The 144179-nt window shown below is 32.6% G+C and overlaps 4 protein-coding genes and 3 long non-coding RNA genes across 15 annotated transcripts in view; 3 read left to right on the forward strand and 4 right to left on the reverse strand.

The window, feature by feature from the left end:
* Positions 1-20732: 20732 nt before the first annotated feature.
* Positions 20733-57030, reverse strand: Not10 (CCR4-NOT transcription complex subunit 10). Of its 5 annotated transcripts, none has more exons than XM_076469015.1 (16): positions 56973-57030; positions 55314-55407; positions 53019-53347; positions 50692-50842; positions 41571-41632; positions 40437-40634; positions 39096-39176; positions 38337-38601; positions 37608-37807; positions 34840-34961; positions 34115-34357; positions 33100-33213; positions 29577-29764; positions 28960-29069; positions 25839-25917; positions 20733-25194 (listed from the first exon to the last, which is right to left on the reverse strand). In XM_076469015.1, the coding sequence occupies exons 3-16, from the start codon at positions 53307-53309 to the stop codon at positions 25139-25141; spliced, it is 2160 nt and encodes a 719-aa protein (XP_076325130.1). In that variant the 5' UTR covers positions 53310-53347; positions 55314-55407; positions 56973-57030; the 3' UTR covers positions 20733-25138. The 5 variants fall into 5 exon arrangements, with proteins under 5 accessions (XP_076325130.1, XP_076325133.1, XP_076325129.1 ...); XM_076469018.1 differs by having other exon boundaries at positions 34115-34249; positions 53019-53351; positions 56973-57027; XM_076469014.1 differs by having other exon boundaries at positions 53019-53351; positions 56973-57026.
* Positions 57031-59668: 2638 nt separating this feature from the next.
* Positions 59669-70397, forward strand: LOC143233108 (uncharacterized). The gene is made up of 4 exons (XR_013017971.1): positions 59669-59898; positions 61318-61460; positions 67603-67789; positions 69543-70397. It is a non-coding gene; the product is annotated as an uncharacterized LOC143233108 (long non-coding RNA).
* Positions 70398-70427: 30 nt separating this feature from the next.
* On the reverse strand, positions 70428-80068 carry LOC143233107 (aquaporin AQPAe.a-like). Its single transcript, XM_076469019.1, has 3 exons — positions 79404-80068; positions 77513-77593; positions 70428-71512 (listed from the first exon to the last, which is right to left on the reverse strand). Exons 1-3 carry the CDS (start codon positions 79971-79973, stop codon positions 71366-71368), a joined length of 798 nt encoding a protein of 265 aa, XP_076325134.1. The 5' UTR covers positions 79974-80068; the 3' UTR covers positions 70428-71365.
* On the forward strand, positions 71918-91992 carry LOC143233109 (uncharacterized). The gene is made up of 2 exons (XR_013017972.1): positions 71918-72030; positions 91216-91992. It is a non-coding gene; the product is annotated as an uncharacterized LOC143233109 (long non-coding RNA).
* Positions 91993-116548: 24556 nt separating this feature from the next.
* Positions 116549-119863, reverse strand: LOC143235059 (uncharacterized). The gene is made up of 3 exons (XM_076472824.1): positions 119714-119863; positions 118792-118934; positions 116549-116856 (listed from the first exon to the last, which is right to left on the reverse strand). Exons 1-3 carry the CDS (start codon positions 119851-119853, stop codon positions 116654-116656), a joined length of 486 nt encoding a protein of 161 aa, XP_076328939.1. The 5' UTR covers positions 119854-119863; the 3' UTR covers positions 116549-116653.
* A 6670-nt stretch (positions 119864-126533) lies between these two features.
* The window catches only part of LOC143233113 (protein PTHB1-like), a 40209-nt gene continuing 22563 nt past the window's right edge, over positions 126534-144179 (forward strand). For 2 of the 5 annotated variants that reach the window (XR_013017978.1, XR_013017980.1), the window contains exon 1: positions 126539-127494. The gene's annotated coding sequence lies outside the window, so the exon portion shown is untranslated. Of the gene's footprint in view, positions 127495-128245; positions 128608-131260; positions 137154-137668; positions 139620-144179 lie in introns of those variants that run through there. The other 3 variants (XR_013017981.1, XR_013017982.1, XR_013017976.1) reach the window with 3 other exon arrangements.
* On the reverse strand, positions 139997-141284 carry LOC143233114 (uncharacterized). Its single transcript, XR_013017983.1, has 2 exons — positions 140906-141284; positions 139997-140401 (listed from the first exon to the last, which is right to left on the reverse strand). It is a non-coding gene; the product is annotated as an uncharacterized LOC143233114 (long non-coding RNA).

Consider the following 144179-nt stretch of genomic DNA (forward strand, 5'->3'; position numbering starts at 1 on the left):
TTGTTGGCAAAAGAGTAGCCCTATAGAGAAGGCAGCTAGTCATCATTACCCACTGCCAACTCTTTTCTTTTACCAACGAACAGTGGAATTGACCGTCACAATAGCCGGCCCAGTTATTGGAGAAAGACGGCTGTATAAAACGGTCGTTAAGTCTACATGAAGTCTTTTTTTTTTTTTTTCCTGGATATAGAACTTTTCTATTTAATATGAGTGTGTGGGAAAGATAAATCCTTAATGATATTTTGGGTACATATTGAGTTTTTTGTTATAAATAACACATTTCTAATAGCATAACGCGCCCTTTGTCTTTCATGTCCAATTATTGCATGCACATACAATTTGATGATTTCCATACTTTGTTTTTGCGTGAAATGGTTTTAATTTTCGTTTAATATGAAAGGCTTTTCATTTTTCAGTGGTTATCACTTTCTGTAATTTGTTGATTAACTGTATGTTGTGCGGTGGACTCAGCAGATAGCCCAATGTGACACACGTGTGTGAGTGTTTTATGTTTCTGATATTCACATTCAACATGGAAGAACTCTGGTCTTCCATGCCGACTTGAAATGTCATGTTAGACTTTCCTTGATTGTGAGGAGGAAGGTTATGGATAACCATTATAAACATCACGAATATCTTTATTAAAGGGTCGTGTTGTCCATATGTCCTTGTATCTCTCTTTTTAACTCCCAGCGTCACTCTCTCTATATAAAAAAATGCAATGGTATCTTTTTAGTGGCAGAGTGGATGATATCAGTGTGTCTCAGGTAACAAATTGTGTGATAACATCGTTAAGAAAATAAATATTTTATGTGAACTCAAAATGTTGGGTTGTATTTAATTTTCAACATCTTTAGTTTTACAGAAAGTCATACGAGGGGAATAGCTGTATTTCTATACTTGAGTCAAGTAAAGACTATTATATAAATACACAAGTACGCGCACTTCGGTTCCTTTGTTGTGAAATAAATACAGGTAATCTTACTTGACATGAGATTTGTCCATCCTGTTCATCTATTGTTCAACTTAAAACTCAGATACGTCAGCACATTTTCTCTTTGATTCTGCTGTTATTAGCAGAATTATCCTATATTTGCATAAAAATCATTCGATCTGAGAGGTTTGTTTTTAAATTTCGCGCAAATCTACGCAAGGGCTATCTGCACTAGCCGTCCCTAATTTAACAGTATAAGACTAGAGGGAAGGCAGCTACTCATCACCACCCGCTGCCAAATAGTGGGATTGACCGTTACATTATAACGCCCGCACTGCTGAAATGGTGAGCATGTTTGGTGTGATAGGGATTCGAACCCGCGACCCTCACATTACGAGTCGAGCGCACTAATCACCTAGTCTCGCCAGGCCGATCTGAGAGGACCACATACTTAGTTAAATATTGCACTTCATTCACGTTTTGAGACTCCTCGAAAAATTCCAGTGTTCATTTTGATGTCGAGTGAGAACAAGATGTTCAGATAGCCAGGAGGAAAAGATTTTGTAGCATACTCGATTATTAAGAAGACGACCCATGGTTGTTGAAAAATACCTTCGTCTCCTAAACCACAATATGGATTTCGATTATTTTATTAATGGTTTCTACAGAACATTTGATATAATATTTAGTTGCTTCTAAACCTTTTTCACCATAATCACATTGTCAAACATTCTTGGCATGTTATCGAGCGACTGGCTTAATAACTTCCAGACAAACATACATTCCATTTGTGTTGGTTATGTTATGAGTTAACGTATTTTCGGGATATCATATTTCACTATAACTACTAGGTAAAAATGTAAAAGACAGATCAAACTGAAACATTTGTAACGAAACTGAATTGAGAAGGTTGTCGTAAATAGAACAGCTATGAATTTCACTCTTATATAACTAGCAGGGAATATATTTTATCTGGAAATATTGAGTTATTTTTCTGAACTTTTGTGTAAGTTATCTGCATGTAGTTGGAGCAGACTTGTTAACTAGATGTCGAAAAGCTGTAAACATGTGCTAATTCTTTTACTTAGGTAAAAGTTGCATAAAGCAACAGCTATAACTTTGTATTAGTTTGTTTCTACTTACTTGAGAAGGCGAGCCCCTTTGGACATACTTGTATCAGGTAATATGAGTAAAAAAACCGAACAGTTTCGTGACAGGAATTTAGTTTTTAAAACAAAGAAGCAAATTCTCCTAAACTCAGGTGTTCAAGGATATTATTGTTTTCCTTCGACCCATTAGCGATAATTTGTTTGTTACATTCGTGCATTATTTAATCCTAGCCTGAGAGGTTGGTCATATGTTGTCTAATGCTTAAGTTAAAGTCTTGAAGTTGGAGAAGGGAGAGATGAGAGAAGCATGTCCAGGGAAAAGAGAAGATCAAAGCTGATGACGTCATTGAGTTGAAGAGAAGAAGCAAGGTGACAAAATACACGACAACAAGCGTTCCGTGATCAGGACAACAGGGTAGCTGGGATCATTAAATCCCAGTGCCTTAGAGTTGTTGCGAACGGAAACGGGACTACTTCGAGAAAACCCACTTACTTTCACAGGCAGTCGTTAGAGGGTTTTTCGGTATAAATGTTATTTGGAATAATCGGTGTCACATAGCGAAGTTAGAACGTAGGTACTAGCCAGATGCGCTGGACATTTAAACATTTTCTGTCCATCGTGGCCTGGCATGGCCAGGTGGGTTAAGGCGTTCGACTCGTAATCTGACGGTCGCGGGTTCGAATCCCGGTTGCAATAAACATGCTCGCCCTTTTAGCCGTGGACGCGTTATAATGTTACTGTCAATCCCATTATTCGCTCGTAAAAAAAATTGCCCAAGAGTTGGCGGTGGGTGGTGATAACTAGCTAGCTGCCTTCCCTCTAGTCTTACACTGCTAAATTAGGGACGGCTAGCGCAGATAGCCCTCGAGTAGCTTTGCGCGAAATTCAAAAACAAACTGTGCTTATCTGCCCTTATCTGTAACAGATAATATTTTAACAGATTTATTAAACACTACTTATAAACTACAAGTGTACCATTAAAAGTTGATATGATTAATATGTCACGAAGTTAACATAGTAGAACGATATATTACAAACTGAAGGTAGAGACAAAAAATGTACAACTTTATTCTGTTTGTTTAGATAACTATACATTTGATTAACTGGCTGATAAGACTTTTCGCAACTTAGAACCTTGAAGTTCGGTTTTGACAGGTGTTTGTAGTGCAATTATTGTATCTTAAAGTTCTGTGATGTATCAACACTCTACGGATATTTACCGAAGTATTGCAGTAGTTTCTCTTTACACTAAACTTCCAAGAAGATACTGTACATGAAAGTACGTTAGATTGAGTTAATTTCTGTGTACGTAACTAGTATAGGCCGTGTCGAAATTTACAGTGAACAGTTTGTAATCTAACCGATTGCTTTGAAAAATTAAGAATAGATTTACATATATATAGTTAAAACTGAAATAAAACTTTTAATTATCTTCTAATTATAACACAGTTAGGACAAAACAAAAGTGTTAAAATCGAAATAACGTACTCTCAGCCGTCAATTTATACAAGTTAGACTTTATATTTTATATTTTTAGCCATCATGATTTAGTCCTAAAAATTCATTTAAATATTTTCATATAGGACTACCATTAAAACATAATGCATTAAATCTCATTCTTTTCACATGCCACCGGCGAACCCTAAAAATGAAAACCTAAATTTGCGAATGGTGTGATAATGACAGCTAAATTTTAGCAACTATGTTTCTTGAATACTCAGATATATCAAACCTGTTTGAAACTTTATACGAAGTAAAAACTCATAATGATAATGTATTCCAAGCAGTGGTAGAGTTAGAAGGGAATTACTTGAGGTACCTAATATGGAAGTCTGATAAAGAGTGTAAGATTTTTTATGTCAGGACCAAGAAGCCTCCAAATAAAGTTTCTGTTTAATAACATTAATGTACATAGAAGCCATATTTTACAGTTGCTTTTTTAATAACGTCTTTCTCTATCTAACTATCTAAGCTGCAGTCATCCCTTGTTGGATATAGGTAGTTCTCTGTCCAATCAATCCAGTGTTTCATATTATTAGTTTACCATTACCATCTGATTCCTGTTTCCGCCACTACATCGTCCCTTCATCTTCTCTCAGATTTTTCCCCTATCCTAGGTTGTCATTCCATTGTTTTTAATGTCTACCTCTTATCGTTATACCTTGCTACATGCCCAGTCCATTTCCATTTACTTATAATGAAACTTATCGCATCTATCATATTTGTTGTATTTCTTATTTTCTCATTTCTCTATCTGTCTTGTACTTTTGTCTGGGAGTCGGAAAACCGTTCAACTGTATCTCCAGTAACATCTTCTCATAAGTTATATGAAGTATATTTCTTTCCATAATTTTTTGTGTGGTTTCTATCTTTTTTTCCTTGCCTCCATTGTTAGTGCTCATGTTTGGCCGCCATATGTTAAGGTTGGTGATATACACTAATCTGAGATCTTTTACTTTTAAGTAATGGACGATATCTCGGTTTTCCAGAAGTTCTTTATTCATTTCAAAAGATCACCATGTTTCCTTTATTTTTACCATAATTTCTTGCCTTGTTGTATTTTCCATTTGAAGAGTTTGTCCTAAATATCTGTTCTCTTACTCTTTCTGTGTTTCTTGAATTTCGTGCAAAGCTACACTAGGGCTATCTGCGCTAGCCGTTCCTAATTTAGCAGTGTAAGACTAGAGGGAAGGCAACTAGTCGTCACCACCCACCGCCAACTCTTGGGCTACTCTTTTACCAACGAATAGTGGGATTGATCCTCACATTATAACGCCCCCACGGCTAAAAGTACGAGCATGTTTGGTGCGATCCTCAGATTACGAGTCGAACGCCTTAATCCACCTGGCCTCTCTGTTTCTTTGTTGGTATCTCCGTCATGACAGTTGGTCATATACTTGGTTTTCCTTTATTTATTTTAATTCTGCTTTCTTACTACTGTCAATCAAACTGTTTAATATAACTTTTTTTTTTCTTGAATTTATAAAGAAAGCTACATCATCTACAAATCTTAGATGTTTTAATGTCTCAGTTTTTATACCTTCATTATCTGACTCGGTTTGTCTGAATACTTCTTACAGTGTTACTGTAAACAGTTCTGGAACCATCCTGTTTTACCCCTCTCTCTCTATCTCTATCACTGATACATGTACTTCCTATTTATCAATACCTATTTAAATTTACTGTTGCGTCTGTATATTTATATATATCTTAAGATTTCGATATACGTTAGATCAGTGACGTAGCTAGTGTTTTCAGCACCCGGGGGCAAAGTCAGTTTTCGCGTCCCCTCGTGACAAAATGTAAGCCATAATTTCTAATTATGTAACATCAATTTGGCGCTTGGAGACAGATGTACCCCCTTGCCTCCCACCCCACTAGTTACGCAACTACGTTAGATTGACACTTATTGTAGCTAAGACATTTAATATTGCGCTGAATTCTATAGAGTCAATGTCTTTTTAATAATTAACAAAAAGTTTAAAATAATGTAGTACGTGTGTAAAGATAAACTAACTAGAAACATACCGCAATAGAAGTCACATTTTCACCTCTACCACGGCATTCCTAAACATAATGGTCCAGTTCCACCAATGATTATAAGTAATTTTCTCCACCACCACCAGGATAATACAATATGAAAATACAAGCGTAAAATAATTTATAAAAATATCGTTTCGTTTACATTTATAAAGTATATTTGCATGTTGTAACTGATTCATGAAACTGCCTACTGTTTTATATACGGGTTCAACTTACAAAGGCATAAATGACCAGTACGTCTAAAATAATAATATAAAAAAGTATAGAACAGATTTCATAGATCTTTAGGGTTTTTATAAATTGTTTATCTTCAATGGCGCTGAAATGAAACCAACATTGAGTTAACTTTTTGTCAACACCTGTTTGTTTTTACAGCTAGTATTAAATAATGACGTCACTCAGACCAAGTTTCTCGAGGTTTTATTGCTGTTCATGTGATGGTAGAAGATGACTGAACTTTTACACAAAGCGTACTTTCTTCGTATTAAAACACTGATATTCCTCGAACCAAAACTAAAATATTTTAATTGTTGTTGCAGCTATTTGGAAACTATACTTTACTGTTTTATCTTACATCAAATTTTATAAAACACTATCTAAGTACCTAACGTTAAAGTATTGTTCCCAAAGATTTGGACTTTAGACAGGTTACGATAACAAAATAAAAAGAAGGAAGAAGTCCAGCAGATCGTATTATAAAGTCTAGTAAGTTTACTCCTTTATCGTGTTTCGGTACTAGTGACCATGAAGACAAACAAAACAGAATCTGAATGTTTTACTGATTTTATTCCACTATTTTGTTTTTTACTACAAATTATACATTATACAGAAGTAACAAAATAACACTCAAAGAAGTAAAAAGTTATTAAGACTATTTTTCCTGTTTCTCCTTTTAATACTAGTGCAGAGCAGGTAACAAAAGGTCACACGTGTACGACTTAAACTTGCCAAGACGGGAAACCGTTCGACAATATCTTCTGTAACTAACAATCTTAATGTAGACGGACCAAAGCAACACAAGTGACATCTGAAAGCGTTAATATTCCCAAATCTGAAAGTGGAAAACGTTTTGAATAGTATATATATAAAGATTCAAATATTGGATCATTCTGTCAAATTAATAGAGATTACGTTTAAAGTATCTTACAGATTATATATAATGGATATATATTCATCATTGATCCTGCTGTTTACAGTCTATACAGGCCCGGCATAGCCAGGTAGTTAAAGCATTCGACTCGTAATCCAAGAGTACCAGGTTCGAGTCCCCATCACACCAAACATGCTCGCCCTTTCAGTCGTAGGGGCGTTATAATATGACAATCAATCCCACTATTCGTTGGTAAAAGAGTAGCCAAAGAAAATTATATATGTAAAAACGGCTGGTATGAATAGAGAAAGCACTATGTAAAGGAGCAAACAATGTTTCGACCTTCTTCGTTGTTCGCTCCTCTACATAGTGCTTTCTCTACCTATACCAGCCGTTTTTACATATATAATTTTCTCTACAAGTGGGTTTTCTTGTCATCACGGAGAGTAGCCAAAGAGTTGGTGGTGATGACTAGCTGCCTTCCCTCTAGTCTTACACTGCCAAATTATGGACGGCTAGCGCACATAGCCCTCGTGTAGCTTTGCGCGAAATTCAAACAACAAACAAACAGTCTATATAAAATCTATATACAGGTTTATTTATGCTGGACTGTGGTCATCATATGAATGTTTTATTGCTCTCTAGAGATCAGTCTGGTTTTGTTTACTATCAAAAACCAAAGTTGGCGTGTCGAGATGGTTGTCGACAGAAAATGCAGTTCACTGTTTATTTTCTTTTGTGTGTTAAAAATAAGAAAAGTACACTTTATCTCCTTGAAGTACAGCCACGTGTGTCATCGTAAAATTACACACATCACCCTAACAACAGGATAAATAGCTTATGCAGCGATAACTTATCTTTTCAGCACAAAATGGAGTCAAGATATTTTCAATAAATTCAATTTCTTTTTTAACAGAATGATTAACAACACGATAGCTTTCTTCCCAGTTTTGTAGACCTAGTTTATGAAATGTATATGAAGCTGCTTTAAACATTATAAGGTGTACAGCTACGACCCAGGTACGCTTCTTAAACTTCATTATTAGCTCGATAGCGGCTGAAAATATAAACGAAGCTAGAATATCATAACGATATGAAGCAATAAAAACGTTTCAAACTTAAGATACATAAAAATACAGTAGAAAGGTTGCGACAAGATTTAAAGCACGCGAACAAACAATAATTGTATGTTTAAAATACTTCTATTTTGTTTGTTTGTTGTTAAGTGCAAAATTACACAATGGGCTTTCACTTTCAAGAAATTTAACACTATTTCAAACTTTGTTTTTCATCACATTATTTGTAATTTAATGTACTTCCAAAATCTGTTTCTTTTTTTCCTTTTCACAACATTTTGGAATTAATATTCTATTTCAAACTGTTATCGTTTTCATCAAGTTATTCATAATTTAATGCCTTATTTGTTTTCATAAGTTCGTCTGTAACTTAATACGTCCTTCTAAATCTTTCCGTTTTCGTCAATTCATTCGTAATTTTATGTAATTCTAATTTCTTTCCACCATTACATATGCAATATACAATCATTTTAAACTTTTTTTTGTTTTCATCATTTCAAACTTCTTTAATCATTCCATTCGCAATTTAATATCATTCTAAAGGAACTTCTTTCCATCGCCCGGCATGGCCAGGTGGTTTAAGGCATTCAACTCGTAATCTGAGGGTCGCGAGTTCAAATCCTCATCGCACCAAACGTGCTCGCCGTTTCAGCCATTATAATGTGACGGTCAATCCCCCATTAAATTTACAATAGAACACAATGCATTTACCAAACAAAGGGGGAACGACACCAGTGATGAAAAAATCAGGTTGAGCGCGGCATAATTTTTTGCGTGTCAGGAGTGAGACTCCAACGATTCTTGGTTCACGCCACGTTTCCACAAAAATGCGCTCTACTCTTTGGGATCATGGGTGCGCTTTAAGAGTTACGGTCAAATTCCTCTATTAAGTGAGACAAGAGCAGCTAAACGTTGTCTTTGGGTGAGCTTAACTAAATACCTTTCTTCTACTCTGTCAATTCGAAATTTGGGACCAATGTGTGTATATGGCTCTTGTGAGGCTTTGGACGAAAATCCTGAAGTAAATAAACGCTTTCTACTCCTGGTCTACAACCATAACTTAAAACAAAATCAGGCCAAAACTAAAGATTCTAAACACAAACAATCAGTCATGGCTTATTTTACTTAACATGTAATAATGATATATATGGGTGTGTGTTTGTCTCTAGTGTTCACATTTATAAATAATAACGTAAACTCTTAATTCGAAATAAAAGAGAATAAAATCAATACATATTAATCATTCCCAAGATGGCATTGGTCAAAATGGGAGTACATCGTGTGGATAGTTCATTTAGTACTTTGTTCAAAGTGAAACAACTAGAAACTGTTTATTTCTAGTTCAGACACATTCGTGACATGTTGTGTTTAGTTGTTTATTTATATTTGAATTTAGCGTAAAGCTACACGAGGGCTGTCTGCGCTAGCCGTCCCTAATTTAGCAATGTAAGACTAGAGGAAAGGCAGCTAATTATCACCACTCACCTCCAACTCTTGGGTTACTCTTTTATCAACGAATAGTGGGATTGACCGTCACATTATAACGTCACCACAGCTGAAATGGCAAGCATGTTTAGTATGACGGGGATTCGAACCCTCGATCTTCATATTACGAGTCAGGTTCACTAATCACCTGGCCTTGCCGGGCCCTGCGTCGTTGTTAGTTATATGCAGTATTTGTACACCTAGGCAACTTAATTTAGTTCACAAAAATCATTGTTAGTATAATTTGATAATATAAATAGCGTCTCAAATACTACCGTGTCTGTTCTATCCCAGTCTGCCTGGTAAATCCTGGTATTTGCCGAAAAGCCTCGTTACCACGAAATATAGCAGGTAAAATATGGTTGTTATGTTGTTAAACATTCTTCTTTAGTTAGTTACGCTGGTTGTAAAGCTATGTGTATTTTAATTTAGTATTATGTATCGTTGTTTCATCAGAGAAGGTGTGGATGTCACATGATAAGGATATAGTTTAGCGTCTAGAATTTTCTTGAGAACTTAGAATATTCTTTGACAGAATAAACATGTGAATTAAGCAAAAGTGGGCTGTCAATTAGTTATTTAGTTAATGATTTTATTAATCGGTTTGTTTTGTTATTTTAATTTCGTGAATACCGCGTTTGTTCCATCGAAATAATAGAGATACGAGAAAATTAAGAAGTCAGTGTCTGTTTAAAGCAGTGATTCTCAACCTGTGTTTTTGAAACACATTCAACTTTCTTGGGATTTTACAAGCAAGTTAGACACATCAGTTAATAAAAGCTACTATAGAGACACTCTGAAACCTTCCAAAACATTCAATGGTTTTCATTGAACTTGTGCACTGAGAAGTTCATACTTAAATTTCATTCTCGACTGCAACAGTTCGACTGTTAGTTTAATTGTGGCGCAACAAGTGCTTTGTACGTCATAAATGATGCATCAAACAATCAAACAGCTTTCTGGAACACGTTCTCATTCTGCGGTAAGCTACAGCTACTACGCTGTAGGTAGGATTTTTATATCAACTGCAGAACTTTGTGCTTATCGTGTATGAATTAGCTTTATCATTTATCCATGGAAAATATTTAAGTAAGTCTGGTGCTGCAAAGGAGAATGTGTTGAATCAAACGAGAGTACAAAAACGAATACATCGAATACGGATTTATCACTTTGGAATCGGAACATTCTCAATTACCTTTCTTCCCACTCTGCAATGCAGCTTTATCGAACGAGGCGCTTGTTCCCAGCAAACTGAAGAGACACTTGGAAACAAAACATTCAGCTGTGAAGGATAAATCAAAAGAATACTTCGAGAATTTCGCAGCTCAACAATATGAACAATAAAGGAAGCTTGTAAACTACATGAAGCTGACCGGAAAAGGACTGATTGCAAGTTATAAGGTTGCTCAATTGTTGGCAAAACGTAAGAAAGCGCATACGGAGGCCGAATCAGTCATTGCGCCAGCGTTAGAAATCATCATTGAAACTATGCTCGATACGGATGCCGCCAAAAAGGTTAAGCAAGTTTCACTGTCCAATGATACAATTTCGCGAAGAATTGTAAACTTGTCGTAGGATATGAAGGATCAAGTTTGCGAACACTTCGAAGCGCCTGAAGATGAATTGTCTCTGCTATGGTCTCTTCAAGTTGATGAATCTACTGACGTTAGTGGAAAAGCTCAAGTTCTGGCTTTTGTTCGATTCATAAAAGATGGGAAAATCGTAAAAAAATACTTATTTTGCAAAGATTTAAAAAGTACAGCGAAAGGTCAAGACATTTTTGAGTTGGCGAATGAAAACATTTTAATCTTCAAATTATATTGGAATAACTGTGTCAGCGTTTGCACCGATGGTTGTCCTTCAATGCAAGGAAAAAAGAAGAGATTCGTCACTCTGGTGCACCAACAAAATCCAAACATTAGGATTGTTCACTGCATGATTCACAGAGAGGCGCTAGCCTCCAAATCTTTGCCGAAAGATTTGCAGTCTGTTGTGAATCAAGTTATTCAAGTGGTGAAGTTCATCAAGTCTCGGCCACTTCAATCTCGACTTTTCTCTCTTCTCTGTGAGGCGATGGATTCAGACTACAGAAAGCAACTGTATCACACTGAAGTTTGATGGCTTTCGAAAGGAAAGGTGTTAAAGCGTCTTGTCCAACTAAAAACTGAAGTAATTTCTTTCTTGGAAGTTGAGGAAGCAGGTTTTGAATTTTCTTTTCATGATGAGATCTGGTGGCTGAAGGTTCAATTTCTCTCCAACTTGTCTGACAAATTAAATTCTCTGGACTTAAGTCTCCAAGGGCCATCTGAAAACATTACTGTAACGTCCAAATTGAAGGCCTTCGATGAAAGGCTGACGCTGTGAAAGAATAAGATCTCGAAAGGAGTCCTTGATTGTTTTCCTTCCATTAACGTCCGCCAATGTTGTCCCTCAAATTTTGAACACATTAAGCGACCTACAGTCCGCACTAAAACATTACTTCCCGTCACTTGCTGTCGACGAATATAACTGGGTGACCTATCTATTTAAAATCAATGAGACAACAAATCTTACAACTGATTTACGAAACGACAAATTTTAACAGTCATTGTTTCCCAAAAAGAGCTTGGATGAGTTTTGGATCTCCATTAAAAATTAATATCCTGCAATCAGTTCAAAAGCAGTTGAAGTTCTGCTTTTATTTGCATCTTCGTGGTTTTGCGAAATTGGATTTTCAGCATTGACTGAAATTAAAGCCAGAAAGAGAGAGTGGCTTCTTACAATCGAAGATGAAATGCGAGCTTGTTTGTCTACGTTAGAATCTCGCTTCAATTTGATTTGCTCTCGAAAGCAGGCACAAGCGTCACATTGAAAACGTATGTAAAAATTTTGATTCATCTGCTATACCACAAAATCATTAAAAAGCCTTAGAACGACACTCACGGTCAAAGTAAGCGACAGTATTGTTAATGTGCAGATGACATTAATATCGCTTGCTTTGGCCGTGATTTTCGTTCTAAAGCTTTTAACGTTTGCCGTATAACGTGTACCTAAAAAAATTGTTATGGCTTTCCAGGTGTGCCGTGAAATTTTTCAGACTGTCGTAGTGTTCATTTAACGTTATGTGTACAGTTAAGCATATCGTTAGATATGTAGAGCTTGTAGTTAGAGGAATAAATAGTTTTGACTATTAAGTAGAATGAATCTTAGATTATTCTTTATACCAAATAATCCTGTAAGAACCAGTTCAAGTCTAATAGTTGAAAGTTTTACAGCATTGATATCAGGAGCTAAATTATTTTAAGACCCCCGGTAAAGAAAAACCGACCCCTCTGGGCGTTGCGCCAATTTTAAAATATTATATCCCAGAAGGTGCTAATTGGTAAAAGTAAACCAATTGACTCCACTACACAAAATTATTTTTTAGATTTAAAACACGTGAAGTATTATAAAAAATACAGCTGTATTGACAGTAATGGTTTTAGAGGTTTCTGTGTTTCCATATTCTCCAGAATCAATATCATACACCTTAGTTTTTCTAATATAATTCACTTTGACGTCTCAGAATATTTATCCTTCATATTGCTCTTCTTTCTCTATATCAATATTATTTTCTCACTTCTAATTAATAAGATTTGATTTATTCGAGCATGAACACAAAGGTAAGCAGCACCTACAAACACCATAAAGCGACGCAGACTTCTATGTTCATGTTTCTGACAAGACATTTTACAGATTTCAAATATCAGTATATTTTTTTTTAAATCAGATGAAGAAGCTTTAAGATTAGATTACGGTTACGTAGTATGGCGCCTTCTATCCGTTTTCGGCTCTGAGGTTTTTAACTAAATTTGGGTGGGTTTTTATGACCGGGGCTTAATAAAAATGGAATCTAGAGTGTATATCATATTTGAACATGTACTCGAAGAATAACTGAAATTCAATGGAAATTATGAGACAGAGGTTTGTTTGTTTGCTTTTTGAATTTCGCACAAAGCTACTCGAGGGCTATCTGTGCTAGCCGTCCCCAATTTAGCAGTGTAAGACGAGAGGGAAGGCAGCTAGTCATCACCACCCACCGCCAACTCTTGGGCTACTCTTTTACCAACGAATAGTGGGATTGACTGTCACATTATAACGCCCCCATGGCTGAAAGGGCGAGCATGCTTGGTGCGATCAGGATTCGAACCAGCGACCCTCAGATTACGAGTCGAACGTCTTAACCCACCTGGCCATGCCAGCCTACGAGACAATATACTATCAGTGACGGCACCTTTGGTAATAAAAAAGAACAGAAGCGTATTATAATAAAGATAACCAGTGTAGAGTATAATAGACCAAAATAATAATACAAAACAAAACAGGTGGTCCTAGTTGAAGTTCACATATCGTGTTTGTATTTAGAAACACGTCAATGTAAGAGTCGAGTGTTTAGCTTCAGAGAACACTTCACAGAGATAAGTCACCAGAGATTGATTCCCTCATTCATTTACCCGAAAAGAATCCTCCAAGTGATAAGACAGCATGTTTTGATGTAGGATCAGAGGGCACACTGTCTTTATTCCATAAACCTCGTAAAATACCCCCCCCCCCCAAATGTATTGTCTAAAGAATTTAGGAACGGTAAGTTAAATAAAACAACAACAAAACACGTTTTGGCAAGAGCAATTGTTGAAATCACATGACGTGTGTGTGTGTGTGTGTGTTAACGTTTAGAATGTACTCCAAAACTTAGGAAATGATCTAAAAGTACGAAAATTCGAATAAGACGAGAATAAGTTGTTGAATTATTAAGTTAGAGAATTAGTTACTCAATTTCTACGTTATCCACCTTCTTGGATATCGTGTATATGTTTCAACAAAACAGACGTAGTGTATACACGAAAATGTACCAAATAATTAACTGTTTAGCCTTATTTGTGAAGTTATGGTATTTACGTGGAATGTGTACAAGTTTTACTAGTTGGGCTCTCAAATCACAAAATTAAAATGCTTTCGTTACCACTAAGTGCCCTGTGCTACGCATACTTTCTTTTACCAAATAAAAACAAAACAAAAAATTACAACAGTTTATACTTTAAGAACTTCACGAAACTAAATTAAACAAAAAGTCATTCTTGTGCTCTGTGGTAAACTTCATTTCTCGTTTATAGTTACTATGAGATCCCTCAGGCCATCTGTGTATTTTTAGTAATACAGAAGCACTTATCCTAAGACGTCGTATTTAAGAATATACAACTGTATAATCAACATTACTCGTTTGACTACAAAATATCAAGGTCAATTTACAGTGAAACTTACAAGGAAGGAAGTCTTTCGCTTTCCTGCTAGGAGTACTTGTACTGTATATCATTGTCAGTGTAATGTAGTTAGTTCGTTCAAGTTGTAGTAATAATACTACTAACAGTTATTAAGTTTCAAACAACTTTTTATGTTCAAGAGTTAGATAATGTTTCAATTCATTGAGATTTATGTTTGTAGTACAGCAGTGTAATACTGACACATGTATACAATTATGTAGTACAGATTAGATATTTATTTCAGTAAACTTTATCTTGGTTTCGATACTGCTATTTAGAGAACGTAAACAGTTTTTTTTGGGTTTTTAGTTAAGCACACAGCTATACAGTAGACCATCTGTGCTGTGTCCACTACAGGCATCAAAATCCGGTTTCTAGCAGTGTGAGCCAGCAGACATGCCTCTGAACAGGTTAACTATTTTACGACACATAAAAACAGCACGTAGTTCCTTGGTGGCACAAAGGCTAATCTACTCACAACCATAAAATCTAGCGTTTAATTCCCTGCGGTAAACACAGCAGATAGTCTATTGTGGTTTTGTTCTAAAAACAAAGAAAACAATACTAAAAATGTAACTTACATTATCTTTTTTGCTACTTGTTACTCATCGTTTAAGTTTCTCATTCTTAAAATAAAATAAAATAAAATCATTCTGACTAGTTTGACCTTTGAAACATCTTCAGGAATAAAACAAACTGATTCAGTTTCTAACCTTACCAAGTGGCTTACGTGAGTTTATGTACAACTTATTTCACTCAAACTAAAATTGTTGGAGCAATAAAACCGCGAAGTCTGTAAGAACTATATGTTAAATTCAGAATTTTTTTCGTTTTTTATATTCATAGCTAATTTATGTTGTTTGCAAATATTTTCTTTATATACCCATTTTGTGACTTGGAGTTGTTTAAAACGAAGAGATTCAATGCACTATTTGCACTCTCGCAACAACAAGGAATCGAACGTGAATTTTAGGGTTGTAAGACCCTAACTTTATCGTTGACCCAAGACTTGCACGAAATATTTGCCACTGGGAGTCTACTTTTATTACACTCTGGATAAAAATATATTCTGTAGAAAGTAAAAATTATACCACTGATATACTGTATTAGAATGATGAGCTGGTTGTTCTTGCTATAGGTTTAAACTCACTCACTATCAACAGTAAGTTATAAAGTATGGCCGTGTGTCTGGACATTCAAGGTTCAAATCGCGATATGTCGCTAGCCGTCTCTAATTTAGCGATTATAGACTAGAGGGAAGGCAATGAGTCAACACCACCCATCGCCAACTGTTGGACTGACTACTCTTTTATCAACGAATACTGGGATTGATCGTAACATTACAATGACCACACGGCTGAAAGGGCGAGAATTTTCAGCGAGACAGATATTTGAAATCGCGACCCGCATATTGCTAGTCAAGCGTCCAAATCACCTGGCCAAGCCAGGCCCTAGGTGTCATGAAAGAATAGTGATAAAAATCTGTTCTAAAATTCAGTGAGTCTGCCTTACATTATTACTTATCACATTAGTTTTTTTTTTGGAAATGAATTGTAAAAAGGAACGGATAAACCAAGTGTCAAAATAGTCAACTACCTGTGGAATAAGAGATTGATTTTTTTAATAGTCTGTCTCCATATTAAGAAATTAAAGTATGACGGCATGTTTTGGTTTTTCTTTATGAAGAAGCTTTCCTAAGATGGTTGTTTTTATTAAACACAAAAGGCCATCTGTGCTCTGCCTACTATAGTATGGAAACCCTGTTTCTATCAGTGCAAGGCTACAGACTTACCGCTGCGATACAGGGGACAATCTTATGACAGTAAACTTTTGTTCACTCTTTGCAAGACTATTTAAGTATGCTAATATTTTTGTGCGTGCTGCATACAAAACTTGAAGTATGAAGTTTCCTGTCACCACATAAAGATCATAAAGTACAATCTTTGTTCACTCTTTATAACACAAGTTACATACGATGACAAGGTTTTGTGTGCTGTATAAAGAACTGTTTACACCCTGCGCACGAACAATGTAAAATAAATTTGATTTTGTGAACCTCCTTGCTAGACTCTAACGAAATCGCTTATTTTAAAATCACTGTCACTTGCAGGCAGGTTCAGTTCATACTCTTCAGCACAGGCTTAGTCTCCATTACAAGGTGGAAACAAATCCCTGATTTAAACGGATAGCTTATTGTTGATACTACGTAATCATCAAGGTAAGCTGCATAAATCTCATATCAAACATCAATGTTTCAAAGATAGATAAACATCCTTCAAGAAACCTTAACCCGAAGGCAGACACTCAAGTACTTTTAATGTATTTAAATTACCATATCGACAAAATATGAAAACAAAAGAGACAAGAGCAAACACTAAGGATGTTACTCATCACTTGTCCACATTTTCGAAACTTTCGTATGATACGTAGAAGCAGAAGCCAGCTGTATTTGACGAAGGTTCAGGCTTAACCATTCCTAAAAACAAATTCTGCATTTTAACATTTAAGGAACACCCATATCCCATTGTAGTTTTAAAAATATCACAACCCTTTCTTCGCCCTGTAGTCCTACAAATAGTTTAAAATGTTCCAAATTAATTTTGAGAATGTACATATAATTTCTGCATTGTGCTGCTATCTAGTGTTCAGGCATAAAGTTTTTTTTTTAATCCAACTTGCATTCTGAAAGTCATGAAACATTATGTTACGACTGTTGATCTTAAATTTATGTTCCAAGTACGAAAATAAATTCAGTGGCTTTTATGTTTATTATTTATTTCTCTGAAATGTTTAAAACTTGCTTTTAGTTAAGAATCTAGCTGAGGCTAGTAACAGTTAATAAAATCATTCCTTAAATAAACACATGAATGGCATCACTAAATAGAATAATTAAAATAAAATGGTTCCTAAAAGAACAACTTAGGCGTAATCTGAAGTTTCACTTTCAAGTAATACTTATACTTAATTCTAAATTATACCGATAGCAAAATTCCTCGAAACGTTCCTTCTCGTTCACAACTTTGGTTTCATACATCTGTAGCCAAAACCAAACTTTTTACACGCTCATAAGTAACGTATATATTAATTGAAGCTTTATATTCCTTACTTAAACGTGTACCTTCAATGAATAAAACAAATAATTCACATCAATGACCCATGGGTCTCATCTATTATTTGTTCTGCTATTTCCTCTGCAACAGACGAGTTATTGATGAATTCTAGGCTCTATTGCTTTGGAGAGTGAATAAAAAAAAATAAGTATATTGTAGTAGTGGAATGTGAGTAAGTATATTGTAGTGCAAACAATTTTCAAGATAATATAAAGTATTTTACTCATCATTAAACTACATGAGATATTTGAATAATATGCGAGTATTACATCACCGTTAAGTATTCATAATTGTTCAATGGGCTAGTTGGAAAACTGTGGGACGTCATTCACCTATTGATGTTTTATTTTTATTTTCTTCATTGAAGTTACATATTTAAAGCTAAGTTAACAGTTAATTTACCTACTAGTCTATTGAACAACAATAAATAATAAATTGAGAAGATAGTGAAATACAGGCCTCTCATCCAGAAGAAGATAAAACAATCCTAGACCGAACAATACTCCAGAAAATAAAACGACTTAGGATTAATCTCAACACTAAAACAATAAAAATAAACGCGTACGTTTTCGATCACAAGCTATTTCAAATAAGAAATCAGAGTGTAAAAGCTTCTTGTTGGCATTATTTGTGTCCATTATATATGATGTTGTGATATAGTAATTTCCATTCGAGTTGTTTTGTTACTCAGTGGTGCAGTAAGATTAAGTTCAGTAATAACAGTCCAATGCCAGTCGTAATTTGCACAGGAAGCACAATTCTGAACGTGTTTACACTCTTTACACCAGCTTAGCCAACCACTTTTATGTATTAGTGCTCAAGTTTTATATGTTGAGGGCCACAAGAACCTGTATAAAACTGGTTTATTTTACAAAACTATGAATCTTAATTTTACAAGGTTTATGATCTTCAACGAGTAATGTTACAGAACTTTAAAATGCATTATGCTCGACTCTTAAGCTAGGTCTAAGTAACATATAATTTATTAAGTATTGTTTACTATATTAAATCAATTACTAATATACTATTTGCGACCTGCAAAACATTTTCCACAGTTTTCAAGCCCTTAACTTGAATTCTCCTTATTTTATCATTTTCAAGCTCGACATTTAAGCTATGCTTTCTTGCAAGCATGTTAGATTGATAAATCTAAATTTTGAAAAATTCTATGCAGTCAGATAAATAAATTCGTAACTTTATCTAATAAAACTACACATAAAGAGTGCAATAAAGTAATCATATTTATAATAATGTACATAGTATGACCTTATTATAAGCATTCCGAGTATGACACGGTTTTATGAATTGAAACAAAGCAACTCAGAAAAACGAATAATAAAACCCCTACTAAAAAAAAAGTGGCTAAAATATATTTATAACAGTCTATGGAGCAAACAAAAAGCTAAATTATTGTAAAGTTGAAAAGAAAGCATACTTTTCTATTTTTTGGGTGAATATGTAGATATGTCTAAATGCATGTCACAAAATGAAAAGCATATAGTTTGAATGAACTAAGCATGCATATTTTAAAATATGTCGAGAAAGCCAGTAGCAATTATATTTGGTGTAATGTTCATTTTTAAGAAATTACACGTGGGTTAAGTTGCTGTCATTGAAATACTTTGTATCTAAGAAGACCAAAGTTGAAATTGAAATAAGTCAAAAAAGGATAACAATAACATTGTGCCATCGTGTACGATATTCATTGCATGGAACAGTTTGACTAAGTAAAAAATGGCTAAGTTGATTCTGAATAGGAAAGCCAATATACAATCCAGAATCCTCGAACAAAGGCCTTTCTAACAATATGGAATCTGTAACATTTACTCAAGAAATGTATGAGAAATGTTCCAGACAGACAAACACAAGTGAATTTATTATTTATATAGATTCTTTACATGCTGATTAAAAACCATTCCACCTTATATCTTCTTTTACATTGGGTAGCTAGTGGTATATTTCATGAAGTAACTGAATGTAAATGTTAAGATTATAACACTGCACATCTTTGTCTACACCAATTAGTTACTGCTACATTAACATGTAGTAACTAACAGAAAGTAAATAGACTATACAATGCAGAAGTTAAAACATTTTATATCTTCATATACAATACTACTTGATAATGTATAGTTACTAATATTATTTGTAGAAGTTAGAGCATAACACTTCATCTATACTGGGTAGTTAATAGTCGATATAATTTAGTTACTAATGCTATATGAACAAACTTACACAATGCAGATGTTAGATTATACCATTGTATGTCTATACCTAACTTGCACAGTTTAGAAGTTAGATTATACCATTACATGTCTATATCTAAACTGGGTCAACATCATACTAGTCGACATCACTCAGTTACTCATGCTATGTGATCAAACTTACACAATGTAAAAGAGCATACCACTGTATATCTATATCTAGTTAATGGTCAATACCATTCAGTTACTAATGCTATTTGAACAAATTTACAGAAGTTAGAGCATACTGTCATACATCTATATCTACACTGGGTAGTTAATGCTACATTAACACATAGTGACCGATAAAAAGTAAATAGACAGATATATTGTACAAGTTAAAACATTTTATATCTTGAGATAAAATTAGTAGTTTCTTGTTGATATTTAATAAGTGACATATTGTAAAAGTTATAACATACCATTGTATATCTTCATTAAACTAGGTTATTAATGCTTGATAACAGAAGTAACACGCTGCTGTCTCAAAAATACAGGTGCATTGATTACATTACAACCTTCAACCTCCATTTATAGCTACTCTATTTTTCACAACAACATGATATTTGTAATTTCTTTAAAAGGTACTGCATATTTTGAATAGATGCAAGAAATATGTGAAGAAATAGTTTCTTAAATTTCATCAAATTGTGGAAATGCATGCAGCAAAGAATTTACTTTCATGTTAATTTTACAATGGACATGATCATTATCTGTTCATACACAAGTAATTTAAATATTATAAATTGTGAAGTATAGTGACTTGTTTTCAAAATTAGCTGTTGGAAGAAGTTTACACAACATTTTCTTCAGAAGCAATTTCAGTTAACTGAAAGGAAAATAAAAACAAACTGTAAAGTTGTTTTTGGTTTTTTTTTATTGAAAACACCAGTCTTCCAGTTCAACTGGTATGGCCACAAATACTTAAAGAGCAACACAGTAAAATACAGAAAATGTGATTACACCTACCAGTCTATTATGTACAAGATTAATATTTGTAACAAGAAAATGTGTTATTAATGTGATGTAACAAACACGTATCAAAACAATTTCATACAGAAAATACAGGCAACACAGGTTGAGTGAAAGCACTGCAAGAAGTGACTGACATCTGAATATACTGGTGAAATGTACAAGTTAGAATATTTCATACTGTATAGCTATTGAATATTAGCTTGTAGTACCTGATAAAAGTGAACATAATGACACACATGGTGTGAGTAGATTTCAGAAATGAAGTTAGAAGAGCATTACAAAATAACAGAAACCCTTGCTAATGTCAACTACATGGCAACCTGAGCAAATTTTACCAATTGAGTATAACTAGCATTGCCAATCATGTTTTGTTTTTTTCCCATACACTGTTTGCCATAGTTTATCATTGGATAGTCTATACCACAAGTAACAACATCTGTCGGATATATCAAATTCCTTATCCTTATTGATTGAATATTTAATTATATAATAACTTTTACCAGAAGAGTTACTAATAAAAATTATAATTAATAATAATAATAATTCAGTTTTAATTATGGCTAAGATGCAAGCCACAGATAGACTGTATGACCACTGTCTCAGCTCATAGCTTAGTACATAACTGTCAATAATACAAACCTCTACATTATTTAATTGTATCACAAATAATATGCAGAAGTGCCATGTTTTAAAACAGAATGTATATGTAGAAGTTAATTTCTTTCATTATTCAAATTACCATTGTAATTATCAAAAGAATATTATTGACACTTAAGCTTGATTTTTAGCATTGAATTGATAAGTTTCTCTAGTTGTGCTATGCTTTGACATGAACAAATGAAAAAAAAAGTTAAAAACGAATTCAGATAAGTAGCCCCACAAGGAAATAACTTCTGATTTTACACAAGACCACCCTTTTCTAAAATTACTTTCCACCACAAAACCAGACTATGAATTCCAGCACTATCCCTCTTATCTTTCTCAGTTGTCAAAAGTTAACATTTCTGGAAAATGAAAATGTATTTCCAATAATACTTACCTCCACTGACAATATAGCAAATTTCTCCACTGACTTCAATGCAGTCTCTATCTAGACTCTTTATATAAGCTCCTCATTCAGATAATGAAATCACTTTATTAACACATAACTTGGCTTTTAGTGGGGAGATAAGATGGGATTGTCAGAAGAGGTAGGTATTACTGAAAATACATTTTCAGTTTAGGAAAATGTTAACTTCCAAAATATACTTACCTCCACTGACACTACAGCTAGAATCCAACATTGAGGAGGTGGAGAAACAAGTGCAGACATGGTTAGCAAAGAAAGCATCTGTATGGAACAGAAGTGTACAAAAATGAAAATGGTACAAGAACCACACTGTATACAGAATAGGTATGCCCTTCACCTGAAACTTAGTTCCAATATCAAAGATGGAATAGAATATGAGCAATCATCAGTATAAAGCAGCACCAACCAAGTATCCAAGGTTCCACAACTCAGGGTTGGAATTAAGAGGCAGTGGTACTTATATCTCATGTTGGTTGCTACGGCTATTGGACCACAATGTCATATATACACACACACACACTTTTGATTGGACCCCAGCCTGTAGCCATAGAGTAATGTGTTTCACACCACCAGAATCATATAGAGAAAGTAAGCACACCTTAGTGGACAAACTTCCTCCTCCCTACCTGATGAAATCCCAGGTTCAGAACAACAGGATCATTTATGCCATACTCAACCACAGAAACAGAACCCATTCAATATGAAATTAGAAATATTCATCCTAACTCTCCAATCAAGTGAACAAGGAGTGTTCCACTTGCCTCTAGAATTATGGAAGAGGACACAGAACCTGTGCTCAAAGACCTAGGATGGGACTATTTTGCATTTAAAATTATGAAGAGAAAGTAGACCTCCTTCCATGAACATTATACAAAACCAACATTAATCAAAGAGAAGAATCATGTACACCTTAACTGGACAGCTTTGTGAAAAAGCTGAACCAAAATTACAAGCACGGTCCCACAGAAGCTGGTGTCACTCCGACTGAAATATGGAAATAAACATCCATGGATTTGAATAGGAGGGCCCCCAAATTAACCCTATCCTCCATGAGCGAATAAATACACTCTAACACTCTATCCACCACCCCAGTGACTGGAAACTGGGGATGATAAGGGCTTCTGAGTTCCACAAGTAGAGTCTAGGGGGGGTGTAGAGTCCTGAGAAACAGTGTTCTGAAAACTGTGCAACAGGTGAACCAAGTTCCCTACATTTTTAAATGCAAAGTAATCCCAATTTATACAACTTGAAGATCAGCAGGAACAGGCAGGACCATCTTTAGCTTTACTCGTGATAGTCCCTAATAAAAAGGTATCATCTAGTAAGTGCCTAGATGATCTTATGGAACATCTCATCTTGACAGAGCCTTTTGCAACCTGTAGAATTATAGTGAAAGCAGTTGTTAATGTAAAATTAAAAAGAGAAAGTATACTTGCTTGGGCATCACTCATCACAGACTAGGATCCAGTGAAAAATTAAGGAGCTATGGAAATAAAATATATGAGTATATGATTGGGAAAAATACTCACCCTTGCTTAAAATCTAACAGATTTGGTCAAAATATCTATAAGAGTTAGCTGAATACTCTCAGAAGAGAAAACTGCCAGATCATGTAAGTTGTGAGATAGGAATATATTAGATGGAGTCTATGTACCAGCCTGCACAATGTCTCCAAGAGGGTAATTCAACCAGATGGCTAATGACACAGAGATATGACAAATCTGGTGATATCTGCCATGCAAAGAATTCTCTCCTGTAACAATAAGCCATTATAGGTCATGTGAATCAATTTGTGAAATCACCTTGTTAGTTTAATGGGTACCAAGTGAAATAGAAGGATCCCAATGAATGAAAAATCAGTCCTAGTATCTCTAAGTAAGTTAGTATGAGCCACATAACATTTAGGGGCCCTGACAGGACATGAAAAGGAGGAAAACCAAGTAGTCACTTACCATCCTTACTTTTATATAGAGACAAATGCAACAGAAGAGACTCCAAAATCTAACAAGCCCAAGTAACCAACTGAAGAAAGGGGAGCTGGAGGTGGCTGACCAAAATGATTCTCTACTGAGGCCAACCTACTAAAAAAAGGAACCAGAAAATATGAGTATAAATTCCAATCGATTCCAGGTAATTTGCAAAAGCTGTTTCAGAACCATCTTAAGAGATACCTTCTATCAGTATATATATCCATTTTGCAACAGTTCATACTAGAGGCAATGTCGACTGAAAGTGATCCTGATCTCTGATTGTTGACAAAAACTAGATACCTGAGGTGGAAGAAATCTGGTAGACCTCAGTAGTAGAAATAAGTCAAGAAATCATACCATTGGTATGTGTTTTTGTTATTTTCTTTTTGTTAAGCAATGTATAAAGATAAATAAAAAGATAACAGAAATGCCAACCTTGTTCCAAGTCACAAAGTAAATAGTGAATAGGAATAGCATCCCTGCTGGTAGAAACCCATGCCAAATACTTTCCCAAGCAAAAAATAATTGCATTATCTGAATAAGATACTAATATACTGTTCTTAGATAGAGCATACATTGAAGCTGATGGGAAAACCTGCAAATTACAATTTGCCTAGGGCATACAAGTGGGGAATAAAATACTGAAGCAAGCATTTTCAATGCTTAAATAGACAAAGAGTGGAAACCCTGGAGATTGATAAATAGCTATATTGTCAGCAGAAGAAAGCATGTTTTGGAATTCTACTCTTTGATTCCTGCACACCTATAAATACAAAAATTTCCCTAATACTTGTATTATTTCTTTCTACAATTCATTTTTCTTTAATTTTCAGCTTTGCTACCATTGTTCTTTCTAGTAATTTCAAAAAACATTGTTCACTTTTAACTTAATTTATAAAGTCAACATTATTCATGATTTCAGACTAACCAGGACAAAATCTAATTTTCAAATTCAGTGGATGCAAGAAAAATGTAAAAAGTAACTACAGCTAAATTATACAGATTAAAAACAGATTTTCATAAATTTGTAATATGTTATAGAGCACAAAGCTCTTCATGTTTCCTTACACAGTGGATGGTCACTTCTTGTTACCATGTGGTAATGCATAAATAAACAAGATGACATAATGTATAAATAAAATATTCCAATTTATATATTCATCAATACTGAGTAGTTAGTGCTGGTTAACACTACCTGGCAGTAAATAAAAACACCAACATAATTTACATGTTAAAATATTACACATTGCACTTTCACCTATACTGCGGAAGGTACTGTTTGATAATAGACTTGGCTAGATTTGGAAGTCCTGTAAGAAAGAAAAAAAAATAGACAATTAGAAATGAACACAACTCAAAGCAGAAGAACCAGGTTTTAAGAAAAAGGTTTAATAAAGTTTAAAACAAATTTCTCAGGTTACTGCATTATTGTATCAATCTAAACTTATGCATTTACAAAATTCAGAAAATGAAAGTTACTATATTTCCTTGTTAAAAGAAATATCTTTCAACTTCAGAGAAAATAAATTATTTAATATTAATATTTAAGTTCGTGTCTTTTTTGCCTTTTCCAACATAAACTAACTGGTGTTAATATATCTGAATAATTCACCCACAAATTTTGTTTTCTGTTTTGCAGCTACCAACCAATCATAGATTGACTAGAATATTTTATTTTTTTTGCTCTACAACTATGACTGTTCAATATTTCTTTTTTTCAGATCGACTAACCTCACGAAATTTCACTAAATATATTAGTATATTTTTGATTTATTGTATTATGGTTTTGTACTTTCCCACAACCATAGGCATCTTAGACTTCAGAAACACAAACTTTTCTTGCTGAAATAAATTATTTTTCAGTAAATAATACACATCAATTTGTTAAGAGTTAAAATTCTATATGTTTACATGTATTTCAATACAGAATATAACTATGAAATATTAATGGTACCTTTTTGTAGCTGTATGTAAATGGCTAACATTACAGCTTGTACAGGTATATCTGTTCCTGGACCTTTGGAAATTCCAACCTAAAAATGAAAGCCTTAGTTGGAAAATGTACTCAGACAGTAAAAACACCACTCTGTGCTGATCATAAACGTTTCATACTCAATATAAAATATATTTTTAAAACATCACTTTCAAACTAGAGTTAAATAATTATTTGATGACTAAATATTGAAATAGTGCATTAAATGCACTCTGACCTGACTGATTATAAATAGGAATTTCTATCATACTTTTACCAAGATAGCAGCAAACAAATATAATCTACATAACACTAAAATGCAAGTAATAGCAAACTAACTAACAACACCTATGTAACAGTTACAAAATAAACACAATGCATGAAACATTAAACTAATCAATATCACCTATGTAACACCCAACAAACCAATAAAATACAGGCAACAGCAAATTAACCAATCTCACCTGCATAACTCTCAAACCAATAAAAACATAAAACCACCTAATAACTTTTACATACAAATACAGTGGCATCTCTGTTATCGAACTCAATCTGTTTCAGAAGGCTGTTTGAAAACCGATTTGTTCGAAAACCGAATCAATTTTTCCCATAAGAAATACTATAAATTAAATTAATCTGTTACAGACCTCCAAAAATTACACATTATGAAGCATTTTAAGTAAAAATATTGCTTATTTATACCTGTATAATAATACTTACATGCATAAAGTCAACCACAAAAACTATAAACACAATAAAAAAACAAAAAATGAAAATTTAACTGCACTTTATCTATGCTAAGAAGAGCTGATGGTGTAAGTGAAAGGTGGTGAGGAGCGTGGAGAGTAGGAGGGTTATTATTGTTTGGAAGGGGAGTCACCTTCCGTAAAAACGTCAGGTAACTGTTCTTCTGGGGTTCTTTCTATTTTCTGTCTCTTTGCACCACTACAACCTGCTTGAGACTCACTGGACCTATTTCTCACTAAAAACTTGTCTAATGAGGCTTGTTTCTGCCTGCATTTTAAAATGTTTCTGAAGTAAAACATGGCATTGTCATTGAAAAGGTTTATGCTGCGGTTTGCTACAGCTTTGTTAGGGTGAAATTTTTCCACCAAACTTTGTAACTCTCCCCATTTTCCACACATTTCCTCGATTAGTGAACTAGGAACATCCTCCCTTCCCTCATCCTCATCTGAAGACACTTCCTCAGTTGCCATCTGTTGCTGCTTCTTCTGAAGGTCTTGGAGTTCATCCGTGGTGAGCTCAGTGTTGTGGTCTTCCACCAACTCCTCCACATCATCACCACTCACATTCAAGCCAATACACTTGCCTAGTGAGACAATATCCTCAACAACAGGCTCAGCCTCAAAGCCTTCAAAGTCTCTATCTGCTACTGAGTCTGGCCACAATTTCTTTCAGGCTGAGTTCATGGTCCTCAAAGACACTTCCCTCCAGGCTTTGTCTATGATCCTCAAGCAATGGAGGATATTAAAGTGATTTTTACAGAACTCTCTGAGGGTAAACTTTGTGTCAGAGGTCACTTCAAAGCACCTTTGAAACAGTGCTTTGGTGTAGAGTGTCTTAAAGTTCGATATGACCTGCTGGTCCATAGGCTGAATGAGAGGAGTCGTGTTAGGGGGCAAGAGCTTCACTGTAATGAAACTGTACTCCTCCACCAACCCGTCCTACAAGCCTGGTGGGTGAGCAGGTGCATTATCCATCACAAGAAGGGCCTTCAGTGGCAACTGTTTTTCCGCGAGGTAATTCTTTACACTTGGGGCAAACACTTCATGGACCCATGCCATAAAAAATTGCCTGGTTACCCATGCTTTACTATTAGCCCTCCACATGACATTTGGTTTACTTTTCAGGACATTATTTTGCTTAAAAACCCTTGGGTTCTCAGAATGGTACAAAAGCAAAGGCTTAAGTTTTAAGTCCCCACTTGCATTACTACATAACAATAGAGTTAGCTTGTCCTTCATTGGCTTGTATCCTAGCAGTGATTTCTTCTCCTTGGTGATGTAGGTCCTATTTGGCATTTTCTTCCAAAAGAGGCCTGTCTCATCACAGGTTAACACTTGTTGGGGAATAAAACCTTCAGCTTCTACACAGTCCTTAAATTCCCTAACACATTTATCAGCAGCATCTTTGTTAGAACTGGTACCCTCCCCATGTCTCACCACACTATGTGTGCCACTTCTCTTCCTAAATTTTTCAAACCACCCCTACTAGCCTTAAAGGCATCACTTGTATCAGCACTCATTCCAGGGGTGTTTTTCAGGAGGTCAGCATGCAACTGCTTTGCTTTCTCACAAATGATGGTCTCAGAAATTCTATCACCAGCTAACTGTTTTTCATTTACCCAAATCAACAACAGTTTTTCTACCTCTTCCATTGTTTGTGATCTTTGTTTAGTAAGCACTGTCACTCCTTTTGCAACATCAGTTCCTTTGATGACCTCTTTATTTTTCAGTATGGTGCAGACTGTAGACTTTGCAATACCAAACTATGTAACAAGGTCAGACATGCAATTACCACTCTCATACTTCACTATAAGATCTTTTTTTTCACTTCTATTGTGGCTCTAACAACTTTCCTTTTTGGTTTGCTGCTTTCATTATCCTTCTTTGATCCCATGGTGGCTTATTTAATCAGAATATTTAGAAAAACAAAAAGAAAAAAAAGAAAAAGGAGAACTTTCACAGCAGATTTTAGCAGGGCTGTGGACTGAGCGACAGGTGCGGGTAAAATGTTTTGGGCAAGCTTGGCGTGGGCCGAAAATGGTCGTTCAGGTCATCAGTCGGGTTATTTTGGGTGTTTGGATCATGACAGCTTGGTTCAGGAACTGAGTTTATGTTCGACAACAGAGACATTTTTTTCTCAAACAATATGTTTGAGAAAAGAGTCATTCAAGAACCGAGGTACCACTGTAATTAACATCAGATATGACACTGTCAAGTAACCAGCATTACTTAAGTATAACCAATTATTATTGTTTGTAACAATCAACCAATCACCAATATCATCTAGATGGCAAATGCCCCTTAGGTAGTAGCTAACAGCCAAGTAGTATGCTAAACATAGTCTCCTTAAATCTAACCTGACTTAGATTTTCTCCTGCTTTGTCTAGTTCTCCTCTGATAGCATAGGCAACTGTTAAGTGGTACTGCATTAAAACCTTTGCTGTAGACAGTGTATTAGGGTACCATCCTAAGGTTAAAATACAATACATTAATCACAAAACAAAATATAAATATAAGGGAAAAAAAGCACATTGATTAAACATTTTAAAATAACAAGGATTCAATTCCATTGTAAGTAATGCAAAGATTATTACAGTAAGAGATATACAGAGCTAAGTATAAATAATAGAATTATGTTAGAATGGTTTCAGCTTGTGTATCTCTTACTGTAAATATGTTTGTTTTTGTTTCTGTACATCACTGATGAAGAAATCCTTTGTATTCTTTATTTTGTTTTGTGACAGATTTATGTTTGCAGATAAGAAACTCGTTACTGATATCAGTCACAACTTTTGAAAAGTTAAAACCCAACTGAAATAACAAATTCTCAAACATACAATCATAAAGCAAAACAAGGTTCATCCTCAATCTTAGAAAATGTAAATTCTGCATTTCACACAAATTTTACCAATTTTAAAAACAAACTTATGCAGTAGAAAGTTGCACAGAATTACATTAAAAATTAGTTTAAGACCTTGAAGAAGTGGTGTCTGCCTGGAAGATTCTTCAGGACGGTCGACAAATTTGGGATCCCCAGAGTCCAAAGTGAGTGGAAGTGTAAGAGAGATATCCGTTAATGTATCTGGGCTTAGATACTGAATAGCATCTGAGATATCATCCATCATTATTGATGCTTCTGCAGCATACAGATGAGCTAAGAACCTTCAAAAACAAATGTTGGTTAAAAGTGTGAAATCCTCACATCAGTAAGTTCTTAAATTACTAACACATTGATATATTTACACATGCACACACATTATTAAGATCCTGAATAATTAACAATCTCAAAAATTTACTCATCCCATAAAGGAAGGTCTTGTACAACCTAAGGTGCACATGGTCAGTCCACCTAACCAACCCTGTAATGGAGAAGGAATGCTGACTATGATTCTGAATATACTACGTGTATCTACACAAAATGTGGTAAGCTCTTAGTAAAACATACAAGTCTATTATATACAGATAATCAGATGTGTAACAAATGTATTTGTATACAAGATACATGAATTGAACATATCAGTCTGATTGAGACTTTGAAAACTTAAAAGTGTAAAGTGATGTCATGTTTATGAGAAGAAGAAAAGTACCTTTATACAATTTGTATTCACATAACCTCTAGGACAGAGATGGTGAACATTTTTTAGAGTGTGTGTGCTCAAACTGGGGATAATTTTTAACAGCATATCATTTATTATTTTTCTGATTTATTTTAAATAACACAGCTTTAAGAGTTATATGTTATTAATAACAAGAGTAATTCACAATAAATAAAATAAATGAATTAGTAACAATAATAATGGACTTTTTTTCAAGTAAAAAGGAGTCCTCTTATTTATTTACATGTATTCATTGCTTTACTATTAACAGAAGACATTTTGTGAAATAAGGTTTGGCTCATGTTATGTAACAAACAAAATAAAAATCAAGGAAAGGAAAATAAGAATATTTCACTCTTAGTGAGACTTTTGCTGCTGCACCAACAATGACAATATTTCAAAACAGGCTCATATTAAGTTGTTTTGAGAGCAGCAATAGTTTCATCATCAAGTCTATTCCTATATTTACACTTTAGAAATTTCATTACTGAAAATAATGACTCACAAATACATTGATGAAAATACTGTTAAATACTGCCATTGCAACATCCTTCAGACAGTCAAAAGTTTCAGGTATAGAATTTCAGAGTCTCATTTTCTGAAATATTCTGCATTTTTCCAGTCATTAACTGATCTCTTTCAATATTTTCCAGTTAAGCTCTTGAGTATACAAATTTCTGCCTTCAAATTGAGCTGCTTTGTAAATCAATTAATTGCATCACAAAATTATCCATGTCAATCCACTGCCACTTTTCCAAATTCAGTTTGTCTAATGTTACACTGTCTGCATACTTTATGCATTTTGCAGTTTCTTCAAATAACCTGAACTTATTAAATCTTAAAAAAAATTGTTCAAAAGTTAAATTTATGATGCTTGAAAATTGTATTTGCAAGCTCCGAATGTATGTTTTTCCACAAATTTCAAGATCTGTCATGTTTTTTCTAGGTTTGGAAAATATTTGAAAGAGTCATTGTAAACATTATGTTTAAAAATGTTCAGTTTGATTTCAAAAGCTTTTATGCTATCAAACGTAACATCAAATGTTTTGTCAGTTCCCTGCAATCTGGTGTTCAAATCATTTAAATGTGAGGAGAAATCTGTAAAAACAAATCCACAAATCCACATATCAGATGATTCTTGACAAGAAAATCTTTCATTTGTCAAAAACAAATGAATTTCATCCAAACACTCAACAAAATGTTTAAGAACAGAACCTCTACTTAGCCAACAAATATTGACGTACATAAGTAGTCCTGTGCACTCTGAATTTGCCTTCTTTTCAAAGCATGCACAGAAATAAAATTAACTACCTTGGTCACAATTTCCATCACGTTTTCAAGTTCCTATAGCCAGTTTTTGCACACAAAGCCTCCTCATGTATAATACAATGAAAACCTACCAGTATTAACCAACATATTTTGCAAACCTGCTTCTTTACCAATCATGCTGGGTGCACCATCAGTTGTCATGGAATCTATTTTTGAAAGGTCAACCTGTCAGTTGGATAATTCATTTATTACTGCCTTACATATTTCACCCCTGTGATATGTTCAGGTAATGTTACCAAATTAACCAGTTCTTCACAGATTTCATCATACCTAGAAAATCAAGCAATAATGGCTAGCCTAGCTGATGATGTAACATCAATGTTCTCATCAAGACAAATGGAAAGGAATTTACAAGAGCCAATATCATTTGTCAGCTGTTCTGCTATCCATCTTTAATTTTCTTTTACTGTGTTTCTACTCACTAGCAGTTTTATAATGCACTGAATAATTTATTTTTTCTGGAAAACTGTCAAAAAGGAAAGGAGCACATTCTAGCTATGATTCTTTAATACACTCTCCATCACTAAGTGGTTTTCCATGTTGAGCAATAATCTTTGAAATCTCAAAACTAGCAGCAACTAAGTTGAAACTACTTGAAACAAATTTAATCAAAATATTTGACTGCATGTTGTTGTTGCTGACTTCTCAAGAAATGTGTTCTTTTTATTCTTGCTCACTCTTATCACAAAGCCATTTATGATTGCTTTGTGATAATAATGCTACTTAATAGTTTCATAATGCTACTTTACAGAGCAAACCATGCACACCACTGTGTCAGAACATAAGGCACATAATGCTTTATCACCCTTTTTGATCATGCTTAATTTTTCAATCCACAATTCTTGAAAATCTGTAAAATAGTTAACATGCTGAAATATTTACCCATTCCAAATTAACAAGATCTTGAATAATTAATACATTCATGTTTTGAAGAAAATGCAGTTGCATATGGGTTAATTTCTTTACAAAGGTTGAATTTATTAGATATTAATAATGGTCAAACACTTCATCTGTGGCTATTGTAAACAAGAGTTAGTCAAGATCTAATGACAGGGAGATCACTGGTTGAAATTATTAAAATTAAGAATAAATATATTCAATCTGTAGCCAGAGACAAAAATATCCCAATTCAAGCACTTTTGAAAAGTAGATATTTCTTTATAAGTGGGGAAAAAAGTTAATCACATTTAATGTTTGATATACACAGAACAAATGCTTCAGTACCAAGGCCAAAACACAAGAAATCACACATACTCTAACACTAGGATTAACACACAATACAAGCCATAGATGTATACTAATTACAGTTTTAGAATTAACACAACTTAAATTTGAATTTATAAACACAGGAAAACACTAAAGCTAACAGATAATATTTAAGTATATATAGTACTGTGAATAATATGCATTAAAAATGTTCCATTTACACAGATTATAGTCTTGAAATGCCAAAGACATTCATATTTATCCTTGGTTAAAAATCATTTCAGAAATTCAATTTAAATGGAAAACAAAATTTCATTCAATACAAAACTTGCTCTATATCTAACTCAAAAATATAATAATAAATACTTATGGGCTCCAGATATCCTGGGTTGACTAAGAAGTGTTTCAGCATGTTTCAGGGCCATCACCATATCTCCCAGACATAATGCAACATATGCACTAGCTACAAGGATGCTGTTCCTACAGGTTACAGAACAGTTCTGAAGTCACATTTTAACGTAATATATTTAATATACAAAACAACAACAACAAAGATTTCTGAAACTCAGTAGTGTAATATCTAGCAGTGGAAAAACTATACAATAAGTGTTAGTCTCTAAATTACACCAGTAGGATTTGTTTTTGTTTACACCATTAAGATGAATTTTAAGACTACTTGATTAGAGTTAGTTTTAGGTTACACCATTGCATTGATTTCTAGGCTGTACTACTGCAGTAAGTTTAAAACTATAATTACTCGAGTCAGATTTTTTAGACTACAGATGTGTGGCTTGTTTGTAGAGTAACACAAGAAGGTTGATTTATAGTGTACATCATTATGACAGTTTTTAGACGACACTGTCAGGCTAGACACTTTCATATTTAAATCTTCAAATTTTAATTAACATAGTTACCATACATACAAGATTCTAACATTTTTAATTGACTACTTTTATCACACAAAATAAATACACTGGCCATGGTTTTCAGTTAATTCTTTTATCTCCTTACTTATATAATTTTTGGGTCAAGCTGGATTGAAATTAGATAAATATGGTATTTTCAAAACATGGATCAGTTGAATGTATTTAGATAGTTAATTTAAAAAAAAACTGTCACACAAAAATAATATTTTCAGCACTCTCTACATTTACAGTTCATAAAACATTTGTGATAACTTAAAAATACTCTGAATTGGATACTATTAACAGTTTTGTTAAGTTAAAGGAACATGTTTGAAATCCTTTACACTAAGGAACACAAGTTAAATGTATTTTGTATTATGTTGTGTTTTTTTTTAACAGTTTTACTGCACAAAAATAAAATGTCAGGCACTTTCCGTGTTTATAACTTTTCAGATATATTATCAAGTTAGGCATACTTCAAATTGGCTACTTCAGCTCCTTGAATAGAATTTGCTGGTAGTCCATTAACTGTAACATGCTGACCTTCTACAGGACTGGCCCCCTCTGATTCCTCAACACTACCTCCTTGACTACTGACTGTAGTACTGGTACTAGAAGAGGGTGAAGGAGAGTCAGGAATAAGAATGAGTGCGTTACGTAGACACAGAGAGGCAAATTCTAAGGTTGGCATTGGGATAGCAGAAGACTGACCCTGGACACTGAAAAGGAAAACTTGTATTGAACAATCTTGTTATTTTGCCATACAGGTTGAAAAATGAGAAAGTAGATCATTTCACTGTCTTATTCCTGACAACTGGCCAACAAAAACAGCTATCTCCATTGGGTTACTCTAACTGAATAAACAAATTTTATAATTGTCATTCTTATTATACTTGCACACCTCCAAAGTGGGAAATGCAATTTTGTGGTAATGGTAAGAAACAATGAACCCTAAAGATTGACAGTCAGATATGTTAGAAATGAAACAAAGACAGTTTTGCAACTAAAGGTATAAATTTTAATTTTCTGAATATTTAATTCAATATTAAAAGTATATTGATCTGAATTTATTTTCAACTGAGAAGTTTAAAGTGATGAACAGTAGTTAAATTAGCTTGAACAAATTCAGCAATTACAAGGATATACAAATTAAAACTGAGCATATTAGGTCTTGACTAAAATTGATCAACAATTTTCTCACCTTAATTTATTATCATTAGAAATAAATGGAGACATTATAATTTTTCTATGAGGGCCACTCCCAACACTTCCGCGAATCATATCTTTCTGTCGCTCCTTTAGACTGAAGTCTCGACTGTTGTCCTGTGAGAATTGGCAAAATGTTAAATAAGCTTTAATTTTTTTTTTTAATTTAAGAAAGAAATATTTAAATCAATTCTCAGTGTTGACATCTTTGTGATACTTAATGTCTCTCTTCTGTATTCTCCTTTTTAAACTTTTTATTCCTTTATACATTTTGAAACATTCCTCGATTAGAAACATCAACTATAGATAATGACAAACCAAAATTTAAAATAAGAACCTCCCACAATCTTTATTGTCATAGATATCAGTAAATTTTTACACCAATAATAGAAGCTAATCTCAACTCTTCATACATTTTAACCTACTTATTCTTATTTGTCAATGGTACATGCTTACAATCAATAAAAAAATTCAATATAGAAATTACATGAATGTGATGTCTTTATGTTAATTCATTTCAGTTAAAGGTAACTTTTCTCAAATAGATTTTATTGAGTGTAGTTCAGTATCACTGTTTCAATAAGTATTAAAATTTTTGAAAGCTATTTATATGTTAGTTAGAAAGCTAAGTAAATTACAGTATGGTTGGGACATTCTGTTTGAATTTTAAAAATGAATATTTGAAAGCAACAAGAATTATTTCTGGGCAATTAATTGTGTATTAAAAAATAGTCTTAGGTATGTAACCTGAAAACATATCAAGTCCAAACAGGCCTATAAACAATGGTATGAATTAAACTTCTTGTTTTTATGTACACTTCTTATTTACTGGTATATATTTTTCAACAAATGTAACTAAAATATAAAAACAAAAACTTAATAGGTTAGATTAGAAAAACAAACACAAAAAAATGAAATAAATTCCTCCACAAAATATGCATGTAAGCTATTCACACATTAATGTAATCTTACACTGTGTTTACTGTAACCTGAGTGAAGCTTTCACTGGATGATTTACTGATTGTTATGCTGATTCAACTTTCTAAGGCTGCCAAAAATTATTCCAGGCCCAGGGTAATCATGCACATATGGGCCTCCATAATATCAGTTAATTATAAAATGCAAACCTCCAAACCTTTTTCATGACAAAATTTTTAATAAGATCTGAAAAGTCAATTTGGTAAACTGTACAGGCCATCCAGTGATCCTGGGCCAAGGAGTAATCCCTGTTACCCTCTGTACTGACAGTCATCCAACTTTCCTACGGATGATTTAGCTACACTAAGTGCCAGGGTAGAGAAATTAATAGATAAGATATAAAAGTTTTATCATGAAAAACATTTTGTATCCATTTAGGAGGTTCTATATGCTAAGCAAACAAAACATGAAAACTGTAAGATGTAAAAAAGTATTTTTATTCTTAATATGAAAAATTGCATTGCACTCAGTCAGAGTCAGGCTGACTCTGTAAATTCACACAAAAACTTTAACAAAAATACTGCATTAAAAGTTCTGATGTTTTGTGCAAAACATATTTGTAATGCTTACTAAAGGCTTACAACACTTTTTTGAAGATAAACTTAGTAAATTTGGAATTACAGTAAATATTGCTATGCATAGCTTCATAGAAATGGGTGTTGATGCAATCCACCAACATCATACACTTATGGTTAATGAATGTCTTGAAATGAGTTAGAAAACAGTGTTCAATTATCTAATAAATGAAACTGATCAACTCTTGGAAAATGTTTTTATTAAATTAAATTCAACATTTCATGGGATGTCTTTTTCTCAAGTGTTAATGAATAACCTAAAACTAAGATTTTTAGGAAGTTATAAATTACTGTCACATTTAAACATTAAAGGTTGTTTTTATAATTAAATGGATCAATTGGTCAACACATATCATAACTTATTGCCATGAACATATTTTGAATTATTGTCTAACTAAAATCAGCTTAATCTGTAATGCAACATAGCATTTTTCTAAATTTAAAGTTTAAATCTTATTGAATGTTGTTTTTAGATATTTCAGACTGAAATGTAAGCTGTTGATTAATGAACTGTTTTCTCAAAACCTCTCTTCAAAAGAGAGGTTCTTAATGAAATAGTGAAATCAGTGAAGTCACAATTATATTCAAACCAAAGAAATCTACACCATTTCCTCATTGATCTTTTACAAAAGAGATTTTCTATTATTTTTTGTGTGCAATAGTTGAAATAATTTAATTTTGCATACAATATTTCAACTATAAACAAATTACTGACATGTTTCTATAACAATCACTATAAGTAGGGTCCATATATTGTATCATGTTAAATTATGTTTTTATCTGTTAAAGAACTCAATGTAAAGAAGTGATTGAAAGTATCCATTTAAATATGTACATTTTGTACAATTCATATGGTATTAGAGCAGTTTTGTATACAAATACAATACAAATGTGCTTAAAAAAATGTAAATAGAACCCATATGTTCTACACCAATACTTTTAGGGTTACATTGAAAAGACATTTCATTAGTGTTTGTTGCTTTGGACTTCAAGTGAGTAATTTTATTTAATAAAACTGAAACACTGTGCTTCCATATACCCAGTTTTCTTTCAACCAAAGCCATATGTAACCACTAGAGAAAAAATTAACTTCCTGACTTCAGAAACAAAATAAACCCCAAATTAAAACTAAATGAGATCATTCATCAGCATTTTGTTAGGGATGTAATATTAAGTTATCCAAAGAGTAATGAGATGTACAAGAACTCACTGGTTTATGGTTCTGCATACAACATTCTGCTAAACGTAGCCATAGTCGAGGGTTAGTGTGATACACTTGTACGGCTTCCAATAGACGCTCAAAAGCTTGTAGTGGTTTACCAGCATGAAGATACTGTAGACCTAAATTGTACATGAGTTGGTAGTAAGCAGTAACATCCACTGTGAACAATGGCCTTGATGAAAGTGTATCTAAAAGATTACACATAAATTAATACAATTATTATATCTTAGTTAACAGAGTATAATAAAAACTAATACTTACACATAAAAAGAAATAACTTGCACAAGAAAACTCTGAGGCAGTACTTCTATCATGATAATGACTCATAATGGTGCTAACACAACAGAAATATAATATTTATAAGTGATTTTTTTGTAACTTGTATGCTCGCATTAAATACATTTCATCATAGCTTTTAAAAGACTGTGTAATTAAACAAAGAAACTTGTGTTTAAAAAACAGCAAATGCATGCTATATCAATATGAGTATAAGATTTAATGAAGACTTTTTTCTATTAAAAAACTAAAGTAACTGGAGTAAAATTAGGTGATTTGATTGCTAGTTTTACATGTGTATAAAGTGAAATCTGCTAATTTTAGCATTTGCACAAATTAAAGTGATTTGACTAAGGTTCTTATATATGCAAAAATTTAAGTAATTTGACTGCTAGTTTATTACTTATAACATAATTAGTTTTGATATATGTATGTACTTACCTGGTTCTCCTTCAGTCAAACTTTTAATGGCATTGTTATGTTCTTGTACAGCTTTGTTGAAATAAAAACAACCCAAATTAGGCTTTCCCATGTAGAAGTGCAAACAGCCCATGTTGTTGTAATACATAGCTGCTATATTGTCTCCAGTTTCTTTAAAAGTGTGGGTTGCTACAGATACTGAAGCTGTGTTAAGCAGTTTCATTGCTTTTCGACAGTTATTTCGTAAGTATTCCAACTGACTACGTAAATATACTCCTGACACACTCTGAAAGATATAAGCTCTATTAACAAGCACTCAATACAACTTTCTTCAAGTTAAATTCAACACTTTAAAGCATTTCTTATTAATCACACAAAGCAAAGCCTTGTAGTAAAATTTCTTTCAGAAATAGATCTATTTCAGTGGATATGCCAAATCAGGTATGACAAGATAAACCTGAATTAAAGATATGCTGATTTAAGTTGCTACAGAACCTATCATAATAAGATGTAAATAACACTCAAACTCAGCATGGTAAAAGAAGCACATTTTATATAAAAAAAAATAAGGTTTGATGGACAACAGTAATAAATGCAAAATTGTAATCAAGTGATTTTACTGCAAATATTAGGACCTGAACTCACAAGTTAATTACAAAGTTATAATTATCTAATATTTAGTCTTTATGTATTTAATATAATAAAAAACATTAAAGTATTTAGTTTACAAGAAGTAGTTTTATTACAGTATTCATTATAAAAAATAAAAGTACAACTTACAACTCCAGTGCTCATCAAGGTTTTTAATTCTCGCCTACAAGCTTTAGTAGACTTTAACATGAGGTAGAACCTAGCTTTATACTGAAAAATAGAGTGCAGATAGTGGGCAATAAATTTAATAAATATATATTATATATTACAAAATTATGAATACTTTAGAAAAAATTAATAATGAAAATTACAGTAAAAGATTAAAAGAAATCTTTCAATAAAACATTAAGGTAAGAGTTTAAATATTTAAAATGTACTAAATAATTACTGAAAAATTAAAGTACTGAAATTATTCTAATTGTAAGGAAAACAATACATCAGGGAAAAAATATTTAACATTAATTTTACTAAATTTGTTTTATAATTTACTTTCACTACACAACTGAACCTAAAAAAATGTAGTACGTAACTCTTATAAACATACAATTCATGTTAGCCTTTAAAGACAACTATAATTACTAATCATGATGTTGAAGAATTAACAGATCTGTTCATTATTAATCATTAAATGGTGACCAACATCAACTGATGCTACTACCTACAACATTAGCTACAACACAGTAATGAATGGTTTACAATAAAATGATGCACAAATACTATAGCAATACTAATTACAACAAAGATAATGATAAATGTAAATATTACAGGTTACAATGGATCTACTCAAGTGTATGAATTAGCTACAACACAGTAATGAATGGTTTACAATAAAATGATCCACAAATACTATAGCAATACTAATTACAAAAAAGATAATGATAAATGTAAATATTACAGATTACAATGGAGCTACTCAAGTGTATGAATTAAAAGTTGAAAGCTAAGGACGTGTTTAAGTTTATTAATCAATGAAATAATCACAGATTCAGAAGTGTTTGTGTTTATTTTAGAACACAGTGACATTGGTCTGTCTGCTCTATCCTCCATTGGAAATCAAACTTGATATTTTAGTGTTGTATGTTCATAGACTTACTGCTGTTCTACTGAGAAATGATTTAGAAGGATGTTTGTGAAAGGGATAGATGAGTCATCCCTCAAAAGAGAAGCATATTATATATAATTCCATTTGAAATACTGACATCAGTACCAGTTAGGAGTTGCACTGTTATTTTTAAAGCCTGGATAACACACTTATTAAAACTGAATTCCTGTGCATTTCCTGCAAGAACCAATTCAACTTCATTATTAGCAGCACAATATTCAAACGCATGCACAAAAAATTTATTAAGTCAAAAGAACTTCAAAATAAACAAGCAATCACATATTTAGGTTTACACTTGATTTATCAGTGGTGATCACATGCTACAATTTTTAACATCACTGTTTTACATATAAAGACTTAATCATTACCTGCTGTAGCTTGGGTTTGTAAATGTCATGAAAATTAGAATCAGTTGTTTCTTTTTTCTCTTTAACTTCTTTCTCTTTGCTGCCTTCACGTTCTTTCTCCTTTTCTGGTGTTTGAGCCTTACTTCCATTGCTACTAGTCTTGTTGTTTCCATACAACATGTTCTCCATGTAGGCTATGGGTCTTGCAGCCTTTTCTGGCTGGGAAAAAATTAAGTAGGTCAGTTTGTTCTGTAACTAAAAATGTCATTAAGAAGTTGGTTTTGGACTTTAGATGAAAGTTAAAAATTGATACCTAAGTAACTTAAAAAAAAGCAATCTTATCAAATAAGGAACTAAAAACTTTATTTGTATTTAAAACAAAACCAAAAGGTTTAAAAAGTATTACAGCAAATCACCAGGTTCACCTGAACTTAACCCAGCAGGTTAATTAGGTGAAATAATGTAACATTTTTAACTATTTTGACTTTGTTTCTGTGCACAAGTTCTTACACCTGAAGGGTAAATACTTTTTCAGTCATTCTATCGTGTTTTTTTATACAATATCTATTTCATTTATCTACTCTGAGTTATCTTTGTTTGAGTTCATATTTTGTCAATGTTTTATTAACTGGCTTACTCAGGGCTATATGTATATTAGAAAGACCAATACTTTATGCCAACTTATACAAATTTTTAAATGATAGAAATTTTGTATTGGTTGCTAAGTAATAAATTATTGTTTAGAAATATTTTATGTCAAACATATCTGAATCATTCAACAGTTTAAAACTGTTTACAATTACAAAATAATTTTTTAGCATAGTACAGATATAGTTTAAAACTCAAAAGCATTTAACAAAAAGTAGAAAATTAAGTCTTATAAATCATGACTACTACTTCAAATACCTTACTATCCTCAGATACTTTATAAGTACCATAAAAATGTTGAACAATATTTAAATTTACCACCTAAACACAACTAAAATACTAATGTTTCCTTGATTGAAGTCTAATCCATTCTAGTAGCAGCTAAAGGAAATACTTTACTTGTAGAAAGGGTAAGTGATATGTGTTGAGAAGAACTTTCACAATTTTTTTTATTAGATTAAATTTAAGTATATTAAGAAGTGTAAAATAAAACCAGCACACACTAACCTGATTGACACACAGATACAACTCCAGAAGTAACAAGCACGTCTTTATTGCTAGCTGGTCATCTAAAAAAAAAAAAGTTATTTTTCAAAATAACTGATTATTACACTTTTTTTAAACTATCATTTACAGACAGAACACCAACCCAAGCAAACATTTTCTGAAAAGCAACTGTTTCACATTGTGAAGTTAATTTTGGTGTTAACTTTATATAACAGTGATTTTATATTTTCCAAAAATGAAATCCTCTAAATACAGGCTGGTACATCTAGTTCACCCCTGTTCTGACCATTGCAAACTCTCTGTTAACCTGAAGGTGACCTAAAATGTTCTATATTTTATTTTAATTAAAATTTTAATATCCATACCAACATTCTTTATACATTTTACTTCAAGTGAGTTTCTCATCATTATGAAAAATACTGAAAACTAGTTTTAAACTTCTGGTAATAAGATACTGACTTGCTAGAAAGGTTAAATAATTTCATACTTATAAAAATTTAAATATAACAACTTTATATGCAGTAATTTTATATTAAAGAAATAAACAAACAAAAAAATATCTGATAGTTAAGACAGTATTCTGAACAAATTGCCCTCTACATGTCTGGTTTTCTGTGTAAGATTCATAATAAACCATGATGTTAAACATATCTCATTATCTTATCCTCATAAATATTGGGCAAGACTGTAAATGATAGTATATTGGAAGAGTACACTGTCTAAGAGCAAAAGCTATTCCAAGTTTATTCTCTACCACATATACATCAAAATCTTCTCTTAGATTTAGCTTCTGAATTTCCTTAAGTACTGATTTTACTTTAAGGTTTTATCAGATAAATTTATGGAAAAAAGTTTCCTGTATTTTATTGTGGTTATTTGTACAGTTAACTGCCTGAAGAATCTACGAGTTATTATCCGATTGACATTTGTTGGTTAAAAAGTATAAAAATTTAATCTAATATTTAACCAAATTTTAAAAAAATATCCTCATTCTTCCTAACTTAGTAATAATTACTAGATTACATAACTAACAAAATCTTCAAGTCTTTGGCCTGCTGAGTCATTAATTAGTTTTTACATGTTAAGAGGATTGCCCCTGTCTTTGGTAGAAAAAATATTTACCAGTTTTGTTTTTATAAGGTATAGAAATTAATGCAAAAAGCACACTCCAAAGCTTATTAGAAATTTGATAATATTCCTAAAACCTAACACTTTTTTTTTAAAACTGATTAAGGATCTTCTAATTTTTCACAGAAATTTTACCAAAATTTGAAAAACAGATATGAATTCTTGGAAAATATCTTACTCACAATTTGATGTCAAAAAAATTTTAAAGGAACTCACCAAATCCAGAGAGACCTTTCCTTTCAATGGGGTCAATAAGTCACAAATAAAACAATGAAAGAGGTCTCAGAACAAAACTATAATCATTCAATGGTATGGATGTCAAAAACAAATGAAATTAAGGGTGATTGAAAAACAGGAAAAAAAAAAAAAAGTGTTATAATTTCAGCTCTAAATTATTTTCCAGAAAAGAATGTAGACAGAATCTTAGAAATCAAGAGAGCATGGTTTAATGATGAACTTATTACTTCTTGTAAGGAGAAAGATTACTTTTTTTTACTTTTCAAAATCTAGCAATGAACTATTTTATTTACATTTTAAAAAATTCATGAGAATTCTAAATCTAAGAAGTAACTCAATGCATTCTCACTAGTATAAATTGCTTACAACCAACTTTTAAGTTTGTATTCCTTGATAAAAAAGATTTAAAAAGTTGAAATAGATAAAAAAGATAAAAAACAATTTGTATTTGTCCTTGCTAGATCGCTGAGGAACCAGGTTTTAAAAATTGTGAAGAGCTTAAACAGTATCTGTAGTAAGATTTTTAAAATTTAATACTGATAAGATATATTTTCAAAACAAAATTATTTGTATTTTAGACAGTTACAAGCAAAATTATTTCTCCTTAAGAATTAACTTGTTCAACAGCACATATGATGGTACAATCTGTGTTCATAGTTGAAGTTCTAGCTTTTGTTGTTGAATATATGGAGGACACTGATACAAAAGCATACAATTGGATGGGATGATATTTTAAATGCATTATCTGAGAATGAGAGTGACATAGAAAACATAGATTACTATGATTTTGTTCTTTTTTTGACTTGATAAATGTATATTTTGTAAAACAAGTGGAATTCAATCATGTAATCTGTGAAGTCATTGACCAAGCCTTTTCCACTTTTTTCCTTGCACTATTTTGTAATGCCGTTTATCAAAATAATTTTTATAGTCCACAAGAGAACATCTACTCCAATAAATAATTTCTACCTTCATCTACATAAACATTAGGGTTAGTAATATATTCCAGTTGAAGAGGTTACTATGTTGAAAAACCATATGGATTAGGGAGAAGAGAGGGATACATTTATCAAAATGTAACTACTTAAACAAATTACATTTCAATTTAATAAATGTGAGTTTTAACTAAAGTAATGTACTTCTACACTAACAATAATGAAGAGAGTCCTATTAGAAAGGAAACCTAAACCATTCAATAGTTCTAGCCTTATTGTGGTAAAACAACTGTCCAAAGACATGAGACGTATATAGGAAATATGGATCTGAATGTTGAACCAAGGATATAATTATGGCATGTTCCATACAAATTCATGACAGGTGATCTGCAAAACATGTCAAAATATGCATACAACCCAGAGAAAAACATGACATCAGAATAAAAACTGGTTTTACTGAAAATGGATGTTACTTTGGAAGAGACGACATTCATGTACAATAAAGTTTAAACTGATTATGACTGTAAAGAAGAAAGCAAAGATAAAAAATACTGAATGCAAAACTTTCCTGCTTAGACAACATGCAGGTTTTGAGGACAATAACATCCAAGTAAGGACACTAGGCAAGGAGAAACAGTAAAACAACCCTACACAGACTTCTCAGAGAAATGAATATGTAAAATAAAAATGCAATGGAAAATGTAAGACATATTCTGAATGAAGCTTTATATGGTTTGTAGTGGGTTTCTTGCCATACATCTTAATTCTTCTTTATGAACTAAAAGATTGGGAGGGGAGCACAAGAGAATGACAGTAGTTGATAACTAATAATTACCCTGAGGAATAAAAGTCTCAAAATGGCACAAGCCATAACTAGCAGGGCATAAAATTGATGATACATGAAACCTGAAAACCAAAAGAAGGTAGAAAATATAAAGACTAAAGAATTGGATTGTCTGACAAACACTTTCAGACACAAGATAAACTGTTGAAGAGTTCAAATAGTACATACTTGAGAAAAAAGGAGAAATTAGACCAGCTGAAGTCTCTTCACATAAAGTAAAAATAACAGAAAAAGACTGAATTTTTTTTTATCATCATCAGAAAATGACAGGCATCCTGCAAATGATTATACACATAAATGCAAGAAAACCTCATAGGTCTCCAGAAAACGACATGGAATTGACAGCCTGCAGATGTTGACTAATGACACCACTGAACTTCTCTGGATGTTAGAAACAGACTCTGCAAGCAAGAACTCCAAAGAAGTTTGGAGAAAAACTGTTACATTCAGATAGTAATAAAAAAAACCTTTTTCATTTCAGCCAACACTTTGCCATTACAATTTCATCAGAGCTAGAAGTACAAGAACCTACTGATATGAAAATACTGAAAGGCCATTTGTTTTAATTTTGTAAACAAAATGCCTAAATTCCTTCAGTATGTACGACAAGTTCTGAAAAACTTCAAAGAAGTGGTAAAATTTCCTATACTTGTAAAAAAAAATCTTCAGCAGTATATTACATTGACACCAGAATTCAAAACAGGTTAACAGGATGGCTGTAATAAAGAAAATCTGATTTACGGTCAAAACGTTGGTTGGTTGATTTTATGTTTTATGGCACAAAGCAGCTAGGCTATCTGCTCCAAATGTCTGATAAAAAGGTAAAAGTAAATTCAGTAAAATTCATAAAAGGAAATTAAGGTAAAACAAAGCAAAGTTTAAAAAAAAAACAAATAACATAAAACCAATGTTTACATCTAGTCTACAACATCAAGAGAAAAACTACAGTAATTCAAGTTGTAAAGGACTTTCTGCAGTGTAACTGTAATAATCATAACCTGCCAGGAAGACTAACAGGTAAATACAAAAACCACTGTCAGTCACCTGAAGTTGGACTTTCCAGTCCTGGTTCCAAGTTATTTGACATTATGGCCAGTTTCAAAAAGAAAAGTAATAAGGTTTTAAAAGATGATGAGCAAAATTATAATAATAAATCACCAGGATGACTAACAGGTAGTTAATTAAAAGGTGTAATGTGTAAATTAAAACATAAATGGCATTAAAAGATTAATAGCCTTTAAAAACTAAAAACATTACCAAAGTAGATATAGCAGCATTAGTCACCTGAAGTTGGCCTTTTTGAATATCAGCAAGAACAGAGTGTGATCCAATGTGAAGCAATTCCAGGACAAGTCCAGTATAAATAGTGCAGTTTGAGTCTGGCTTACCTGATTTTGAACCATCTGTATAAATAGGAATGGAAGGATGGTTTGAAAGATGTTCAGCAAATAGAAGACAGTATTCAATCAGGAGTGTCTAAGATGACTTAAAGACAGGTCACAAATGTGGTGATTAACCAGTGGATTACAAATGTTATCCAAGGAGAGAACCAATCCAATTGCACCTGGATACAAAGTGGCAGACTATTGGCCCATAAAGGAAAACACAACCCTGTTCCCCAGTGCAGAGCAGAAGTGTTTTAATCAAATAAGAGCATGATATATTTTTAGCATAGAACAGTTCACTGATATGGATCTAATTTCAAATCAAACTAGATGAACTGTGATTTTTTCAAATCAAAGAACATTGATACAAGATGTCATTTGAGAAAGGCTTCTTGAATGACGCTTCAAGTTCAAAAGGTGTAATGTGTAAAGAACCAAACAAGACGAGCATTAACCAAAGGTCATAAATGGCATTAAAAAGATTAATAGCCTTTAAAAAACTAAAAACATTACCAAAGTAGACAGTGTCACCATCACCAATAACACCATATAACGTTATGAACAAACCAAACCTTGGGACAGAACATGCTTAAAATGGTTTTTAGGAATATATTGAGCAGCTGCTTGCATAATACAGTCAGTTACTGCTGCCACACAGTCATCTATTGATGGCTTACAGATTATGGCACCATCATGTTCTGCAAGAGCAGTGAAAGAGGGTGAAAGCACAGATGTAAAGCTTATCTAATAGGGTGATTTTCTTAAGTTTTTTTGTCTTAACTAAAAGCAAGCAAGACAAAGAATATTTTGTTAAAAACTGTTACAGTATCAACATAAAGTTTCAAAAATATCTTTATATCATAAATAAATTAATACCCATATTTGCACTGCTTTGTTATAATGGAGAATATCCAGCAAACACTTGTGAAGTGTTATTCTGTTGAAACTGTTATTAATTAATTAATCTTATATTCAAGAAATGTACAGCATATCCAAAAGTTAATTTAAAAAAATACAGCTATGACTTCCATTCCTAAAACTCTCCTACTGTTGCCTAATGTAAATAAGGTATTTCACATTATCAATTAATTATTACTAATGAAAAGGTATCTACAGATGCACTTGCTTTATTCAATTAGAACCTACAGACACATAACAGTTATCCACTTATAAATGCTTGTGGCAAATAGTGCAGTTAGTCCAATGTGTAACTTTGAAATAAACAAATCCAAATAACTAAATTTTATTCTTGATCGATATAAAGAATATCTATTCTAGGTATTTTTTTCTAGTGTCAAAATACACCTACATGAAACTGTTAAGGATGACTGTGTCAATTCTTTGCCTTTGTATTCATGAGCAAAAAAATATACACAAATGCATTGTTGTGGCTTGGTACAAGACAACTTCCATGAATCCTAGCATTTAAAAATACTCCAGAGGTAGCTTAAGTGTGTGAAGATGATAGTATGGAATATTTTCTAATTTAGTTCTTTGAAGTTCTCTTTAACTTTACTGGTTTCACCTTAATGTAGAAATTTTATCTAAATATAAATATACAGATCCAACGAGAAAGATATATAATGCTAATTCTAATTTTTGTATGAAAAGAATATATCTTCTGATTCTCAGAAGTTTGTCCAATATACACACAGACAGACACTAGTAATAAAAAAACATTTTGTACGTATAAAATGATATAGTGATGGCAGTAGTATAAAACATACAAACAAGAAAACACGGATGATACAACTATATGTAGATCATCCCTACATGGCTTTCAATATAAAAATTTAATGATACATTGTAAAATGTATGAGAAAAAAATGCTTATAAAGTTGGTCAAATCAACTGACCTTGTAACGAGTCTGTAATGATCAAGGTACGTTTTCACTCAATTTGGTTTTCCTTGTATCTAAGTCCTAGTCTTTCAGTTACACTACAATGATGCCAATCCTGACATTATGATAAACAAAGTGCATTCCAACATTTAGGGAATACATAATTTCCAACTGCAGTCATATTAGTCATGTATGGATAATTTATTTACAGCTGTGTCATCCCTATATTATTTTTCCATTCCTTTTGGCACTACTATCCCTAAATCATTGGACATTTACTAAAAGTTTCTTTTCATTACTTATTTTGTAATGTTTTTCCCAACTGAAAATTAATGTATTCTATGAATTGGTGTAATCAAATTTAGTGTTATGTATATTGATCAATTTTTTACTCTTCCCTTCATACATAACATAAGAGTTAGCTACCTAAAGACATTGATTGTACAGTGTACAAAGCACTGAGTATTCTACATACTACAATCATCATATGTTTATCTGTGTTTGGCTATTAATTCTTGTTTCACCCTGTACTTACATTTTTTTAAGGAACACCATATTTCTGTAAGAAAGTTAACTGGAAAGAGTAATAACATATTTTACACTACAATTGTAATTTTTTTAAAAATTACTACTAGTTATTATGACTCAGTAATTCCATTGTGCACTGCCCAGTAACACAGTGAATTTAAGTTTCAGCTGACATTAATGATAAACTAGAGTTATCTTGACTGAAAAAAGGAAGAAAGAGAACAAGTTGGTGGATTGGTATCTTAGCAATAGTTTCTTGCTTTGTTTTTGGGCTTGTTGGGTGGAGAAACAAATGAAAGTAAGTGGCAATCATCTTTTAACATAAAACGCTGTCTCTGTTGACTTTTAGTTTGTATATTTTATTATACCTGTTGAGTACCTAGGCCATCCCTACATATATATTCTACTGACTATGATTATATATGTATTTAACTCTCAATTTACTGACCTGTATAACATTCACTACCAGTCCCACATATTGCATGCTAATGTGCAAGTTTGTTTTTAATTTTTATAATACTCAACGTAAGAACAAAAAAAAAAAAAAAAACAACAGTGAAATCACTAATTTTCTATTTAACATACTGATGAAACCCCAGAAATAATTAATAAAATTAGCTGTAGTACTGATAAACATTTTGTTTACAGTCTTTTGTGTGATCCTATGTAACCAATAAAGATTCGAGCTCACAAGTAACAATTTGGTGCGTAAATAGTTACTAAAACACTTAAGGTTGATTAGAGTCTACATGGGACCCTAACTGGCAACTTTAAAGTTAACAATATTTTGTCAAGTACAAATACTTTTATAACATTAAATACATATTAAACAGTGTGTCTAAAATTACATATTTTAAATGTCATTTAAGCATATTGTGAACTACAAAAAAAAAAAAAATTATTCATTTTTTTCTGAGTGTAGCTTATGATACTTTGAAATGACTTAATAAAGAACTTGGTTAAAAAAATAGAGAGGATTTAACTTTTCTTACACATATCCATCTTGAAGTGAAACCAGTACAAAATACATGCAAGTTTTTCAATAAAAAATAGAAGTCACAAAATAAAAATTTCATGGTTACTCTAATAGGAAACTGGCACCATCTTTTTCTCAAGATGAGATTAATTTAGTTTCACAAACACACACACACAGAAATCATTCATGAATCATACATAAATTAAGTGAACCAACAAATTTGATTCATATTTTACACTTTTTAAAACTAAAATATGACTTTGTAAAGAAGGACCAAAGTAAGATTCAATTGTGTTAAAGTTTATAAGCAAATTTTAATGCTGAAAAGGTTTAAAAAAAACATTCTTTCATTACAATATAAAAATCAGCAACTGTTGTTTTTTCTGTCATTATATACTATATAATATTTTACATTTAGAAAGAATATACCAATAATTTACTACAATGTAAAATACATACAAAAATGTATGTCGTTACATTCCATAAAGCTCAAAAAATTGTTCTGACCATTTACAGATTAAACAATTTATTTCCTTCCTTTCAGTTTCTTCATTAAGACTTTTTTGAAAGAGATGTTTCTGTGAAGTTTTGAATCTACTTTGCTTTTAGGCTTCACTATTTCATACCCATACAATTTTACACACACTAACTGTAAATATTTTGTCTCATATGTTTTACTTAAGTTTTTTTTCATGCACATGTGTATGTTAATGTAAAAATTTTTAAGCAATTTTTTTTTCCATTTACTTCAAGTACTGCACTACATAATGTATAATTACCCACACCTTTGTAACAAATTTAATAACGACAGACAAGCACATACAACACAGTCATCAGAAAAGTCACATTACATGATGTTTAAAATTAAAAGATTAAGAAGTATATCACATACAGGTTCTAAAACCATACTTGTTATTAAATCATTTGCATGGCATTTTCACAAGCAGTCCTCCTAATGTTAACTATACCTCAATGCATTTTTTCTTCTAATGATACAGAAGTGACAAGAGTCTGATGCACTAAAAGTAGATCAAAATTATGGATATTCACACTGGTTACCAAAACTGTAGATTTCAAGATTCTAACATAGCATTGAGTGCTCTGTGTGAACCTTCACACCAATCAGTTTTCAATTCTGTACATCAGCAAAAATGCTGTATCATGAGGAGTACAACTGTTGATTGTCATGCATATGTTTTGGTTCCACAAACATACACACAGTGACACCTACTAAACTTTCTACTCACCTAAAGGTTCAATAAACTGAAACAACTTGTCCATAATGTTGAGAGCAGCATTGTACTGATGGGAATGATACAAAATCACAGCTTGATTGAAAAAGATTACACAGTGGTCAACATCATCTAGTCCATCAACATTATCAATGTTAACTTGAGCCTAAACAAAAATAGTTCATTTATATTTTATTATATAACCTTAATGCTATAGTCAAGCAGAAATAAGATAACTTGAAATGTTGGGCAAAGAAAGTAACAGTTCAAGAAATACCTGGACCCTTTAAAAAGTACAGTCATTTGGATATTTTTATAATTTTAAACATGATATATGCATCTCTTTACTAACCATGATTGGCTATTACCTCCCTAAACTGTTGGAATATCATTAAAACATAAGTACACCATCAACAACAACAAAAAACATAATTTAATACTGTCTTTTATTTGTTGTCATTTCTTTTGTTAAATCTATACTGTACCTGTGGTTTGGAAACATTAATATAGTGTATATACATCATATAGATAGTTTATGAATATTCTGTTTAAAAAGTACTTCAACCAGCCACAGATGGCACCATATTTGCTTTCAAGCTGTATATATGGTATTCAGTTTCAGAAAAAAAAAACTTCACACATGTACTGAATATGCATTGGCATTAAATATTACCAAGTATTTGGACCATCAGTCTTGTTTACAACTTTATATTTTTTAAAAGAGAAGAAATTTTTATTACTAAATATTAATTTCATATATATATATATATATATATTACACCATGAAAAGTTCCTAAAAATACACAAGTTAAAAATTCAAAACCATGTTAATCATAAAACTGAAATTGCACTGGTCACATTTCTTAAGTTTTTTAGTAACCTAACTTCTTTGTTTGTGTGTGATTAAGCACATAGCTACACAATAAACTATTTAATAAACTAAAATCCAGTTTTTATTATTATAAGTCTGCAGAATGACCTTTGTGTTAGTTGACAACCCCAATAACATTGTCACTATAATATGTATTTAAACTGTGTATCATAAAAAAACAAATAAAATGACTATATTTTAACTGTTCTACTCTAAGGGAGAATAAACAGAACAGCAGTTAAATTGGAAATAGGTGTTGAAACCATAATAATTCCAGTAGTAAAAAAAAAATAAATCCAAAATAATAAAAATAAAGCAATGAACTTCTTAAAAATCAAAACCAAATTTTCCTTGAATTATTGCCTAATATACACAAGTTACTTCACATTATCAACACACAATCAGCACTCAAATGTTTGGGCAAACAGCACAGATAGCCCATTGTGTATCTTTACATTAAAAGAAACAATTCCAAATTATTTTTTTCATTTTGAAATAAAGAATTAACACTGAGATGCTTTTTCTGTTGTCAAAATACCTCTATGACTCAATTCCTCAAAAACTTTATCAGTAAGAAAATATTTTCAAATTCCTCATATTTCTCTCCACAATTAGTGATTTCACTTTTCTGAACAAAATTTATTTTAATACAAATCCTTAGACAAAAGTTTAACTCATTTACATCAGAAAAAAAAAATAACAACATGGCTACTAATTGTTATACTATGTTTTATCTCTACAGATACACATTGATGCCTTTTAAAAACTATAACAGTTCAAATAAACTTATAACTGGTGACAATTGTAGCAAAACATGTGCATGAAATTTTTACAGGCAGTTTTCCTGGTGTAAAACTATTACAGACTACATGCCTATCCTGCTGTTAAACAACAGTTCAAACATCTAAATTAAAAAGGTCACTGTCTCCACTAAGAATAGTGAAATCCTTTGAAAAATCATATTATACAATGAAAACAATGGTGCATTAAGTTTAAAATTTTGTAATTAATAATAAAATAACTTTTCACTTGTAGTTCTTTTTTGTTTAAGAAACACTTCTGTTTAACAAATAACCAAAGACAAAAGTTACATCAGCAGCTGGCTTTGAGCACAGGTCATTACTTCTCAACATGAGATAAAGACAAACTTGCTATTTATGCAAATTTTCCATTTGGGTAAGCAATATAAAATTAATTATGTAAGTAGCTTGCTTTGAACAGAAACCAATATTAAGTGCATAGTTTAAACAATTATTCATTCATAATAACCAGTTATCCAAAAATTAGATTTATAACGTTTACTATGCAACCTTTATCTCGCATAAGAGAATGAATGTTTGTATTCATGGTAAACTGCTGTCTATAACATTAATTATATACAGTTGATATATCAAAAGAAGGTAACACTACATACACTATGTTGGCTTTAACAATTCTCAACAGAATACCACTCTATTCTACTTTTGCTTACCTTGTCGCAAACCTCTTTAATTTTTTTTTGAAGTTCATCGGTATTTCTAAATTCTGACTGGTAGTACTCAACAACTGCTAGGTTATGGAGAATCTTAGGATCACCTGAACGAGTCTGAGACAGTTTGTTCAAAATACTCTTACATTTTTCATAGTTTTTGTTTTCAAATTCTTGAAAGGCATTAGCAGCAAGCTCTTTTTCTTGTTCTGTCACAGGAGGTAAAATAAAACATGACTCTGGTAAAGACAGCTTGTTGCTTTCATTTGCATTTTCTTTGGTTGAATCAGACATTTCCTTAGAGAGATGAATTTCTTAGCTCGTAGAATGACCTAGCTTGGAAAGAAATGATTCTGTTAAGGTAAGCAGGCATATTTAGAACTACCCTCACAGTTTACTTCTATAATTATTACAATTAATACTTTCAAAAAATAATTTTACATCAATATAAAGAGTGCATTGAGGAAATAATTATACCAAAATTTTGAGCATATAGGAAGGTTATAACTCAAAGGAAAATGTTTTCTGGTACTATTACTTTATTTTCAACCTCTCACTCTTCCTACTTACCACAAAAGGATTAATGTCTACATGCTTTAGGTCAGGACTGTATATAAAAAATTAGAAGAAAATATTTAAATGCTCATCTGTCTCATACTCTTAAATAAAAAAAACATATCAGTATTCTTTAAGGGCCTGACCCTCATTTTAACATTTTGTTCACTGTTGAAACATCAAATCACTGCTGCTAGTTTCCACATTATCAAACAGATATTTCACAAATGCTCTTTTTGGATTTACTGAAGCAAATCCCTAACTTTCCTATAGTTGTGTAAATCTTTGTCTATTTGTCACATTTAAGCCTCTAAAACCATTAGCTTTATCCCAACTTTCTCTTTTACAGGCCTCCAATTTTACTCCTGAAGTTACAAGATCTTTTTTTTATCTACTAGTAAATTCTGGAGTGTTACTACTAACTTTTCCTATTGTGTTTCCTTAACCTAACTAACTGTATCATGATTATTTTGCATGTTAAATATTAATATATACATCCTATTTATAAGTATAAATCTTTTGTGCCATGTTATTGTGTCAATTATCTTCAAAAATCAAAACTCACTACAACTGAATTTCACAATTTATTTTAAATGATTCAGAAATGTTAAAAGACACTCAACTTCAAAGAAACTGGCATATCTTGTCCAAAAGCGCCTTGATTAACTGGACACAATAAGTAAAGGCCAAGATGTACAGCTGATTGTTCTCTAGTTTTGGTAAATTACAGTTGTCCCAACCCCAAATTGACCATGACTGCATGTCTCATGACCAACCAGTTGAGAACCACTAATATAAAGTAACCTGTTGATGATGCCCATCCTATACTAAAAATTATTGTTAAAAGATGTGGTTTTAAATGCCAAAATCTCAAGAAGCATTAAGCTCAACATCTGTGTTAATAATGGACAAATCATGTAGAATGTAGATAAACATCTGCAGTTCACATGGTTGTTCTGACATAAAAAAAAACAAAGTTTATAAAGCATAATGAAATAACTTATTTTTGGAGGAACATACTACATCTTTCAACAGAACTATACTTGATGACAGGCAAGTGTTCTGTCAAGATGTGTAGTATATTCCTTCAAGAATAAATCCCTACACTATGCTTTGTAAGTCATTGTTTACCAACTTATTATTACATTAGTTTAACATGTTCCCATAATCAAGTGCTCCTGTATTATTAACTCCTATAAACATCCAATTTGGTACAATATTTCTAACCATTATACCAGACAAAGTGCATTTCACAGGTTGGATGGTGATTCTAATTAATATTTATTAAATAGTAATATTAATTAAATAGCTGATATGCTACCTTCCTTGGCAACCAACAAAACAAGTTTAAACTGATGTCTTTTTAGTCTTTATTTCCAGATACTTAAGGTTTTAAGTATAGTTCAGATACAAGCTAAAAAGGCATTGCAATAAAATAAATGAGACAACTATAATAACCCTCTATAGTCAGAATATAAATATAAATGGTTGAAATGCCCATATCATAGGTGTATTGATATTTAAAATAAAGAATCTGTGAATCTTCATTCAAAAACATGTAACAGTAATTTTATCTAGTACCAAGTGGTGATGCCAAGAGGAGATGGATGATACCCCTGAAATTTGTCTACCCTGCCTAAAATTTCCAATAAAATGTTTTGTAAAATACACATCTTCCAAAATACAATGCCTTCAGTTACTAGACAACCATACACAAGGCAAACCCAACCAACAAAACATTACCAAATTTCTGGTTAGCCCTATTGTCTTTGCAGTCAACAGTAGTAAATAATAATGACATTTTGAAGATCTTCAGTCTGGATGAAGCATAAGTGCCCTAAACAAGGGAGAAAATTAAATTGGAACCACAGCCATGACAACTGCTAAAGAAAAATCCAAAAAATATTAAATAAAACTGTTTTATAGCTTAAAGGCATTTTCTTACTTTATACATTTCTTTATGAGCATGTTAGAGCTATTTCATGCAGTTATATTTAAACATTAAATTGTTAATTGAGTTTAAAAATTTCATGTTAATCAATTAATTAATTTGCAGAGTCAGTGTGATACTTCAAGGACAAAAATGCAATAAACCAATAAAGAACCTTGTACAACAGAGAAGCATATTTTCCAGCAACAATAATCATTGCTTCTTAGTTTCTTACACTTCAAGTTCTCTTTTACTTATCTTTTGAAAAAAAAATCCCTTTCTAACCTACCTGCCTCTACACTTTCAAAAACTTCGAGTTGTTACTGCTATTGATAATGCCTTTTAAGTTTTACTAGCAGAATTGCAACACCAGTTGGTTATTTTTTAGCATTAAATTTGAGCCCTGCATTATATCTTTTAATAAGCCATTTGATCTGCCATCCTTTTCTGCTTTTTCAAAATTTGCCTATCTTAAATTAAAAGTGATAAAAAAAATTTCAAAATCTGTTCTGCATCAGTCTCACTATCCCAATTTATTAACTACAGATTTTACCTCATTACCTTACAACTGGCTTCCTGAAAACTATAAACAATGTTTCCTCCTCTGTTAATGTTGGAAAACATTAAACCTAACTGTATCATTGTAACTCTTCCTCAAATGTTTGGTAGGTGTATAATTTTTTACAATACATACACGAGTTAACTAGCAACTATTAACATGAGAGAACACAATAAATTATTAATAACATATAACAGTGTCAAATGGTAAATTTCATTTTGTTAACAATGTTTTGCTTCAATAAAAAACAAAAAAATCAAATTTAATAAGTCACACTTGTCTTTGTTATCATCATGCACATTTAATATGACAATCAAAGTCTGATCACAGCAAGCACAATTACCTCCTATTTCTTCTCCTTTCTAGTTTATTAACTACTATAAAATAAATTATGATGGACCCACTCTACAAACTTAAAAATGGTAAAACTTAAAACTCACTGTTAAGTTATATCATATTTACAGGTATGTAGTTAAAAATAATGCTTCAAATAAATTTTAAAATATTAATTGGTAATAATAGTACCACTGCCTGTACAATACATTGTCAAGAAATAGGTAGCATTAACTTGTATTCATGTTTATAAGTTGTGCTTTACGCAGTTTATAAATATGAACTGAAAGACAAACCAACTTTCATTTTTAAATTTCATAAATAGTGGTACATGTAGTTATTACTCAATTTTACTTTCTACTTCCACTATATTTAAATTTACCATGTCAAATTCAACTGTTATTCCTCATTAACACTGTATAATACCTAACACAAACATGAAGCCATAGAAAACTTCTATTACGTTTCTGCGTAGACTTGATGTTTACTAAGAGTTAAAATATTTTTTATTTATAGCTAATACTCTTTAAATATTTTAAAATAAGTAGTTTGCTGTTACAAATTATACATCTATACTTACGCCTATGCTCCACTAACAACTCTTACGTGTTTTGGCTGTAAGAGAATTATAACGCTATCTAGTGGTAGTTCAAAATGAAAAAAAAAATAAAATATCATTATTTACAATAATGTCTTCCAGTGTGTTAGCAGCAAGTTTCTTGAACTTATAATACTCAAATCAAAGTTTCGATTTCTTAAGGCGGACAAAGTGCATATATCCCACTTGCACTACGAAAAAAGCAACATTGACGATCGTTATTACTGTATCTCAGAATCTCGTCATCAAGAATCATTATTGCTGTAACTATTACGAATAACATGGGAGACTTGGGTTCACGAGTTTCTGATTCTAATATTAATGTAAATAATTATCTAGTTTCTTGTTATACAGAGGTTACTCTAGCCTTGATTTCAGAAAGTTATGAAAACAAATAACATTTTAACTTCATTTTATTAAATCAATTGAATAATAGCTTAAGTTATTAATACATTGATCTATTGAACACTCATTAGTATGAACTCAAATATTTGGAAACATGGCAAGCGTAATCGACAAGTTGTGAATTTGTTGTAACTAATAAATATAATAGTTACTATTTTCGTTTTGTCAGCGTTACGTAAATGAGTCAGAGGTAAGACTGCATATTTAAATGGCTAAAATCCAGGGCTCAATATCCTATAGCGGAAAAGTACACATATCCTTTTGTAGGGTTTTACACTAAGAAAACAATAAAATATTACAAGCGACATAAGAAGATTGTTTTTCAGTTTTTAAAACTTCAATTATTATAGAAAATACAATATGGCAGCTTTGATGTTTTATTAAAGTTAGTTTAAACAAACGATGTTATTTCAGAAAAGTGTCACATTTTTCATTGTTATTGTTGTTGTTTTGAATTAAGCGTTATAAGTCCACAGACATACCGCTGAGCCACTGGAAGGCGTTGCATTTTTCAAAAAAAAAAAAAACATTTTCTACTTTTGAATAGATCTCTGTTAATACAATTTTAATGAAGTTTGAAATCTCAGTGGGATACTTTCGCCTATGAATATTATCTATATTATGAGGTCCAATTACAATTAACATTGTATTAAGTTGTCCAGAAATAAATGTCGTATTTCAACTGCAAAGTTTGGAAAAGTATAAATCAGTGTTGTAAAACATGCTTTAATCAAAGTAAGCATCATATGCTTGAACACACTTTTAACAACGTGTAATGATGCTGTTTATGCCCCTGCTATAGAAATCAAAGTTTCTGTTGTCAATGAACTTCCTGAAAGCTTCTTCTGTAGCTGCCTGGTTTTGAAAGAGTTTATCGTTCAAAAAGTTGTCAAAGTGCTTTGAAAAATGAAAATATGTAGAGGAAAGGTCTGAGGAATAAGGTGGATGAGGCTGAACTTCGTTTCTCAATTCTTTCGATTTTTAGGGCGTCATCCTCGACAGGTCTCATAACGCCGATTTTGTTGATCTTCAGTCAACTCATGCGGAACCCACGTATCCAAATTTTTCGTCTTTCCTATCGCATTAAAGTGGTTGGCAATGCTTGATTTGCTTGTGCCTAATTTTTATGCAAGTTTATACGAGGGTATATCTCAACTGCTTTCCTTAATGTGTTTTCATCTAAGGATGACTTCCTTCCACGAGCTTCAAGGTCTTCAAGACTTTCGTCTCCATGTCGAAACTCTTGGAACCAACGCTTAACTGAGCGTTCAGTAAGATATCCATGGCCAAATGCGTGGTTAGTGTTCCGTGTAATTTCGATAGCTTTTCTTCCAAGTTTGAAGTCGTAGAGGATAATCAAACAAAAGTCCTTCTTGTTCTTGCTACCTTGGGGTTGCAAAACTTACTCTGAGTAGAGTTGAAACGGCAGACAGTTAAGACACCTTGTAAACTACAAACGTTGGATTAAACCAACCAACTAACGATAAGTTACTCAATATTCAGCTTCTAAATGTCATAGTGAGAATTCCGATATTTATTTCTGAACGACCTAGTATAAAATGAAGGCTAAATGTTCTAATACTGTTTTCAATTACTACTTTTGGAATTGAGAATTCAGTTTAATAAATTTGTATTACAATTTAAACATAGTACTTTTATTGTTTGTTATTAGATGGTAAACTTTTTTTCTCTCTCTTAAAGATTGGTATGGTTACATTAAAGTTAGCAAGACGTCTGGAGTAGGACGTTAAAACCTTAGTGTGATGTCTAAAGTAAAATGTGATGGGATAAGGAGGAGGTGGGTAGTGGATATCTGGAAATAAATTAATCTTGTTACAAGTGTGTGATTGGTATTATAAAGCTATTTCCACAAGTGTTCTCATAACCTCTATTTGTTATGAATTACTCTATGTCACAAAATAATTTCAGCTTTAATATTTCAAGAAATGAGCACCGAAAGTAAACTGTGTGTAAAGCTAAAGTTGGGAATAAAATTAATTTTGTAAGCAGTGCTTCTGCTGAAAACAAACGAAAGTATAAGTGTCAGAATATGTTTTTTCCAGACATTTTTACAATTAGCGTGGCAGTTTTTTACTTATTTTAATGCAATGGAACCAATTTATAATGGTTGTTATCTGTGCTAGCCGTCCCTAATTTAGCAGTGTAAGACTAGAGGGAAGGCAGCTAGTCATCATCACCCACCGCCAACTCTTGGGCTACTCTTTTACCAACGAATAGTGGGATTGATCGTAACATTATACACCCCCACGGCTGGGAGGGCGAGCATGTTTAGCGCGACGCGGGCGCGAACCCGCGACCCTCGGATTACGAGTCGCACGTCTTAGGAGCTTGGCCATGCCAGGCCTAATTTATAATGGAAAGCAAGAGAGAAAACCACTCCGATATTCTATTTAAGAAAGGCTTTGTATGGTGCAAGTTTAGAGAAATTAAACTTAATTCCATCAGACACACGGCTTCTGTGAGCGCAGTATAGAAATAAGTAGTAAGTTTTGGAAGACGAGCAGAAAAGTTTTAAACTCCTGCTATAAATATTAATACCTTTACAATTTCTTCTATCTAAATTGAGTTTCTGATCAAAATTATTATCTAATATAAAAAAATTAAATATTTTAAAATGAATGTAATAGCAAGTTATTCAGATTTATGGAAATGAGATAGAGACTTTATAAGATATAAATAAAACATCTTGTGAGCTAGCCATTACACCTTATTTCCAATAATAATTTTGCCACTTCTAATATAAACGTACGTTATATATATCTATATAGCATAAGTTAAGATGAATCATTCACAGTTTCTAATTGAACCTACATTTTTGTTTTCTTTGTTTGTATTGCTTCACCTTTCCACTATAAAGTATATAATAAAAATAAAAACAATTCCTTAGACCCATTAAAATATCCTTTAGTTTGGTTTTTCAAATCTGTGTGCTAATTAAATTTCAGAAATATGTGAAGAAAGATTTTATCAATTTATTCAATATATTAACATACTCTGTTACATTTTTCTCTTGGGCTAGTTTTATCAAATCTTATGATTGCAGTTTTTGGAAGAATATTTTAATACTTTTAGTTATAAGTATACTTAAAAAGTGTGTAGATTTTGAATTAATCAAAATATTTCAAGATAGCTGAACCTTCTGAGCCATGAATGAGGTTATGACATAGAATATTGATAATAACAGTTGTATTGTTAAAGAGATTTTGGTTATTAACACATGCCCACACATACATCTATTATCATTTTCAAGTATTTTTATTCTGCCTTTTATATTTGGCTTACTTTTCGTCAGAGTTCTTATTATAAACAAGGTATTCATTCTTTGTGAGTTCAATTTCACTTTGAAATAGAAACAAAATAAAGTTTAATAATTCTGTGCATTTTGAAATCATTAGAATATTAATCTTCATGTTTATGAACACTTTGTCACAGTTTGAAAATATTGCCCCCAATAGCACAGCAGTATTTTATGAACTTGCAACGATAGAAACTAAGTTTCTAGGCCCATGGTGACCAGAACACAGATCACCCATTATTGAACTTTTGTGCTTAACAAAGAAACAACAGTAGTGAAAGTTTTATGCTATTTTTTTAAGTTTTATCTTGCCAAGCTATGTAAAAGTTTTGAAAAGTGTAAAATTTGAATGCATTTCTCAGAAACATAAAAGGAATATTTTATTTAACAGCAGAAGTCATTAAATAGTTAAATGAAGTATTTCATTTTATTTTTATTTTGTTTTTGCAGAGGGTAGTTTTGCACAATGCCAAGTATACAACTAAACTAAATTGATAATATTATACAAATGTTTTTATGTTGATATCCACTTTTTCAAATAATGAAAGTAATACCATGACTGTACCTGTTTGAAAAGATTAAAAATTTTTATTTTTTAATTTACAGGAACTGTATTAAAATTTTGTTCAAGGAAATCAAACCAAGAAAACTGAGAAAAAAGAAAAGTAGAAAACCATTGTGTGTTGAGAAACTAGGAACAATATTGACCTGAGCTACTGGGAAACCTCTTTGCAAACTAAATAAAAAGAGTAATGTGCTGATTTTTTCTGTTTCTTTTTTTTTGCAATCTTCTTGATTACAAACTACTTGAGCAGCGCTTTCTGATTGGTTGTTATAAAATACATTTTTCTAGCATTTGTCATCCCCAGAGATCATCATGAATTAATGAAATAGTTATAAAACATAAAGAATTAAAAAGTTTAACATTCATATCAAATTTCAGTGACAACTTAAAAAAAAGACAAAAAAAATCAAACATTTAAGTTACCCCCCTAGGAATCTCTGCATGGTTTCCTGATGGAATTTAAATAGCAGTCGCTTGTTTATTCTGATTCTTCATAAAGATTTCATTCTGAAATTTTAACTAAGCATCTAGATGTTTGTCTACTCAACCCATTACAAATGAAATTATGGTAATTTTAAAAAATTGAAAAAAAACATAAGTAGGCTGATGTAAATACTTTTTACATTTCAAATTTGACTTTTCAGATATTTTCCTTTGTTCTTCAGCCCAGAAAATTGTTCAGTGCAACTTGTGAAATCAAATCTACTATCTTTAAGAGACTGAGCAAGTGTTGTACCATTTGTATTAAAGTTTACATTATCTGTGAATACAAATATTGTGTTACTTGTTCATTTGTCTTTTTTTGTTTGTGTGTGTGTACTTGAAAATTTTATTCATATAATATTTCTGGAATCTGTCTTGCAAATACTTGTAACAAGTAATGGGTCCTCCAGTTAGACAGTGGTAAGTTTTCAGGTTTACATTAAAAATCAGGGGTTTGATTTTCCTTGGTGAATGCAGCAGATAACCTGATGTGGCTTTGCTATAAAATCATGCACATCACCGGTTGGATATCAGTATATCCAATTATCACAGCTTGATTATCCTGTTATATATGTTTTATTTCCCTGTTAGTGTTATATATGTTATTCACATGTTTGCATATTATCTTATTATAGTTTTCATTATAAGATCTGTTATTTATGAGTTACAAGATTAACAACATGCTTTAAAAACTTAAGTTAACAGACATAGTAGGACTTTGGTATCTGCAGACTGCTCACATAAGCTACATTATTGGGCCTTGTAATCCTAACCAACAGTCTTGTTTACACTCACAATGCATTGTTTGATTATATAAGTTATGTTAATGGTTAGCCAGTTGGCCAGGTTATAGTTGATATAGTAATTGTGCATAATATAATTACTTATTTATTAATATATCATACATCTTTACCAAATTTTGTATATGTGTGAGTTATTTCAAATTAATGCTTTCTTTATTTTTGAAAATGTAATCCCTCTACTGGGGAACAAAGAAATGTTACATTTCATAAATGTCTTGTAATTATGGTCAGAATTATGATCTATAATATAAAAAAATTGCATGAAAAATTTTCATAATGTTTCACCACTAACACAGTATTGTGCAGTTAATTTGTTGTTCATTTAAGAGATAACTTATTAGTCAGTGTCGATAATAGGTTTGTGTATACACACAACTTTATCACATGTTTCCTATACCTAGATGTACTTGAAACTAATTATCATACTTGCTGTCATTGAACTAACTGGCTGATAAAAACTGATATGTTCAGTTATTTATGTTGAAGTATTTGTCATACAGTGAACAAATATGTTCCATATATTAATCATATTTTGCATGATGGAAATGAGACCAAATATTAGGAGGTAAATTTATAATAATTCATTCATAGGTTACCAAAAACATGGGCAGTGCAGTGAAGATGCAAGACAAAGCTATAAATTCAGTGAACCTACAGAAGTTAAAGACTTCTATTTGTCACTTTAATTGTACAGAGCTATTAATTTTGTGATTGTTCATCTGTTTTAATTTCAGTTTTTTTAACTATATTCCTTGTAATGTACCTATTAATATGGACTAAGTTACTAGAACTGTGATGAAAGCTAAGAAACATTTTATAGTTCATAGTTCAGAAAGTGCATGCCACAAGGAACTACTTCTTAGTCATTGGTGTAGTGGTAAAATGTTTTTAGCTGAAGTTCTAACTAAATCATAATGAATTTTCTGACTTTGGATTGTCCAAAAACGTGTAGATTACATTTTAGGCATTTACTTTGTTTATAATTACCAGCCATTTATCATTTAATTTTATATAACCAATGGTATTTCTATGTCTTTGTAAGTTATGATTTTAAACATACAATGATTTTGATATTTTTGAATAAGGCTTTAAAGGTAGAAGTTTAACACTAGAAAGTACTGTATTTGTGATCTAAGCTTATTTTACAATTACATACACTTATTTTAATTGCACAAAAATTTATTGTAGTAGTATTATATCTGGCTCTGGTACATTACTATTCTTGGTGAGATTTTTTACTAGCAAGTTAGATAATTTGTTACAATATTTAAAATCATCTGTAGAGCTGCATGTGACATTACATCAAATGATCATTGGTAACACTGTAGAACCACAACAGACACCAAGCCAGATCAAATGATCCTTTAGTGTTGCTGTAAAAAAATTCTTAATATTGTGTGTATCATGTTATTTTTTTTTATTTCTTAATTAATGTAGATGAATACATAATACTGTAACAGAGTGTTGTTTTTTGTATAGGTATAAAATCAATATAAAGTTGTTACTCTTTTAGTTATAATGTTGGCTTCATATATGACTTCTCTTCCTTTATCTAACATTTTCTCTATGGTCTTGGGGAGGTGTGTCACTTTTAGTTTGGGCTGTCTGGGTTTTTATCTGCTGAAAGATGGAAAGATTTGTTTAGCCTAGGGTGTTTTTTCCTATGACTTCTGAAACTGTTTTTTTGTTCACAAGTCCAGTTTAGATCCTATTCCCTTTCTTCAATGAATCATTTAGATTTGTAAGATTTTGGGTCTCTTTTTTTTTTTTTTTGTCCCATTTCATTCTTCTTCTTCCTTGATGGTAGTAGTGGGGGTCTAACTAGTTTCTTCATCTTCCTGATTTTTCTGCTGTAGGCTGCAAGGTTTACTGTTTTACTATGTGATGGGATAGATAGCCCTTGTACCCTCCTTTGTCTGTTTGCTTGCCTTCATTTTCTGCCTCCTAGTGGAAGTATATTTTTTGGCTGCTGATATGTTGATGTCATAAGTTGGGGTTGTTAGCATGTTTGTAGGACTTTTTCTCTCCCCTTAAACCCTGCTATATCCTTTCTTTCAAAGTCTGGCAGTTAGGGAAGGAGATACATTTATCTCTGCAATTCTTTTGCCACTTATTTCTCATCTCTTTAATCAATTGCAATCTGATAATTTGTTTTGGCCTGTCAGCCCTGGGAGTGTTATGTGAACCACTTCACCTTCTTTTGTGGTGATCATCTTGACTGTGTATTCATTTGGGATCCTTCAGTTAACCTTGATTTTCCACATTTCCATAGAGGTGGATTTCCAAATATCCATTTTGTATGTTTTGGTTTATACAGGTGAGTAATCTTCTGAGTTGCATCTCATCAGATTTAATACAATTGTCTTTTGTTGTGCATTTCATTTATCCAGTGAGGCACATTTTATGGGCTAGTATTTGGATTTCTCCTAATGCTGTTTTCTCACTTTCTTTACATGATCTGGCAACTTTCTTCTGACAGTTTCCTCTTCCTCAGGGCTGTTTTTAACAACATCTACTAGATTGTTTATTTATTTTCCAGGGTCTTTTAAATCTTGATTTCACTGGATCCAAATTTGTGCCAAGTGTTGCCCAGACATGTGTGCTTCTCTCAATACAACTCTACACTAGCAACCAATTTGATTATTCTTACTGCTGGTTGCAACAGGCTCTATAGAAACAAAGTGTTTCATAAGAACATCTTGGCTTTTATTGGATGCTATTACCATATTATCATGGTCAATCACTTGTGAACTAAAGGGGATTCTGCTTGTTCCTGCTGATCATCAAATTGAATAAATTGGGGTTGGCTTATTTTTAAAAATTTAGAGAATGTGGTTCAACTGTTGCACTGTTTCCAGAGCATTGTTTCTCAAGACAATGTGCATTATCCCCAAACTCCACAAGTGGAACTAGGGAATCCTTACCACACCCAAGTTCTAGTCACTTCACTGAGGTAATGGACAGAATATTTTCCTTCTTAGTGTTAGAGTGTGATTTTCCACTTTTGGAGACAAGGGGAACCTCCTATTTGGGTCCCTGGATATTTTTCTCAGATGTCAGTAGGAGTGGCACCAGCCTCCACAAGAGCCTACTTATAATTCTTGTTGAGATTTGACGCTGTGTTATCTGGTTAGGGTGAGCAAGACTCTTATCTTTGATCAATGTTGGTTTTGTATATTGTTCATGGAAGGAAATATACTATCTCTTCATAATTCTAAACAGGTAGTGATCCCTTCCTAGGCCCTTGGTTGAGCACAAGTTCCATATTTTCTCCATAATTCCAGGGGCAAATGGAATAATCCTTGCCCTCTTTGTTCGAATATGAGGATGAATGTTTATTATTCCAGACTAGAGGCGTTTTTTTTCTTTGGTGGAGTATGGCATACATGATCCCATCATTCCAAGCCTCAGGTGTTGCCATTTGTATTTTTTCAGGTGGGGGAGAATGTTTGTCCACTTTAGTGTTGCTTTCTTTCTTGTCATGATTCTGGTGGCGTGAAACACATCACTGCAAATCAAAATCAAAAGTTTACATATATATAACACTGCAGTTCAATAGCCCTAACTACGTGGGATATAGGGACTAAGACCCCTTAATTCTATCCTCAAGAAATAGAACCTTGACTATCTAGTCAGGCCTGACCTATGATGATGATTGTTCATGTACTTTCCACCCTTGATACAGGAACTAGGTTTCAGGTGAAGAGCATACCTGTTCAGGATGTAATGTGGTTCCCCCACTTGTGTAACACTTTTACTTTGGTATAACAGTGTTCCATGCAGATTCTTTCTGTATGAATCATGCCTGCACTGGCCACTCCACCTTCTCAGTGCTAGCTATATTGTTAGTGGATGGTATGATTTAGAAGTATGCATATTCCTAAGTTGAAAATGTATTTCCAATAGTATATACCTCCAGTGACATTTTTCCACCCTGCCTCCCCACTAAGAGTGAGGTGTTTATATACAGTACAGGAATGAAGGGCACATTGATGATGGGTGGAGAATTTTGCAAATTAGATATTACCAAAAGCATTTAAGCAGGAGTATAAAAGGACTGAAGCATGCAAGACCAATGCTTAGATAGGCAATGTTGATGAATAACTATATTGTCAGCATAGGTAAATATTTTTGGAAATACAGTTTCAGTTTAGGAAAATATTAACTTTCTATTAAACAAAGAAAGTTGAGCTTTTCTAAGATATAGTTATTAATCAATGTTCATGCCTTAGTGCTTTTAATTACAGTTTTTTTAACAGGAACAGAGACACTGTGTAAGTCTAGTGTTTAACATTGCTGTTAGAAATGTGAATCCAACTTCTTCCAAATGATTTGACAATCTGCTGAATTTGTCTGAAAAATGTTTCCTCACACTTTATAATATTAACATACATGGTGGTGTGTGTTTATATATATCACTAGATGTAACATAAACTTGCCTGAAGTTTACAGAATCAGAGGTATCTTAAGAATTACTATCCAAAGGAATCTAAGGATTCCTACCTTAAAAAAATGACTAAAGCTTATTTTCTGTGTACTTGTTATAATAATAAGTTTTTAAAGTGGTTCAGCAGATACTGTAATTCTGAGTGCACTTATAATTTTTACATTTGTCTTTGTGAAAAAAAAGTTTGTATCATATACATATTTCATAATAAATATTATATTTTCTTTTTCCATATGTTTGAGGTTTCACCTGTGATGGATAAATTTGAAAACAAGTTTGAAGGCTTGGATGTATGAAGATCTGTAATTAAATGTTACAGATATTTCAATCCCTTTCTTAAAATGTCTCAGGAAGGTAGCATAGTAACTTATTAGGTCTGTATCATGATTTTCAAAATAAGTTATGCAGTCAGAAAAATTAAAGCAGAGTATCCTTTCAGTGCTTTTTCCCTTTTGAATTTCAAGTAAATTGTAGCAGTTGCATTGTATATAAGGCAATAGTAATGTGATAGATATTAAAAACCCACTGGAAAGAAATTTAAATACTGCTACCTTAGACATTTGACATTAAATCAGTTTATTTTTATTTGTAAGGTCTTAGAAAATGCAATGGGAAGTGCCACAACAACAGCTCCACTACAAGAACAAGTAGATGTTCTAATCCAACAAGTAGCTGAGGAGAATGGATTGGAGATTCTTGATTAACTACAGAAAGCCAAATCTGTTCCATCTTCTTCAGATCTGAGAGGACCCTTGTTGAAAAAGATAACTACACCAGAAGGTACCTTGCCACTATTTCCTTAGTGTAATGTTTAAATTATCACCCAGATTAAATATTATGTATGTCAGAGAAAGTATTATGTTTAACTCTCTCAGCACAGGCTCAGTCCCACAGACCAACCTCATAACTGTTTTGTGCATGCTATAATTTTTATGCTATAACTTTTAAATTATTAAGCATACCTCAGGAAAATTTTCCAATTTCACATGCAAAATCTTTATAACCTTCAGGTAATTATTAAATATTTTAAAAGAAAAACTATATATATTTTCTATTACTGTTACTATCATAACTGTACAGGTTCAGTCTATTTGATCAACCTCATAACCACCATAAAAATTAAGAAATAAACATAAATTATGCTTTTGTCTGTCAAGAGTGACAACAAATTATAATACAAATGTTTAGTCTGAATAGTTTAAATCTCATGACATCATACATCTACATATATTTATTACTTTAATTATATTGACCTCTCAGCAATACCTGACTAACATTACAGAAGTTGTGATGATGTGGAGCATATGCACTCATGTTACCTTATCCAAGAATATACAAGTGGCCTTTACAAAGTAATTTGTCTTGGTTGTATTTCAGTGGATTAGCATTTTGTAAAATAGTCACATTTCAGACAATTCATTATCTATGTATATACATTATTGCTATTGACAAGTAGGTTCTTAAATGTATTTTTCTTAAAACATAAAACATTAAATAAAAAAGTAATGCAAACAATTATCATTTCTAGTTGTCAACTTTGTACTCATTTGCTGCTTGCCATAGGTTGCTAAGTTTTGTATGTGGAGGGTGTGAAATAAAATATTTTTGTTAAATTTTATATATATATGCAGAATAAAATAACAAAAATCCTAAATTTCTATATCAATACTGCAGAATTCCACTATCATTTATCAAATGGAAAGGCCAACTTCAGGTGACTGACTGCAATTTCGATCTTGTTGCTTCAGTCTTCCTGGCAGTTCCTAATTTTACATAGTTAACTTTTTACCTTAATTGCCCTATACCTATACTGTACCACATCTTGTCTGGCACAGATAGCCTTGTAGCTTTGTGTCAATAAACATTGAATATGTACCTAACATGTAAGAAACTTTTAGACTTTGTATTTGGAAGTCACAAACATTTAATTTGAACCAATGTTGGATTGAGCATACAACTTGACACATAAACATTAATATTTAGATGTTTTTCTTTATAATTAAATTTAAATTGGGAAATTAACTAATGCATTATACTGAAATTTTAATTATAATCTACAATTTGATACAAAACTTATTGGCATACATTCATGAAATAGTAGTTCAATAAAATTTTGAATGCCTGCCAACAAATGAGATAACGTGCCCTTTGAACTGAGACTAGTGTTGATAGGGTTAAGCTAGTAGACAGATTAAATACTATATACACAAAGTAAGTGTAAAGTTTTAACTAGTGGTGAAATTTGATGTCATGTGCAGCAAAGACAGTTTGGAGTATTTCTAATATTCAGATTAAACAATGTGAGGTTCACACTAGTTGCCTACTTAAATGATACACATGGTAAAGCAAGAGTTTAGTTTTGGCAGTAGCCAGACAAATGAACTTTGTAAGGGATGGATTTTGGCAGAGTGACATAACAAATTATGGATGTAAGGTTTAGGTATGTGAGTTGTGTGTCTTGCTGAAAAATGTATTTACTGTTTAAAGAACTTAGTGAAAGTTGTTTGAGGACTTGTTTATTTGTTTTTTGAAGTTTGTGCAAAGCTACACAAAGGCTGTCTGTACTAGCTGTCCCTAATTTAGCAGTTTAAGACTAAAGGGAAGGCAGCTAGTCATCATTATCCACCATCACATTATAATGCCCCCACAGCTGAAAGGGCAAGCATATTTGGTATGAGGGAGATTCGAACCTGCGACCCTCCACGAGTTGAGTGCCTTAACCACCTGGCCATGCCGAGCCATTTGAGGACTTTTAAGTATGTATTACTGTTGAGGTACTAAGGTTTTATTATTATTACTTTTTGTCTCTAACAACTGTGCAATCTCTTGAACAGCTTAGTTGCCTTGTGTAATTGAAGTAACTTATTCAAGCTTCAAGACATCTCAATTAACCCGATGGAAAGGAACTGTAACAGTGTATTCTTCATAGTGTGTGTGTGTGTGAAACTTGTGAGTTTTTACACAAGAATTTGTAAGACAGTATTTAGACAAAGAATTATTTGAGTGAATTTGTGTACATACTATGTGTTATGAACGTTTTATTTGTATATGCTATAGAGTTAACACATCTGTGTTAATGATTATTCTTTTCTTAGCACTTGTTGTTTCTTGTAACTTTAATGCCAGTTTTTACATTTTACAAAAGTTTTCAAGTAATTGGTAATTCAGGTGAACTACCTCTGAATTATAAGTATACTAATTGCACTTTGATATTTTTTTCATTCTTTGCAATAATATCATTATTTATGTTGGAAAGGCTGTATTTAATATATCAACAAATTCTAAAAATGTACATTAGGTTTAACTCATTTGTTATGTGAAGATTCATATGAACTTTCACTTGAAGTGTTCTGTAAAGATGATTTAATAAATTAAAATATATTGAAAAGAAGACTGGAAGTTTCTTCCAACACAAAAATTGCAACATTATTTTTATTTCCTGGTGAAACAAGTTCATTTTTATTCACCAAGGTCACTTTAAACGCATTGTGATCACATCAGTGTTAAACATTAGTTTAAAGACAACAAATATCATAAATCAGTCATGCTGAAAACCACAAAAATTATTTCCATGAAAGACAAGTGTTTTATATGAAAACTTTTTAAAACTTAAAAACGAAAATTCAAAATAGCAACATCCATGGTTCTATCATTTTTTATATTATTTACTAAACCTTGGTTTTAATTAGTTTTATAGGGAATTTCTAACTTCTTTCAAAACTTTGATGGTAAAACTATAAATTTTGATTGTTTTCCAAATGTATTTGTACACACTAGAAGCTATAGATTTTCAAAAAGCAGTTAGATGTAAACATTTATTTTTGATAGTTTTATTGGGTGTGGCATATGTTCGTTAATTCAGTATCTTTTTGAATTAACAGTGATCCAGTGTGTATATTTTTAGATACTTTTGTTGGAGGACTTAAGATGGTAGATGGGATTAAATATAACTGTTATGATTATATGTTTTTGTAATAGGCATTACATTTCTGTAGGACCTTGAGTATTTGACACCTTTTAGTGCTTTGTTAGATATGAGTACCAGAATGCATTTGTTCTGGTAGATTTAGTGATGAGTAAGTAATGCATGATTAATTTTAAAAGGCTCTTCTGTAATACATTGAGATTTCTGTTATATATTAAACCTAAAAAAAATACTACTTTTTAATAATGTACGCAAAAGTGTCTGCACACGACCGTGATTATTACTTGGACCTACTGTTACATTTTGATATAATACTCATCTAAGTATATCTAGCTACTAGAAAACGAAATCTGATTATGAAATGATTGAACAAATTATTGAAAAACTGAAAGCTTTATATCCCAAAATATAAACATGTATTAGCTGAATTCTTAAACAGAAGGTATCTCTGGTTTTTCTTTTAATTCCACTTTTTCCGTATCTTCATATTCATCACTTGCTAGCGTTGGTGCCGAAAAGATAAATTGATACACCAATGCTGCTATCACGCCACCAAGGATAGGACCAACCCAATACACCTAGATTAAAAAATAAATAAATATTAGAAGCAAAATATTTATAAGTGTCTCCAGTCTTATTATTATTTATTATAGTTTTCCAAGTCACTACAGAAAAAAACGGCTACGAATATTTTACTGAAATCTGGACAGTAGTAATGAATACAGTATTTAGTATATCGTAGGTTAGTTTTAATTAATTATTTATTAAAGTTCCTTCGTTTTTCGTCCTGGAAAATTTCTTTCAAGTCCTTCACTTTCCTCCATTGAAAAAGTCCTGTATTTTACGAATGCATGTTAATTGGAAAATAATTTGTGCAACAGTAACTCACTTATTGGAAACAACTGCTCTGAGGATCATCGTTTCTTGGAATTCTCTGTTTTTCATTATTTCTCAAGTTCGTTGTTGTACTTTGTCTCTACGCAATTTTCTGTGACTAATTTAGTGAGTTTTCTAAGAGTAGACAGTTATGATACTAGAATTTTCTACTCTTGTGAGTGTTGATTTATTCTCCTGATTGTAGTACTTCGCTGAAATTGTGAGTGCGTATTTTAGTATTATTTTGTTATTGTTATTTATATTTTTGTTTTACAAACCTATAGCAAAATCGGCTGGTTGTTTTGTATTCAAACCTTAGAAAACATACTATATGTAATTAATAAACAAACAAACACTCCCTAGCTTGTCTGTGAACAGCACTTGATATAACATGTGGCGGAGGTCAGCTCTGCAAATTACTGAAAATATATTTTCTGTAGTATTTATTTGTTATTGGTATTTCTTATTACTAATTTGCAGGTGGGAGTGTATGTAAATGTTTTCAGGTTTTGAGATGAGAAGTACGTTTTGAAATTTGAAATCTATGTCAAATACATTTTGATACCTATTCACTTGGATTTCACTCCCCACTTTTGGAACTTGACTCGTTTACTGATATCAAAATTACTATAAATATTAGAAACCAATCAGCGAACATTGTGATTCAAATCATGTTAGGCCTGTTGGTTTCTTTCCAGAATTTGTTTAAAGTTATCACTGTTGGAATCAAGCCAGTGTTATGACATAATATTTGTAGAAATTCTAAAATATTTTACCTTATAATGTTTGTAACATTTTTGTTTTTAACCGATATCTAAACGACCCCGCCCTTTGTTATATAACAAGCCCGACAAGTTTCAGAACTTGAAAACTGGATAGATAAAAATCTAACGATAAATTAGCAAATCAAACCTTTCTTTCAGAAACAACAATTTATCGGATGGTTAGCAACTGTTTTCTTCGTACGTGGATCATGATAATTATATACAAAGTTATTGAGCGTAACAGGACAGTTTCGACGAAATAAAAAACAACAACATATCAACAAGACATTTCAGAGAATGAAATTTAACAAGCACCGTGTGTAGATATAAAACACTAAGGAAATTAGCCTGTATCGAAAAATAACAGCTTATATTGTAGAGGTTTAGAAATGAGTTAACGACCAAAATTAATAATACTTTGAGAAAAGAGTGGCCTTCGATACTTACATAAGCGACTGAAGTAAGCACTTTTTATCATTATTACTTTAAATTCAAGTTTCTTTGTCTTCGAAAATATGAGGCCTTGAGAAATATATAATCCCAACGTCACACGCACCTGTATTACGTAAGATACAAGATACCCAATACGAGTTTGTCAAGGTGCTGTGAAACAGAAACTATTGTTTTTGCTAAACCTAGTTTATTTAAGAACGTAGGAAGAGACTTGTTAGTGTAAAACTGCAGGTTACGTTGACGTCAAGGAATGTATATGGAATAATATACACGAAATATACTTTCCTTTACGCAAAGATATACGTGTGAGACCTGAACAGCTCTATCAAAGTTTATGCCAAAGAATATAATAACAGTATTGTGGGTATTAGGTCTGTTAAACAACATTAATTTGTATAATATAGCTAATATTATGCACGAACCAGAACGAATGACATTCGTCAGTACCGAGAACTGCAATATATTAGACGTTATATGTTGAACATCGATAGTAAGTTAACAAATGTGATACAGTTTTGCTGTTTTCCATCCACGCTTACGTGGAACTAAACTCGCAGATATGCAGTTCTTAGTTAATGTCGAGCTCTCTTTATCTGGGATCAGTAAAATCACGAATCTGCAGATCTCCACCCTGAAGTCTGTTAACTTAGTGTAATCAAATACGTAAATCTGCATATCTCCACCCTGAAGTCTGTTAACTTAGAGTAATCAAATACATTAATCTGCAGATCTCCACCCTGAAGTCTGTTAACTATAATCAAATACGTAAATCTGCAGATCTCTACCCTGAAGTCTGTTAACTTAGAGTAATCAAATACATAAATCTGCAGATCTCCACCTTGAAGTCTGCTAACTTAGAGTAATCAAATACATAAATCTGCAGATCTCCAACCTGAAGTCTGCTAACTTAGAGTAATCAAATATATAAATCTGCAGATCTCCACCCTGAAGTCTGTAGCTTAGAGTAATCAAATATATAAATCTGCAGATCTCCACCCTGAAGTCTGCTAACTTAGAGTAATCAAATACATAAATCTGCAGATCTCTAACCTGAAGTCTGTTAACTTAGAGTAATCAAATACATAAATCTGCAGTTCTCCACCAACGAATAGTGGGAGTGACCGTAAATTATAACGCCCCCACGGCTAAAAGGGCGAGCATATTTGGTGTAACGGGATTCGAACCAGCGACCCTCAGAGTACGAGTCGAGCAACTTAGCCACCTGGCCGTGCCGGGCCAAATTAGTTTATGGAATTACAATGTTAAAACTGGGCGTTCAATTCTCAACAATGGAGTATGTGCAGGTAAACAGACCACTGTGTAGTTTTGTGCTAAAACAAAGAAACTTTTTGCTTAGTGACATCCGACATTGTTTTCTTTAACACAAAATCTATAACTAGTCGTATGTTTGGAACGACCAACTATACGAATAGAAAGGTAGCAACTTTGCTCAGCTATTCACGGGATATGTTATCAAAAATATGGTACAAAATTAATAAAGATTCAAAAACGGAGAAAGGACATGAATTGCAGTCATTTTGAAAGTTTTTTTATTGAGATATTCGCTCAAAGCTACACTATGTCCGTCTGCACATGCACTCTCTAATTTTGAACTTTATACCAGAGATAAAAGAAATCACTTTGTAAGCAGTACCCACCGCCAACTTTTATGCTACTTTTATCGAAAAGTGAGATTGATCATCATCCACTACCTATAGCCAGATTATTTTCCTTTTCGACGATTGTTGCAACTTTGTCATATTAGATACTTTATTATTTGTGTGAATTTAAGCACAAAACTACATAATGGGCTATCTGTGCTCTGCCCGCCATGGGTATCGAAATCCGGTTTCTAGCGTCACAAGTCCTAAGTCACTGGGGGGCTGTAGATACTGTAAAGGCGTGAGTTTATCTAGTATTAGAACTATGGATTTCGAAGCTGGTGAGCCGGGTTTGAATTTATCACACTACATAGAATGAAAATCAGTCTATTGGTGTGGATGATGGATTATAGTGTGTTGATAATTGGCTGCCTTCCCTGTAGTCAGTATCTCAAAATAACGGACGACATTAGATTGCTTTAGTACTTTTAAAAGATAAATATATATATACACACATATATGATCAGAAATTGCTTTTAAAGTAAATATTTTTCATGAATACAACACTGTTTGAATTATATGCATATCTTGATAGCAACATTTTTACGTCTTTTACATTTTCAAGTTTTCCCTAACCACTTGCAAGTAATTTTGACTAATTGTGCTTTTCTTTACATACAACGGTACAACTGATAAGCTAAAGAGTAAATAAGTTCCTCCCTCCCACTGGCACAGCTGTAACTCTTGGGACTTACGTACAACGCTGGAAGCTGTTCGTGGTGAGAAGAGCGCAAACAACCCATTTTGTTGCTTTGTACTTAACTTCAAAACAAACAATTAATTTGTTTAGTAACGTAATACATGAGTACTAGTTTTACTGATAACACAATCCGTGGATAAAAAAAAACAACAAAAAACTTTAACGCCATAGATTGTGTAGTTTACTGAACCAAGGGAACCGGTTATCGTGGCTTTTATATCATACAGGACAACACTGTATGTTTGTAAAAAATAAGTTATCTATTACCTTTTGCGTTCAAGTTAGACGTATTTTTAAATCTGTTTATGGAGTAAATAATTTTAACGTTAAAGATGAGATATTCAAAGTAAGGGAATTTTTATGGGATACACTTTTTAAAATCGTAATATATATATATATATATATGTATGTATGTATGTAGTGCGTCAAAGAGTATGTAAGTACTGGGTGTTTGTTTGTTGCTAAACGCAAAGCTACACAATGGGTTATCCGTGCTTCTCTCACTATGGGTATCGAAATTCTATGTTTAGCGTTATAAGTCTTTCAAATTATCCTGAACCAAGACAGGGCAGGTGACTATCGACAACACTAACAGCACAACACAAATAAGACCGGGAAGTTCATCTAACTGGCACAAGTTGATCCTTAATATGTAAGTTATTAATTATAACTTAATTCTGGGTATAATTCCGAATATGAAGAACGATTAGAATGTGGACTTCAGACTTTCCCTTCATATCAATGCAAGTATCGATATGTCATATGATTTTTACAGTCAGATAACACGCTATTAAAAGATGAATTTGTCATTTTTCACCTAAGGTGAATGTGAGATTTAACTTTCATTATGGTGGAGTAAGCTATAACCACGTCATTTTAAGACGTCAGTGCAAGACCTCTATACCACTTGCAAATCTGGAGTTGTTTTGAAATCAACAATATTCGGCATACCATGTTCTCAGATAGTGAGATCTGCTCTGTGATTTATTATCGTACTAGTACGAGTAATACGTGTTAATAGCAGTGCCAGTCCAGGTTTTAAATTCATGCCAAGAAATAAAATGTATCAATGTAGGTGTTACGTTAAGTAGTGCTATTATTTCTGATACATACCATCAGAGTTTAAGCACAATTTCTCACAAACTGTGAGAAAGAGGCTTAACTGAAACAAAGCTGTAGTTGTAAGCTTCTGTTATAGTTTCATGGATTTTATGAGAACTTAAGTTCTTCCCGAGATTCGTAAAATGACGTCTTTGGAACTATAGTAATTGAGTTGTATCGTGAATATATTATTTGATATTATGTTGTGGACAGTGCGAGATTTTAGATATACATAACTTTAACTTATGATTGAACAATATAGCTGATTCTAAGTACACTTTTAGAAATCCTGCCCACCTACCAATCATACTGCCAGTATATTCAGTATTGGAGATTTTGCCCAACTACCAATCAAATTGCTTATAATTACTCTCTAACAGGTCATGCTCAGTTATTAATCGCACTGTTTGTAAATACACTATTAGAGATGTTTCCAACTACTGAACAACCTATTTGTAAAAATCACTTTTCGTGTTATCCTTAGCTATGAATCGAACTCTTTGGAAATGCACAGGGGCTCTGTCCAGCTATAATCTAACTATTTGGAAATACACAGGAGCTACAAATTGAACTATTTGGAAGTACACCGGTGTTTTATCCAGCTACAAACTGAACTGTTTATAAATACACAAATATTTTCCCCACAACAAATCAAATGTTTTGTAAATACACTATTGTACGTCCTCTTCTCAGCTATAAATCAAACTTAACAATGAAGACGAATATAAAAATAAGTATTTTAATATTTCACTGATGATGTAATAAGTTATTCCGAAACGTTCAGACTTGTATTAAGATGTATATTTTGTCAACTGTCTTATTCTTCATCAATCAAACTGTTTATAAATACACTGTTATAAGTTCTGACCAACTGCTAATCAAACTTTTAAATACACTGTTATAAGTTCTGTATAGCTACTAATCAAATTATTTGTAAATATTTATTTTAATTGTGCTCTATGTATGAATCACTGTACACACTTTTTTTCCACATTATATGCTAAGACCTTCTAAATCACTTACCCAATGGTTCACCCAAATGTTGGCTACAACTGCAGGTCCAAAGGAACGAGCTGTATTCATACTGGCTCCGGTGTATTTAATCTAGATAAACCAAAACGTTTCTTGTTAAATGCCACTGCATACTTTGAAGCTTTACAGAAATTCAAGACTTTATTTACTATATATATATGTATGTATGTATGTAAAACCCGTGTATTTATGTATGTATATATATATAGACTATATTATGCACAGGTATAACTATCCTTAATTTTTAACTGCTGACCACAGACAGAAGGTAGATTACAAGCAGTAACCACTGCCACAAGGTTTTTATACAGTTCTGTGAACAAAAATAACAGTGGTCATCACTTTTATAATGCTCTACAGCTGACATTACGGAGAAGGCCTTAAACATTTAAACCTGAATCCACTACTTATCGTTAAATTCTTGGCCACGTAGGTACAGCCTGTACGTTATTTTATATCAACACAGTTTCATTTTCAACATGTATGAGTAGCAAAAATGTGCATGATTGGGTCATCAGGTTAAAATAACCAAAAATTTGTAAACTGAGAGTCAGACATGACTACAGAACGGACTGTCCAAAGTTCAAATCGTCATGTGTTGTTAAGGACGCTCTGCGTTGTCTTTCATCTACTTAATTAAGAAGAGACGTATAGGTGGTGGTGGTTATAATGTTTGTATTTTTGTTCTAACACCCAGGTAATAAAGTTCATTCGCGATTTACTTTTCTGTCTTATTTAGCCCACTTTATTATTTTATTAGATCTCTTATATTTACTTTTTTGTTTCCAAGATTTACGTTTAAACCTAATTATTGTAATTATTTTAAGATACTGCTACTCTTACATTACGATTTCCAGAAGAATGAAACTGATAAGTTATCTCCATGTTCTCTTGAACACAGGTTCTTCAATGAAGAGAGATATGTCTCCACTTAAAAGTTTGATCTAAATTAATTCTTAACCTGGTCAGTGTGTGCGTAAACATGTTTCTAGAAGGGCACTTGAACTTCTGAAGAAGCTGATAAAGAATAGAAATACCCGCACTATTTTGTGAGAAACAAATCGTTTAATTGAAGTTTTTATTATTGTTCTTGTTTTAGGTTAAGGGGATTAGAAAACACTCCATAATATGGAGTACAGTATCTGGATGCTCGACTCGGAATATGAGGATTGCGGGCTCGAATCCCCGTCATTCTAAAACACGTGACGGTTAATCCCACTATTCATTGGTAAAAGAGTAGCTCAAGAGATGGCGGTGGGAGGGGGGGGGTGATGACTAGTTGCTCTCCTTCTAGTCTTACACTGCTAAATCATGGACGGCTAGCGGAGAGAGCCTTTGACTAGCTTTGCGCAAAATTTAACAAAGAAATAAACTTTCTGGATTAATTTTCTTTTAAATCCCAGTGAGTTTTCGTGTCTTGGCTAAACAACTTAAAGTTCTAAATCATTTACAAAATAAATGTCTGCTGTACGGAAGTATTAGAAATTTTAAATTAACGGTATTTTAAGAAGGTAAAAGTAATACCATTTGCAGCTGCTGCCATCTTGTGTGTATTTACTGTAACAAATATATAATTAGCGAGATATAAATGACAAAAAATAAAATTACGGCAAATATTTACATTTAGAACATAAATGCATATAAAATGCCTTATTTGGATAACGTTTTTATTTTCGAATTTTTTAAAAATCTGCATAACTAAAAAAAAACTTAGCCTCTGTAGGACCAACCCATAAAAATGAAAATCAGACAAACGCTGTCTTGACGATTTAAAAATGATCACAAACATTCTTGAGATACTGTTAAAGAGAAACCCTTTTGTCAGAATAATGTGAATAATTAGTAAGAGTAAGTACAAAAAATATAACATCGTTAAACTTACTGCAAACATATGACAGGTTGCTACAGACAAACCGATTGCGAGAGGGGCAGATCCTTTAATGTCACCTCTGTTTTCATCGCAACAGGCAAATACTGTGAACACCAAGACAAAAGTGATGCACAGCTCAACGACGAAGCCTTGGACAGGGCTCAAGTGTTGGTTCACAACTGTAGCCCCTAAGTTTCCTTGTAAGTTAGAAGGTGTGAGCCCCTTTAGCAAACCAGCGCCTACTATTGCCCCCAAACACTGGACTATCACATAAAGTATTGCTCGAAGTAGGGAAATCTTCTTGGCGACCAGAAATCCTATGGTGACAGCAGGGTTAATGTGTCCTCCGCTGACGTGCCCGATAAATTGTACTACTGTTCCCACAGTCACACCGAAGGCTAGGGCGATCTGGACAATAGTGGGGGAGTAGTCTAGGTCCCAGCCGGTGATACAGGAACCACAGCCAATAAGTACTAATATAGCTGTTCCCAGAAATTCTGCTAGTAGAGCAGCGGACAATACCTTCTTTTTCCCCAGATCCTCAAGTCCTAGTATCTGCCGAATATTTGTTCCAGATGTCATAATGTAAGAATCAACGAGGCTGATGTAACAGAAACTGATAGTGCGGAATGGTTGAATGATAATAACTCGTAACGTTTAAATAGGTTGTTGATATAGTAAAAGAAGAAAAAAAAGAAGTTCGACCTTTATACGAGAAGGATGAAAACTTGTTGATACGCTTCGTTATCACGTGATCCACTTGAATAACTAATATTTTCCATCGTAAGATATTTAACATTTGACTCTTTCTGAGGACAGTCTAGAGGTTTACAAATTATACGTAAGCGAGTATTCTTGTGTGTGCGTGCGCACAAAACTTAGTAATATCAAAACATGTTCTTAATAAAATTATAAGATACCTGAAGATCACAGAATGATAAAATTTATTCACGTTACATATCATGGGGATTCACATAACATTTTAATATGTTTCATACAGATGAGCTTCAAAGCTTTCTTGGATGTTATTTTGGGAATTTTTATCAGTTTCTAATAATGCATAGGCGTATTTCGCAATCTATTATTTACTTTTACTTTTTTTTTTTTTTTGAATTTCGTGCAAATCTACATGAGGGCTATCTGCGCTAGCCGTCCCTAATTTAACAGCGTAAGACTAGAGGGAAAGCAACTAGACATCACCACCTACCACCAACTATTGGGCTACTCTTTTACCAATGAAAAATGGGATTGGCCGTCACATTGTAACGCTCCCACAGTTAAGAAGGCGAGCATGTTTGATGCGACCGGGATTTGAACCCGCGACTCTCGGATTACGAGTCGAGTGCTTTAATCACCTGGCTATGCGGGGCCAATATTAGTAACCTTCCCCCTGTGGCTCAATGGCAAACTTATAACGTAAAATTTAGGCTTCAATCTACGAGATAGTCACAATTAACGCAAGTAATCCATTCTTCAGGTTTTTGCTGAAAAATCAAACTAAAGAGACAAACACATAATTATTATTATTAGCTCTCAGAGTTTAAGTTGTTTTTATTTTATTTTGTGTTATATTCGTCCTAGCATTTGTAAATCGTCTACAATGGCCTAGAATGATCTAGTTACTAAAGCACGCGACTCGTAACCTGCGGGTACTATGATGTTACTGTCAATTCCACTCTTTATTGGTAAAATATCCACAGGGTTGGTTGGGAATGGTGTTGACCAATTGCCTTCCCTCCAGTTTATAATTGCTAAATTATGGATGGCTAGTGAAGATAATTGTCGAATAGATGGGCGCCAAATTAAAAAAAAAAAAAGCCAAAATAAACGGTTCCTGTCCAAGAAAACTATTTATCATAGCCATGTAGATGACGTTTAATGTTAAAGGCAGAGTAGCAAAGTTCTGTTACTACGTAAGAATAATATGAACTACTCACGAATTTACCGACCATTCACTAAAATAATTTGCTTTTGGGGGCCTCAACCCTTGGTCCTTTCGATAGCCAGCAGTGCTCCTGATTTTATTATTATCAATTAGAGATTTTGAGTGAAAGTAAATAAGAAAGTATAATAACACGTCAACCACACTATATCTGCTCTGTCCAGTGCCGACGAGGCTTTTCACCCAGTATCAGGGTTCTGCACATCAGCTGGTGTGTGACAGACATATTATTGGCTGAAACGCTGTTTCTATAAAAATATATATAAAAAATAATGTTTGTTGTAAAGCAATAAACTACACGATGTTCACTGTAGGCATCGAAACCCAATTCGTAGCGTTATGAGCCTACTGACTTGCTGCTCAGTCACTGATAGGCTTTGTTTGTTTTTGAAATTTCGCACAAAGCTACTCGAGGGCTATCTGTGCTAGCCGTCCCTAATTTAGCAGTGTAAGACTAGAGGGAAGGCAGCTAGTCATCACCACCCACCGCCAACTCTTGGGCTACTCTTTTACCAACGAATAGTGGGATTGACCGTCGCATTATAATGCCCCACGGCTGGGAGGGCGAGCACGTTTAGCGTGACGCAGGCGCTAACCCGCGACCCTCGGATTACGAGTCGCACGCCTTACGCGCTCGGCCATGCCAGGCCCACTGATAGGCACACCAACTTTCCTACCAATAACTGTTACTGTATGAACTGGGTTAAGATGGTGATGTGTAATTCTCCATCACATTTAGTTATGTCAAACCATACCATAATTAGAGTAAGAATTAACTGTTATTATGTTATTTTTTATTTTAACAGTATATATTATTTTTTCATTAATTCACCTATGCATGTTTTGTCGTAATGTTTTGTTTGGCAAAATTTTGATAAAAAGTATCGTTTAGAATGATGACAATAAATAATGAAAAACAGTTTGTTATAATAAAAACTGCGCAAATTCAATATAATGTTAGTGTCTTTTTGTGCCAAAATTTTCTGAATATTGACACAAGTATTGTTTGTTTGTTTGGAAATTTCGCACAAAGCTACTCGAGGGCTATCTGTGCTAGCCTTCCCTAATTTAGCAGTGTAAGACTAGAGGGAAGGCAGCTAGTCATCACCACCCACCGCCAACTCTTGCGCTACTCTTTACCAAAGAATAGTGGGATTGACCGTTACTTTATACACGCTGGGAGGGCGAGCATGTTTAGCGCGACGCGGGCGCGAACCCGCGACCCTCGGATTACGAGTCGCACGCCTTACGCGCTTGGCCATGCTAGGCCCCATTGAAAATTATAAAATTTTAAACTGTAAAGTGTTTATAATTCAATCAAAATATTAATATTTGGTATTGTTATTTATTATTGGATGAATTATGGTAATACCATGGTAGTTTTCATTTACACTAGTGGGCCTCATGGCTATAATGGCTTGACTGTAAAGCTGAGGTTTATGGTTTGCGACTCGTTTCTACCAAAACGCTATCTGCAAGCTGGTGCCATAGGACTACAAGTGTGAGGTTCGAATCCCACTATTCAGTCAGAATTGGCAGTGGATACGAGTGACTAGTTGCCTACCCTCAGCTCAAAATCAAGGACAAGAACAGTTATGAAATAATTTATACCTTTACAGTGTTTATTTGCTGAAATTCACGCAAGGCTACTAGAAGACTTTCTGCATTAGGTGTCACTAATTTTCAAGACTAGAATGTGTGTTTTGTTATGGCAAAGCGACATCGGGCTATCTGCTGAGATGGGCTAAAGGAAAGGCAGTTAGTTAGTCAACACCAACCACCGAAAATACAATAGATTGCGAGTCGAGTGCCTTAACCATCAGGCCATGCTAAGTCCTCCATTGCAGTATTATAAACAATTAAACTATACTGACGACAAAATATATAGTATTAATAGATCGACAGTAAAATATATCTTAACGTGTTTTTTTTTTTCTGATAATTTTGTTTCAGCTAATCACGAGTATTAGTTATATAGATATTTGGTTGTCGTTAAGGCTATCAGAGTTCTGCTCACCACATGTATCGAAAGCCGAATTTTAGCGTCGTGAGACTGTAGACTTACCACTGACTACTAGGGAGCGCTTTATTTTGGATGTGTCATCAGAGGTTACTTGACCATTGTTTATCACTGCAAGCCAAGACATATGAAACGTTTTATATCAGGTTCTTTAAAATTTAAAAAATAATTAGACCATTATCAGGATATACTATTTTCAACATTTACGTTACAATGAGTAAAGGCCAAAGAACGGACTCATTCATAACTGTAACTAACAGGACAAATTGTATTAAATATTTGTATTGCAATAAATAGTGACAAAGCCCATCTTTTTCTATAATTAAATTATTATTATGCACAGTATCAGATATTGAGGCCAATCTCAGTTTTTAAGAACGGTGTTCTAACTATCTTGGAATTACTCTCTACACTGTTGTTTGTGCTAATTCTGACGATCTAGAATATTGTTCCAGATTGGGCTGAAGTATTGTTTGTTCTGTTGTAATTTGTTTTTTGCTTCCGGAAGAAAGTTGCATCGTTTGTTTGCTGAATTTCTAGCAAAGCCACTCGAAGGCTATCTGCGCTAGCCGTCCCTAATTTTGAAGTTACAGATAAGAAGACAGACAGCGAGTCAATATCGCTATCGCCAAATGTTAGGCTACTCTTTACCAGTTAATAGTGGGATTGGTTGTAATGACAATGCTATCGGGTTTGTTGGTGGGTTTCGATCCTGTGACCAGCGGATTACAAGTCAAACAGCTCAAACATAGAAGGATCCTTTCCGTGCGCTTGAGAATTCACTACTGACACATGCAATGATATGCCAGTGTATTAACGTACAGCTTGTTTCAATAAAGTCGGATAAATGAGATGTATAATTAGTTTAGTTTTTCGACAACTTTAATTTAATTATGAAAAGTATGATATATATATTAAGTATAAGACAGGTCACAACATAACAAAACCTTGACTGTGCGGTAGCCTTTTATTAGTTAAGACGTGCGCTAATTTAATAGAATTGTTATTCAGATTTACGGCTGTGTAAAATGTCTATCACAGTTAAGACTTATCAATAACTATTTTACGATTTTTATAGCATGTTTGTTACTTTTGTTTGTTTGTTTGTTTTAGAATTTCGCACAAAGCTAATCGAGGGCTATCTGTGCTAGCCGTCCCTAATTTAGCAGTGTAAAACTAGAGGGAAGGCAGCTAGTCATCACCACCCACCGCCAACTCTTGGGCTACTCTTTTACCAACGAATAGTGGGATTGACCGTCACATTATACACCCCCACGGCTGGGAGGGCGAGCATGTTCAGCGCGACGCGGGCGCGAACCCGCGACCCTCGGATTACGAGTCGCCCGCCGTACACGCTTGGCCATGCCAGGCCCATGTTTGTTACTAATAACACGTTGTTTTTGTTTTTTTTAAACAACAACAGTACTTTATTTTAATCGTACAATAATCTGTTGCAAGTCTTACCTGAAAGAGATTGTTATACCGCATAGAGCATAGCAATCTCATAAGTCGTGTATCTAAATTATCATCTGTAAAATTTGATATCACAGAGATATACAAATAAATGCGCAATGTACTGTACTTCTTATAGTAATAACAATACGCAGGCCCAGTGCGGCCAGGAGGATAAGGCACTCGACTCGTAATCCGAGGATCGCGAGTTCGAATCCTCGTCACACCAGACATGCTCGCCCTTTCAGCCGTGGGGGCGTTATAATGTAACAGTCAATCCCCCTATTCATAGGTAAAAGAGTAGCCCAAGAGCTGGCGTTTGGTGGTGGTGACTAGCTGCCTTCCCTCTAGTCTTACACTGCTAAACTAGGGACGACTAGCGCAGATAGCTCTCGTGTAGTTATGCGCGAAATTAAACAAAACAAAAACAATACGTGTGTTTTACGTTTTTACTCACACTACCGTTTGACGGTTATCCGACGATCTACGAAGCATTCTGTTTATATTCTTGAGACAATAAACCTCGTAACTTTTAACTGTGTAACTTATTTTCAAGGACGTAAGCTGACAAACGAATGATCTGATTCTCTTATGTATAATAATATTAAAAAAAATAATTAAGAGTAACAACTGTATAAGAAAGACATTTGACTACGATGGTTAACTTAATAACATTTTGTAATCACTAAACCTAGCTATCTCTCATTATAATTATGTGGTTATATAGTTTAGTAACTGGTGAAATAACATGAGTTTAAGTGTTAGTTGAAGAAGTTAGTTGAGCTTGTGATTACTGTGGATCAAATAATTCACATGTATCGAAAACATAGCCACCTTGTCCAGTCCTGTAAAAAAACTCAATATGCAGGGACTTCTGTCAACAGCAATGTACCCACTAGTAAATTGCTCTGTAATTATACGCAACTTTGTAACGTCATAAGTAGCAGGTGTAAAAAACATAGATAAAAATAGTTTGAATATATTAATTAATTGAGAAGAGAAACACTAAAAAGGTGGCAAGATCATGGAAAGGGCTATTTGGAGTCATAAAACAAAAAAGTTCACTTAATTTTGAGATCCAGGAGATCTATGGGAAAGATAAAACAGTTTGTGCATATTAATAGGTTAAAGATAGTAAAAGAAGCAATAATCCTTATACCTATTCAGTCATACTAAATATAAATAATTAAGGATGTATGATCATAGTAATTATTGATTATCAATAATTCTCAGTCCTGCTAAATATGGGTCATGCATACTTAGTTTGACTAATTATAAATTATCATGTATATTTTTGTATTAAATTCACTCTATTGTCTAAGCAGTAAATCTGAGGGCTTTTCATGTTGAAAAATCTTGTTTGAATACTTGTGATCAGATTACAAAATGTTCATTGTGTATTAAACTTTGTGCTTAATAACAAATGTAAATTAGATGCTTAAAGATATAAAAACAGTTTTCAAACACACAGTATAATTACTTTGGTTTATTAAAAATGACATTCCAGTTTTGAACTGTATAAATATTTTTTTTCTCAAAAAATGCCAGTTCTATTTTTACATATGATTTTTACTACATTGTATATTAAAATAAAGCTAAAAGATCTAATCAAATTTTCAATGATTTGTTTGATATCTTTATAAATACTGATATAATTATACCAAAATTTAAATTTACTACAATTCAGTGTAAAAATTTACTCCATTTTTGTATTTATAACAGTTACATTGCTTTTGTTCATAAGCAAATGGTAGGTATTTCAGTGGGAACGAACTTCTCTTCAAATATGGCCAACCTGTATGTCTTCTTTTACAAAAACTCATTTATGAAGCAGACTTCATATCCTAACTTCTCCATTTACTCTTCCCATCATAAAGATCATTTAATAACCATAAATGAGTTTTACACCAAATGTAATATATCCTGCAGAACTTACAATAAAAAGAAGTAATAATAAGGTCCATGCTAATTATTTGACTTTAGAAATTACTTTTGTAGAAGGTACAGTATGGTTAACTATTTTCCATAAAAGGAAATTTCATATTCTCATCCTTGGTCTACCAATGCCTAACAATGTCACTCTGTGTATCATGTTAAAAGGTATTATATCTCAAATAAAACAGTTCTTAATAACTAAAATTTTTGTGGATAATGTTCTATTATTAAAAAATCAACTGAAAGGTAATTATTATAGAGACAGGTAGTTAAAGATATGCCTTACTATATTTTTAATAAATACAAAAATATTTTAGAAACTAAATTATTGATTAAGGAAAATACCTTATAAAAATAAATAAAATAATAAGGAAGTTAGTTATTTTAACTTATAAGTAACTAATAGTAATTTTATTAAGTAATTTTATTCAGTTTAACTGGGATGGAAAACTAACTTCAAGTAGCTGAGCTCAACTCAGCTTTTCCATGTTATGTTTGAATAAATCTTCAAGAAAAGGAAGGGAGGGATAAGATTGGGAGTTAGAACTATATAAGAAATTATAAGGTAAGGTGTATAGTTCTATTTAATAGTTTACAGATCTATTCATTTCTATTAAATATGGTATAGTTCTATTTGAAAGGGTGGAGGTTGGGAGTATAATTAGTAGAAATATTAGGGTGGCTTTATTTGGTTTCTTTTTTAAGAAATTTAATGATAACTGCCTCTCAGAACTGGCTATAGACAGTAGGAACTGAGATTTTGTTGGTGTAAGCACTCATCTTTGTACCCTTATTTGAATTTTTATGATTTTCCATGATGGCTGACTAGGTTGCCATCAGTACTGGATTTTGTCCACTATATGGAATATCCCAAATGCATATGGGTGCCATTACCACAGACATTATCTGTTATGATAATAAATTGGCAACCTGCATCAATAAAGGTGATGCAATATTTAATTCATTATTGTTTTATAGTGCTGATTTTAGTGCCTATTAACAATTAATGTAGTAAGTAGTTTGTGAGCTATTTATATATACATACATATATACACATATAAATTAGACTTTGAGATTAATCACCTTTGAAAACTGGCTAAGTGATTAATCTCCAAAAGTCTATATTTTCTTTATTTTATCATATTCACCTTTTTCAACACACATACACACACATATATATAAAATATAAAAAAAAAATCACTTTTATCGATACTAAATTTCTGTTGTACAAAAATATAATTGGAATGGAGAGATTGTAGTTATTTTCATTTTTTTTTACTCAATTTAACATGAATCATGCTGTAGTAAAGAACATCTTTAACTGGATTTTGAAATATTGCAAATTTTTCTCACAGGACTGTTTATTTTCCAGTATCACCTTCTCAAACGACTCCTTCAGGTTCTTGTCAGTACCTTGAAACTATCACACTGCTGTCTAGTGCAATATAATGTAACAGGTAGTACACTCAAAGTCAGTTATAGACTAACATTACTGAAGGAGGTATACACACCTGCCTGTGCTTTAGGTGCAGAGTTGTTTTTTTGGGTGGGAAGATATGGGAAACTTAACATATTGATTTAAAATGATATTATGGCTCTCAAAAATTAGAATATTAATATCTTATTACATAATTTTTAAGATTTGTGTAGCCACTTTATTTTCAATATTAATTATTTATATGTCCTATTATAGCTTTAATATGGTACTATTTGGAACTAATAAACAGTTTAGGGTTGCTCTAAGTTAATAGAAAGGTCAGTTATTGCTTTAAACACAAATTTAAATTTTAAACTACATTCAAATTTCAGTGCTTATTTTCTTTGATTTAAAAGATATTGTACAAGAAGAAAGTTTAGCTTTTTTTTTTCTGTCAGACTGCTTATTTTTTAAATAAATTACTTCTTAAATGAATAAAATATTCAAGAAAAATTGTAAGTACCCACTATGCAGGTGTATGTGCCAACTTATGGTTGTAGCTTAACAAATGAATTTGATTATAAGTTGGTTTTAATACGAAAGCAAAATTTTATTTTAAAGTATTAAACAATTCCAGGAGAAATAAGTATAATAAAAAAATGTTATGAAATATATTTGCATATTCTATGTTTTCTGTTATTAAGATATAAGACATCAAAATAGAAAACAAAAATTAAGTGTAATGTCATCTTTTACATTTTACATCATTTTATAAGCCAAATGTTGGCAATGATATTAATTTGTAGTAAACTATATATTATATTTATGTCTGTGTTTATATGATACATGTGTGAATGTATCCGTTTGATTTTTCATTCAGAAAAAATAGCCGATTATAAGTATTTTTATCTTTCTTGTTAAGATGACATACTATAACACACAACTGTCATTGTCATATGATGGTCTATTTCTGATGTACCTAATAACAAAACTATGATAATAAGTATTGCTTTCCAGAGCAACTTTAACATAAGGTACAGATGTAAAACAAAACCTGTGAAGATTCAACTATACTGTCAAATGATTTGTAAGTAATGTATTTTAGTATTATTAACTCTATTATTTAACATACACGGTGTGTATGTCTTTTGTCTAGGTACTAGTCAAGACTAAGGTGGGCATGCTTAGAAACATTTTTTTCCTTCTCAATAACTCCTAGGACCAACCCCCCAACTATGAGAACGTACTTCACTCCCAGAATCTTCCACTTTCACAAAAAAAAACAATAGTTCCAAATCCCTCATCCAATTTTAGTTTACCTTCAGTACGAAGAAAAAGCAAGATGCATATTACCATATTTAATCACACACTTCCAGATGTTAATTGTTTGATCTTTAAGCTACACTGACACCCATTTTCTCCCTAAAATAAGAAGTTTTAAAGTTAGTTTATTTTATTCTCATGGTGCTATTGAATACAACTGAATCCTGAGTGCTACTGAAGAAATCATTTGATAATAACACAGCCTGGTCATTCCTGCATATTTCAAAAATGCTCAGTCATTTCCCCCTCCTCTAAGTAACAAGGAGATAGTAGTTAACATTTCATTAAGTAGTAAATATATTTCATTTTAGTTGTCATTGTTTATAGACTAATGACAAATGTCTTTGAGCAACATCAAAGAAACAGTTTTTGGGGTAAACTCCTTTTATCATGTCTTTTTTTATAAATTTTCTTGCTTGTAACTATTGTTTCATGGACTGTCAATGATATGATTACACCACTACATGTATAAAGATTAAACACTAAACTGACACATATTTGACTTATGTCAATGAATGGGGTGATTTAAAAATGTGTGTGTGTGTGAAGTGTTTTAATGAAATGGTGTTCAGTAGTGGAAGACATTATCATTATCAAAATAACCTTCACAACATTTTTATTTTTCATTTTCAATTTATTAATTATTATTTTTTTAATCTTTAGTATTGTTCATCTTCCTTTTGTTGTTTACAATGTTACATTTTTAATATTTGTTTACAAAAGTGACTTAGTTATGGTGAACATTTACCTTCTTAGGTGATAGGATGCAAATATACAAAGTTCATGGAGAAATGATTGTTACAAAAACAACTTTTACAAGTAGACTTCTTATTAATGAGTGGTATAGAATAAGTGACAGGGATTGTACTTCATAATGTGTTTATATTTACGTAACATTGTAAACTTACCTTTGTATAGAATATGTGTGTGCATGCATATACATATGTGGCCATTTCAGGGTTTCAAGAGTCTAATATTAAGTAACCTAAACTTTAGTATTCATATCGATAATAGAGTACTGAAGAAAGTTCAACTTTATAAAATCTCTCAAGAACCTATTTTAATAAACAAAAGTGTGTTTATAATTTCTTAGCTTTATTCCGTCACATATTTTCCAAAATTTTGATAGTCTCTGTTGAGACATTCTCTCCTGAGACAGATGAATAGGAAATGGAGAAAAACCAATGCCAAATAAAAGAATGCAGATGGCATCAGTTTCTCATGCAGGATACATTTGGGTTCTGGATGGATTCACTTCAATAAAAAGCAGAAAAAGAAATCACCAGAGCTGGATGATGTTCTTTGCTACAACCAAATATTGAAGCAATAAGAACATTTGAAATATCCATTACTCAAAACATTTCACAATTGTTTCATAAAAACAATACTTTCACATCTGATATGTAAAGTTTTGTAATAAATAACAAATTAAACAGAGTAACGAAAACAGATCAGAGCATTTAAATGTGCGAAACTTTAATATTTAATGAAATACTTTGGTTCATTATAATATCCAACTGGCTCAAAGTAATATTTTCAAACAATTTGTTTGCCACCTAAAATTAACATATAAGTTAATAAGTAGTTTATAAGTAGATAACTGTTTTAGTTTTAATAAAAGTATTAAAAGTTGCTTCACTTTCTGATCAGATTAAGCACTTTTTGGATGCAGCAAAATCTAAATGATTTACAATACATAAAATTTAGTGTGATTTTTGTTTCATATTTTATTTAGATGGGTAACAGGAAGCCCTCTAAGGATACACAAAGTTTATAATGCAGCTATTGTTTGTGAGAGGTGTATCTGGTTTTGTAGAGGTGCAGTCCCATCTTCAGAGAGAAACAACTGTCTTGAAAGTATTCCAACTATAGACGTGTATGATGAAGAAACTCAGGTAAATTGCCACTGAAAGCTGCTTATGATAAAAACTGAGTTCCAGTAGATATTGCACTGACAGCTTATTTTTCATCTTTGTGCTGTACTGAGCAAAGATGCAGCAGTACGTACAATACAATGGCCTGGTGGTTAGGGCATTCAGTTCATAATCTGAGAGTTGCAGGTTCGAATTCCTGTCACACCAAATATGCTCGCCATTTTAGCTGTGGGAGCATTATAATGTGACAGTCAATCCCACTATATCGTTGATGAAAGAGTAGCTCACGAGTTGACAGTGTGTGGTGATGACTAGCTGCATTCAGTCTAATTTTACTCTGCTAAATTAGAGACGTCTAGTACATATAGACATTGTGTAGCTTTCCATGAATTTCAAAAACAAACAATTACATTATAAAAGATGTATTAGAGAATATATTATACCTGTCATTTCAGGAAAACCATATATTGACAATAAAGAATGGTAGTATCAAAATATTAGTACTATGATGATCTAATATCTTATGTATTCCATTACTAACTTTTTCTTTAATTGTTTCATTTTGAGTCTACTTTCTGATTAAGTATTGTTTTATTACAAGTTTTACCTTTTATAATAAAGAAGATTTGTTTTTAGAACAGGTGCATTCATTCTTGAGTTTTAATGGTAAAGAAGGTTTCAGTATTTAAATCAACATTCAACAATCTAAGTGTATTTATATTTTAGAATTGATAGTTGTTATTCATGAATAACAATCAACATGAATTCACAGATTATTTACTCTTGTCTTAACTAAAAACAAATAAGTGAATAAGTATCAGGGTCTATAGAATATGTTGTGTGAAATATTCACATACATTTAGGAATGTCTGGGGAAATAAGATATATAGAAATGCTCCTTGGTATTTATTAATTGTGGGATTGTTTGATTTTAGTGTAAATTTCTTAACATTTATATATATATATATATATTATTATTATTATTATTATATTGACCTACCAGTTGTGCTTGACTAACAATGCAGAAGTTACAATGATGTAGCACACATGCATTCACAAGGGTAGAAATATTCTAAATTTTCAGCAGGACACATGTCCTGCTGGACAGTGAAACTTGCCGAACATTTGAAATTTTAGCAGGACACCTAAAGATTTTCAAAAACAAGAAATCACCTAGAGACAATTATTATATGAAACAGAATCATTTTATTTATGGCACTGAAACATTATTTCAAAGCAAGTGGCAACAAGCCTTGTATCCATTAAAAATGACACATCAATCAAACTGGTAGATTTAGTCATCCAGCACTAAGACATCAGCTGTCTTATTATCAGCTAAGACTCAGTATCTCTATTGTCTCTATGTGTGTGAGTTCTGATTTTTTTACTGTCCTTCCACCAGGATTCTACAGACTTGCACAGTAATTCTGTGCTTGCAAGATCACAGGTCTTATTCTTAGCTAATTTTATTGTCATCAAGTCATTAAGATAATCATTTATTAGTTTGGACCGCCAGTCATCCTTAATAACTTCCATCTGGGAAAATCCACGCTCTGGTTCAGCAGATGACACAAAAATCACCTGCATGAGGCATACCAAGGCCAACAATGTTGATCCTGGGAAAGGTTTACCATACTCAACAATAATTTGACTTAACATGTGAGCCCACAATCCACTTGCACTACTAGACAGGGACTCATCTGATTTGGCAAATCTTGTGGCTTTGAGCAGTGTCTCGTGTAAGTCAGCTTGGCAAATATCAGCTGCAATGTTGAAACCCTTAGCTTCTAGCAGAGCACCAAAGTGGTCCAATAGTGTCTGGAGTTCATTATGGCCATAAGATGACAATGCTTCCTTGCTTTTAGGCCAGTTGCTTGGTTAAAAAATTTGAAAGACACCAATAAAATCCTTATCAAATTCTTCAAATCTCTCATTCAGATATGTGACAATTTTATCTATAAAGATGGCAGTTTCTTCAGCCACGGATTGAGCAACTGTCTCTTTTTGTGGCACATTTTGAGCCTCTGGCCCTTGTTTGACCACTAATAACAATCACCTTTCCTCAAAGTAACCACTTGCCAGTTTGTTCACATGTTGTGAGCTCTTTAACAATTTTCTGGGATCTCTCAACATGATTCAGATTGACCAGCTTCTCTTTGCAAACAGCAAGTTTGTCAGAAACAATGTTCACAGCAGCAGAATTGTCTTGCATTTTGAGACTAAGAGATGTCAAAACAGACAGAACTGCCAAGAGTATGCCCATGTATAGGGTGAATTTAAGGCTTGTCAAAGTACTGTATAATCCTGCAGCTTTCTGTCCATGTTCCCCTTTGTCATGCAGTTTTACTTGATACAAATGCTCCGCTAAAGCTGGCCAGTTATGAGAAACTGACTCTAGAGTGCACTCTTTGTAGGCCACCCACCAGTTCCTGCCCCTTTTGTTGGCTTTCTAACAACAATGTTGTTGGCTTTACCAGCTTCTTTGAGGCCAGCCCAGTTCTGTTGCAAATTGTCATAAAACTTCCATAGGTTTTCTAAAAAGGTTTGGATACTATCAAGGTAAGGGATGCCCTTGATGGTCTTCTCAATTACAAGTTCCAATCTGTGACTAACACAGTGGATCCCTATCAAATAAGTCTTTTGCACCTTCAGTCTGTTGACAAGTCCTTTATTTGTGCCAAAGTTGACAGCTGCCCCATCAGCTGTCAGGTATACAATTGATTCAAGCCAGTCAGGAAACTTGCAATATATGGGGACAATGCTGCAAGTACAAAAAATTAGTACCCAATATTAGTTACTTTATGTAAAAAAAACAAACAAAATGTAAATTTGTACTTTGGAAAATTCAATTGTTCCATTATCTATTACACTAGTTGTACTAGGTTAAGCTCCAGTGACTATGTAAACCTGAACTAAAACACATATGTACATGAAATATTGTCCATTTTAATTTTTCTTAATTAGGAATTCAGGATAAATCCAGAAAATTCTCATCTCATGTAATTAAGAAACCTTTACCTGAACTAAGTACCTGTAGCAAATGTTAAGAATCAGTCTTCTCAACTGACTGCAGACACAGGAAGTGGGTTATTGGGTAACAATCACTGTCCAAGTATCTTACATAGACTATCTCCTGCTCAATGTTGGCAGTGTCTGTTGAGCCATCAGTCATAATGCCAAAGAATAATGAGGTGTGCAGATGAGATCTGACATTAATCCTAATTGTTGTGCAATATATTTCGTAATGATAACCGCTTGTTTGTCATTGGCATAATGTTCTGTTAAGTTCATACCAAAGTTGTGCTCCTGCAGCAACAGAAGCTCTTGAAAATCACTGAATGGTTTGGCATTCAAAGCCATATAAAGGGCAGTCCTGAACAGCGCAAGCAAACGATCTTTCTCAGTCTGGTTACGTTTGCTCAATTCTTTCATCATGGGAGTTAAATCAGGTGTTAAATCACGATGTCCGGTGATAGATGGGTAAGTGCCGGTCAAACTTGATATTTTAACGGACATGTCCGGCTTTAAATAGAAAATGTCGAACCCTGATTCTCTGAAGATGAACCGTTCATAATGTTTGAATTCAGTAAACGTTCTTGGTCACATTTGGTAGTTTTACAATGAATAAACATCATTCACAATTACAGCTTTCAAGGCATATAGTATATTGACCATAGCAACCAACAATATAATCTATCTCATGGGATGTTGGTTTAAATAGTTTCAAGTGAGAATCTCCAATGTTCAACAATGTTCAAAAACACACTGACATTTCCATAAAATGAATGCTGTTGGCTCTTACTTTCTAAAATCTTCTACAAATTTAGAGAGTAGTCAGAGCTGGCACAATACATATCCAACAACACATGAACATGTGTCATACAGAAACAAGCATAGGTATCAAAATAAACATATAATGGTAAATACTTTACAAATACAAAGTTCACACACATAAATCAAAGTGATTTTAGTTATTAGCTTAAATATAATATCACACAAAAACTTTTTTTAGTTTTGTTGTATTTGCAAACACTGTCTATATTTATAACAGTTAAAAGTTAAAGAAATATATATTTTTTTAAATTGCCCATTTCTTGTCCTATCAATGTTACAGGGGTCAGTTGCACTCCTTTGTTTTCCTTAAACTGTACAATGAATTTTTGATTTGAATTCAATGCTATACATTAAAAGTGCCAACCAGAACTTTCTCTTTTAAATTTAAAAAATCTATCAATATTGCTCTTAAAAATAACAACTCTGGTATATTCTTATTAACACTTGTTAATACTTTACTGAATTAAATTAGGAACACAAAATAATAACATGCAAACATTATATAATATCCTATAATTAATATTATTTAAGTGACTTTCTAACTGAGCTATAAGTATATTAAAATACATCCCTTGGTCAAGGTGTACTCAGCAATGCAAATTTTAACCTGAAGCCAGAATAATTCAACAGCTGTAGTGAATATGAGATAGCCTGTTTGTAATTCAGTAAATTAAAATACACTTATAAATATAAATATACTTAAATATACTTTAAAAATGTCACAGAGAATTATGGATATTTTTAAAAGACAATGTGTAGGTAGATATGTAAAGCTAAGAAAACAACTCTGTCATTGTTGACCCTTATTAAAGTTTTTGTTTAAAGTGATGTTTATTATTCTTACTGATAGTCAGACATCAATCAAGGAAGAGTTTTTTTCCATCTTCAACATGAATTTCTTCAGGTATGTGACAATTCCTTCTATGTGTAGAAGAAAATTTAATCCACCACAGTTTGTAGTTCTAATACTTAACCACAGATACTTTTCAACCAACAACTTCAGCCAAGTAAGTATCTAATGGTTAGATTATTTACAAAATATCTGAGGAGGACAAGATCCAACACCCATGTAACTGTGGTGAGAACCAAACCATTCTGATTTTACTAGTTGTCAGTCTCCTAGAGTTTTGCATCGATTGTGTGGTCACAAAACTGGTGATCATGGAAGGGAAAGAGTTATTACGGGTAGAATGTTGTATTGTATGTTGTGTTGAATGTCTTATTATGTAACATATTAACAGATAATAAGTCGGTAAAACCACTTGCCACTGATTTGTCTGCCAAGGTATTATACAGACACTGTTTAACATCTTGAGTAAGTGGTTGTCCCAGAAATCTATTAACAAGTGTTAACTTTTATCCAAACTTACTACAATAAAGTACAAGATCCACAAGTAAGTACTAAAAGTCTTGCTTTTATAAGTATATTTCTTATTTATTGTAACAAAAGTGAATACAATGTGAAACTCAGAATATTATTAGAACAGACAAGAAAACATGAGTGAAACAATTTCTCAGGAATCTATGCATGTAAAATGCACAAGTGCTACATAATTTAGTGTTTGTTTATTTTACTCTAGCTTTAGTTATTTGTCTACCAGGTGTTTACAGGTGCATACTTATGTACCGTGTTTCTCCGAAAATAAGACAGGGCTTATATTAATTTTCACTCCAAAATATGACACTAGGGCGTATTTTCGGGGGATGTCTTATTTTGATATATTAAAAAAATGAAGTTACAAAGTAAAACTATTAAACTAACCATTTAAAATAAACTATTATTAAACTATTAAACTAACTGATTAATACTTAAACAAACTAATTAATAAATTAATTTTTTTTTATTTCTTTCCTCTTCCTGCCACTCTTAACTAGGGCTTATTTTAAGGGTAGGGCTTATATTAAAACTATCCCCAAAAATCACACTAGGTCTTATTTTATGGGTAGGTCTTATTATCGGAGAAACGCGGTAGTTCAAAGAATATTAAAACAATAAAACTGAATAAAGGCAAAATTTAAATTGTTACAAGTCTGGGACTATTTAAGATAAATAACTTATTTTATGTAACAATCTGCAGTTATTCTGGAAGAGAAAAATGGTAGATTTTTTTTTTTTTTTTTGGTCATTAAAAGGTTAGTAAAACGGACCACACTTGTACAGAGTTAGGTTATAGAAAATAACAAACAAAATATGAGGTTTAATCTTTAAAATCTTTTTGACACTCTTTTAGGAAATTCTAAAGGCTATGCTAATTACAAGTAAAAACTGTAAGATGTATAAAAAGAGTCATAACTTTCACTAAATGCTTGGAAATTTTTATGAAGATATACTTCCTTCATTTAAATTTATTGCAGATATAGTTTCTAGGTTACATGTTGGTTAAAGTGTTGATGGGTAAAATAATGAATAGTTTGATATGAGTTTCTAATAATATCTTATATTCTGCAATGCTAGAGAACCTTCTAATAGCCATCCAATTATTTGTGAGCAGAATGGAAGTTTCTACTAAGAAGAAAAATGATGAACAGCTTTTCAGAATATCTAGACAGAAGTAAATCTATTGTTACTGCGATGAAAAATTCTTAATCAAAAGCAAATAAATAATCACCTTCATCAAAAATCTAAAATTTTAGCTACACAGACATTAAACTGATATAAGTTCTCAACAAACTTATAATCTGGTAACAAGACAGTTAGCTGGAGAGTTATTCCACACTTACTCAAAGTCGCAGAAAGTTTTATATGTATTATATATAACAGTTGAAAACACTACAAATAATATCTCTGCAGAAGCATACTATTACTAAAAACAATAAGCACAGTTGTAATGTACACACCTGATTTACCCATTATTCCTTCCTTGATGAAACTGCTGCAATGGCAGAAAACAATTTATACAAGACATTGAAACACAGAAAACAAACCATAACTTTTTTATATGCAAAAATGGCTCGTTTGGGTTGAGAAAATATTTTACATAGAAGAGCAAACAACGTTTCGACCTTCTTCGGTCATCATCAGGTTCACAAAGAAAGAGGTAATTGACTGGAAGCTGACCACATGTTTGAAAGGGTTTCGACACTCAGTTACACAACCCCTTTCAAACATGTGGTCAGCTTCCGGTCAATTACCTCTTTCTTTGTAAACCATAACTTTTATTTTTTGTGTTTATGATGTATTAAAAATTACCACTTGTTAAAATTATTTATTTTTCAGCATAATATATACTGGAAGTGGAATCAGATTAACTCACTGAGAAGTGGCACAAAAAAGAAGATCCAGGGTTTCAAGGCACAGAGTCCTGGACTGAGTTCCCTCTTGGCAGGTAATATAGGAAAAAACAACATTGAATTACCAAAATGCAACATAAAAGAAACAATCCCTGTGGAAGGGTAAAAACAATGAATATACCCAACAGACTACCAGAAGCTGGAGCACATTCATATGATGAGATGAAACATTAGTGATTAGGTACAGACCCATCTTAGATAAAGATAGTGGCACATTGATGGTGATGCCAGAGAGGCAAGCCACCAATATAAATCCTAGGCTGGAGGAGGGGGCATATGAACTATTTTAGGCAAGATTTCAGTAATTCTTCTGTGCATGCAAAGCTCAGTGGAGAAGATGCACATGTCTGTGTATGATCAAAGAGTTAGTTGGTTTTAGTGAATCCATGGTCCCCATCACCAAATTATCTCTTATGAACTATAAGTTGAACAAGTGTAGATTTTGGTGACTAATCACTCACAGGCAGATGGAAAAAGGGTGACCAAAACTGAGAAAGGGCTTAAGAAACACTCTCAAGTGAAAATTGAGTGTGAGCAAGGAAAAATTCAGAAGTATTAATGAACACCACATCTTCGATATACTGTAGATAGAAGAAAGTGGTTGGAGGAGAAGAGAGAGAGGGAGAATCTGGGTAAAAGACTACGGGTAAAAATACAGAATTATCCACCTGTGTACGTAAAAGTGTGACTCAAGTGGATTTAGTAATAACTGACAACCTCAATGAATCATATACCAGGTAACAAAGGAAAGTTGTAAATTAGAAATTCTTAAACAGGAAATTGGGGACTAAAGCAAGGTATAGTGGTGGAGGTTTCAGTTTGCAACAGTGTGTAAACTAAGGGTTCAATGAAGGATTGATTTTAGTTTCTGATTAAATTTAATTAGGATTACCACAAAAAACTGTGGAGAAAAGAAACAGGGAATGATAATCACCTACAAAAATTCTAAGGAGCATGGTGCAGCACCTCAGGCTTTGGCCCAGAGATGAGAGGTAAAGTATGGTGAGAAGAACCAAGTAAAGACAAAAATACTGGGAACTAAAATGTGAAACCAGTACTAAATAATCTGACCACGTTCTGCCATAACAAACCTAACAAGAGAAATTCTAATTGTGGGAATTAAGGAGAAGGAGTTCAGAATCATTAAAATTGAAGATATAAGAATCAGACAGGTGTGAACTTGTAAGAATACAGTTGGTCAAGGAATGATAAAACAAGGATTATTTATGGTTATGATTAGGAAGAAGTAAATAAGACTAACTTCAACTTTTCCCATCACTGGAGATGGTACTGTTGCTTGCCATTTACATGCCTTTATGAAAAACCACATTTTGGAAAATTAGCTGTTGAGTTAAGGTGCAAGTTTGTTACTTTTTTAACCCTGATATTTCTTAGTACTTATTATCCATTAAAAATATTTATTTATTTGTTTTGAATTACTTTATTTACCTTTTATTAACATTTATATTTTAATCACTTTTCATGTCATATTATTATTTTGCTGTATAAATGCCCATAGTAATTTCTCTTTTAAGTTAAATGTTTTAAATACCTTTTCATACTCTTTTATACCTAAAATTGTTGTTCCATATTTTATTTTTAATCATAAAACACAAATAAAATTAGTCTCATATGTCAAATTATTTCAGTATCTTATCAAAACAATTCTGGTGTGTCATGATAGTCTTGTTTACATAACTATAATGTTACTACACCTTTCTTCACACTTAATTTAGTAATTTCCAATTTTTCTACAACAAAGAAAGGTTTACCTTTTAAATATACCAAGATTATGTGATTTATTATTTTTGTTGTTCATCGATTTTTTGAACTTATATATCAGAAGCTGATTAATCAAAGGTATTATTATGATACCTTTGTTATATTCAATTACTCTCAATAGGTTAGTCAGTTTTTATAGTATCTTTATGATCAACTTTAAAACAACAATGATTCTGTATCATAAGAAACAGTTTACAAGTTTGTGTTATAGTCTAAAGAGATGAATAAATTTAAAATAAATCTGATGAAAATATTAATTTATAACTCCCATAAAACAAACAAACTTGTATTTATAAAAAATATAATAATGACCCTTTATCTATTTAGCTAAAATATATTATGTCTTTTGGCTTTGTAACACCAAATATGCTCTCGGTGAATGAAAACAAAGGTTTGGGGAAATATCTTGTAGCATTATATTTGAAAAGAACACCATTTGTGTCTAATTATCACAAAGATGCAAAGAGTGAAAAGAAGAAGGTTCAATTTCTATAGTATTTTGGAAATTATAAAAATGGTATATACATCACACATGCAAGATCAGAACTAATAAAACACAAAATAATATAACAAATGGCAGTGATAACGTACAACTACTAAGCTTTGAAACTGATAGCAATGTGGATCCCTCCTGCTACTGACTGCAAGGTAGATGCCCTAAGCAACTGGGAACTGCCACAGCATTATCCACAACCCTGTAAATAGTGTCTTACAAATGGAAGAGAGTGGAGAGATGAAGTCCTAAAACATGCTCAAATGCCTGCCAGTGCTGTATACAGAGGAAGTGGAAGGAGAGGAAGAACTGACCATCTGTAGCAAATTTCTGCAATTGTACCACAGCCTCTTCAAGTGTAACAACCTGCAACTGATAACTAGCAGGGATGCAATAATCAGATCTATCTGAAAATAACCAGCTTGAACATAACCTTCAACCTGTTGATTATTTTCATTTTTTTTTCAAGATGGAACTTTCTAATTTAATTCTCAAGAGAGGAAGAGAAGAATCAACCTGTAAACTAATGGAAACATTTTAGCTCACCATCAGTTTGTTCAGAAATATCCAGAAATAGTGTTGAACTAATAACTTCCTTTCTTCACTTCATAGACAATGGTCTTCACAAAGTACAATGAGGTTAGCTTTGATTTTATTCTCTCTGGAAAATATATCCACAATACATATCAGTTACCATTATTATTATAGCATTGAATTTGGTCATAGTAAACACTTAACTATTGATGAAAGCATCAAATTCAAGAGTTGTGTATCTTATAGGCAATAACTGTTATCCAAACCCATCAGTCAGGGAATAAAAAAGTAGGCATTATGCAGTAACAAATATAGTTAGGCTTCAAACTTTATCACTTATTGTGTTAAAAGAATTGTTGTCACTTCAGATTATTTTTGTTTCTGAATCTATTTCTTCAGAATCACTGTAAGGATGTGAATCCAGATGTGCAATAATGTACACTGAAAGTTTCTACTCATCATCAAGTTTATTTGTTAAACTACAAAGATTGAAATTTGTCAGATAATGTCTTCTTTCATTTTAGAGAAAAATCTATTCAATGCTTTAACACTGAGTATGTACAGTTTCAAATAAGCAATACACCAGTTTATCCATATTTGATAAACTGAAAAAAAATGGTAATTTGTCTAATTTTAATAACTTTCTTATTTGGGAAATAAGTAATAGCTGTAGGATACAGATAAACAACTTTATCAGTGAACTTTCTAAAAAGCTAGTACATTTAAGTAGTTTAGTCAATATATCAATTAACAAGCAACCAATATTAACTGTAGAAAAGTTGACTCTCTTTTAATAGTATGTGTCATACATTAATTAAAAAGAGCCCAAAAAAAAGGATGAAAATTGATTAAAAATAATAAAATTGAAGTAAGATACAAAGCTGTTTGCAAGAAATGTGAAATTCCTTGAAAAGTATGTCCATCTTAGGGCATGATCATTCAAGAAATATCACAAAGACTTTTTGGAAAAATGGCTGAAAATTAAGTAATTCAGACCAAAATAATAATGTAAACACAAAACAGGGAATGATGCATTAAGTAACATAAATGTAAGAGGCTAAAATCAGGGAATGATAATAATGAAAAAAATGCTACTCTTTACCAATGAATAGTGAGATTGAACGTCACTTTATAACACTCCCAGGGCTGAAAGGACGAGCATATTTAGCGCGACAGGAATACGAACCCGCGACCCTCGGATTACGAGTCGCACGCCTTAACACGCTCGGCCATGCCGGGCCTATCGTTATGTATGTATAAATATATTTTCCTTAATTTTCATTTCTCAAATATAATATAAGTGTGTTTTTTTTTATTACACCCTATAAGCTACTCTCTGAGTTCCACATTCTCCTGGGTCATGTGGACTTTGCAAACATCTACTGAATTAAAAATACGATACCTAATATCCGAGAACTTTCAAAAGGTGGACATTTGTTTTTCATTGGCAAACTAGAAATGACCCTTTCGAATAGTTTCTGTCACTCTGTGAACTTTAACAGAGTTTATGTCTTATAGAGTAACCCATCAAGAAATATTGGAGAGATAGGAGAAGTGACCAGGGGGGAGGGGAAAGTTTTCTGAGTGTTCATGAAGCAAAATAATCGTGAGGTACAACTACTAACTAAAAATACTAAACAGATGTAATAGAACAATAACCCGAAAATTATCATAAATAGATGACAGTTTATTACATTTTGCATTCTCATATGATCAAGAAAAATAAAGATTATTGAACAATAAACTTATATGGGAACAGATTTCTACGCATTCACGCGACCGTTGGAGCTCAATTTTCGTTTATTAAAGACTCAATACTGCTCTAACTTGGAAAGTATTTTCAAAGGCAGTCTTGGTCATTGTGAAGCCCCTGGAGAATTCAATAAATGGGGATCCCATAATGATGAGAAAAGTCAAAAGTATATTAACAAGCACAGCATCGGGGACCCTTCTATGTCTGAGGACCCGAGCAATTGGCGAGTATGGGAAACAGGTAAGACCACCTGTGAGTATTTGGGTTCTAAGATCTAACAAGCTCTTAATGAGCTTCATAGACAGACGATCAGGAGTGCTAGAAATGTTGTTTCTCTTTGCCCAAAGACACGCAGACACAGTCTTTTTGTAAGGAGAGCTCGAAGCTACTTCAATGACTTTCAATGACGTTAAAGACCCACAATCTTTCTATTAGAGCATTCTCCCATAATTCTCTAGACATAGTTTCTAGTATTATGCATTATCTTGACTTTAAAATTTCAAACTCATCAGAGATGTTGCCTGTGAGTATCATGCCGACATAAGACTCATCTATGTTAATGAATGTTGATGTGATATAAACATTCCAGCTTAAGATGTTTAACTAACTGATGGTTTAAACATATAAATTTACAAAAAATTATAAATCGTTTAGAAACAGAAAAATTTAACTAGACATTTTCACATATCGCCATTAAAACTTAGTGTTAAAACATACAAAGTTGAAAATAATACAAACATTTTATCTGTAGAACAGGAGACAAAATATCCTTTCACTTTCTAAAAGTACTTCTTGTGTTTCTCCTATGACACGAAAGAGAGGTGCTTTAGTTAAGAACGGAACATTGAATATTCTATTCAAATTGAACCTGAGTCGCTCTTCAAACCTGTACTTAATCAATGTATATGCTGTAATGTAAATGCTAATTTTCTAGCTTGTACACATTGTCTACAATTTCCAGTATCAAGATGGAATGAATCAACAAATAGTTTCAATCGATTTTATAGAAAACACCCATCAGTCTTCTTGTTGTTATATAAAAAACTTCATAAAATAAAGTACGTTTAAATGTCTGCTGTAATTTATTTAAAAGTAGTGCAAAAGTATGTTTAACTAAAAATAGATTTCGATGGTTGAGTAGTGCACAAGATAACAAGATGCTAGTGTCATTTAAATGGTGTATTGAAGTGAGAAAACTGACCAGTTACACAATCATGTACAATTAGTTTGTTTGTTTGTTTGGAAATTTCGCACAAAGCTACTCGAGGGCTATCTGTGCTAGCCGTCCATAATTTAGCAGTGTAAGACTAGAGGGAAGGCAGCTAGTCATCACCATCTACCGCCAACTCTTGGGCTACTCTTTACCAACGAATAGTGGGATTAACCGTCACATTATACGCCCCCACGGCTGGGAGGGCGAGCATGTTTAGAGCTACGCGGGGGCGAACCCCTGACCCTCGGATTACGAGTCGCACGCCTTACGCGCTAGGCCATGCCGTGCCTATGTACAATTAGTAAATACTTATTCTGATTATTAATGTATTTGATGATGTTTGAATAAAGTGGAAGGTAATCGATTACATGTAACTGTAATATTGTTTCAAAACTATGTGAAAAAAACATTTGAAACGTAAAATAATTTTCTGAGCCGACAAAGTGAAATCTTAATGTTTAGTTTATTTTAAATCCACTATTCGTTTATTTGTGTATTGAAATATGTTTAGTATGATGTATCAATGTTTATTTTCTCGTATTGTTATACAGATGTAAAATATTGACTTTATCTGAAACCGTAATAAAAACATTGTGTCGAAAAGTTTAACGAAAGTTGAACCAGTATTTTATGAACTAAGGTGTTTATAGAATAACAGTGTATTTAGAAGTTTTATTAATAAATGTATCAGTTTTATTCTCAAGCCTGTAATTTCACTTTGTTATTGTAAGGTGTGTTCTGTGATAATAAACATAAGTATATTGGATATATAAAATGTGGAAGAATAATAGCTTGATTTATGACTGAAAGTTCTTTTGATATGATGATTGATAAGTCTATTTTGGTTACAAGCTATATTTAAGTGTCAGCAATATTGCTGAAAGAGTCCCGCACGTTTATAGATTTTTTACTGATACTGGTCATGAAGTACACAGCAATTGTTTGATTATAAGAATATTACTAAGGCAGAGTTATGTCTAATAATTTTTTGACAATGAGAATTTATCGAGCTTTTAGTACAAATGCAAATAGTTTTAGTCAGCAAGAAACAAGCTCAAATGAAAGATTTCTGAAAATATTCCCAGAAAGACAAGAATATACTTTTTGTTTTATTTTATACAGTATTAGTGATTAAACATAATTATTTCTTTAGATAGTTTCTTTAAACTCTAGTGTAACAAATCAACTTGTAAAGCTAAACATAAGATTTAAAAATCGTACCCGATTAATACATTGATTTGAAATCTCCTCAGACAAAACTTAATACTAGGAATTGTACATCCAGATTTTAAGTATGTTATTGAATTGTGATAGATAAAAATAGTTAATTATACAGGGTTTGATTGGGAAATGTAGGATATTCTCACATCTAACACCCAAGAAGATCTGACACTTGATCGAAGGATTTTTGCAAATTCATTGTAATTCTCGGAAACGATCAGCGGAGAAATGCCATTTTCTTATATTTGGTACTAAGTTTCAGTATTTCATATTTTCTTCTAATATTATAAAACTAAAGTAAAAACACTAAGACATTGATAATTTTCTGTTTATTTACCAATTTCTCTATTTCACTTGTTCTTGTTTTCTTTTTGAATTTTGCGCATAGCTATTCGAGGGCTATTTGTGCTAATTTAGCAGTGTAAGACGAGGGTCATCACCACACCCACCGCCAACTCTTGGGCTACACTTTTACCAAGGAACAGTAGAATTGATCGTAACATTATAACGCCCACACGACTGAAAGGACGAGCATGTTTGGTGCGACGTTGATTTGAATCCGCAACCGTTGAATCACGAGTCGATTGCCTTAACTACCTGGCCATGCCGGGCCTGTTTATTTCATAAAAAAACATTTTTACTCAACGTGTACTAATAATTTTTATCAAACTTCATACCTTTACCACTGAAATGCGAATGTTTAAAACTGAACGTAAATGTAATTGATACTTGGAAAAAATACATAATTTATTACGACCAAAGTTTCGTCAGTAATGTGTTTTGTTTGAATAGTAGACAAAAACGAAATCACGAATAACAAATATTTTTATTTATCGCTTTCAAAGTTCATATGTCATGCTCTTACAAAATCCATAATTATTCTCGTGACTTATGGCACGTGGAAGTTTTACCAATGTCACGGCAGTACAAATTGCAATTTCAAGCGTCACTCATGTGACATCATAGTAGTGCCTCCTGACTGAGTGACAAACAGACAACACACAGTGGCGCAATTGGTTAAAACAGGTTATCTCTCTTGGTGGTTTTGGTCCTCTGTTATTGTAATAACAATAAAAGAAACGCTGTTCTGGTACAAACAAGAGGGTGCTTACCTTCATTGTTTTCGATCTTTCTCTGGCCTACCAAAATTCCGTTTAGTTTTCCAAAAGGTTTTATTAGCTTCACTACAAGTGATCTATCTGAGTGAAACTAAATAAGTCGTCCACTCTTGTCATCGGATACAAGAATATAGCTTCTGTAACTATATCTAGAACTAGGTAGACTGGAGTGTGGTTTTATACGTCTTGTGAAAAAAAGAAGTCAATATACAGATTGTTGTTTCTATTTTATATTAATATAAGTGGAAAAACTTAAAACATTCAAATACTGTCATGTCAAGTTTATGATACTAACAAGCATAAAACACAAGTCATGGTTGTTGAAAGATATTTCACAAACATATATGATATACAAACTCCACACAATTTAAACTTTACTGTGAAATAAATATTAAATTAAAAAATCATCGATCATCCACAAGTGATGTCAAAACTATTGTATTTTTTACATCTGAAAAAACACGCTTCTTTGAAACAGATATTTACTAAAGTTAAACTTTATTAATTTATTTTAATATCTTCCACTAGCATGGGAGATCAGTACATAAAATTCAACATATGGGGTTGCGTATCTCAATGTCTAAAATTCGAGCCAAGGTGCAGCTAATTACAATCCGTGATTTCTGTTGTGCCTGCGTTATACAGATGACAGTCAATTCCGACCCTAGGGTTGAATAAGTTATCTTATTTCAGAGGGTGCTTCTCAGTGGTTGGTCAGTTTAAAATTAGGAACGATGAGATGATTTTGGCTTCTCATTTAGTTCTCGTGAGGACAGGATGCCTACCAATTGAAAATATCGGTATTAATATATTAACAGAATTCCAGTATGTTTTAGAAAATTATGATCTCTCAGTTTTTGACCAGAATGTATTTGTGTTTAAATGTATTATATTTTAAAACAAAAACCACCTACTAATTATCTACTGGAAGTTCAAGTTAATTTTCCTCTAGACATTTAGTATCATTAGTAGCTCTTTTTTATCACTAGTGCCTCGAAAAAAGACCATGTTAATAATACTGAGGCCACTTTGTGGATCAGATAATGACTGTTGTATAAAGAACCCTTTTAATTATTAACTTGGCCACAAACAAATTATCGTCATTTCACCAGGTAAAATACAGCTAAATAGTTAGTATAACTATCACTTGTATGAGAAAAATATACAAAAGGCACACAACGTTCTCTGCAAAGTCACTTGTTCCGAAAACTTTAGTTCTTAACCTTTGTCTAAAATGTTCACCATGAGAAATTGTTATATAGATATATAAGTATAGTCAGAAATGTATATTTGTAAGTAGCGAAAAAGCCAATCAGACCATGTCCTGACCATCTTTTCACAATTACAATTTATGTATTACAACTTGTTTCTTGTAATGTAATACATTACGTTCAGTATATGCTGTATGAAAATTCGGTATCCTACTTAAATCATAAAAACCTGGTACTTACGAGTCGTGACCTACAAAGTCCGTCTGATTGTCAGTATTTCCTTTTGTTCTTCTGAAGCACGTGGGAATCCTCAGCCTTTTAATAAAATTATGTGATTTTCTTGAACTGCACGGATTTTGCTGTCTTTCTTCTTTAGCAGGCAAATCAACAAGTTCTCTGCTAGAAGTGTCTTGTACAGCGTTCTTGGCAGATCTTCTAAAGGACTGGAGCTGCTTCTTCAGTGACTTTTTTATGAGATCGATTCTTTGTTCAGGTCATTGTAACAAAAGCAATAATTACAAATAATGAATTTGTCATTGTGCATTTACACAAAAATGAATCTGATAAAAGAAGATATATATATTTATTTAAATAAACAACTAAAAGCAGCAATATATAATATACGTGAACTGTTACACATTATTCTCAAGCCGTTGGAGTCCAGTTTCATTTAGAAGATATTTAAAAACGTCTTTATGATTTTAAAATATTTATTGAATACTTTGCTAGATTTAGTAACGTTTTAAATGCTTGGTTTGTTTTGAATTTTGCGCAACGCTGCATGTGAGCTGTCTGCATTAACCGTTCTTCATTTAGCAGTTTTAAACTAGAGAGAAAGCATCTAGTCAACACCACCCAACGTGAACAATTGGGTTACACCTTTATCAACAAATAATGAGATTGTTCGAATATTATAGCATCCCCCCATGGCAAAAACGGTGAGTATATTTGGTGTGACAATAGTTCGAATCTACGTCCCGCAGACTACGAGCAGAGTGCCCTAACAACCACTAAAGCTAAGAGTCAGGATTTACTTCAAAATACATAAGTTTGAGTTATAAAAACTTCTGGAGGAACTGGTTGGTCTTGTACACCATGTTATTTTTTTTTTTACCTTTGATAGATGATTTACTGATTGCACTAGGAAAAGATGAAACGCTAGATTTTATGTTTTCTGTAACATCATGATGAGTTGTTCCCACGTGCTTGGTTTTGTCTGATAATATTTAACCTGGAGAAGAAATATTGCAAAAGGTTTTTCTTTAATAACGTGGTTTTAGGAAGCTTCTAACTAATATCTTTTTGAATTATTCCATATTATTCACACACAAATATATTTATATATACGTATATAAGAGGTGAAGTGAACAATTACATTTTGTTTTAGTCCAAAGATCATAGATGGGGCTTTTATTGAAGTTCAGAGCCTACTATACTAACTCTAGCCTTCTGCCGACATCCCATTCACGCCAAAATATCCTCATGAAATCACTAGTCTCTTTAATATTTTAAGCAGTGACATTAAATAAACACCTTTTTATCTAATCCTAAATAACTCGTACTAAAAATATGAAACAACGCATTCATACACACACACATATATATATGAATAAAATTATGAAAAGTATGAAGAAAAACATAAAATATTATGGATAAAAGTTGTCATTGTTGGCTTAACCATGAAGTATTAGAGCCTATGATATTTGTGAACCATTGTAAAATACAACGAGTTAACAAATATAATGAATTTTGGAACAGAGAATGAAGATCCAGCATATTTCCTTGTCAGAATGTGTTGAGACTTCTCATAAACTTTTGTTTCATCTGTGATGGACTTATTAGACATGTTAAGGGAATGTTAATAAACGTTAGACGTGTAAGAACTCAACATGGTATTTACATTCCCTCATTTTGTCTTTAACCTCAGATAATCATTAGAAACACGTGAATGTGATTCTCAGTTTGAATGTTCCTTGATATGTACGTATTTTAAAAAAGATTGAAGTAAATTATTTGTCTGATGATTTTTACTTTTCTTCAATCCAACTTTACTTGATAGTAATGCTGTAAACCGGTAATCAACTACATCTGCGGAACTGACTTGTTGTAATGTGACATTCGACTTTTGATCTATTTGTTCTGTATGTTGTCTATTCCAGTAGACAGGTCATTTCGTAGTCCATCAGAAGTTGACGATATTCTGAACTAGATTTTCCTTTCGTCTTTAATATTTTTGTCCTATAAGAAACATGTTTTACACTCTATATTTTGACCCTTTTTTACTAGCTTCGGTTTGGCAAGAGCCTTGTTAGATCTACTGAATATAAGATATGAGTTAGTTTTCTGCTGCTTGGGATTTTCTGATGGTCATACATAACTGTGGCTTGAAATATTAGACGCATTTGGTCTTAATTTGCTCTAATAAGAAAAGTGTTTAGGACGTGTGTTTACTAACTCTACAAAATTAAGTGATTGGTCGTTTTTATCAGATGAATATTCCGAGTATATATTAGGTTTTCGAGCAGGAGATTAAGTTTTAGATGGTGGAAGTTTTTGCGTGTATTGATAAGATATGTTTTCTTTCCAAATTTATTTTCTCCATTTTTGAATACAAATTGCTTAAGAAACATTTCTATGGTTATTTTAGCGAATAAAAGTAAATGAAATTTTAATTCTATACTTTCGATGTTTCCACTGAAGATCTACAACTGTGTTAATTTGGAAAGTGGGGAGGAAGAGGAGGTTTTGTTCTCGGGTCTACAAATAAAATAAACATTCTAGAAAGATTTTCAATGGAACTTTAAAGATTTTACAACCAGTTTTAACAAGGAGCAAAGGAAAAATAGAGATATTTTACATTTTTCTTCAGAGAGTTTATGGACATTTCAAGGCTTTTAGGTTGGTTCAAAGTCATTGGTTTTATGGTATTCTAATGAAACAAATATATATACAAATGTTACCAAAACTCTGTTTCATTGATTATTTTCAGTTAAGCCAAAGCTACACAAACGGTTATCTGCAATCTACCTGTCACGGGTATCGAAATCAGGTTTCTAACGTTGTAAGTTCGCAGATATGCCGTTCTTTATTAATGTATCTTACTGGTTTCGTAATTTCAAAAGTCACTGTTCAGGAAATAGCCTTACTGAGAATCTTTAACAGGAAAACATTCAAATATTGCTTTTCAACTGCATATAAATATTTTAAAATACACTCTTGCTCAAAAAGGTTGTTGCATGTTCGAAAATGTGATTTTTGGTTATTTATATAATTTTAAAATTAAATTCACTTTGTGTATTGTCCTTAAACTTTCAAGTTTTATTTATCTACTACTCTGCATTACTGGAGTTCATTTTGAGTCGGTTTAACCCCTTTAACATTGAAGTGTTCTGAGAATTGTCCCAAACGCAGTGTCTGGGGTGAGGTATAAAAACCAGGGATCTTGGTGTTACTTTCGTACCCTACCTGTTGGCGACGCGTTTTCAACTCTGTAATTATTCTAGATATTATGCTAGGTCCTACTAACGTAGATTTGAGAAATCAGATGGTCGCCTACAACAACGCTGGGTTTGAACAAGGTGATATTGCAAGACGACTTGATGTATCCAGGCAGACCGTCAACAGAGTTCTCAGAAGAAGAGCTCTAACAGAAAGTGTGAGTCTTAGCAGACCAACGGGTCGTCCACGTTCCACTACAGCACGCGATGATTGCCGGATCCTCACTATTGCTCGTCGAAACCGTACGATGTCCTCCAGGTCTTTTGCCTCTGCGTTACGTGCGCAACAACTGATCTGGATTTCACGCCAGACGCTTAATCGAAGGCTAGTGCAAGCTGGATACAAAGCAAGAAATCTAAACGGACAGTTAGACATCGCAACAACAGACTGCAGTGGGCTCAGCGACACCGTAATTTGACGATCACACACTGGAATTATGTAGTTTTTGCTGCTATACCCCACTGATGAACGGATACGAGTGCGCAGGCTTCCTGGAGAACAGCTGAATGATGAAAATGTTCAACCCAACGTCGCAGGAGGCGGAGGTTCAGTGTAGGTCTGGAGTGTATTCTGTTCTACAGCTATCAGCCAATTGGTCATTCCGGTTCAAAACGTCACTGGTACTGTGTATCAGGATATCTTGGATCGCCACTTCCTGTCAGGGTATTTTCCAGGACAATGCACAGGCTCATACTGCTCGCAATGTGCAAAAATCCTTGCAACAACGTGGTGTGTTTGTTCTTGAGCAACCACCTGTAAGCCCAGATACCAACCCGATAGAGCATCTCTGAGATGATCTTGGCCGAACAGTCAGGAAGAGGAACAAACCTCCTACAACCCTACAGCAGTTACGCCAAGCACTGACTGAAGAGTGCAACAGAATTCCAAATCAAGGACTCGTAAAGTTTATTGAAAGTATGCTACGCCACCTAACGGACATTATTGCAGCATGTGGGAGACATGTGAATGTAATTGTTGCACGTTTATTGAAAGTTTTAATTGTGGTTTGTTTTATTTTTTTTCAATGTCTTATATAAATTCTTCGTTTTCTGCCATTGCAGCAGTTCATGAAGGAAGGAAGAATGGATAAATCAGATGTGTACATTACAAGTGTGTATACTGTTTTTAGTAATACGAAATGTTGGATGGAAGGAAAACCAAAGGGTCAGAAAAAGACGTGGAAGATAAGTAGGCTGTCAGCTATAGGTGATTATTACAAAGAGGGGACAATAATCAATGTTGTGAATAGGGAGGAAAAAGATTATATTACCTCAAAGTACAGATAGAGGTGTCGTGAGTTCATAAAATAATTTAAAAAAAAAAGCCATGAAGTAATCTTGTCAGGGATACTCTGCAAAACTAACTGTGAGATGAAGTTATAAATAGGTCACTAGGGCTAAGTGCTAGGCTGAAATCTGTACGTAAGGATGAACACATTGACAAGATGGTTACATTTCAATAGGATAGGAGCTGACTAAGTGTACTTACTCGGTTTTAAGAGAATATTTAAAAATGAACTAGATAGTTATGAGGACAAGGAGAATTTAAATTGAAAGAAAATAAAAAAGAGACACACGTTTATTATAGGAAATAGGAATTATAATTACTAATAAGCTTAATTGTTATTATTATAATGCTCGAAATATAAAACAAATAAAATAGATGACTTTATGTCACTGGTAAGAATAGAGGATTTTGAAATAATGGGAATAACTGAAACATGGTTAAAAGTAAATGTTTTTGATCCAGAATATTTCTAAAAAGAGAATTTCTGGCTATTTAAAGTGAATGGAATATTAAAGAGAGAAGAGAAGAATGGGTTTATATGTAAAGTACGGGTTACACTCTGGTCACTTTAAGGATATTAGTTTGGAGATAGAATCCATTTGGGTCGTTATCAGTGGATATAACAGGAATGGCCTTTTAGTGGGAATTTCTTAAAAACCAGAATACTACTGATGAAATTAGTGAGAATCTTTACAATCAGATTAAGATTTCAGCTCTTAATGAAATCATAATGTAACATATATATTGGGTAATATTAAAGTCAAATCATGAAGGAGAAATGCTTTTGTAAACTGTTGAGTTTCTTAAGCAATTAGTCAATGAATTTATTAAAACAATGTTATGTTATATTAATTCTTAATTTCAAATACAGAAATGATTATGAAAATTGTAGAATATCTGGATGGATATAATAAGTGATCCATTAGAGTGTGTGTTTTTCTTATAACAAAGCCACAAAGGGTTATCTGCTCAGCCCACCGAAGGGAATCGAACCCCTGATTTTAGCGTTGTAAATCCGAAGACATACCGCTGTACTTGCGGGGGGCGATCCATTAGAAGCAATATTTTGTTGTAAATAGAGGTAAATAACAACGATATTTGGGTCATAATTTAAAATAAAAATTGAAAGGATGGTAAAAGAATAATCTGTTCTAAATTGGTCATCTGAGTTATTTGGAGACACTGATTAGATGTATAAACTTTTTAAAGGCAAATTTTTCAATATTCAAGGTAAACATATTCCTTATAGGATGAAAAGGGTAGCTGCTAGGAAACAAAAAACAGGTTGAGTTACACAGAGTTTAAAAGATTTTCTGTAGATTTAAAAAGTACATTAAAAGAAAAGAAAATGTTGTTTTGTCACACGTGGAGATGCTGAAATTTATCAAACTGTTTTCTCTACATGAAACAAGAGTTGTATTGGTCTGATGAAACTGTTTGTGGTTGAAAGTAACGTTGTTATTGTGCTGATGCATAATAGTTTTTTCTCTATTTGCCAATGAAAATAGAAGAACTAAGGGAGACAGGTACAACTGTTTCAATTATTTAAGAGGTTGGTTGGCCTTTGGGATGGGTTATCTTCAGACGTTGTAGAAAAGTAAATGTAAGTTCAGACAAAACGTTTGATAGGTATATGAATGATAACAACTGGTTGTAATTCTTTTTAAATTATTATAATTTAGTTTAGATGATGACACAACCGAGACTGACTAATACTTTCCGAAAATGTTATGTTAATAGACGTGTCATTGTGTGCATGTCATATTGAAAAATCTATGTTGTGAGAAAATTAATAAATTGTTAAATAGAAATATGTCCTGATTATTTCATTGTAATCATGTTACCGAAAATCATTATTATATCTAAGAGCTCGTTTTAATTATTCTACAGTGTCATCCTTTTCTATGGTGGTTTAATTGAATGGTAAGGAAAGTTAATTAACTGGTAAATTACTAATTTAAACTAATTTTATTAATTATATTTATATTAATCAAATATGTACTAACCCGACTTTGTGGAACAATGACATTTATGTCACCAGTCATAGCAATCTGGTAACACTTCGTCTGGTGACAGAAGCAAGACATATAAATTTAGCACATAATGATGCTAGATAGGAAAGAATATAACTGTACAATGATATAAATGCATTCTAGTGACACCTGAACCAAGTATCTAAAGACAGTTACAATCCGTGATGACGAGAAATCCCACTTGTAGAGAAAAATATATATGTAAAATCGACAGGTATGGGTACAGAAATGAACATAGTGCTTTCTCTACCCATACCAGACGTTTTTACACATATAAAGATAGTTACATTTTGTAATCAAACTGTCCATCAGGGCTGAAAAACTGTTATATTTAGTGAAGCTTTCCTCATAAGTTATATCTCTATCCAGATTGATTCCTTTGTAGCAAGTCTGTCTTGAATTCTGTTGGTGTTATTTCATCTTTTTACTGATAAAATCCAATACAAATTTTTTGCAATAGATTTTATACAATGAGAAATAGAATTTAAAATTTTCTTAATTTATTATTTTACAATATTAAACATGAAATGTAATATAAATAAATACACAGATCATTATAATTTTAATGAAAATGTCATTTGAAATAATTTTGCACACAGTTATATAAAAAGGTTAGGACACCCTATAAAAGCCTGTGTATATTTGTAACATTTTTGAATATACAGATATTTAATCTCAATTTTAGCAATACTAAGAGATTATTGGAATATAGATAAACAATTAAAACTGAAGAAAAGACCTTTCAAGATATTCTGTAAATGTCATGCTACAAAAATGCATATTTGAACTCAGAAATAAGTTAGGACACCCTACCCCCTAATAGCTGGTGTTACCACCTTCTTGTAGCCATCTACCAGAATCTGATTTAAAAAGAGTTTGAAATTAGCCATTCCACTGTCCGGAAAATAGTCAACAAGTGGAGGGTTTTCAAAACAACTGTCAACATGCCCAGGTCTGGTCGTCCAAGCAGGTTCACCCCGATAGCAGACCGCAAGATGCTAAAAGAGGTCTCCAAAAACCCTAAAATGTCATAACGGGACCTACAGCAGGCTCTGGCTACTGTTGATATGAAAGTGCATGCCTCTACAATCAGAAAGAGACTGCACAAGTGTAACTTGCATGGGAGGTGTGCAAGGAGGAAACCTTTGCTCTCCAAGAGAAACATCAAGGCCAGACTGAAGTTCGCCAGTGAGAATGTAGACAAAGACCAAGACTTCCGGAATAATATTCTTTGGACACCTGAGTCCAAAACTGAATTATTTGGACACCAGAACAGAGGACATATTTGGCGTAAATCAAATACAGCATTCCAGGAAAAGAACCTCATGCCAACTGTAAAGCATGGAGGTGGAAGTATCATGGTTTGGGGCTATTTTGCTGCAGCAGGACCGAGGTAGCTCACAATAACAGAATTCACCATGAATTCTACTGTGTATGAGAGGGTGCTTGAGGATCATGTGAGACCATTTGTAAGAAAATTAAAGCTGAAGCGGAACTGGACCCTGCAACACGACAATGACCCAAAACATACCAGTAAATCTACTAAGGACTGGCTGAAAACTAAGAAATGGAGAGTCCTGGAATGGCCGAGTCAAAGCCCAGATCTTAATCTCATTGAGATGTTGTGGGGTGACTTTAAACAGGCTGTACATGCAAGAAACCCCTCAAACATTTCACAGCTGACAGAATTCTGCATTGAGAAGTGGGGCAAACTTTCTTCAGACCGATATCAGAGACTGGTAGATGGCTACAAGAAGCGTCTTACTGCAGTTATTTCAGCCAAATGGGGGTAACACTAGCCATTAGGGTGAAGGGTGTCCTAAATTTTTCCTCGGTTCGAATATGCATTTTTGTAGCATGACATTTACAGAAGATCTTAAAAAGTATTTTCCTCAGTTTTAATTGTTTAGTTATATTCCTATTATCTTTCAGTATTGTTAAAATTTGGATAAAATATCTTTATATTCAAAAATGTTACAAATATACACAGGCTTTCATAGGGTGTCCTAACTTTTTCACATCATTGTATATTTAGTTGTGTTTCTGGTCCGAAATACACATTATTGTCAAATATATATTTTTAGTTTTTATTATGTTGTTTCCAATCTCCTTGGTGTTTCCCACGCTGGTACTGGCGCCACTTAATTCTGTGATGACGTCACCCGGATGAAGAATCGAGGAGACCGAAATCAATGTTTCGTGATCTTTCTTCAGGGTCACGGACACTCCTGGAACTATTAAAACAATATATATACAATATACACTTTGTAGTGATTTCTACATGTTGGTACGTCTGTCACTAAACTAAAATTCATCTATGAATAGCTAATTTGCTTTGTTCAACAATGTTAGTGTGGTTAGACACGAATACAAAATATCTTGAAAAAAATATTGTCCGTATAAGGAAACAAAATGTTTGAAGATTTAGATCGCGTTAACCAATTGAAATCCTTCTTCCATTAAATTATATTCTTCTCATTGATGATCCGACAGTTGCGGATGGTAAAACTGATTTTTTCTTATTACTATTTATCATTTTCTATAGGTAAGTATTTCCCAAACTGGCAGTTCAGTGTTTATAACAAATTAATTATAACAGTTATATTGAATATTGTTTAACTATTTTTGGCACAAAAAATAACAACGCATTGCGGCTTGTTTTTTTTCTTCTTCTCTTTTCACAACGTAAACAATCCTTAAAGTAACAAGAAATCAATGAAAGACACGCTGAACAGCGACTTACAACTATGAAGGCGTTATTACGCAATTTTTTTCCAGGCTTTGTTATGTAACTGTTGGTAATACAACGTACCCTGAGCAAATGGGTCCTTATTGACTGTGTTCAATTCGCATATTTATTACCTGACTTATCCCTCAAATTAGAAACTTAGCTGTTAACTACAGGTGAGGAGACAACATATTAGGTCATATTGAATAATTTTTATGCTTTTCTATTCTTATTGAAACTGTTAAGTGGGTAGGGTGTGGAACTGTAGCAGGCTGAAAAGGACAATGGTTTTACTCAGTAATTAACTTCCGTCTTGTTCATCAGTTTAAAACCTAGAACTGCTCTGCTCAGTTATTCCATGCGTGTCTTTGAGTGAAGTTTCTGTGTGTGTGCGCGTTTAATGTTATCAAAGGTCTATCTGCACTGTGCTCACCCTAAGTATTTTATAAACTTTATGTTTCAAACCTTTTTTTCGGCTCAAAGTGTAAAACTAATAAAGTTTGTTTGCTTTTGAAATTCGCGCAAAGATACACGAGGGCTATCTACGCTAGCTGACCCTAATTTAACAGTGTAAGACAAGAGGTAAGGCAGCTAGGTATCACCTCCCACAGCCAACTCTTAAGCTACTGTTTTACCAACGAATAGTGGGATTAATTGTCAGTTATAACGCACCTCACTAGCGACCCTGGGAATACGAGTTGAGTGCGTTAACCACCGGGCCTTGTCGGCTTCAAACTATTGAAGTGAAATTTAAAAACGCTAAGATAAAATTGTTTCAGTTACGATGCGAAACCTGCTAGACTAAATAATTAAATTCAAAATACAATAACAGCAACTTCTACAGCAGGTAAATCCTGACTTTAATAACTTCATCATATCGACCTTTAATATGCATCATCATCATCATTAGTTCAAAATTGTTGTTATTGTAATTTTAAATTAACCGTCACCTTATTTTCTGCCGGCTTATGCCATGATAATTTTGTTTCTCCTATAATTAATTAACCTAAAATAATATAGTGAGCACGTAGTCCTTTCATCTTTGTTTAAACTTGCACTCACGAAATACATTAACAATCTTGATGTTTGGTGAAGGGACCTCTGACGTGATTTGTATCAAAAGCAGGTGAAAACAAATTGAATAGTAACAAATATATTTATTTCTTACTTTTCAAGTTCATACGTCATGCTGTGTTGTATCCTACAGATTGTATAATTATTCTCGTGATTTATGGCATGTGCACCATTTTCTAACTCACGCAGTACAAATTGCAATGTTAAGCGTCCCTTAAGTGACAACATTTCAGTGTCTAGTAACTAAATCATAGAGAGACATCATAAAGTGCTGGAAATGGTTAAAACAGGTGATCTCTCCAGGTCTTTTACTGTAATAATAATAATAAAAGAAACGCTGTTCTGATACACACAAGAGGCTGCTTACCTTTCCTGTTCTTCAACCTTCCCTGAGCAATGAAGAATCTGAATGGTTTCTTCTTTGATTGTACTTCCTCCTCTGTACGCTTTTCTTCCGCTTGAATATCGATCACTCGACCACACATTTCGCTCTGTTCGGTGTTGTTTAGACTAGAGTATGGTTTGGAGAAAATAAATGTTGTTAAAGCACAGATTGTTGTTTTCCTTTTATACAAGCATGGATTAAAGAGTTAAGACATCTAATTAATGTCATGCCACGCGGATGATAGTAAGAAACAAAAAAACCACGACATGGTTGTTAAAAGAAATCGAACGAAGCTGTATGATATACAAACTCAATACAATTTAATGCTCACTATAAAATGTATTTATTAATTAGAAATCGTCGATTACCCAAAAGTCATGTTAAAAACTGTTGCATTTTTCACATCTAAAAATCACTCTTTCTTCAAACAGGTCCGTACTGAGATTAAAAGCTAACATTATTTTATACTTATTAAATTTTACCTGGACGAGCCAGCAGTGGCCGATACTCAGAGTGCAGGATTGCGTTTCTCTGTGTCTAAAATACGAGCCACAATGCAGATAAATACAATCAGTATTTCGGTTTCCTCGCGCTATAGTAATGACAGTCAGTCCCATTATTCTGCTCTAAGAAATGGCTAAAGTTTCTTATGGCAATGAGTGGTTATTCAGTTGTTTAGAATTAGAAATGTTAAGTGATTCTGACTTGCCATTTAGCCCTTGTGAACATAGAATACCCATCAATTGAAAATATCGGTATCCAGTCAGACCATGGCTTGTCCACTTTTACAAGGTGAAAATTTATGTATTAAAACTTGGTTTTTGTTAAGGAATACATTACGTTGAGTATATATAGTATGAAAATAAAAGGTTCCTATTTAAATTATAAAAAACCTAAAACTTACGAGTCGTGACACCAGGAGGACTCTTCTTCGTCCAGAGGATCTTTTATACCTCTTATCATCTCCTCTTTGAACGGCTCGTAGCTGTGTTGGAAACTAAATACATTCCTGAGACCGTTCCACATCCGCTTCCAAAGTGACATTTTGTTCACGGCAAAGTCACTGGAATAGAAGCAATACTTACATGTGATGAATATGTCATAGTATATTTACACATAAGTGACTTGTATGAGAGAAGATCAATGTTTATTTAAATGAATAGTGTTATACTGATAAATCAGAACCTTAGTGTTAATGATTAACAACTTAGAAAAAATTGGTAAATATCACGATTCACTCTAAAACAGTTATTGCTCAGACAACATGACAACAGTATTTTAACAACTACTAGATTTGTCGTGTACCAGCCAAACTGTGGAGTACTGGTATTGTACAGAAGTCCTCGATAACAGTGGATATAGCAGATGTAATGGAGTTGATATATTCTTCTCTACTTTCAATCACAAGTTACTATAATATCCACACTAAAGTTACTTAGAATGAAAAATGGTTGGAATTGTGTCTAGAGAAAAACAGTAGTTGAGGTTCGTCAAATGATTATTAAACGTATTTATATGGTGGAATAGATAACGAATTATGGTTATTTCAGAGTCACATATAACATATGTTACGAAATTGGTCTGCTTGAATAAAAAATACAAGAATTAAGGGCTTAAAAGAAATTATAAGTGAAAATGACTCTACAAGATGTTGACGGCAAAGATAATATGACAGGTAGCGTTTAACTAGTTTTAGTCTAGCAGCAAAGGTGCAAAGTATTGAAGAAATACATAGATTATATAAGTAACTATGAAACCTAATTATATTATTGGATTACATACTTTTCATTGCATTTCAAGTTAACAGTTTTTCTGCTTGATAACAGATTATAATCATCAATAGTACACATTTTTATCAAAACATAAGTTCACCATGGTGAGATAAAGACACCTGAGAACAATAGTACATGAACTGTTACGTATTTATCTTAAACCGTTTGTGTCCTATTTCATTAAGAAACTATGTGAACATATTTTTTATAGTTTTAAAATGTTTATTCTATACTTAATCAATTTGATTTGGTTTCTTTTAAATTTTGCTCAAAACTACTCGCAGGCTATATACACCAACCATCCTTTCAGCAAAAGGAAGACACCTAGTCAATACATACCTTTTGGGTATGAAAATCTCCGGAGGAATTGATTTTTCTTGTTCATCACAGATGATGTTACTAATTGCCCAATATTCATCTAAAATAAGATACAAAAATGCTGATTTCTATAAAACTAAATAATATCTAAACTAGCTTTGATTTGTTATCTAGTAAGGAATCTGCTAGAGTAAATAATTAAATTCAAAACACAACAACAGCAGTTTCTACATGAGGTAAATTATGACTTTAATAACTACATCGTATCATTCTTTGTTTTTTCTTTAATTTCGCGCAAAGCTACACAAGGTCTATCTGCGCTAGCCGTCCTTAATTTAGCAGTGCAAGACTAGAGGGAAGGCAGCTAGTCATCACCACCCACCGCCAACTCTTGGGCTACTCTTTTCCAAAGAATAGTGGGATTGATCCTCACATTATAATGCCCCCACGGCTGAAAGGGCAAGCATGTTTGGTGCGACGGGGATACGAACCCATAACCTACAGATTACTTGTCGAACGCCTTAATCCACCTGGCCATGGCGAGCCTTGTCCTTTAGTATGGCATCATCGTCAGTTCAAACTGTTTGTTATTGTAATTTTAATTTAACGGTTACATTATTTTGTGAAGGATCATCTCATGATATTTGCCTCAATAATTTTGTTTTCCCTATAATGAATTAAACTGAAAGTAATGAACTGAACATATGATCCATTCACCTTTAGTTAGATTTGCACTCACGAACTACATTAATAAACTAGACGTTTGGTGAAGAGTCTTCTAACGTGTTTTGTTTCAAGAGCATATAAGAACAAAATGAAGGTTAAAAATATTTTTATTTCTTGTTTACAAGTTCGTATCTCATACTGTTTTGTATCCTATAGATTGTATAATTTTTCTCGTGATTCATGGCACGTACATGTTTTACTGATATCATGGCATTATAAATTGCAATGTTAAGCGTCCCTTATGTTACAACCTCTAGAGGAACTGATTTCTCTTAGAGCTCACAGAGGATGTCACTGATTGCCCTAGGAAAAAAAAAAAAGTGATATCCTGACTAAGGCAAGATTTTATTTTTTCAGTAACATCATGGTTGGTTTTGTGTGATTTTGAACCAAAGAGAAAATATTATAAAGCTGTTTTCATTAACAATTTGACTTCTAAGAAATTTTTAATTGATATCTTTACGAATAATTCCATGTTATACGAACACAGATATTTAAATACATGTATGTAAGATATGAAGGGAACGATTATTTTTTGGTTTTAGGAGGAGAATCCTAGAATCACAAACTCCTTATTATATTTTGTTACAACGCTTTAAACACAAAGAAGATTAGAATTGAATTGCACTACTTAGAAAATGTAGTACTATCTAGAGGTTTAGCCAAACTTATACATAGGGCTTGTATTAACGTTCAAAACCATACAATATATTATAATAGCCCTAGCCGTTCTACTGACATACCATTTCATGCTCCCTCTAGTCTTACACTACTAAATTAGGGACGGCTAGCGCAAATAGCCCTTGTGTAGCTTTGGTGAAAACATTTCCTTTACTATAGATTCTTGTATCTCTTGCATTTGAACTTGTATATAAACCATGTACTGCTTTGCTGAAGACGATATGTGAAGAAGACAGACCAATACTCTTTCAAAAGTGTTGTGCGTTCTCCCCAAACTAAATCACTTTATTGTGTTTATAGATTATTGTTTACATTACATACTTTCGATGCTTGTATTGAAGTTTTGTAATTGGTGTAACTTTGGTAAGTGGGAGGAAGAGGCGGTTTCCTTTTGGGTCTAGTATATGATGAAATAAATATATTAGGAAAACATTTCACAAATTTTAAATGGTTTTGCTAGTACTTTTAATACTAGTCAAACAAAAATAAAGATATTTTACCTTTTTCTTTGGAGATTTCCTGGGTGTAATTCAAGGTTTTGGGCTTGTTCTTAGTCATTCTTTTTTTGTTATCCTAGTGAAACAGATATATATATTTAACCAAACCTCTGTCTGTCTATAAAGTTAAGATAAAGCTACACAATGAGTTCTCTGCGTTCTGTCTATGACGGGTATCGAAACCAGATCTCTAATGTTGTAAGTCCATATATATACCGTTTGTTACTGGGAGTAATATCCAAAATATCGAAAAGATTTTAATGTGGATATGAATAAGAAAATACTGTATAATATGCCTTTTATTTCCTTCTTTTACCGGTTTTGTAACTTTCAATGTTCAAGAAATAGTTACACTGAGAACCCTCAATATCCGATGTGAGCAGAGCAAAGATGACCAGTTGTGTAAATTTATGCTTCATTTCAAAATATCAATCATTCAATTAACGTTTGTCGCCTTTTTAAATAGCTAGTAGTAAGGGAGCAGAAGAAACTGGTTACGTACAGCCACCAGGAACTGTGAGAAGCTACTAAGACTTATAGATATGAAAAAGTAAGTTAAAGTTTGAAGTTATATCATAAATAAATTGTATTTTTATTAAAATAACAACAAAAGTATAATTAGAATAACATATTAATTTAAAAAGGAAAATATACTAAGTGGTTATTTTTTAATGAGTAGTTTACATATGGATTGTATGATGTGTGTACATATGGCCAGCATATTTATTTATTACAGATTGTTTATGTTTAGTTGAGAAAACGGTATTTGCATGTTTTATTTTTGTCGCAGATTCATGGTAAAACGGCCCGGTTTGGCCATGTGGTTAAGACACCCGACTCGTAATCTGCGAATCGCGGCTTCGAATCTCCGTCATATCAAAGAAGCTCGTTCTTTAAGCGGTGAGGGCGTTATAATGGGACGGTGAATCCCACTATTCGTTAGTGAAAGAGTATTCAAAGAGTTCTTAATACTTTTTCATAGCAACATTTAATGTAAATATTAATCTGTCTTTATTATAAATCAATAAATATGTGTCATTTCTACAGTCTGCTGCTGGTGCAGCGGGAAGTATTCAAACCTACAACACCACAAGGAGGTTCTCAAATCTCGCCGGTGGACTCACCAGATAACCCGACGTGGCTTTGTTGTGAGGAAAACACATTCTTAGAGTTTAAGGTTGATTCGGTAAGTATGAAAAACAGAATCACAGTTATTAAAATGTTAATATTATTTTTAGCGAAAATGAAATTTATGAATATAATATACGCTCAATTCAAATTTATAGCTGACTTCACTTTGTGATAACCGAAAAGAAAATCCGCTAATAACTTAGTCCAACAAAACTTGTAATGTGGGAATGACCAGGTGGTGAGAGCGTTCGACCCTCTATTCATTGATAAAATAGTAACCAAGAGTTTGACATATGGTATTTCCCATAATGCACTTATTAATGTTTATCTTAATGTTTCCTTTGTGTTTATGGCATAAAATACGTAAATTTATTCTGAAACTTGATGCAACGAAAAGCTGAATACAAGAGAAAAAAGGAGGCTGATAAAAATATCGTGACTAAATATAATAACATGGACAGCCTTAACGTCTGTAATAAGTGAAGAGAAACAAGCATGGAAGTGTTCGAAGTAGTGTCCTCACAACACGAGATACTGGCGATGGTTGTGAGAATAATAATAATAAAACTTTTCTTAACAGACAGCTGTTAAAGCATCCGAAGTAATGTTTCCAATATAAAAGCTGAAGAAATGGCACATTATACAACAGAAAGTACAAAAATCCATTTCCAATCCTTCCAAAGTTTTAGACAGAGCCGCTCTTTATTTACAACTGTAAAAGATACGGACAACTATCAGCAACAGTTACCACTCTTAAGTAACTATTCTTACCGAATAACGACACTGATTAAGGTAGTTAAAACACCCTACAGTTAAAAGCATGTAATGTGTTCAGCGATACATTGTGGTTCAAACATGGGGCCATCAAACAGTGACCCCAACTCTCGACATTAAACAACACCCAGCATTACTATCACCTATAGTAATTTTTAAGGCCCGGAGAAATTTTACATAACTTGTGATCTTTTATGTCATGATATAATTAGTACAGGTGTTTTCTTGTTGTAATATTTTCTTCTAACTGAAATTCACAAAAATCTCATTGCATATATTGCTTACTTCGACATTATAATAAAACATGTTCTTTCCATTTATTTCAAGTTGCTGTGTGTCTCTGTGTAAGGAAATTCAAATTCGTTGTCGGCTTTTAGTTACCGTCTCATGTAAAATATACTTAAAAATAAACTGGCAAAAACACTTCGTTTCAGTAAAAGTTTTAACGTTGGGAAGATTCCAAATGCATTTCTTGTTTATCTAGAGTTTTCTCATTTAATTACTATAAAGACATATTTCTACAAAACAGATTATGTCCCTCAAATTTTTACATGAAAAGATGAAAATAACAAAAACCAAAGTATGTCCATATTCACAACTTACAGCCATGATTTTCCTTAAGATGTATCCACAAGGACAGTTGATGTTGTTTTGGGGTGCCAAATAAACTGTATAAAAATTAAATAAAACTGTAAAAAGTACCAACATAACCATTTTCATTTTATTTGTGTTTGTAAGGAAGTTTTAATGACGATAGGTAAAATTCTCCAAACTTTTTTTTTTCTCTTTAAGAATAGTTTTACTTTTAAATTACAAGTAATGCTTACAAATCTAAATGACGAATTAGTTAATTGTATTGAGTTGGAATGTCTATATCACACCACTACTAAATCACATTTATCACTCTTATATCTGCTTTATGTTGACTCACGGTCAACATCTTTGATTAATTTGAATATTTTCACCCAAATTAACACAAAAGACTAAAAACTATGTCTAAAAAATTATGGAAGTAACTTCGAACTTCTGTTATAAAATGGCTGTGTTTGTTTGTCTGGAGCGAAGAGATATTACACTTTTAATTATGTTCACATAACTCAGTAACCCACAACATACTTTGGGGGAAAGAGGAGCTCAAACTCTACTTCCTTTTAATTAAAGTGTTAATACCAACACCAGCCGTCTTTAGAATACATTTTTCTTAAGTGGGATTTTTGTCATCATGAATCAATACAACGATTTCTTGCTGGTTTCATTTCCACAATTTTTTTTCTAGTGTACAGCATTACATTGGAAAAGGCCACAATCAAGAAATCATACAACCGAAATTAAAATATCACCTGTATAAGTTTTACACTATGATTTTATCTCCTACAGACACAATTGTACCGTTTTAGCCTCTCTAATCGTAATTAACAGAAGCAGTGACTGAATGTTTTTCGGTTGGAAACCAGTGGTGTACAAGGAACAGCTTATTATTTCGTTTCTGGTTATAATAGTATACGTTTTTCACAAAATTTTAAGAGACAAAATAAATTTTTCATACATTTGAGTTTGGGTTTTGACAGCAAATATAATTAAGCAAAAAAAAACAAACTTCTTAATGACAATTCTGTTACAATAACTTACTTCTTAGTTTATGAGATGAAATATCAAAATCTGTTAAGCTTTGTAGTACTTGACAAAATTTCTGAAATTCTTTTCCTAACATTTTCGTTGCTAAGATACTCGTATAGTACAATCATTATTGGTTGAATTCTACTAAGTAGGTGTCCAATCACAGTCGTAGAATATATTCAGGTAACAACACATATATATGTTATTCTTTTTTTAATGAGTGTCTTCCCGCAAGACATTAAAAGAAAAAATTGGATAGATATTAACAAAGAATCGGGAGTTCGAATTCCCGTCATTTAACATACTCGCTCTTTTATTCTTTCTAGTGTGTGTTCCTTTATCCATATAGATGCTATAATGTTCGGTAAATCCCATTTTAGCCGCCCAAGAGTACAAGCCAAGTTCCGTAAGCACATATCCATGCCGGGCCACTTGAGAAAACTTGTGACGAAGGTGTACGATTTTTATGTAGAATTTTTATATTGGAGAAGTTGGAAGCAATGAAAAGAATTGTAGATCATAGGAAATGGAAGCAGTATTCTGAGGAAGCATAATTTATTTACATGCAAAGGATATATCAGATGACAGTGACTTTCAGGAAGATAGAAAGAGTGCTTTTAGTATTAGAGTAAAAAATAATGAATTTAGTTGTAATGAGCCTATTATGTTTTTTAAATTTCGCGCAAAGCTACTCGTGGGATATCTGCACTACCGGCCCTAATTTAGCAGTGTAAGACAAGAGGGAAGGCAGCTAGTCATCACCACCCACTGTCAAATCTTGGGCTACTCTTTTACCAACGAATAGTTGGATTGACCGTCATATTATAACGTCCCCACGGCCGAAATGGCGAGCATGTTTGGTGCGACCGGGATTCGAACTCGCGACCCTCGGATTATGAGTCTAACGCCTTAACACACTTGGCCATACAGGGCCACGTATTAGGTTAAAAAACAAATTTCAAAATTTGGCTTCTCCATGTGAGCTGTTGGAAAGAATGAAAATAAAAGGATCAGAGAAGGATGTGAATTTGTGGGTGATTTGCTAACAAACTATATAAATAGAATAATTAGAATAATAAAAAAATAATTAAATTATGCTATTTAAAAGAGCAGGTGGAGAATATAACTGACAGTGACAAAAGAGGAGATATGATAAAGGGGGCTCAAAGGTAGGTCAGAGGAGATAACTGATAAGTGCATTATATTATTAAAGGCATTTATGTTCAAGGAAAAAGATCATTAATCGTTGTTAAGATGTGACCAAGAATTAACTGTGTAAATGAAGTTATAAGTAGGTCACTAGGGTTAAATGTTAGGCTTAGGTTTTAGTAAGTAAACTATAAGTATGAGCAGACTGGCTGGACTTGTATCGACCAGTTCAGAGGAGGGAGGGTGCTTTTTGGAATGGGTGGTTTACTTTTAAATACTGAAACAGCTGGCTTGTTTTCTAAGACTATAAACTCAGCTATGAGGGAGGTTTTAAACTAAAACTAACCAGTGATGAGGGCCAGAAAAACTAAACACAAAAAGAATAAGAGGAAATGAAAAATTTAGCATGGGAAGTTAGTACAGAAGTAGTAGAAAAGGATAGACTTGATTGTTACTGTTGTAATGCCAGGAGTATAAGAGAAAAAATATATGATTTTATAGCACTGGTGTTGGAAATGAATTTGTAAAAATTAGTTTTTCAAAGGACATGTTTCTAAATGTTGTCCATAAATTTACAGAAAAAATTATTTAGGAATTTAGAGTAATTCTTCTAAATTTTAATTCTAAGATGAAAATTGTAGACACTTTCAAAAGCTAGAGTTTACTGGGGTTGACCAGACATAAATGTTCTCACTTTTGTTCACAACTAATTGTATAGTGGTCATCTTTTCACTTTTATTAAATGTTTTTGTTACTGTGTTGTCTTAATAGATTACACCAACTATGTAACGAGTTTTAATTCATCATGGTTTGTCTTTAAAGAAACAATGTGTGGATGATGCTTTTACTGAAGCTGCATTTTTCCAGAATCTAAAGAGAGAAACATCTTTTTCTTTCACAGAGCCTGGTGACCAGAGTCAGTTAAAGGTCCCATCCATGCTTTCCTGCAAAAGTGATGTAGTTATTTTAGAAATGACCCTGTCTAAAATGAGGTTCCATGTAATTATATCCAAACCTTTTTAACTACTTTAAAAGAATATAGATCCTGTATGTCTGTATACTGTTCCATTATATACAATGTCACATGCTATTGGTTCATTTTGAGTGCTTCCTGAAGAGGATTTATTTATAAAGTAAATTTTGCTTTTGTGATCCCTTCACTGTTTCAGTGTTGGATTATAGTTGTATGCAAATAGAATTTAACATTCAACATTTTTATGGACTGAAATGTATTTCTAATAGATACTTCCTTTCACACTTCTTACCCTTCCTTAAGTGCATCATTTCTTGACCTCACAATGATGGTTGAATACAGAGGGAGTGAGCTGTGCCATTAATGAGTCACACTTCATATAGTGGAGGGTTTTCATATACTTATTAGTATGCAGCAATGCCATGTATAAACATGAGCTTCGGTGAAAGTCTTGAAGATAGTGGGAAGTGAAAACATTTGTATAAAGAGGGCAGCACTGAATGAGAAAATTATGTGTGAACAGTCACTTATTTGTCACCAATACAATTTCAGTGTATTTAAGCAAATTGGAAAATGCTTAGGCTAAAATGAAATTCCTGTACCTCAAATTTGAAGGCATTTAATGCTCTTTAGTTTAGTACTGTCGAAATATTTTGGGTTTTCTGGCAGTGTAGAAAATGGTTGAGTAAGCCTTCACAAAAATAAAAATTTGTGTAAGCTGATTAAAAACATGTCAGTGATGTGGGGTGGAATAAACATGGCTTTGTACATATCCTGACATTATGAGGAGGTCAACTTGCAGAGTGTAGAGAAAACCTGTGAAAGGAATTGTTAGTTTCATTTTTAGTGTTGTAAATTTAACATTTTAAATGTTTTTGTTTTTGGATGGAATGGTTGAACTGTGTTAAATTCAAGTAAATGACTTATTATTTATCACAAATGTGCTTTTGTTAAAATGTTTGTGTATGTTGTTTGAAAAATATTTCTTTTGCATCATTTAACCAGAGATGTATTACAGGTTTTGTGTGTTTGTTGCAGTGTATTTGTCTTACTGTGGCTTATGTGTCATGATATGATAAATATAAAACTATAATAGATCTACCATCCGACATTAAATTCAAATTTTTAGTGGTATTTTGTCACAATATCAGAGATTGCCTGTTGTTACTCAATAAATCTGATGATCATTGATGCAAATGACCCCCAAATAAAACATATTTAACTAAAATTACTACAAATTTAAATATGCAAAATGATATATAGAAATATGTTATGATAGTTATGTAATTATGATGTTGCATTAATTTTGTTCTTGAAAGTCAAAAGGCCTCATTTACTTAATCTGATATTAATACATTATACTTGTCTATAACAGAGTTAAAATCAGTTTATTTATAATACACAAAGGTTTATATATATAAAAAGCTTACACTTAGTTGTAATGTTAGTTGTAAAAACTATTCTGCAGTATTTGTAGTGCTTATTTCTGTAGCTTAATATATAGAAACAACAAAATTTAAGCAAATATTAAACATTTTCATAATTACTTGTTTTTGCATTGAAATTATTCCAGTTATATCTATTTTAGTATGAAAAACAAAATGTTTGATACTCAAAAGAACCTTGTTCTCCACTGTAATATAGAGTGCACTAGCCTTGGTTTTATTAGCACTGACAACTGTGTTTTAATGCTAAAATACCAATATTGTTTTGTAAACATAGACCTTATAATTAAATATAAACCATAAGGTAAATTTTAAAATCAAAATCCAATCATTCTGATAAAACTTATTCTTATATTTTATACAAATACATGTTTGCTATGGTTAAATAAGAGTCAACTAAAAATATCATATGTATGACGTATAGTTAAGGATAAAAATGTTTAGCTTTGTTTCTTTGGTATTTGTCCTTGTCCAGCATTAGAAGTGAAAGACAAAATTCCATGAAACTGTTATAATTTAATGACAAGTAGTAAATTGAATGACACCTTGGTTCATATTTATTTTAAGACTTAGAAGTTTGTTACTTATGAAGGTTAAGATTATTTTCTTTTGTTATATGTGTATACGTGGTTGTTATGAAATAAATTGTTATAATAACTGCTATTACAGTAGTTTTAATAGTTGATGTTTTGAATTGGATATTAGTATTTCAAAATTATTATGAAAGAAGCTCATTAAAATTTTAACATCTACTCATAACCCCATAAAATTAATAAAATTTGAGTGCTAGAACTAGTGTAAAGTCTGTCTTAAGATCTCTTTCACAATTAAAACAAGAACAATATGTGTGTGTGTATGTAAATAAAATCTAGGCTAAATATTTTCACAAAATATTTTTATAATGTGAAATTATTTTTGAAATTTTGTTTTAATTTGACTGTTTTCTGATCATAGCTGTCAGTTGATCTTATACTGATGTTGCAAATCAAATCATATACTAGAAAATTAGTTTCTTTTTTGTGTTAGGATGTGCTTTAATATATCATGTTAACTTTGTCTTTACTGAAATAATTTTAACATTTTTAATGCTTGTTCTTAGAAGGGTGAGGGGTACATGAAGTTAATGCAGTTGATCTGGAATTGGGGTTTTAAATAATATAATGCAAGATTAGTTTCCTGTTTGTGTTGTTTTATTATATGCAGTATTACTGTTATTGTGCATAATGTGGTTTGCTCTGTTCTACATTTTTTACCTTAGAGCCAGGACTTTTGGTCTCTTGCTTTTGTAACTTATTTTCTCAACTTGTTGTATCTTTGGATGATTTTGTTCAGCATTTTCAACAGTTTGCTTTTCTTTTTATTATTCAGATGACTGTATCTTCAGACGTCACCACCTTTAATTAATTACATTTGTCTCAAACATCATGACATTTTTCTGTTTCCATACATCATATCCAGATTTATGCAGCTTTTTTTCTGGGGTATCTTCATGTTGAATCTTGTTCTCCTCAACAAGCTCTGTCAGTAAAATCACACTTACCTGAAATATGACAAAAAAATTATATTGACTAGATAAGATTTTTGAGGATTATATCTATATTGACTATGTCAAACCACAGTATTACATTACAGGATTATATCTGTACTGTATTGTTATGTCAAACCACAGTATTACATTGCTGTCACAATTTTGAATAGCGATCAATTTTACTGAAGATTTTCATTTTATGTACTTCTAATTTGTTATACCTTGTTAAAACATTTCTATCATGACTGGACTGTGACTCGTACTCTGTAAGAAAAACTCCTGAAGTATAAATAAGCAAGGTGGTCTTGTGTTGAGTGAGCAATGAACTTCTTTTATCACCTTCACTTAAAAGCACTTGCTGTGGTGACCCAAACATTGGTAGATAAAATACACAATGTGTTTTACACAGTAACTTCCTGTTATTTTTCTCACTGCAAATAATTTTTTATAAATCTTCACTTTTGATATATGTAATTAGAATATATTAAACAGTTAAAATTGTAATTCTGTTTATTTCTCTTTACTGTTGTCTCAGTGTAAAGTTGTATATTCTTCAATGAGTAGATATGTGGGGAGTATAACAGCTCCACAGAATAAAGCACCTTTATCAATAAAATTCCACACTTATCAATATGTTAGGGATTCTTTAGTTATCTCAAAGTATAGGCTCTTACTTGTTAAGAAATTGTCATCCATTAAGAATACAATTAACCAATTCTTGTTTCTTTTATGGTTTGTTTTTGTATTTGAAGACTCATTACTACACATTTCAAGTCTCATCATATGGTGCAAGACCATAAAAGGGTAAGAGCTACTAATAGAGAACAGCTTTAGAGATGAATAGAAGTAAAGTTTAGTTATCACTGGATAAAGATTATCAACAAGTTACATGAGGAATAATTTATGCTTCTGTGATAATGTGATTTAAATGTAACTTCTGTGCTGATGAACAACATAATTTAGTGGAAAGTTTAAAAGACATCCACATAAATCACAGTTTTAGAAGTTTATGATAGTATTTTTAGATATTGTCTTCATTCCTGTAAATGTTTTCACATTAGGCCAATTTGTATGTGTATATGTCAAAGCTCATGTTTGTTGACATTTTAGAGAGTACCATTCAACATAGTACTGTGTATTTGATGTCAATTATTAAATATGTGTTTATTTTATACTTTATTACTGATTTAGAAACATTTTGTGGTAGGTGAAAGTAACAGATGCAATATATATGATAGTATTTACAAAACCTTTAGGTATGCATTTCAGAAGCTGTTTAAATACAATATGGAGATTATGCAATGACAAAACGAAACCTTATTTTTCACATGAGCATTGACTTGTGCTTTGATATGTTAATCTAAGTCAAACGGGTATAATCAATTTGCAGACATATCTTTGTAAATCATCTAGTTTTTTGTGCATAACAGACTTTTATGTTTTACTGAAAGCTTACTATGTTTTTTGCACATACATATGATAGATTTTGAATTTTATAAAGTATTCCTTTTTCAATATTGGGTCAGTCGATTGGACCAGTTCCATGCATGCTGGATTCAGTTGTATTTGGTCACAAATTATGACAACTTTTTAGTGTTTGAGAAGACATTACACAAGCCTTTTTATGTTTTAAAAGTGTACAGTAGTAATAGTAAAATAATATCAAATTGGTCCAAATGTAACTCAAATCTGTAAGTATTGAACATTATTGTTAAATGTATCATATTCAAGTAACACAAATAAATAAAAGAAGTTTTAATTTATGTAGAGACAAAATATACATAAATTAATTATAACCAAGAATATTGTTAGCAAAAATATTGTTAAGCAAATTGTTATTTTTTACAAGTCATTTTTTTTATATATTTTGGAATGAAAACAACAGGTAACCTGTATTCATATTTATGATTGGCCTTCCTGCTCCATTGTTTGATTTTTTAACTTGTAGTCAATGCTTTATTCCCCTCAGTGTGGATTCTTGTACTTGGTGAGGGGACCTCCGAGGAAAGGTTCTGTTCTTTTAGTTTACCTTCTCTGAGATCTAAACATCTACTCACGTGTTTGCCATGCGTGGCAACCCATGAAGGGGAGGAGAGAATCCTGGTGGTTGAGGAGTACAACCCTAACACACCACTTTCACCTTGAATTCCTGTAGACGGGTGGCCTTGGGGTGCCCCCCCCTTGGATCAATTGGCTGGCCCATGAAGAAATATTATTAGAAAATCCACCCATGATCCTTCAGTACATACCCCACATTTTGCACCTTTAACTTGTGAAGGTCATATAAATCAATGAGGGAACTAGGAACACAAAATCCAATGCCAGATTTGGAGTAAAGATCCCTAAAACACCTGCTTCTAGACCACTATTTTACCTGATTTAACCTTGTGGTGCATTTTACCTCCTCTTAGTGATGGGGATGGCTATACTATATAGATAAAGACCCTACTTGAGTTAACGAGAATCTCACTTGAAACATTTTGTTTTGCTATGTTCAAAATTGTGGGAAAGTTATGTGGATAAGTAAACAAATTCACAAACACGTCTCCCAATGGAACAGCAGTATGTTTGCAGAATCACACTGCTAAATACCAGGTTTCAATACCCATGGTGGGCAGAGCACAAATAGTCTATTGTGTAGCTTTGTGCATAATTCTAAACAAACAAACACATTATATATTAATAAAGGTACAATTCTCCATTCAATATTTCTAAGATATCCACATATTTTTCTGAAGATTTTTTTTTCACAGCTTTAGAATGACCTTGAAATTGTATGCTAATTCTGTAGTTGAGAGACAATTAAAGGGTTTTGGGCACCTACAGTTTCTTTTCCTTTGGCATTTCATATTTTGCAAATGCTGTCATTTTTGCATTTGTATGAGCTTTGAAGAGAAAGAAATGTCTTGTTTCAGATTATCAAAGATTTTTGCAAGACTAACCTCAATGTCAAGTAAAATTGCTAATTATACTTCAGAGCTAGATGGAAAAGTAGTCAGTTACAGAAATATATTTTAAACACAGCATAAAATGTAATACTGTGATTGTGTGTCTGTTAAGTAATCATTTTCTTTCTATGTAATTTTCATCATTTGAGATCTCCATTTCAAGATGTTAAGTGTGTGTGGCTGTCAGGTGTGTTTATTGAATAGTCAGATCCAAAGTCAGATATCAGGACTTGCTTGTATTATAACTACTTTTTTATCATGGTATATAAATACGTTTGTCATAGAAACACAGTTAATAATCCAAATTTTAGTAACACATCAGGTTTCAGTCCTTAATTTTACAAGGCAACATTAGTACAAGAATTGTGACTTTTCTTCTTGACATCCTTCTTCTCCAATGTATTTACAATCCCTCCAAGAAATATTAAATTTGAAATACATTGCTTACGATAATAACAGTATTGAGGCAAAGACTAATTTTTATAGCTTTCAATTTTATTTAGTTACAGTGCTGAAAATAGGAAACCATACCCCACATTCACACTGACCCATCAAATCATGTTTTTCAAAATTGCCGTTAATTTTCTCTGTGTATAATGCTATATTTTTATATTCAATAGGAAGCAAAGGTTTTAATCTATCAAATGTGATGAATTGTTTTCTGTATTGAGAATTGTCTATTTTCACTTGAAGTTGAAACTTTATTCCCATGCAAACATGTCAATGAGCTTTGCTGATTATAACCTTTTTAGGTTAGATTACATAAAATAAGAAATAATAAATTTTTATGAGGTATGCTTGCAAGCAACTCATAAGCAGTCTTATGTGATTCAGTAGGGTAATTTGATCTTAAAATTTACCAAGTAAATTACAAATTTTATGGTGAGAATATCAGTTAAATATGATTCAAAAGGACAAAACTACAGTGGAGCGCCATTAAGCTGCATACCAGTGAACCGCGAAATCACTTAAGCCGCTGTAGCAAGTCTTGTCCCAAAATTTTTGATGTATTAAATCTACTACCTGGCTTTTTAAAGTTTCTCACACTCTCCTTGTCTTTATAACTTCAAGGGGATATTTAAAAAGGATTTGCTTTAATTTGGGAAATAAATAAAATATATTACAATAGAAATCGACTGTTAATCTACCTTATCCGCTCTCTATGTCAGCTTTATGGAGGCCGCCATTGTTACCGAATCACACCTCTCCTTACATTAAAGTTAATCCGCGGTAAATCTGTGAAAAAAGTGATCAATAATTAAAGTATTATTTTTAATTCGGTAATCCAATATTTTTATGGAATTGTATAAATATTGGCCACAAACCCAATAGAAATCACTTCAGTTTCTGAATTAATAGTGAGCATATCATATTGACATGGCGGACCACATGTAACACGGGAAGACGAAATTTTACAGGGAAAAGCGAACCATCGCAATGCATTGGTCGTTTGTGTTAAAACGGCACTAGTCAATTGTATCTGAATAGTCTATACATTAATATTATAATGATCACGCAATGGCCCGGATGAGACTCCTCGGCGGAGCTGTTGGTGACTTCTGCTTTTCAGTCACAAAGGTTTAAGCCACGGTTAAGCAGGTTGACCCCCAAATACCGAGGCTTAACGGCGCTCCACTGTATATGTATAAACAGATATATACTGTTGTACATTTCAAGATATTTAGAATAAAGAAATGTTTCATGTTACAATCTGAAGTTATTCTAGAAAGAAAAATGTAATTTAAGTACATATTGATTTTTTTTATTTGGTGGTCACAAGGTCAGTCAAATGGGACAACCTCATATAAAGTTACAGTAGAGAAAATGACAGATAAAATATAATGTTTTACTGATAAAAGCATTTAAAATTTTGTTAGGAGATTTTAAGAGGTTATGGAAATGAAATTTCGGATTTTTTCAGATAAGTGGAAGCACTTTCTAATTTTAACATAAAATTCGTTTTGCACTCCGAGCAGCAAACAATTTGACACCATATGTTCATGGAGAAATACTTATTGAAAATACTTGATTAAAAATTCTGTATTTTTGTCAAAAAATGGTTCCTGATGACTACTGAAAGTTTTTGATATTTAGTAGAGATGAACAAAACATATAAACAAATTGAATGGACACAATAAAGGTCAATTTGGGGTCACAAACTTAGTTAACCCTTTCACTGCTTGGCTTGGTATAACATACACAAGTTCGTCTACACTTTTTCACATATTAAGTGTTAGTGCTATAACCTTTGATAAAGTATATGTATTTTTGCAAACTTTGGTATATTTTTAGTAAAAATTACAGATTGTTTAATGAAATATTGTCACTAGAAATGTGTTTGCGAAAATAGTGTCTGATTCGTTACTAGCCTGAATATAAAGGGATTTCATGTTAATTTTTATGCATATTATCATGGTCAATATGTTGAACTAAAAATGCTATCCAGATTCAGATCCCACAGACATAATAATAGTATATTTATTCATGAATTTATTGTGAAACATTTTAATGTAAATGCGTTCTTAATCCTCGATTCTTTGTCAGTTTGTTTCAATTTTCGTGCAAAGTTACATGAAAACTATCCCAAAGTTAGCAATGTGAGACAAGAGGGACGAAAGCTAGTCATCACCACCAATGCTACTCATTGGGCTACTCATTTGTCATTGAATTGTGGGATTAACCGTCACTCATAATGTTCCCACGGTTGAAACAACGAACATGTTTAGTGCGACGGGGATTCAAACCCGTGACCCTCAGATTACAAGTCAAGAGCCTTAACCACCTGGTCATGCCGGGCAATTGTTTCTTAAACATTCGTCTTAACAGTAATAGTGTTAAAAAAATACTGACATTTAGTACTGCTTACTTATTTTAAAACCATAAGTATAAATCCAGTGGTTAAGACTAGTAGGAGTAAAGTGTTTGCAGTTTGTTAGATGTAACAAGTGCAATGTGTGGTCGATTTTATTTAGGAATGTGAGTCACACTTATCTTTTAAGAAAACTAGTAATAAAGATATGCAATTTTTATATACAGTATTTAGGATGGAGGAGAAATTAAAGTCTATTCTAGTAAAATAGAGGTAATAGATAAAGAGAAGAACACACTGTGGGAAATAGAAGTGCAATTTCAGAAGGAACTTTTACATGCAAGTGGTACATCAGCTGACAATAATTTTTAAGAAAGCAGAAAGAGTACTATTAGAGTGAAAAGGAATGAAATTATTTATAATAAGCCTATTCTGTTAAATAATAAATTTCAACCTTTGGTTTATGCAGATGAGGAAATGTTAGGTGGAAGGAAAACCAAAGGGTCAGAGAAAGACGTGGAAGATAAGTAGGCTGTCAGCTATAGGTGATTACTCCAAAGAGGGGGACAATAACCAATATTGTGAATAGGGAGAGAAAAAAGATTATACTACCTAAGGTTAAAAGTGGAGGATGTAACTGACAAAGCAGAAAATTTAATGAAGAGGACTAGCAGAAGTGTCACGAGTTCATAAAATAATTTAAAGAAAAAAAAAGCCATGAAATAATTTTTGTCAGGGATACTCCGCAAAACTAACTGTGAGATGAAGTTATAAATAGGTCACTAGGGCTAAGTGCTAGGCTGAAATCTGTACGTAAGGATGAACGCATTGACTAGTTGTACTCATGAAATCAATTCAGAGAAAGAAAGAAGATTATTTGAATGGATAGTTACATTTCAACAGGATAGGAGCTGACTTGTTTCCTACGGCAACTTACTCGGCTTTAAGAGAATATTTAAAAATGAACTATAGAGTAATGAGGACCAGGAAAAATTAGGTTGGATGAAAATAAAAGGGAGACACATGTTTATTATAGAAAATAGGAATTATAATTACTAATAAGCTTAGTTGTTATTATTATAATGCTCGAAATATAAAACTTAAAATAGATGACTTTATGCCACTGGTAGGAATAGTGGATTTTGATATAATGGGAATAACTGAAACATGGTTAAAAGTAAATGTTTTTGATGCAGAATATTTCTAAAAAGAGAGTTTCTGGCTATTTAAAGTGAATGGAATATTAAAGAGAGAAGAGAAGAATGGGTTTATATGTAAAGTATGGGTTACACTCTGGTCACATTAAGGATATTATTTTGGAGATAAAATCCATTTCGATTGTTATTAGTAGATATAAAAGGAATGGCCTTTTAGTGGGAATTTCTTAAAAACTAGAATAGTACTGATGAAATTAGTGAGAATCTTTACAATCAAATTAAGATTTCAGATCTTAATGAAATCATGATGGAACATTGTTGCAATGTTATATTTATTCTTAATTTCAAATACAGAAATCATTATGGAAATTGTGGAACATCTGGATGGATATTATAAGTGCTCTATTAGGTGCAATGTTTTGTTGCAAATAGAGATAAAAATTGAAAGGATGCAACAAGAATAATCTGTTCTGAATTGGTCAACTGACTTATTTAGTGACACTGATCAGATGTATAAACTTTTTAAAGGTAAATTCTTCAATATTCAAGGTAAACATATTTCTTATAGAATAAAAAGGGTAGCGACTAGGAAACAATAAACAGGTTGACTCGCACAGAGTTTAAGAGATAAGATTTACTAAAACTGTCATAAAGTTTAAGAAATTTGAATTGACTGGTATGACACCAGATTCAAAAGATCAAAAAGTTTGTAAAACAATAAATGAAAATACAAAAGGATATATGAGAAAAGATGTTCTGTGGATTTAAAAAGTACATTAAAAGAAAAGAAAATGTTTTGTCAGACATGGAGATGCTGAAATGTATCAAACTGTTTTCTCTTCATGAAACAAGAGTTGCATTGGTTTGATGAAACTGTTTGTGGTTGAAAGTAGAGTTGTTATTGTGCTGATGCATGATCATTTTCTCCATATTTTACAATAAAAATAGTGGAACTAGGGGACACAGGTAGAATGTATGGAAGGCTAGGAGTCATTTTTAGCTGAAGCAGTTTCAATTATTTAAGAGGTTGGTTGGCCTTTGGGATCGGTTATCTTCAGACGTTGTAGAAAAGTAAATGTGAGTTCAGACAAAACGTTTGATAAGTATATGAATGATAACAACTGGTTGTAATTATTTTTAAATTATTATAATTTAGTTTAGATGATGACACAACCGAGACTGACTAATACTTTCCGAAAATGTTATGTTAATAGACGTGTCATTGCGTGCATGTCATATTGCAAAATCTGTATTGTGAGAAAATTAATACATTGTTAAATAGAAATATGTCCTGATTATTTCATTGTAATCATGTTACCGAAAATCATTATTATATCTAAGAGCTCATTTTAATTATTCTACAGTATCATCCTTTCTATAATGGTTTAATCGAATGGTAAGGAAAGTTAATTAACTGGTAAGTTACTAATTTAAACTTACTGTATTAATTATATCCATATTGATCAGATATGTACTGGCCCAACTTTGTGGAACTAGGACGTTTTGTCACCAGTCATAGCAATCTTTCTCTAACCGTTTTTACATATATAAAGATAGTTACATTTTGTAATCAAACTGTCAGGCAGGGCTGAAAAACTTATATTCAGTGAAGCTTTCCTCATAAATTATATGTCTTTCAGGATTCATTCCTCTGCAGCAAGTCTGTCTTGAATTCTGTTGGTTTTATTTCATCTTTTTACTAATAAGTCCAATACAAAATTTTTTGTAATACATTTAATACAATAAGGAATAGAATTTAAACTTTTCTTACTTTACAATACTAAACAAGAGATGTAAGATATACAAGTACACAGATAATTACTATTTACAATGAAAATGCCATTTGAAGTGCTTTTGCATAAATTCAGTTGTCTTTCCGATCCGAAATACACAGGGTTGTTAAGCATATATTCTTCGTTTTTATTATTCTGTTGCTGATTTCTGTGGTGTTTTCCACGCTGACAGTGGCGCTACTTAATTTTATAATTACATCACCAGGATCAAGTATCCCAGTGAGCGAAATCAGTGTTTCATAATCTCTCATTAGGGTCACGAACACTCCTGAAACTATTAAAACAATATACGTACAATATACACTTTGTAGTGATTCCTAAATGTTAGTGCGTCTGTCACTAAACTAAAATTCATCTATGAATAGCTAATTTACTTTGTTTAACGATGTTAGTGAGGTTAGACATGAATACAAAATATCTTGAAAAAAATATTGTCCATATAAGGAAACAAAATGCTTGAAGATTTAGAACGCGTTAACCAAATGAAATCCTTCTTCCATTAAATTATCTTTTTCTCGTTGATGATCCGACAGTTACGGATGGTGAAACTGATTTTTTCTTATTACTATTTATCATTTTCTATAGGTATTTCCCAAACTGGCAGTTCAATGTTTCTAACAAATTAATTATAACAGTTATATTGAATATTGTTTAACGATTTTTGGTACAAAAAATAACTAACGCATTGTGGCTTGTTTTTTCTTCTTTTCTTTTCACAACATAAACAATCCTTAAAGTTACAAGAAATCAATGAAAGACATGTGGAACAGCAACTTACAACTATGAAGGCGCGATTATGCAATTTTTTTCTAGGCTTTGTTATGTAACTATTGGTGTTACAACGTACCATGAGCAAATGGATCCTTGTTGACTGTGTTCGATTCGCATATTTATTACCTGACTTATCTCTCAAATTATAAACTTATTCTCGGCTATTCACTACATTTGGGGAGACAACATATCAGGTCATATTGAATAATATCTATGCTTTTCCTTGTTGAAACTGTTAAGTGGGTAGGGTGTGGAACTGTTGTAGGCTGAAAAGGACAATGGTCTTCTTCCGTCATTAACTTCCGTCTTGTTCATCAGTTTAAAACCTAGAACTGCTATGCGCAGTTATTCCATAGGTGGCTTTGAGTGAAGAATATGCTAAAACATAAGTTAATCAATCTGTCATGACACTTCTGTGCGTGCGTGCGTTTAATCATATCAAAGGCCTATCTGCACTATGCTCACCCTAACTATTTTATAAACTTTATTTTTCAAACCTTTATCAGCGCAAAGTGTAAAACTAATAAAGTTTGTTTGTTTTTTAATTTTGCGCAAAGCTACTCGAGGGCTATCTGAGCTAGCCGTTCCTAATTTAGCAGTGTAAAACTAGAGGGAAGGCTGCTAGTCATCACCATCCATCGCCAACTCTTGGGCTATTTTACTAACGAACAGTGGGATTGACAGTAACATTATAACGCCACCACGGCTGAAAGGGCGAGCATGTTTGGCGTGACAGGGATGCAAACCCGCGACCCTCAGATTACGAGTCCCATGCCCTAACACGCTTGGCCATGCCGGGCCCTTTAGATTTGTAAGTAGTACATCCGTTAGCACGTCTTAAATTAATATTAATTTTCCGTTGATTAAAAAACTGACTGTCTCGATGGCTGAAGTCAGTGTCACCACTGTGCTGATTATCTTTCTTTTTTAAGTCATGCTACTGACTTGGTTTTCATTTACTCTAAACGTGTAAGTTTGTGTAACCCAAATGTATAATGTAGCACTTAATATAATGAAATGGTATTTACCAAGTATTTTTTAACTAATTAGTTGATCCAAGTTATTCAGAATACCTGAACTCCCTTAATACAGGTAAAAATACTCTAATTTTTTAATGCATTCGGAAAAATTTACTAATTTATTAGTCATTTAAGTTATACTAAAATAATACATATAGAATTTATAAAAATAACATATATATTTTAATATTTACTGGCAATAAGTTTACAAATTGAAATTGGCACCAATTTCCCTCAATACAGTTCAGCCAAGTAATGGGAGATCCTTCAAGACATGATGTGTGAAATAATTTTGTAATCTCAGACTACTTTAATTCGTGAGACATAAATGTAAAATCAAAGTAAATGAACCTTATTCAAACAAATATATGCTACAATGGATGGTTTCATTTAGTGTAGAGTCAGGTTTGATGTTGTCATGTTATAAGGTGTTTAGACGAAATCACAAGGAATAATAATTCTGTTAAGACCATGTTCCAAACTAAATAAGTATCATGTTAATAATTGAGTTAACTCATTAACAACAGACTCATCCAACCTGGTTAACATTACATATTTGGAAGTTAATTTTTCCAGAGATCTCTCGACTTTCAATAAAAATGTTAAATATACAACTTTACAAATAATAGATGATGTTATTGCCATTTCTACCACAGAAAGACATGTAGTGTTATTTGGGTGAATGATACAAAACAACAGATAACTATATGTTGAGCAAAGGAAATTTAGTGACTTGCTTGACCAACATGTTATGCTGGAACTGCATAAATACCAAATGTTAAAATAAATCAGTATTAATACAAAGATATAATGTAGCTGTTCTAAAAGTTTATCAATTTGATTTCTTTACAAACTTGTCAATTGTATTTATGTGTGCTTATCTATTTTTATCTTACGGACTTATACTTATCTTTGCATTACAGTTTGGTGCTTATTGTTAAAGCCATGTTTTCTTACAAAGTTTACTCTTCATACTATAATGGAATCTTTGCTTGAATGATACTTGAAAAAAACGTTTTTATTACGAGATGTGCAACCTACAACTTCTCGAAATATTTATCCTGATTGCATGTAGATTTGCAGTAGGGGTTACGAATTTTTGGTTTCATCTCCGTTTCCTATCCAGGAGAAATTTATTTTTCTCCACTTTCAGGGTAAAGATATGACGTCATAAATGCATCACACGCAGATCTAATGTACTGGCGTCATGTATATAAAAGAATAGTACTGTCTGTTATTTGTCCATGTAAATACTTCGCACAGTTTCCATGGATCTTCTTCAAAAATCGGTATGAAAGTTTATTAGATCCATGAGGAAATACACAAGTTATAAATTTTGCATTTTGCTGTTTTTATGAGTGTTTTTGCGTTTTTACCCTCTCATTACTCAGCACCTGTTGATGGATCTTCACTAAATTTGGCACGAAGTTTTGTTGCATCTATGAGGAGATACATTCAAATTTATATTTCATAGTTTTATTTTTGCTATTTTTAGGGTGCTTTTTAGTATATGTAGAGGGAAGAACTTTTCATATCCTAAGACAACCTTTCATTAATCATGAATCCACATAACTTCCATCCACGGTACAGGTACCCCAGCTAGTCATAGTAAAGAATGTTCCTCCATAATTTCAGGAAAACAGAGATACTTGGTGTTGATTATAGCAGACATATAACAGAGACATAAAAACACTTACTGTGTGTTTTCAGATATTACTTTTACCTGTTTTGTAATACAGGTTACAATCACGTAGCTCCACTATCAAGAGGAAGGAGAGTTTTTTTATATCGTCTATGAGTAACTTGGTATTCTACTACGTTAATCTTGGTGACAGCTTACGTAAAACGGCGGTCCGGCATGGCCAAGCGCGTAAGGCGTGCGACTCGTAATCCGAGGGTCGCGGGTTCGCGCCCACGTCGCGCTAAACATGCTCGCCCTCCCAGCCGTGGGGGCGTATAATGTGACGGTCAATCCCACTTTTCGTTGGTAAAAGAGTAGCCCAAGAGTTGGCGGTGGGTGGTGATGACTAGCTGCCTTCCCTCTAGTCTTACACTGCTAAATTAGGGACGGCTAGCACAGATAGCCCTCGAGTAGCTTTGTGCGAAATTCCAAAAAAAACAAAACAAAAAAAACGTAAAACGGTTAATGATCCACGCTACGTGGTTTCTCCACTTCTTAAACTATAAATTCGGGCATCTTTACCAATCGTTTAATATAAGAATGAAACACTTTGCTACTGCAGCAGTAAGAAGTACTCTATT

This window comes from Tachypleus tridentatus, chromosome 12 (genome assembly GCF_004210375.1).
Source record: "Tachypleus tridentatus isolate NWPU-2018 chromosome 12, ASM421037v1, whole genome shotgun sequence".
Taxonomy (NCBI): Eukaryota; Metazoa; Arthropoda; class Merostomata; order Xiphosura; family Limulidae; genus Tachypleus; species Tachypleus tridentatus.

Bases quoted from the DNA above. Each gene is read 5' to 3' on its own strand.
- LOC143235059 (XM_076472824.1), bottom strand. From the start codon at position 119,853: ATGTCACTTTGGAAGCGGATGTGGAACGGTCTCAGGAATGTATTTAGT. The intron at 118,935-119,713 runs GTAAGTTTTAGG...ACCATACTCTAG, and splicing joins TCCTCCTGGTGTCACGACTC to TCTAAACAACACCGAACAGA. The intron at 116,857-118,791 runs GTAAGCAGCCTC...TTGTTTTAATAG, and splicing joins AAGGTTGAAGAACAGGAAAG to TTCCAGGAGTGTCCGTGACC.
- Not10 (XM_076469015.1), bottom strand. From the start codon at position 53,309: ATGTCTGATTCAACCAAAGAAAATGCAAATGAAAGCAACAAGCTGTCT. The intron at 37,808-38,336 runs GTAAGTACATAC...GTAATCTTTTAG, and splicing joins TTTGACTGAAGGAGAACCAG to ATACACTTTCATCAAGGCCA. The intron at 33,214-34,114 runs GTATGCCTAACT...TGTAACCTGTAG, and splicing joins GCTGAAGTAGCCAATTTGAA to GAACAGCATCCTTGTAGCTA.
- LOC143233107 (XM_076469019.1), bottom strand. From the start codon at position 79,973: ATGACATCTGGAACAAATATTCGGCAGATACTAGGACTTGAGGATCTG. The intron at 77,594-79,403 runs GTAAGTTTAACG...TGGTTTATCTAG, and splicing joins CAACCTGTCATATGTTTGCA to ATTAAATACACCGGAGCCAG. The intron at 71,513-77,512 runs GTAAGTGATTTA...TTTTTAATCTAG, and splicing joins ACATTTGGGTGAACCATTGG to GTGTATTGGGTTGGTCCTAT.